Source organism: Homarus americanus, unplaced genomic scaffold (genome assembly GCF_018991925.1).
Source record: "Homarus americanus isolate GMGI-L3 unplaced genomic scaffold, GMGI_Hamer_2.0 scaffold55640, whole genome shotgun sequence".
Lineage (NCBI taxonomy): Eukaryota > Metazoa > Arthropoda > Malacostraca > Decapoda > Nephropidae > Homarus > Homarus americanus.
Genome location: NW_024713650.1, coordinates 1,757,982 through 1,885,481, shown reverse-complemented (window position 1 = coordinate 1,885,481; position 127,500 = coordinate 1,757,982). Strand labels below are relative to the sequence as shown.

The 127,500-nt window shown below is 39.4% G+C and overlaps 9 protein-coding genes across 23 annotated transcripts in view; 5 read left to right on the top strand and 4 right to left on the bottom strand.

The window, feature by feature from the left end:
- The window catches only part of LOC121873041 (ATP-dependent RNA helicase DDX3X-like), a 24,877-nt gene extending 10,817 nt beyond the window's left edge, over nucleotides 1-14,060 (bottom strand). For 2 of the 6 annotated variants that reach the window (XM_042376354.1, XM_042376362.1), the window contains exons 1-10: nucleotides 13,906-14,060; nucleotides 10,943-11,081; nucleotides 9,401-9,511; nucleotides 4,261-4,444; nucleotides 3,830-4,067; nucleotides 3,321-3,482; nucleotides 3,002-3,127; nucleotides 2,073-2,188; nucleotides 1,450-1,599; nucleotides 343-499 (exon numbers count right to left, since the gene is read on the bottom strand). In XM_042376354.1, the coding sequence (XP_042232288.1) occupies nucleotides 343-499; nucleotides 1,450-1,599; nucleotides 2,073-2,188; nucleotides 3,002-3,127; nucleotides 3,321-3,482; nucleotides 3,830-4,067; nucleotides 4,261-4,444; nucleotides 9,401-9,511; nucleotides 10,943-11,081; nucleotides 13,906-13,950 (1,428 nt within the window). In that variant the 5' untranslated portion in view covers nucleotides 13,951-14,060. The remainder of the gene's footprint in view (nucleotides 1-342; nucleotides 500-1,449; nucleotides 1,600-2,072; nucleotides 2,189-3,001; nucleotides 3,128-3,320; nucleotides 3,483-3,829; nucleotides 4,068-4,260; nucleotides 4,445-9,400; nucleotides 9,512-10,942; nucleotides 11,082-13,905) is intronic. The other 4 variants (XM_042376383.1, XM_042376389.1, XM_042376369.1 and 1 more) reach the window with 3 other exon arrangements.
- Nucleotides 14,061-14,918: 858 nt separating this feature from the next.
- Nucleotides 14,919-20,995, top strand: LOC121873034 (60S ribosomal protein L8-like). Its single transcript, XM_042376341.1, has 5 exons — nucleotides 14,919-14,942; nucleotides 16,707-16,845; nucleotides 19,075-19,216; nucleotides 19,952-20,170; nucleotides 20,685-20,995. Exons 2-5 carry the CDS (start codon nucleotides 16,708-16,710, stop codon nucleotides 20,957-20,959), a joined length of 774 nt encoding a protein of 257 aa, XP_042232275.1. The 5' UTR covers nucleotides 14,919-14,942; nucleotide 16,707; the 3' UTR covers nucleotides 20,960-20,995.
- Nucleotides 20,996-22,152: 1,157 nt separating this feature from the next.
- LOC121873025 (flocculation protein FLO11-like) lies at nucleotides 22,153-25,644 on the top strand. The gene is made up of 2 exons (XM_042376329.1): nucleotides 22,153-22,822; nucleotides 23,190-25,644. Exon 2 carries the CDS (start codon nucleotides 23,205-23,207, stop codon nucleotides 24,867-24,869), a length of 1,665 nt encoding a protein of 554 aa, XP_042232263.1. The 5' UTR covers nucleotides 22,153-22,822; nucleotides 23,190-23,204; the 3' UTR covers nucleotides 24,870-25,644.
- A 12,572-nt stretch (nucleotides 25,645-38,216) lies between these two features.
- Nucleotides 38,217-42,781, top strand: LOC121874219 (membrane-bound alkaline phosphatase-like). The gene is made up of 10 exons (XM_042378267.1): nucleotides 38,217-38,452; nucleotides 38,749-38,922; nucleotides 39,337-39,422; nucleotides 39,755-39,860; nucleotides 40,222-40,423; nucleotides 40,633-40,764; nucleotides 41,061-41,252; nucleotides 41,411-41,530; nucleotides 41,718-41,862; nucleotides 42,201-42,781. The coding sequence occupies exons 1-10, from the start codon at nucleotides 38,258-38,260 to the stop codon at nucleotides 42,256-42,258; spliced, it is 1,410 nt and encodes a 469-aa protein (XP_042234201.1). The 5' UTR covers nucleotides 38,217-38,257; the 3' UTR covers nucleotides 42,259-42,781.
- Nucleotides 42,782-50,930: 8,149 nt separating this feature from the next.
- On the top strand, nucleotides 50,931-56,851 carry LOC121873024 (alkaline ceramidase-like). The gene is made up of 2 exons (XM_042376314.1): nucleotides 50,931-51,086; nucleotides 55,808-56,851. The coding sequence occupies exon 2, from the start codon at nucleotides 55,820-55,822 to the stop codon at nucleotides 56,633-56,635; it is 816 nt and encodes a 271-aa protein (XP_042232248.1). The 5' UTR covers nucleotides 50,931-51,086; nucleotides 55,808-55,819; the 3' UTR covers nucleotides 56,636-56,851.
- Nucleotides 56,852-62,496: 5,645 nt separating this feature from the next.
- Nucleotides 62,497-86,653, bottom strand: LOC121873011 (F-box/LRR-repeat protein 20-like). Of its 5 annotated transcripts, none has more exons than XM_042376269.1 (12): nucleotides 86,333-86,460; nucleotides 84,509-84,706; nucleotides 81,636-81,703; nucleotides 80,411-80,540; nucleotides 79,580-79,743; nucleotides 79,072-79,229; nucleotides 78,049-78,051; nucleotides 75,070-75,209; nucleotides 74,504-74,695; nucleotides 74,253-74,354; nucleotides 73,674-73,886; nucleotides 62,497-73,428 (listed from the first exon to the last, which is right to left on the bottom strand). In XM_042376269.1, exons 2-12 carry the CDS (start codon nucleotides 84,626-84,628, stop codon nucleotides 73,321-73,323), a joined length of 1,398 nt encoding a protein of 465 aa, XP_042232203.1. In that variant the 5' UTR covers nucleotides 84,629-84,706; nucleotides 86,333-86,460; the 3' UTR covers nucleotides 62,497-73,320. The 5 variants fall into 5 exon arrangements, with proteins under 5 accessions (XP_042232203.1, XP_042232213.1, XP_042232232.1 ...); XM_042376279.1 differs by having other exon boundaries at nucleotides 84,509-84,648; XM_042376298.1 differs by lacking the exons at nucleotides 84,509-84,706; nucleotides 86,333-86,460 and adding an exon at nucleotides 86,534-86,653.
- A 5,533-nt stretch (nucleotides 86,654-92,186) lies between these two features.
- Nucleotides 92,187-96,446, bottom strand: LOC121874338 (the record flags this gene model as incomplete). The annotated part of the gene is made up of 5 exons (XM_042378465.1): nucleotides 92,187-92,377; nucleotides 93,137-93,243; nucleotides 93,514-93,647; nucleotides 94,192-94,205; nucleotides 96,380-96,446. Coding segments are annotated over 5 exons (471 nt in total), but the record flags the coding sequence as incomplete, so codon positions are not given.
- Nucleotides 96,053-105,022, top strand: LOC121872996. 3 transcript variants are annotated; one of them, XM_042376237.1, is made up of 4 exons: nucleotides 96,053-96,652; nucleotides 97,150-97,331; nucleotides 101,619-102,281; nucleotides 104,180-105,022. In XM_042376237.1, the coding sequence occupies exons 1-3, from the start codon at nucleotides 96,530-96,532 to the stop codon at nucleotides 102,250-102,252; spliced, it is 939 nt and encodes a 312-aa protein (XP_042232171.1). In that variant the 5' UTR covers nucleotides 96,053-96,529; the 3' UTR covers nucleotides 102,253-102,281; nucleotides 104,180-105,022. The 3 variants fall into 3 exon arrangements, with proteins under 3 accessions (XP_042232171.1, XP_042232162.1, XP_042232179.1); XM_042376228.1 differs by having other exon boundaries at nucleotides 101,619-105,022; XM_042376245.1 differs by lacking the exons at nucleotides 101,619-102,281; nucleotides 104,180-105,022 and adding an exon at nucleotides 98,114-101,280.
- A 1,394-nt stretch (nucleotides 105,023-106,416) lies between these two features.
- Nucleotides 106,417-125,068, bottom strand: LOC121872986 (GMP synthase [glutamine-hydrolyzing]-like). Of its 4 annotated transcripts, none has more exons than XM_042376214.1 (15): nucleotides 124,940-125,068; nucleotides 119,121-119,356; nucleotides 118,632-118,726; nucleotides 118,118-118,235; nucleotides 117,494-117,647; nucleotides 116,761-116,904; nucleotides 116,013-116,178; nucleotides 115,556-115,707; nucleotides 114,182-114,397; nucleotides 113,879-114,058; nucleotides 113,414-113,551; nucleotides 112,873-112,988; nucleotides 112,025-112,139; nucleotides 111,672-111,860; nucleotides 106,417-109,741 (listed from the first exon to the last, which is right to left on the bottom strand). In XM_042376214.1, the coding sequence occupies exons 2-15, from the start codon at nucleotides 119,270-119,272 to the stop codon at nucleotides 109,640-109,642; spliced, it is 2,037 nt and encodes a 678-aa protein (XP_042232148.1). In that variant the 5' UTR covers nucleotides 119,273-119,356; nucleotides 124,940-125,068; the 3' UTR covers nucleotides 106,417-109,639. The 4 variants fall into 4 exon arrangements, with proteins under 4 accessions (XP_042232148.1, XP_042232138.1, XP_042232127.1 ...); XM_042376204.1 differs by lacking the exon at nucleotides 124,940-125,068 and adding an exon at nucleotides 124,719-124,843; XM_042376193.1 differs by lacking the exon at nucleotides 124,940-125,068 and adding an exon at nucleotides 120,516-121,135 and having other exon boundaries at nucleotides 113,414-113,539.
- Nucleotides 125,069-127,500: the final 2,432 nt, after the last annotated feature.

The window sequence follows — 127,500 nt, the reverse complement described above, 5'->3', positions numbered from 1 at the left end:
CATAAGTAAGTGTTTGGTAGTCCAGTGATCATTATAACAGATATGATTTTAGATACAAGTTAGATTTAGTTATAAATTATCGGAAAATTTGTCCAAACCTGTGTAGCCAGAGGGCATCACACAACTCTACTTATCCTTTATATAGTTACAATTATAATAGGAATTTGCATTCATCATGGCAGACAAGAGATTAATGTTATTTCTATAACCTGATAATTGTTAAAACCAATAAAGCTGACACTTTAAGCCCTTCTTACAACCACTCTCTTCTGTGTCAGTCTCCAATATTCACAGGAAAATGATACTAAATTATTTCTCGGTTATCACGGCGATGAGACACACCTGGGCAAGACGCTGTATTTCTTTAGGGAAGGTAGCGGAGAACATGAGTGTCTGGCGCTGGCCAGTGGGAGGCATGTTGTCCTCCTCTACAATTCGACGGATCTGAGGCTCAAAACCCATGTCCAGCATGCGGTCAGCCTCGTCAAGTACCAGGTATCTGAAATGTGAGTCAGTGTAGTTGTGGGTGTAACTTACTTCACCATCTAACACACCAAATTAACTATGAATATTTAACCCTTAAATGACGGCCATCATTGGTGGAAGTTATATGTAAGGACGGCGGCCACCATCAATTGACATTTCACGTTCCTTATGTTCTATTTTTGTGCACGTGGGATCATGCATAGAATCCTTAGCCACCGTTTAAAGGCTAAACATTCATTCGAAACAATGTTACACCACTACGAATACCTTATCAGATGGTGCTAGTCACTGAATAATAAACCCCTCATTATCCTGCAGCAGCCAGAGTCCACTTACTAGACATACAGCCAATATACAGTATGTTACAAGTGATGATTAACTAATGTATATAACTTATACCAGTAGAGACCACTATTATATTTGTTGACGTGTATGTACGAGTGATGACGTGACGGACTTAAAAAAGCTACAGACTATGAAAATAGCTTTATTACCAGATTCTCCAAGTAATATTTTGTAATTCTTAATATATGCAATGACAATCCATCAATAGTCATTCCTAAACTAAGGCATCACATGTACAGTATATTCATAAATAATTAAGAATTTTTTTTTCATATATAATTTTAAGAAAAAACTTAATATGTTACATATTTGTCCCAGTCAATATACTTTATAAAACAATTAATTTGTAATCCTCCCTGCAAGCCCCACCCTGCTAAAGGTCAGGATGGCCTGAGTCAAGAGAAATATTGATTCTCCCTCCTTCACTGTCATTCTCTCTCACTGCCTCACAAAGTGTTCATCCATGTTGTTCTTCCACCAAAATACATTACCTGTGTGGTGTACTCAGGGTATTTAATACAAAAAACTTGTAACTTGAAATTTATCAAAGGTAAACATGAAGGAAGATACTACTGAATTTCTTTTTTTCTCTTTTACTAGTTTCTAACTAATACTTACTTGCAGGAGTCCAGCCCAATCTTGCCACGGTCAATCATATCAGCAAGACGGCCGGGTGTAGCAACGAGTAGGTGGCAGCCACGAGACAAGTCCCTCATCTGAGAGACCACATCTGCACCACCATACACAACACATGGTCGTACTCGAGCCCTAAGAATAAACGTATACATCAGCCAAACATAAAATAAATTTATCCACAAATATAAATGTTTAAAAGAATATGCTTAAGCATTCATACTTTCCTCAAATTTTTTTAAGCAAAAGCTGAAATTCTTTCTGAAATTGGCAAGGATGTAAAGGAAGTAGCTAATGCTGACAATACACCAATCAAGCAAATGCAATAACATACACAACCTTGACTATTAAAGGAATGTTTAAGTCAGCACAGCAGCCAATACAAATATTGACATGAAAAATTGAAAACTCAGCCCCAGGGTGTCTGAGGCCAGTAAAAATTAAAAACTGGGGGAACAAATAATAATTATACTCCCCACTCAAACCTTTCTTACATTAAATACTCAAAAGTTCTCCATTTATAATCCATTAACAATTTCTAGCAAGACAACAAAACTTAGAGATGGTGTTGACAGATCTCGGCAACCAACGGTGGGAGGCAGACTTACCTGTATGAAAATTTGCGGGACTCGTCGTATATTTGGGTCGCCAACTCTCGGGTAGGGGCTAAGACGAGAGCTAGAGGGAACTGCTTACTACGGCCACGAGGGTTATTGTTCTTAACCTGGGGAACACAAAATCAAAGTTACCCGATTTGTTGGTTAGAGAAAATAATGCCATATAAATGTAAGCGAGACATAAGCATTAAAAGATCAATCTTCATACATTCTTTCTCCTGCAAGTCTTCTACCAGCATACAGCTTGTTGGCTACAGTAACACAGGGTGTCTAAAATTATCTGACCCATTTCTAAATTTAATAAACTCATTGCTATTCCTCGTCTTTCTAATGGGATAAAAATTTTCTTAAATCTTTGCTTTCATGAAATTAAGTCTTTCTTTCCTTCATATTAACTGTACAGTATTCTTCTTCAGTTCATGTTCAATTATGTCCGTGTGTCGTGATCAACTCCTTGATTTAGAGTGCGCCAGCCAGCTTTATACATTGTGTACTAATCCTCACTGTCCCACGGAGGAATCTTTGCTCAGCAGGCACTGACAGCATCACCATTGTTGTGTATTATCACCCTCTCACTTCCCTTTTGCATCTTAGTGTTTCCTCATGCACTTATCTCCACATACTGTTACATTTATTTTTCTATTAAGTTATTTCTTCACCTCACTCCATCTATCCAGCTACAGCTACACCCACAAGCAACAAAGATGGGTTGTTTTTGGATATGTGTAATGCTCTACTTTGATGTATTGGTCATAATAGAAACCCTCCCAGCTTGACCATTTCCATCTCCCTGCCATGATGCACAGTAGTTGCCCCTCTCCTACACACCTGATCTAGACTAAACCATCCTGGTGTTCATCCTAAATTAGGTCTGCATACATATGTTAAAAACTACAATAGCCAGGTACTGTATATCTTACCTGAACTGGACCCTGTTCATAGATTTGGTTAAGGATTGGGACCAAGAAAGCAGCAGTTTTTCCTGAACCAGTCTGGGCACAGGCCATCAGATCTCTTTTGGCAAGGATGAAAGGCAGGGCATATTTCTGTGAAGGTCAACACATTTTATTATAGCAACAATAATCATAAAATGTTTTCATATTAAAGCACTCTTAATCCCCATTGCTTTCATTTTTATTTCCCAATCTTAAGAAAATAAAATCCTTTATTAATTATTTCTTTCATGTTATTTACTTCAATACATTGTCATCGCTACCAACATCAAAGCAGTAAACGTACCTGGACTGGTGTGGGTCTGTCATATCGGGCTAAACTTATGTTCATCTTTATAATTTCTGTTAGTTTGATGTCTGCAAAACTGCTGATAGAGCCAGGGACATCATCTCCAGTAGCTTCTACAGGAATGTCATCATATTTGTCGAAGTTGATACCGCTATTGGACTGAAATAGAAAATTCATTTTAACTCTAGAATTTAACATTTTACTTTAACTACACACACATTTAATCAGTAAACTTTACCCAGCAATCATAGACTAACTAATGTCTGATATGGTGGTACAGTATCAAGGATGTGGCTCTTCTAAATATCAACTGCTTCCTAATACAGTATATATTTATCATATATCAAAATAAAATACTTGTATTCATAACTAGGTGTTTTATAAGCCATTTATCCTTCCACCTTATCGGTGAGTATTGTACAGTACAGTGTCCTGCTGTGAACCTCTGGGTGTCCATAATTCAGAAGATATAACAATCCTTGCAAGATACTGTAAACAATACTTACTACTGGACCGGCAGTGCTGGTGAAGAGCTCAGCTTCCAGGACCTCATTCCTGGGCAGTGGCTGAGCCCAGTCGTCGCGGTCATTGCCACGATCCTGCCACCGGCTATTGGAGCTTCCTCCGCCGCCACCGCCGCCTGAGGAGCGATCGCGCTCATCTTCGATCCATCGTGTATTACGGGGAGGGCCATTCACCCCCCCACCATCACGGTAGCGATCTTCGTATCCACCACCACCGCCACTGAAAGACAAATACAATACATATGTGAAAATAAATACAACTTTATATTCTTAAACTTTATGTGTAATCTTGTCTTACAGTAAAATATTATATGCAATATGACCCAAAAGGTTGAACTAAAATATCAGGTAATAATTAAACACCATAATGTAAGGACATAAAACAGCTATTCCATGTACAGTAGTGAACTCACCCGCGATTATCCCGGCTTCCTCTCCAGCGGTCATCGTGTTCCCTGAAACGCTGTCCATCATTCCCTCTGTATCCAGTGCCTCCGGTGGTGCCTCCTCCAGTGGTGCCGCCGCCGCCGCTGCCACCACCCCGGTTGTCTCTCCTCTGATAGTTATTTGACCCTAAATCTCCGTTCTTCCGTCCACCTGTTGTTTAACATATCAAATCCCTTAAGTTCTTTGCTGCCCAAGAGGGACACTGTCAATTATAAAAGCCGTACCACATGAATAAAAAGCCAGACAAGACAAAAGCAGCAGCATGTGGGGAGGGGGGAGTGGGGAAGCTACTTATTGGGATCAAATTGGAAGTAACCGTTAATGCACAGGTAAACAACACACCACACTTGGATAATAAGTGTGGAAACTGACAACACAACTTGACCCAACATTCTCAAGAACAGTACAGTAAAACACTATATACTATACAAGGCGTCTCAAAAAATATGTGCTCTCGCTGCCTTACAGATTTCTTGTAGCGATCGTGTCAATGTTTCCTAATTCGTTGATGTGTCAAAAACTCCCACAGGTGAGGAAAAAGTTGCTGTTGTAATAGAAACACCCTGTATATGGCTGCCATCTCTACAACTATCATCCACAGTAGATGACAGCCATCCCTACAGCTAACTTCCACAGTCGATGGCAGCCGTCCCTACAGCTAACTTCCACAGTCGATGAGAGCCGTCCCTACAGCTAACTTCCACAGTCGATGAGAGCCGTCCCTACAGCTAACTTCCACAGTCGATGAGAGCCGTCCCTACAGCTAACTTCCACAGTCGATGAGAGCCGTCCCTAGAGCTAACTTCCACAAATGATGGCTGCCGTTCCTAAGACTAACTTTCACAGATGATGGCTAGTGTTTAAACATTACAAGACTACAAGTACTTTCAGTGAGGCAGACAAAATAAACCATTGACAATAACCTCACATTAATCTGGTGGCACTGATAAAGGAGCACTGTTCAGCTGTACCTCCCACTAAAGATACAATATTGACATGTGAATATTCTGCTTATCTACAGCCACTTCTTATCCACAAACTCAATTTGTATACTGATGCAAAATATTTCTATATGGTGGCCAGACAGTTGCTGATCCACTACAGTACCTCTTAACATTTAGTAGCTTGTGCCTCACTCTCTCTATCACCCCTTTGGCAAGATGCTAGTCTTGTTCCTCTTCAAAAAATGTACCGGATAACATGTTTACTCTACTGGAGAGTATACACAGCCTAGTGTGCAAAGTGGGAACACATTCCTCCACCTCTACTGGGAAGTGTACCCGACACCGGGCACTTGCAAGGTGAGAGTGTCGCCACTGCTTTAGTAGCTACTGCACCTATAAAAGACAGTGCAAGTTCCTTTCATCTATAGAGGTAAATATTCCCCCAATGCTAATTTTCAGTGAGGCTACATTTAACTTGATTAAACTTTAAAAAATATGGTCATGTAATTCATATAAGATCCCTTGGCCAGTCTTTAAAAACAGTAATGCCGACGTTAATCCTGTGATAACGATGCTTCATATGACTCACTCTAATCACCCAAAGGTGTGTTAAAGACTGTCAGCTGAACACACCCAGACACATGGTGTGAGCTCCAGCATTAAGTCTTCACTAAAACTGGCCACGAGGTCAAAATCACAAAATAAAAGATGTATCTACACTTCTGCCTTACTTTAAGCTATAAACATGTGACGTAGGTGTTAGTGACAAAACAAAAATGGGACAGAGGCAGAGAGAGTATTTACAAAGAATCGAACAGGCATGACATACCACAGTGCACACAAAGTTAAATTATTGACCTTATACTTAATCACCACATATTCCATTCTTACCCTGTACAGCACACCTCAACACATTCTCTCACTGTTCCTTTATCACCTCACATTCCTCTCTCATTCTCACTAGCGTTTCAGTTATAACAGCCTCTCCCATCATTTACCGCCACTTACGCTCTAAATACCACAACACATTATCTATTACGTTCCCCTCCACAACACGTCCCAGTAATGTTCATTTGGTTTGCCTATCGCTTTATCCCCTAGTGTCACCCCACCTCATCACCTTCTACTATAGCCAACAGTGAACTAATCTTTTCATCACCATCAAACACAGAAATATACCATCTATATCATGATATCCATTATAAAAATACTATGTTCTGGTGGCCAATACTGTATACTATTACTTCACACTGACATGCAGCAGGGAGAACTGCCGCCGGGTAATCATGGCTAACCCGAACGAGCGTTGAAAATTGGCCATAAAATGTTGATGATGACAAAATGTTAACCTGCTCACCTAACCATAATCTACCAATGTGAACCAGTCAGGAAAAGTAGAGATAACACTTCTGCACATATCACTGCCATCTTGAAAGACAAACTACTCCACAGAAGAAAGGTTTATCCTTATTGGAGAAAATCTAATGCTTAGGATTTAGTCCAACAAGTAGCTATTCACTGCAAAAGATGGTGCTACCTAAGGATTTTAATATCACACATGGCTAGAGGTAAGTGTGACTTGCCTAGCTTACCACAAACCCATTTCCCTGTTTATCTGCCTAATCTAACCAAACCTACGTTATCACACACTAGGATATTGCCCTAATTACCACAACAGGTAACATATTTCAGTGATGTGGTCCACACTTACACTTGACTATTAAAACAACCCCTCAGGTAGCATAAGGGTGTTCTATTGTTAGGTAAAATAAGCTGGGTGCCTAATCTTCAGGTGGTCTATGAGAGCAAACCTAAGAATATGTTTATAATGATGCCCTACTGACACAACTGCGCCAGAGAAATGAGTGGCAATAAAAACTAAAAAATTTCTAGCCATTTACACTGATACTCTAAAAACCACCTTTAATGGAGGGTAAAGTCTGAAGGGCCCCGAGGAGTGAGATCCCTGTGACACGTTTACTATATACATCACAAGGACAAGAAATCATACAGTACTTCTATATAAGCAACTTTTCATAAACCTAGTTGTGGAGGGTTGAATCAGTTTGAGCAGGTTGGAAGACTACACTTTAGGTAGAAACACAACTATGGGATAACTGCTCTTCCTCCAAGTGATTTCTCTCTCTAAACTAACAATAATGTACAAACCATCTCAATAATCACAATTCTAAATTCAAAGACATTTATGGCCATTTTCCACACCTGTGTTGGTTAATGAATCAGTAATGGAAGTTACGGTCCTGCACAGGTAAACATTGTCACCTAATACTGTCAAGACATCAGTGCCTTATATAGGTATCACCTGATGTATGAATGGGTTATGCTCCTGCAAATTCATTCTTTAAGTACAAATATGTATACTGAATGGTTGAACGTGCATCCAATATTACTGGGGCTATGTTTCTTGAGGGAACAATGATTGGGCAGCTGTGTGTGTATCATGCAAATCTCACCATTTTATATCCTGTAAAATCAATAGTAAATAATAAATACACTGAAAACGGTGAACATTGTACAGGTACAGTAGTGTGTACTGTACATGCTCCTCTGCACATCCTGGGCGGCCATCTTGACTGTGTGACAGCCAAAGATTCGTGTTCTTTAAAGAAAAGAGGGAGTTAAAATGTGATGCTATTCATCAAAGTGAATGGCGTTTTCATAAAAAAGGTGGCAAAATGTGACTTGTTAAGTTTTTGTTTTACGCTTAACGGGCACACGCACATCGGTGGGACACCCGTCATAAGAGTTTTAACTTTTATGACCGAGGGAAAACCATAACGGAGGCATTAAAATCAATCCAACACAATATTCGGTGTTGATTACTCAAATGGCAGCCACACCAAATTATTAAGTATCTCAAGCATGACCACTGGGCTGGTATTTAACACTCACGCAAGTCAATATTGCTACCAAGTATTAATGAGATCTGGCAACACAATATTTCCTTCGGTATAAACAGGTGAGAGTAAGGGTCCTGGTCTAGGGTTCACCGTTACTACACACAAAATGGGCCATAAATCCCAAAGTGAGGAAGGAAAATGCTAACAAGGAATCTTCTTCCATATAGTGTCAGTTGTTCCATCCACGCGACAAGATTCGTCAAAATCTGCGAATATTAATTTTTTCAAGTTATCTCGTTCACCGGGTGTCTGGGTGGACAGATAGTGCCGGCATCACCGTGTCTTCCGCCACGATAGGGAAGTATACGAAGAATGAAAATGCAAGAACTGGTAATTCTTACAAGATAAAGGCCTCACATTTAACTACAACAGAAGGTCTGTCCATTCCCCAGACAATCAACCACCTTAAGAAGCTTTGTTGATTCCATCAGGCCAAGGCAACGCAGCTACGGTAATATTTACTGTGGTCAGCTTATAGTGACGAGTCAAGTAAATTACAACCTCCTTGCTCTTACTATCAACTCGTGTAAGTATTAGCCACACATCACACTAGCAGCAATATAGGACACACTCCTGACACAAGTATTCATATCCCACAGTCACTCAAAACTGTGATAATCCAATTATTGGTAATAAAACCAAAAGCATTAGTTCACCTGTGTAAGTCTCACACGTGGCATCACTCGAGTAATTCTGGATTATTTCTTGGAAATTTAAAATACAGTACAAATCACAATATATTTTCCTTTGCAAATCCACAACTTACTGAACTGTTTAAATGAAGCCTTGGTGCTTACAGTCAAGGCACTGAAAAGGCAAAAGATCAAAAGTTCTGACAAACAGTAGCTTGTATTACAATTGTTAACGGTAAACCAATAAAAAGTTTTCAGAAAACCAGCTTTCATAAGCCATTTGGAGTTCAAGCCAAAACCGGATTATATTTACCCGTTTTGTTAAATTTTTGTTCATTACATATATAAGCCATTTGGAGTTTAAGCCAAAACCGGATTATATTTACCCGTTTTGTTAAATTTTTTATATAATGAAGTGTGGTACCACAGCTTGAGACTACACGACAGTTTGCACACTGTTAACTACTCAACTCACACAGGCTTGCCGAGTAAACATGAGCGAGTGAGTGAATGATGTCAAGCCTAAATGCACAACCTGCACACACACTACACCACAATATACAGCAGTCAAGTCAACCCCCAAACCTTCACCATTAAGGTATAACTTACTGCTGTACTGATCTCTATCTCTCTCCTGGTCCCAGGTACGGCCAGTGTTCTGGAAACTGCGGGAACCATACCAACTTCCGAAACCGTCCCTAGAATTCCTATCTGAAGTATCTGCCAAAAGGATGCAATATATGGCAATCTGCAATCCTTATGAGGCAAAACTAAACTGTGTTCTCTGAGAGGTCTGCAATAGGCATTAATCAAAATTGTCTAGAAAATACACATAATCATTATAAAAAGCCCTATCTTATAAAATAAAAAGGAAATTTATTGCAAACATAACTGAATACAGTATTAAAAAGGCTAAAATGAGAAAAATAAATTATTCAAGAAATGGGAAAAGACATTAGAAATAAATATATAATAATAAAAAAATCAGAACACACATGCATGACAGAATCTGACCAAAGGCAGTGGGTGTTCATGGTGTCAACCCCTGAATAACAAATTACAGTACTTTTATTATTGTAAATATGAAGATTATCTTCATCCATCAAAACTACAGGGCTGGGAACCTATCAACACCAGCTACTGAACTGACATTACACCTCAAAAAATGATAAAAGTGTTCATATAAACTCTTTAGCCACAATGAGACCTGACCTTTTGCATCCCCCCCCCCCAGAAAATATATACATGTCCAGTATAATTTACAGATGCTCAAAGGTTTATTGAAAAAGTTCTGTGTGTGTAGTCTCATTAATCCACAGCAAGATGAGGCTCTCTCCCCTAATACCTGAGTAGCAGCTTAATGACATGGTAAAGAAGAACAACATTCTACATTATCAAGTACAGTTGTGTACCATCAGCCAAGTGCGAGTCATTAGAGACAAACCATGTGGGGGAAAAAAGGATAAGTGATAACCAGTCAAGTACGTCATCCCGTGTGCTGACTTAAATAATCTTTGTATGTATACCGGTGCTGTAGGCCAGTTCATACCCCTATGGTAAATCAGCATTGTTGACTCGAGGCAGTTCAATTTATGACGTAAGTTCCCCTATAATCTATAGGAACTTATGACTTAGGGCCTTGATTATAAGTTCCAAATGTGTTATGTTATTTCTGGTTAAGTTAGGTCACTTTATACCTGGGGTATAAAGTGGCCAGGGGGTATAATTTGGCCAGTAGCTACAAAATAAAATGACTTTGACCTTAGAAGGATGTTCATGTAAGTATACTGTACATACAGGTATACACAAAATTTTCTTTATGACTCGGCTGTCACCCACATGTTCCCTCTTGGGAAAAAGTGTATGGAATAAGGTAGTAATTTGTAAAGTCTTCATCAGACATTTTATACCAACACCATATTTTTACTCAAATTTTTCTGCAGCCCAGAATTTGACAGATAAATCAATGTTCAACATACCTCAGCAATAACCAAACTTTTTGTACCCCACACCTGAAAAATTAAATTTCTACCAAGTACAGTACAGTAGTGTACAAATAAAGGAAATTATCAACACAGACAATATACCATGAACACCCAATCAGGTGAAGAGAGATCAAGGAATTAACAGAAAGAATGTTGTTGGACTTACAATCGTTCTCACCTGGTGGTGGTGCGTCTTCCAATCGGTTCCGAAGATGAGGGGGAACGTAGCGGCCTCCTCCCCGGCCCCCACGGCCACCTCCACGTTGACCAATGTGGTCTCGTCCCTCCAAGCCTAGACCAGCAAACTGTAGGGGAAAACAAAAACATAACCAATGAGTCCTACAACTCATTATGTTAATTACAATAAACCCTCTATAGGTCTACTGCAGATACAGACAAATAGATACAATAGCCTAGCATAGGTCTACTAATAGATTAAATTAAATACAGATAGACAACAAAAACTAACATTAACACCAGGAAATGCTAACCTATCCTAAGTTCACCCAACCTAACTTCCCCAATAATGCATTACAATATTTAATCGTCCTGTGAAAATAAGTGAGAGTTCCTCCTATTCTTCATGACATACAATACAAGACTCAGGCATTATTTCTCAGTACTTTTTGGGATAATTTTCATTGTATCAGCAGACTGTATATATTTGGCTTTATACACAATGTAAACTCAGTGTTCGAACAAACAATAAAAAAAACTACCATATAAACTATATATATATAACAAAAAAAACACACCAACTAATTAATAACTATGTATAACTCTTGTTGTTTGGTTTAGTTAACAATAATTAAGTGAGGTTTTCACCTTACAGTTAAAGGAAAGTACCGATATATATACTGTACACGGTTCCCACACTAATTGTCTTCTATCTTTCCCACCGTCAAGATTTGTAAACAAATACTGTACCAAAAATAAACACCCAAGAAAATCCCCCCAAAGTATCAGGAAACGGAAAGACAGACGTTAACCTTGAATATAAAACCTTTACCTACCTCATTTACCTACTCAAAATATCATCACATGTCATAGGTAAAGGTTATAAACAGGTATTGCTACATTACATCTAAAAGGGTTACATTAGATCTGTTAATCAAGTCACATTTGCATTCAGGTGTTGTGAAAGAGTGATTTATTACCACTGCCTCTGTGGATAAATTTGTAAATAATAAAATTATCATACAGCTCACATTGGTTTTGCATGGGTGGATAGTGTAGGTATACCATTTTATCATACATAAGCAGTGCATGTATACATATCATACATGGCCAGGTAGACAACCTATCACACATAAATAGTACAGGTATACAATCTAACATACCGTACATGGACAGTACAGGTATACAATCTAACATACATGGACAGTGCAGGTATACAATAAGCACATAAGAATGTAGGGAACTGCTGCGGGCCTATTGGCCCACACTGGACAGTTCCGTTTACACCCAACTCCTATTACTCGTATATCCGTCCAACCTATGTTTGAAGCTATCCAGCATATTCGAGTTAATGATGACATTTGGTAACTTATTCCACTCGTCCACTACTCTATTTCCAAACCAGTGTTTACCTATTTTGCGCCTAAATCTAAATTTGTCTAATTTAAAACCATTGTTACGAGTTTGCTCCTGGTTGGATAGTTTGAGTACCTTTGTAATGTCCCCTTAGTTCAGCCCTGACTTCCATTTATACAGGTATACAATCTAACATACATGGACAGTAGAGGTATACAATCTAACATGGATAGTACAGGTATACAATTTATTCATACATGGACAGGACAGGTATAGAATCTTATCACACATGGACAGTACAGGTACAGAACCTAACATTCATGGACAGTACAGGTATAAAATATTATCCCACCCTCAATTTTATCCTACTCTTTACCATTGTCTGTACCTGCATTGTGTAGGCATATACATTGTTTGAATACCTGCATGGTCATGTATACTGTATACAGATACCTGCATTCACTACACACATGCTGAATCAATGTAAACATAGAGGACAATTTTACCAACTGGTTTTCTTTTCCTATCACCAAAGTGCCACAGTGTTTGTAATGCCAGGAAAATTCATATCCCCTCTTTAGGATTACATAAATAATTACAAATACTATAGCTAAAAGTCAAACAATACATCCTTAGTGATGTCTCAGTAGCATGAAGTTCCTTATATTACATTACCATCATTCTTTCTTCTCCCACCACACGTCTGTATCCTAGGGCTTAAACCATCAGTAAATGTCAAATAATATCAATAAATACAAAGATATAATTAAGTATTAATCATATATAATATCTGGGTCAGTAAGGCTGTAGCTATGCCGACTAAAAACTTATATTTCCATCATTTAAACTCACAAAAATAACTTTCTAAACCTCGACTGAATCATACTGTTGGCATACCAGCACAAGCATGTGTTCCCCACTCATATCTAAATAAAGACGAAATAATATACATATATAAATATGTATGTTTTAAGGATGTGAACCTTCCCACCACATCATGACACCAGAACCCCTGATAAGAATCACTTCCATCAATCTTAATACTAATAAATTGCCTAACATTTACGATAAGGTTGACAGCGCTCCCAGCGGCGTCTGCCATTACCACTACCTTCCACTTATCTTTGTGTTTCTTTCATTATTTTATCGCCATACAGAGCATTTTACACACTCAAATTACACCTGAGGGTCTTCTTTGAGGTGTAATATCTAAATAATTAACGAGATATTGTTTTTTGTGGTGAAATTTACGTTTAGCGGCTAGTGGCTTTTATATGGAGGGGACGAGTTCCATCCATAACGTGGTGCCGCTCACTGGCATCTCTACTTATTTTCACCATTCTTCCTTCTATTTCACCATAAATTGATAAATTCCGACCCAAAACACTTAGCTGGATGATAAGGTCAGGATATAGACAGCATAAAGAGTGAGAGAAAATATTATTACCAGCACCAGAGCTTTACACCACCACGGGGAGACGAATTGATTGGATTGTCAGCTGCTGGACTGGACGGGAAAAGGCCTGACAAGACCACCATTGGTATAAACTCACACCACTCACAATACCACCGTCAATCACTACTATATATGCTCACCTGCCGCTCTAGACCTACTCCATTGTGGGTGGGTGCATTACTCATAGTACAAATAAAAAGTAACTTGTAGTTTAAAAGTTTTAGGGGAGGACACTCGGCACAGTTCACCGTCTGATGACTCCGGAGGACAAAGCCAATTTTCTGTGGTAGTGACGTCACGGATACACCAACGGCATCTGTCGCCATACTCCTGAACTTTTCCCCCTAATATTACCCATTTTTGTCTTATTTAACCCACTTTAAAACTATCTATAGCATTAAATATGCATCTAATATATTAATAAACATACAAAGTATCTTCATATCACTGTAATATCCTCAAAATAATAAGATATAGAATAGATATGTTACCCCCAGTGTTACTATTTTTACTTATTTAACGCATTTTTACATTCTTTATCGCGATTGTTATTTATATAATTTATTGGAAACCATAGATCTATTTTAAATGAACCAAATATACTTAAAACCTAAGATATATGTTAACTATAGCTTATACGTAGATTTCTGTTTTTATCTTATTTAACCTATTTTTACACTCTCTATAACAATAATTTTGTCTAATATATTAATAATGATATAAACTAATATTATATATTATATAAACTAATATTATATAACCTATATGTGCGTAAAATATAAGTGATATATTATCCATAACAAATAAGTATATTACCTATTTTCTTTTATATAAGGCATTTTATCTATGTTTACATAATTAATTATATGTTTAATATATTACAAATAATATACAATACTACAGAATAACCTCGATATATCCAGAATACATAAAAAATATATCCCACAACTACTACGTACAATTATATATCCATTATTTAGCCCTCAGTCCTAAATTAAACCAAATATAACATATATAGCTTCCATATATGATTAAATAATATAATAATGGTTGGTATATTATATAATTTGGGTGATATATTGTTAATAAAACGCTTGTCGAGGCTCTATTGTTATTTTATGTTTTAATGTAGGTGGCAGCACCGCACGCCATCCTTTCCCTTAGTACACTCAAACAGGTCTGTGAACTTGGCCACCCAGCCTTATTTTATCTCTTTATATCTAACTTATCGTAACTCCAAAATGTTTCCCGTGTGTCTTGTTGTAATGTCTATTGTGTTATCAAAGTCGTTTATTGTATTATAGTGATTTGTGACGCCCAATAGTCTTCAAATAAGATAAAATGTTGAGGTGTCTGTGTGTGTTGTGGTGGATGCCGGAGGTAAACATTGGCTATTTTCTGAACTTTAATTTTATATTACCACGAGGTTGTAATTTAACTTATGTTGTAGTTGGTGATATTTTATATAATAACGTAATTAGGGGTTGTACAACGTTATTAAATTATTAGTTCCCCAAAATATGTTATTCTAATGTTGAATGTTACATTTGTGACTTGTTACTTATAACTAATACCGTCAATTACTTGTGAAGACTATGTTATTATGATGGTTTTTAATTGTAAAGTGAATGTGGTTTTATTCGTAGTTAAGTTAAGGTTATTGTTTATTAGTTGTCAATTGGTATAGTAAAGCCATTAGTCGTTAGTTGTGGTTCATATGTTGTATTACCTTTATGTGACAGCCAGAGAGAGCACATGATCACTCCTCTCGTGAAGTATTTTTTGGGGTATATTTAGAAGAAAAAAAATGGTGATATATTGTAGTTAGGCCAGCCTAGACCAGCCCCCCCTCCCTAAGATTACCTGGATGACCACACCTAAAATATTACCCCAACAATACTTACTAAAACCCAAGGTACCAAGATACTAGACATGACGTTTACAACCTGACGTAACATCCCAGTTAAGTAGCCACATCCATAAAAATATAGTTTAATCATTTACATTGCTTGCAGCAAAACAACAGTTTGGCGAATCTAGTTAAGAACATAAGAATGGAGGAAACTGCAGCGGGCCTATTGGCCCATACTGGACAGCTCCGTTTACACCCAACTCCTATTACTCGTATATCTGTCCAACCTGTGTTTGAAGCTATCCAGCGTATTTGACTTAATGATGATATTTGGTAACGTGTTCCACTCGTCCACTACTCTATTTCGCGCCTAAATCTAAATTTGTCTAATTTAAAGCCATTGTTACGAGTTCGCTCCTGGTTAGATAGTTTGAGTACCTTTGTAATGTCCCCTTTGTTCAGCCCTGACTTCCACTTATACACCTCTTATCATATCGCCTCTCATTCTACGTCTCGAGGTAGTGCAAATTTAGAGGCTTTAACCTGTCTCTGTACCCAAGGTTCCTAATGCCCGGGATTAGTCTTGTCATTCTCCTCTGAATTCTTTCCAAGTACGTATTCTATATCCATTCTGTAATACGGTGACCAGAATTGAGCTGCATAATCCAAGTGAGGTCTCACAAGCGCAAGATATAGTTTTAGGATGACCTCACTAGTCTTGTAACTAACACTCTTTTGTATGAACCCAAATACACAAATTTTTACTTGGTATAAGATTCCTACTTATCATTACTCCTAGATCCTTCTCGCAGTCCATTTAGGGTCGTTGTTTGATCTGAGTTTTCTGTATGGTATGGTCTGCCTTTGTGCATTAAGTAACTCGTAAGTTCATAGTAAGCATGGCTGCTTTGAGTGCTAATATTATTCCACGATCACAGGAGGACAGGGTGCATGCTGTCTCCATGCAGGACTTTTCAACTATAATTCGAGCAACATTATGACCCCGCAAAAGTTCAGTTACCAGTATTTTGTTATAGTTGTCCGGAATTATTCTTTACTTGTGTTTAATTAATTGTCTTGTTTCAGCAGGATGGGGCGCGTGATTCGTGCTCAGAGGAAGGGTAGGGGCTCGGTGTTCAAGTCCCACACTCACCACCGCAAGGGGAAACCTGCCCTGCGTTCAGTGGACTACGCTGAGCGCCATGGTTACATCCGTGGTATAATTAAGGTAAATGATTCCCTTGACCTTAAGAACTGGTCTTCTCTATTTCATGATTGTTATGTTGTTTCCTTTGAATGGTTTGTATGGAGTATATTGGCCACTTGGCTCTCATAAGACAATGTATATAACCTAATTGCTGTTGAATTAATGCTCAGATAATCTAAAGTTAATGCCTAGGAAAATTAATTGCATAAATAAATTTTCCTATTGGAAATTTTGTAAATTACCACCATACGATACAGTACCTACCTTCAGTACAGTAGTTACCTCCAGGAGGCCATCTTTACCCCAGTACCACAGCCTGTCACCAAGATCTAGGCTCTTGTTACTAGCAATCCCAAACTCCATATTTGCAATACCATACAGTACTGTAACCTGTGGGATTAAATATATAAATTATTAATAAATGTTCTCAGAAGCATACACATAATTCTCTATTCAACAAGAGCAATACTTCAGCTGGCAGCTGATACATTAAAGGATTTACTTGGCATTTCCTTTTCATAAAGTGAGGGTGAGTGATAGTATTTTGTGAGAATTTTTTTCAGACACATGTGAAGGATGGCTTGAATCATGAACTAATAATAGAACATCACAATACACTAGGGTTCATTCTAGCTGCTTTAAGTTACCAGATGTGTAATACTGTGGTTTTCCCATCCATAGCAGGGCCTTAAGAATGTCCATAATGGTTGAGGAGACTGCAGTGGGCGCGGGGATACAGTATGAAAGGTTACAGAGAAATCATGCTACGTAGGAATGACGACAAAGCGAGATTAGTCAGAGATAAAACCAAAATGTGAGAGAGGACTTGGTTCACTAATAACTTGTTGTAAATGTTTACTATGCCAACATTACAGTATTGTAATACCAGAAACCTGGAAGATAGTGACTGATAGTGTATCAATTTTGAAGAAGGGAGATACATAGATCACTATCCTCTAACTACCGTCCAATTGTGGGCAAATTGCTGGAAGCGATAATTTCAAATTATTCAAAATCGCCTCAAGAAACACCAAAGTTGATCACTGATTCTCAACATAGCTTCACGTTCACAAGTGTCTGTTCATGTCTGACAAATCTCTTATCTTTTTTGGGCTGTTTTCTAATCAGTGGATGACTGACACGATTATGATGTGGTTGAGGCTCGTGGAATTTGAGAAGACAATCTAAATTGGGTTGGGATGTGGTTACAGGGCAGGAAGCAGAGTAAACATTAACGACTCTAAATCTGACCAGGGTAACATCACTATTGGAGTACCCCAAGGCTCAGTACTTGGACCATTACTATTAGTTATGTACATAAGTGACATATGAGCATCGACAGCAACACAGCTAAATTTGCTGACGACACTAAAATATGGCTTGTAATTAAATCTGACGAGTACTCTGAAATACTACAGGAAGATCCGAGCGATTTTTCCGCAAGGTCTTAAAAATGGCATGTGAAATTTAACGTGGAAATTTTTAAACTACTTAAGTGTAGATGTAAATAGTGGAAACCAGATATCAGATGAACAACGTTATAATAGGGAATTCCGACTGTGGGAAAGATTAGGAGTATAATGATGAGTAGGAATCTTAAACCAAGACGACAATGTGTATTTGCTAGAAAAAGGTTAAGAAAGTACTTGGGTTCATACGAAGGAGTGTTACAAGACTAGCGAGGTTATCCTAAAGCTATGTCTTGTGCTTGTGAGACCTCACTTTATGCAGTTCAGTTTTGGTCACCATACTAAAGAATGGATATCAAATCTCCAGAAAGTATTCAGAGGAGAATGACCAGACTAATCCCGGGCATTAGGAACCTTACTTATAGAGAGAGTTTAAAGCCTTTGAATTTACTCTCCGTTGAGAGACGTAGAGTTAAGGGCAATATGATAGAGGTGTATAATGGAAGTCGGTTAAACAACGGTGATCCCACCAGGAGCAAACTCATGGCAATGGTTTTAAATTAGACAAATTTAGATTTAGGCGCAAGATATTTAAACATTGATTTTGAAATAGTTGTGGATTGGACAGATATATGAGCGATGGGGGGGGTGTAATCGTGACTGCCTAGTATGGGCCAATAGGCCTGATGCAGTTTCCTTCATTTTTGTGCTCATGTTCTTATCCTCTGGGTTCAACCATTACCCCATCAGTACATTTATCCTCAATTCACTACCGTGTTTCCCAATCATGCACACTGGCGACTTTAATATGATAACTATAATACATTTTCTTTCATTACAGAATATTATCCATGACCCTGGCCGTGGTGCCCCCATTGCTGAAGTGCACTTCCGTGATCCATACCGCTACAAGACACGTAAAGAACTTTTATTAGCAGCTGAGGGCATGTATTCAGGACAGTTCATCTACTGTGGAAAGAAGGGTAGGTATTGGTTACTTGTGCCAGCATATGAAACGAACAAATGCTTGCTATTGTAAATTAACATATATTAACAGTTATTCTATAAAGGCCGACTAAACCTGAATACTTGTGTATCCTCCCAAATTATACCATATACCCCTTTGTGGATGTTTGGTTAAAGGTGTGAGGTAGAATAATTCAAGCCACCCATTATCACACTGCATCTGGAGCAGAGTCGATAAGAAGGCATTGACACAAAGCTTACATGTGCCAGTAGTGTTGTTGAAATAACCCAATTAGAGGTTATCCAGTATATTTTGAGGTATCATTTGACCCATGAGGAATTGAGTCTGGAATGTATTAGGGTATTTCCTTCACCACTTGAAGCTAACTTGTGTTTTAATTTATTTTGTATAAAATACATTGCCATATTTATTATTATTAAAATATATACTGTATTGTCTTTAATGGGGATACTGTACAGTGGTCTAATCAGATTTAATATAGGCTTAACTAGAGCTAATATGTACGAGATGATACACGATGGGGGTGGGACTGGCCATTGCCATGATTGCAGTTTTTTTTTTTTTTCCATTTATACATTATACACTACTGTACGGTGTTCTCGGCTCCGGACATTAGAGGGTTTACTGTATAGAGAGCATAGGAACGATTTGATTTGTTTGAGTTAAATACAGGACTGTATATGAAAATGGAGCATTTTCTTGATTAATAATACTTTCTCCTTGTTTGCAGCAAACCTCGATGTTGGCAATGTAATGCCAATTGGTACACTGCCTGAAGGTACCGTGGTGTGCAACTTGGAGGAGAAGACTGGAGACCGTGGCCGTATTGCTCGTGGGTCTGGTAACTATGCCCAGGTCATTGCTCACAACCCAGAGACAAAGAAAACTCGCGTGAAGCTTCCGTCGGGCACCAAGAAGGTTCTCCCCTCTGCCAACCGTGCTATGATTGGTAAGTACAGTAGTAGTCTATATTACCATTAACTTTTTAACTCCTTCAGAGATGCAATTTGAAATTGGTGTTTGTTATAATTTGGGGATAATTTTTCCATTACCAAATGCTGGGTGTAGAAACTTATTATTTTAACAAAAATCCTGAATACTTTATATCTGTTTGGATAAGGTTACAGTCCTGTAAATTGAACACAGTAAAATAGTTCTTTTATGCTTTCTAACCTTATTTTGTTAAGAGCTTTGTTTTACTGCTCATTATTAATCTCACATGAAGGCATTACAGAAATTGACAATTCTAAACAAGATGAAATGAGTGTAATTAAATATTTTAATATGGGGGTTCTAAAGATGCAGTTCTGAAGATAAAAATTTGGTTGAGCATTTACCTGAGGACCCTTATATTGGTCTTGGTATGATAATGTTTTAAATAGTTAGTGTGGGAGAGATGTAAGTTTTTTATTATGAGCACTTTGATGTCCCTGCAAGTAAGTTTAACAGCAGTCTTGTTGCAGGCATCGTGGCAGGTGGTGGCCGTATTGACAAGCCTATCTTGAAGGCTGGCCGTGCCTATCACAAGTACAGGGTGAAGAGAAACAGCTGGCCTAAGGTTCGTGGTGTTGCAATGAACCCCGTCGAGCATCCCCACGGTGGTGGTAACCATCAGCATATTGGTAAGGCCTCCACAGTGTCCCGAGGCAAATGTGCTGGTCGCAAGGTTGGTCTCATTGCTGCCAGAAGGACTGGTCTTATCCGTGGTACCAAAAAGGACCCTAGGCATGCTGCATAAATTACAAAATAAATATTCCATGAAAAAAAATGCAAAGGCTGTTTTACTTAACCATTACCATTGTATAATATTGGGCAAGGTATACAGTACAGTACTTTCGTAAGGTCTTGATAATATTATTGTACTGGGTTTAATAAGCACCATGTACAGTAGTGGTATGAAATGTCAAGGATGCTTTTGTGGGACTTATAATGGATAAATGCTTTAGTAATGGCAGAAGAAGAATGTGTACATTATTTGTGAAGAACAGTGAATATGAACTTAATCTACATTGGAGGGGATTAAAGAGGGTAAAATGAGATGATGATAAAAAATTGAACCAGGAATATCGAACTTGGATACTAAAACATGATGGAGTGCCTATGTCCGTTGGGGCTAAACTTGCGTGAACAGTTTTTTCCACTTGTGTTATTGTCACCTCTCCCCCCCTTGGTTTCTGATAATACAGGTGTAGTTATATTTTGTTAGGAATGATGGGGAAACCTAAATGTATAGTCCTACACCATGTTATATAACTGATGTTTGCCAAGTTAGTTTCAGTTTGTGTGAAGACAATGGGGACTAGGTGCTGAAGTGAAGCACCACATCAATAATCAGCTGATAATGTGTTCATGGTTGCATTGGTGGTTTGAATAAATTTTTGGAATTTTAGCAAATATCTTTTAAGCAGATCAATGTAAAGGTCTGAAACAGGGAACACACTTCTGTACAGTAATGTCAATTGGAGCATTATTGGTGTCCTTGACTATTTTAGCAATTTTTTTTGGCGAGTATCAAAAGATAACTTGGCAATGGACTGTGGGAGTCATCTGTTATACCGAGATTGTAGTTTGTTATATTAAATATTTACAGAAACTACAGCAGTGTGGCATGGCTGTTAATGTAGGTAAGTAAATACAAGCTGCATATCCTCACCTTAGAAAAAATGCCCTGAATACCTTATGTGAATATATGAGCTGTAAAAGGAGGAGACAGTGTAAACCACCTTCCCTTTAGACAAAATCATTAAGGTGTGATACTGAGAGCTGGTTTATGCACAACTTGCCAAAGTCTTCACTCGTCTCTATGGACTGAATTTTACCATTTTTGCATACATTACAATTGTCTTATTGTATTAATACAACTTTAGTTCACAAGTAATAATAAATGAAAATGTTTAACGGAATACATAGTTAATACAGTAATTGATTGGTTCCTGTGTGATGCATTTTCCGTGACACCATTTATCACTTAGGCCTAAACATTTTAAATTTCATCACTGTCTACCGGAAAAAGAAAATTACTTTTTGGGGGGCCTAAGCTGATATAATCTAAAGAGAATATTAGGAGTTGACAAAACCTGTCCAGTGATAAACTGTGTGCCTAGTTATTGTCTGGCAGGATATCCTGTACTTTGACCGACAAACTGCAGAGAAGCTCTAGTTTGCCATTATATAAACTACACTTTACATACAGTACTTGCACTGTATATGAACATTGTATACCAGCATTCTCTATATACCTGTACATGCTGATTCAATGTAAATTTGTGTGAAGATATTACTGAATAAACATATCTATTTATGCATCCATAGCAAGAGAGGTGATAGGAAACGTAACGAGCGTATAATATATAAAGGAAGAACGTCGAGAGATAAACATACTTTTCCCGGATGCTGATATGCATCATCACCTCCACAACCAGTGTCAGGGAGACGAGAGTTGGTGGCACTACTAGAGTTGGTGGCACCACTGGGGTTCGTGGCACCACTGGGGTTCGTGGCACTACTGGAGTTGGTGGTGCTACTAGAGTTTGTGGCACTACTAGAGTTCGTGGCATTACAAGAGTTGGTGGCACTGTTAGAGCTTACATGTGACATTCAGGTAAGTACACTGCTCTCTTATGTGTGGTGCATCATGATGTAGTGCTGTGGTAGATCATAGATGTAGTACTGTGGTAGATGTAGTGCTGTGGTAGATCATAGATGTAGTACTGTGGTAGATCATAGCTGTAGTGCTGTGGTGGATATAGTGGTAGATATAGTAATGAGATAAATAACACATCTACCACATGCTGGGAGTGTTGTTATTGGTGAGTCGTATTACTAAATATGGAAGTTACCAACAGTGTGTTTTGGGCAGGAAGTTGTTATTATTGTGAACTGTGTAATAACAGGATGAGAGAGAGTGTTTGTGTATGTGTCTGTCTCCTCTATATAGCTGTATTATATGTGTTTTTTCCTTCCGCCAGAATCCTCCCTCCAAGATGGCCTCTTCCACAGTACCATCAACCATAGTTTTGCTGCTTACCACTATTGTCCTAGCCACCACCACCATTGGCACTGACCTTCCCACCACCAGTACCACCTCTACTACTACCACCACCATTATCGCTGAGCCTCCCACCAATACCACTGAGCCTCCCAACACCATCAGCACCACATCACCAGCACATGATCATATCGCCGTCATCACCTTAGCAGTGGTGGTGGGGCTATTGGTGGTGATTATCTTGTGTGGTGGGTACAGGTTCTGGCAGGAACGACGTACAGTACTCGCACACCAACACGTCCAGGACAAGTTGGTGGCAAATAAAAAAGTTGCCGTCAGCATGACTCACAGCAACAGTGAGGGGAACAGGATGCGCCAGGAGCCAAGTCAGATCAACAATTTGAACAGTATCACTTTCTCCTTTGATTCACGTTCTCAGACTTGGTCACCTGATAGTTTATCCGGCTTCAACCGTGCGTCAAAATCACCGCCGCCTCTCGCCCCTTCACCCTACCTGTTACACCCAGGCACTACCACTCACAACTGGTCGAGTCGCAATTTAGGCAGAACCTTGATCGACGAAGACCCGTACGACGAACTACCAAGCCGAGGAGCACCCATACCTTTTGTGCCGTCATACACGGTGAGAGATGAGCATCCCCCCGTCACTTCTAATATAACAGATCAAACTGTCCAGGACACAAATGATCTGTGTGAGGAACTTTCCCTGGAACACTCACCACTATCCTTGCCTCAGCTGGTTACCGTAACTCTACAGGAATGTGTCGAGGATGACCATGGTGTCTGTCACAAGGAAAGGGACAGTCGACTCAACCCTTCCGCCTGTAAGTATGGAGCCAAGAATCCTGGTAACTTGCCAACCCACAAGAGACTCACTGTGACCAACGTCCTGGCGGCGGCCATGTTGGAGATGAAGAGTAAGAATCTCTTCACCCAAAAGAGAGATCTGTTGATGGGGGAGACAGGCTTCATTGCCAGGAAGATGTCTGTTAAGACCAAACTCCCAGCCTCAAGGACGACATCCTTGGACAAGGAAGCACCAGTATCAAGGACGACATCCTTGGACAAGGAAGCACCAGTACCAAGGACGACATCCTTGGACAAGGAAGCACCAGTATCAAGGACGACATCCTTGGACAAGGAAGCACCAGTATCAAGGACGACATCCTTGGACAAGGAAGCACCAGTATCAAGGACGACATCCTTGGACAAGGAAGCACCAGTACCAAGGACGACATCCTTGGACAAGGAAGCACCAGTACCAAGGACGACATCCTTGGACAAGGAAGCACCAGTATCAAGGACGACATCCTTGGACAAGGAAGCACCAGTATCAAGGACGACATCCTTGGACAAGGAAGCACCAGTACCAAGGACGACATCCTTGGACAAGGAAGCACCAGTATCAAGGACGACATCCTTGGACAAGGAAGCACCAGTATCAAGGACGACATCCTTGGACAAGGAAGCACCAGTACCAAGGACGACATCCTTGGACAAGGAAGCACCACTATTAGCAGAAACCTCTGAGGACAGTACTTCAGAATCGTCAGATTATGAGAGCGAGGATTCAGAATCGTACTCAGTGAGGTCAGGGAGCAGCTCAGATCACCTCTCTGACGACACTCATTCAGAATAAGGAACTAGAGTCGGTACTCTCACTACCCTTCATTACACTACACTTCCATTCTCGTATCGTGAATCAAACATTAAAGAAACAGAACGTCAAATACTGGGATAACACAGTAAAGAACGCAGTTCAAGATGAGATTTAGAAAGATAAATTACCCATTGAAATATCCCCCCAATAAAAAAGATATGTGCAGTGTTGTTGATTCTTAGACGACAATAATGATTCCCTGTGTTGATGTACTTACTGTATTCTTCATCACTCTCTAGTTTGGTGACTATAGTGTGAGAAATTCACCATTTTCTGTTGACATTAAAAGATAAAATTTATTCATACAGGCGAAATAGAGTCAAGAGGAAGATATATTTTTTTTAAATAAGTAATGATTTTTGCTATTAATATGAGGCGGCTTGGGTGACGAGTAGCCAAACAACACCGACAAAGTAAAAATAGCCAGAAAACGCAATTAAACATTAAAAGAAAGTTGAATTAAATATTATAATATGTCAAACGATTATATCTAAGTGCTAGTTTAGTTCTCGTCTGGCCCAAAGTGTCTCATAAAACCCGCCAAAACACTGTTGTTGATATTCGTCTCAATGGGTCTTGGCGTTTTATTTGTGTACATGTGGCTATTTTTCGCCTATTATGTATTAAACTCAACATGAAGCCCACTAGTCAGGAATAATACTTAAATATACAGGAAATACTGATCCTTAATTTCAGTGTAGTTTTTGAGAAGTTAGTAATGTTGGATTGTTTCAACTACCGCAGTACAAAATGTAAATATTTTATGTTATTCCAGATTCATGTATCTTACGCTTTAGAGTGTTCAGTTTTGGTTAATAATAAATGAAGTATTAATATGTTTTGGCTTGACTGATTATACTTGAGATAAACTGTATACACAATGACTTATTATCTTAGCTTTACACCAACTTTATACCTGTCAACTTACTAGCCAGCGTAGGGGTGTAGGTATACAAACAAAAGTAAAAAGTAAGTAGATTAGGAAAAATAAACAGGAAGTAGATTTGGCCAGAGCCACCATATGTACATTTAATTAGACTGTTAATACAAAATTGTACGTTATATTGTCAAATCAGTATTACACGTTTCAACATAGGCAAGAAATAATTAAGAACAGCATCAGTAACTCGGTATAGTATAGTATACACTCTTTACATTTACGTTTTCTGTAAAAGTAGTGAGATAGAGAATGCTACTGGTATAACTGCTGTAATTTTAATCTTGCATACCTTGTCACAAGTTCATACTGGTTTATTGTGTACATCGACAGTCCAGATATACAGATATTACAAACAACGTGCGTAGACGGTGTACTGTATGTATATAAACAATGTACAGCCTCGTTCAATATTCTTCGAACACTGCTGGAGCCAGCTGGCAACTCAAGGCCGTTTGTTTACTATAGTACGAAGTAAAAATTATGAATGAATGTAAAAGGTTATCGGTGATTGGTTACTTAGTTCCCCGTTGCTTAATTAATGGTTGGTCTTTGTTGATTCGTATTATATTATAGTACGCACTATAGTAAGCAAACGGCCTTAAGTTGCCAGCTGTCTCCAGCAGCGCTTAGCAATATCTGGCATCTACTTGTGAGTTATACACATATGATTGGGATACACTAATAGCACTACTTGTCATCACATATTATGCCTGAACCACAAAATGGGATAAAACTCTCCTTTATACCTAAGATCTTCGGGTACTTACATGCCAAATACTGTCAAGTGTTCAAGACTTTTGACCTAACCTAGCTTAACTGTCTGTAAATGAACAAAATTACACACACACACACACACACAGAGGTTGGCAGGACTTCGGTCACACTCTTGGATGAAAAAAGTTATCACTGCCTCGACTCTGTTGCCTAAATAGTCCTTAAGGTCATGTTGATAATTTTATTCTATTTGCTAGTTAATATTTTTTTATTACTCTGCTTGTGATTGGCTGAGACCGAGTGTGTCTTAAGGGAGATTCTTGAGAGATGACGAATATGTTAGGCCTCTCTCTCTCTCTCTCTCTCTCTCTCTATTCACCACAACCACCACCACTACTACAGTGCACCACACCACTACCACAACCACCACCACCACCATTATGCATCTCTTGCCCAAAAAGTGGACACAGTCATGCGTTCTCACAGTGGCCCGTCTTGCTTGTTATACAGATAGATAGATAAATAGACAGAGATAGAGAGACATTTAATCAGTAATATTAGTCACACAAGTTAAGTTGGTTTAGCATGTATATAGACAGTGCAGGTATACAGTTCACCATGTATACAGACAATGCAAGTATACAGTTCAGCATGTATATAAGAACATAAGAACATAAAAACATAAGAAAATAAGGAGTCTGCAATAGGCCGGTTGGCCTGTGCATGGCAGCTCCTGTCGAGAGTTACTACCACTCTCTATCATCCATGAATCTATCTAGCCTCCTTTTGAAACTTTCCAGAGTTCCCGCACTTACTACAAAGTTGCTAAGCTTGTTCCACTCGTCCACCATCCTATTTGTGAACCAGTTTCTTCCTATCTCCTCCTAAACCTAAACTTATCCAACTTGAATCCGTTGCTCGAGTCTTATCCTGCTCGGATATTATAAGAACTTTATCTATATCCCTTTATTGATTCCTTTCACCCACTTAAATACTTCTATCATATCTCCCCGCACTCTTCGTCTTTCTAGGGAATGAAAGCTAAGTTTCATTAACCTATCCTGATATGGAAGGTTTCTAAGTCCCGGAATCATTTTTGTCATTCTTCGCTGCACCGACTCTAGTGAATTTATATCCATTCTATAATAGGGGCACCAGAACTGAACCGCATAATCGAGGTGCGGCCCGACTAGCGCAAGATATAGTTGCAATAAGGCCTCTGCACTCTTGTTACTTACACTTCTAGATATAAAACCCAATACTCTGTTTGCCTTATTTCGAATATTAACGCACTGTTTTCTAGGCCGTAGGTCCGGGCTTACAAGTACCCCTAGGTCTCTTTCACAAGTCGACTTCTCTAGGTTGATGTTGTTAAGGCTGTATACATTATAAGTATTTGTTCTTCCAATATTAAGTACGCTGCACTTGCTGGTGTTGAATTTCATTTGCCATTTTTCAGACCACCCCTGCAGTTTATTTAGATCCTCCTGTAATGCATTTGCATCCTGCCCTGAATTAATTTGCCGCCCTATTTTGGTGTCATCCGCAAACTTGCTTATGTCACTGCTGATCCCAGTATCTAAATCGTTTATGTAGATTATGAACAAGAGTGGGCCTAGTACTGACCCCTGGGGAACCCCACTGGTTACACGGCCCCACTCAGATTTAACACCATCTACGCTGACCCTCTGCGTTCTATCGGTGAGCCATGATTTTATCCAATTTAAAACTTTCCCCTCGATACCATGAGCAGGTATACAGCTCAGCATGTATATAGACAATGCAGGTATATAGTTTAGCATGTATATAGACAATGCAGGTATACAATGTACCTCGAAAGTGCAGGTATACAAACAATGGTAAACAGTAAGGCAATTCGTTCACGGATAGTCAATAAAACCATCGGAGGCTTATTACAACACACAGACAGACACACACAAGGAGACAGCGTGGCCGGCGGGAAGGAGGAGGACCAACTTACATAAGAAGGGCCGTGTTGTGAGAATGTAATGTGGGTGAGATAAACGACACACGTGGTTATCACGCCGCCAACCACGCTCTCCCGTCACACCATGGTCCATTAGAAACAGGAGTAAGAATGGCGAAAATAGTTATAAATCGCGTTTATTAGAAGAATTTTAGGGAATTTTAGAGAAAGCATCTGGCTCACACGAAGTAGGAAACTAGTGCAGGCTGGTCTCTGTTTCACGAGGCCTTCAGATGTAAGTGTCGTGAAGGAGGCGTGGCAGGAACGTGTGGTTGGCGTTAGAAGGCTTGTGATTGGCCAGAGGAACCATGGTGCAAAAATGATCAAGGGCGGGAAGGCTGGTGATTGGTTAGAGGCTGGGGGGCTGGTAGAGTCGTGGGCACTTATAGACATCACTCGTAATGTCTGGATGGCTGTGCTCTTTCTCTCCTCAACAACAAATTATATATTTATGTTACTTACGCCATCAACACTGCGTATAATGTGAAGGATACCAGTGTGTGTGTGTGTGTGTGAAGGTAGGTCTCTGTGTGTATATGTGTATGTATGTACTCTTGAATATCTGTATGCGTGTGTGTCTATAAAAAATTACCATCACAACACGATCCTCTCCCCATTTTGACACTCTCCAGGTATAAATCACATTAAAACAAACACCTGTCACCCTCCATATATCGTTCAGTGGGTTATCTCGATAACACAAAGTCTCACCTTACATTATCTATTACATAAGACCCTTCAAGGACTCTGTATAGGTAAGAAGCATTAGTATTATGCCATGGGACGACCTATTAACACACACACACATTCTGTCAACACCGAATTAACCCATAATACACTGTCCTTCCCACTTGTCCCTACCCTTCCCACTTGTCCCTACCCTTCCCACTTGTCCCTACCCTTCCTACCCTTCCCACCTGTCCCTACCCTTCCCACCTGTCCCTACCCTTCCCACCTGTTTCAAATCAACCTTAAACAGATATCATTACCATGTTTCACTTCACCCAAGCCTGAAGCCTTAATAGGACGCTACTTATATCAAGGTGAAGTAATAGAGGACTGAGCTAAAACCAATACTTCATCTTCCCTGTTTTAAAACATATCAGGAGCGAGTCATAGTGAAGGAGCCATTGACCTTGTTGTTCATGATGAAAAAACACAATAAATAAAATAATAAGAAACAAATTGTAACAATGTAAATAAAAACAGAAATGGGACAAATAAAACAGATCAAGTATGAGAAAAATATTTGTTGTGTAATTAAAGTAAGAGGGATTGAGAGTCTGTAATTGTGTGTAATGAGGTAGAAAGTTAGTGAGGTATACTGTATATTGGCGTTGTTGTGGCGTTGTGACAGTAGGGACACTACTGGGAATAAATATATAATGATTCTGTTAGCTATTAGACTACCACCACCAACAGTAGTGCCATCAACAGTAGTGTCACCAACAACAAGTGTGCCAACAGCAAGAGTGCCACCAACAAGAGTGCCAACAGCAAGAGTGTCACCAACAATAAGAATGTCACCAACAATAAGAATGTCACCAACAGTAGTGCCATCAACAAGAGTGCCACCACCATCATTAACTCACAAGACCTCGTCCACCCCTGGGTCACGTGACTGTCCCCAACCACCCTCGTGACTGAATGACTGACCGACTGACTGACCCTTACAGTCTTAACCTAGCCTCATAGTGAAAGTGTACAGTACATGTTCAGTACCTGTCAACAGTGTATAACAGGGAACAGACAGAATCTCTGATCGCCTATTTAGTCGACCTGTGACGATGAGGATAAGTAAGCATGTAAATATCACGTCTAATGGCCAAGGCCAGGATGGTGAGGACCAGGGTAGCTGTCAGAGAAGGTGGGAGCCAGGGCAGCCAGACAGTGACCCCGGCCATCGCCACCAACAAGTTAATTATTTACATGATGACCTCCGCCTGTTTTAACCCTCTGCCTTGACGACCACAGCCTAGCCCAGCCCAGAAAAGCCTAGCCCAACCTAACCCAGCCTTGATGACCACAGCCTAGCCCAGCCCAGCAAAGCCTAGCCCAACCTAACCCAGCCTTGACGACCACAGCCTAGCCCAGCCCAGCAAAGCCTAGCCCAACCTAACCCAGCCTTGACGACCACAGCCTAGCCCAGCCCAGCAAAGCCTAGCCCAGCCTAACCCAGCCTTGATGACCACAGCCTAGCCCAGCCCAGCAAAGCCTAGCCCAACCTAACCCAGCCTTGATGACCACAGCCTAGCCCAGCCAAGCAAAGCCTAGCCCAACCTAACCCAGCCTTGACGACCACAGCCTAGCCCAGCCCAGCAAAGCCTAGCCCAACCTAACCTAGCCTTGACGACCACAGCCTAGCCTAGATTAGCTTAGAACAGGTTAGGCTAAGCTAGGTTGGGTTACACCCCACTAATACAACACCCGGAGAAGGGGTAAGAGGTGACTGTGGCCATGACAACCCTCACAGGTACAAAAAAAAAACACCAACACCTTTTACCTGACTGTTCCTCAACTGTGTGTCTTTCCAGGTGTGCCGGCGATAAGGTAGAAATTACCTCGAATTATGAAAAGTTTTGGGGGGGGTCATTTTTGTGTTTTATTTTTATTAAGAGTTTATGTATCGAATGTCTGAGGTGGTGGCTGTGTGTGTGTGTGTGTGTGTGTGTGTGTGTGTGTCTTTAATGGTTGTTCAACCTATAGAGTAGGAACCTCCATATTATCCGTTAAATAGAGGTTTCACTACACACACACACACACACACACACACACCCCTCTCCCAGACAATTTAGAGACAGATTCCTGGCCCATAGCAACACCTTCCAGAAAGAACTCAACAAAGCCTTGAATTACCAGACTTTAGTCCCTACATTACACACACACACATACACACACACACACACACACGCGCCGCGGGGAGAATTACCTTGTGAATCACAACAGTCGTCGCCATGTTTTAAAATTTCATGATTTTTTAGCAACATTAAGAAAATTCCATATCAGAGTCCTTGGGGGTCTAGACTTTGGTTGTGTTATAATAAATGTGTAGTATACGCCCATACATATACAACATACAGTACACATACACACACATATAGCACACATACACACACATATAGTACACATACACACACATATAGCACACATACACACACATATAGTACACATACACACACATATAGCACACATACACACACATATAGTACACATACACACATAGTACACATACACACACATTTAGTAAACATACACACACATATAGCACACATACACACATATAGTACACATACACACACATATACATACACACACATATAGCACACATACACACACATATAGTATACATACACACATATAGTACACATACACACACATATAGTACACACACACACATTTAGTAAACATACACACACATATAGCACACATACACATATAGCACACATACACACACATATAGTACACATACACACACACACAAGTACACACACACTAAAGTACACATACACATATAGCACATATACATATGTACACATACACACACATATAGCACACATACACACACATATAGCACACATACACACACCCCCACGAACACAGAAACACCTATACCACACATATACACAGAGTACAAACACATAAACAGACACATGCAGTACTGTACACACAAACGCACTTATGAACACATACGGTACACACAAATACACACGCACATTTACTAACACATACAATACACACAAATACATACGCGCACTTACGAACACATGCGGTACACACACACACACACACACACACGAGCACATACACACACACACACACACACTTACGAACACATACGGTACACACACACACACACTTACGAACACATACGGTACACACACACACACACACTTACGAACACATGCGGTACACACACACACACACACACACTTACGAACACATACGGTACACACATACCGAAAGTTTTTGTTAATCAGATGACTCACTCCTTAATTGTGTAACTTTTGTCAACTCTGTTTATTGTATAATTTTATTCATTTGGCTGTCATGTTCCTTCAATAAACTGTTAATTTATTATCATAATTATTATCAGTGGTTGTTGTTGTTGTAGTAGTAGTAATAGCAGAAGTAGTAGTAGTAGTAATAGTAGTAGTAGTACAAGTTGAATTATTATTATTATTATTAATTGTAGTAGTAGTAATAGTATTGTTGTTGTTATTATTATTATTATTATAATTAGTATTGTTATTATTATAACGATGCAGTTGTTAGCCACATCTTACCTTTATAAGTTAAAGTGAATCAGCTAAACATACACATCCCAACTTCAGGTGAAATAAACTAGGACGTCTAATCTTCATGTGAAATAAACTCGAATCTCTAATCTTCAGGTAATCACTTAAAAAACGGGAAAACCAAAACATTATCCCCACGACCCACACAACCTCAAAAAACTACCTGTTCTTCTGTTCTTATCAGAATGAACACTGTGACTCCTGTTGTCTCGGTAGGGTTGTCAAAATCCTTCATCCTCTGCGTCACATTTTCTCAACACCATTTGGTATAGATAGTTTTGAATACAATACCTATCACCAGTGCACCAGAGTTAATATGTAATAAATGAAGTTCCCATCCTTCCCCTCTCGTAACCTGATAAAGAGTGTGTCCGTGGAGGTGAGGTGACCTTGTTCACACGAGGTGATTGATGGACCTGTGCAGACTAATAATTTTTACACCTGTGCTTTCTCTCATATCTCATTACCAGTTCTCTCTCTCTCTCTCTCTCTCTTTCTCTTTGTAACCTAGTTTAGCCTATTATTTCTTTCTTTTTAGGGTCTAAGTTAGGTTAGGGTAGGTTAGGTTATGTCAATTAATTCTAAAGAACTAACAAGTGAAGTATACTGTCTATAGCAAGGGTCGGGGAACAGGAGTAAATTACCCCAAATGGGGTAAATCTAAAATTTTTGGGGGTAATAAGAACATAAGAACATAAGAAAATAAGGAGTCTGCAATAGGCCGGTTGGCCTGTGCATGGCAGCTCCTGTCGAGAGTTACTACCACTCTCTATCATCCATGAATCTATCTAGCCTCCTTTTGAAACTTTCCAGAGTTCCCGCACTTACTACAAAGTTGCTAAGCTTGTTCCACTCGTCCACCAACCTATTTGTGAACCAGTTTCTTCCTATCTCCCTCCTAAACCTAAACTTATCCAACTTGAATCCGTTGCTCCGAGTCCTATCCTGCTCGGATATTATAAGAACTTTATCTATATCCCCTTTATTGATTCCTTTCACCCACTTAAATACTTCTATCATATCTCCCCGCACTCTTCGTCTTTCTAGGGAATGCAAGTAAAGTTTCTTTAACCTATCCTGATATGGAAGGTTTCTAAGTCCCGGAATCATTTTTGTCATTCTTCGCTGCACCGACTCTAGTGAATTTATATCCATTCTATAATAGGGGCACCAGAACTGGACCGCATAATCGAGGTGCGGCCTGACTAGCGCAAGATATAGTTGCAATAAGACCTCTGCACTCTTGTTACTTACACTTCTAGATATAAAACCCAATACTCTGTTTGCCTTATTTCGAACATTAACGCACTGTTTTCTAAGCCGTAGGTCCGGGCTTACAAGTACCCCTAGGTCTCTTTCACAAGTCGACTTCTCTAGGTTGATGTTGTTAAGGCTGTATACATTATAAGTATTTGTTCTTCCAATATTAAGTACGCTGCACTTGCTGGTGTTGAATTTCATTTGCCATTTTTCAGACCACCCCTGCAGTTTATTTAGATCCTCCTGTAATGCATTTGCATCCTGCCCTGAATTAATTTGCCGCCCTATTTTGGTGTCATCCGCAAACTTGCTTATGTCACTGCTGATCCCAGTATCTAAATCGTTTATGTAGATTATGAACAAGAGTGGGCCTAGTACTGACCCCTGGAGAACCCCACTGGTTACACGGCCCCACTCAGATTTAACACCATCTACGCTGACCCTCTGCGTTCTATCGGTGAGCCATGATTTTATCCAATTTAAAACTTTCCCCTCGATACCATAGGTTGTTTTTGTTTACTGTACTAGTGTACTTTGAAGTCTGATGGTAATTTCATTTGACTCAAATTTTTTTTTGGGGTAATACCCAAAAAAGTTCCCCGACCCTTGGTCTATAGGTTTGTCCGGGGAGGGGGGGGGGGCGGCACACAACCCAAGGCCCGGCTGAAGAGCGTGGGAGAAGCAACAGGAGGAAGCACTTGCGTACACCGTGACGTCACCAAGATGCCCAGGGTCACAATTTTTTAACAATCCGTACCCTCAATTTTTACCCTCGTCACTCTATACAATAAAACTTAAATATCCTAAATAATAACCCAACAGGAATATGATACTCAAAATGACACCAATATTACACTGTGACTCTACCATGACCTGGTTATTGGTGTTATGTTAAACACTTAAAAGGGAGATTAACGTGCAAATATCTGAGACTTGCAACTCCTTTTATTGTAGTGATATATGGCAACTATCCCGCCACTATTACCGCCATCACGAGTCTTATATAAACACACACGCAGACAAGTCCTACCATTATTACCTCACCACAAGTATCTAAGAAAACAACCAATATACTACCACTACTACTACCAGGATGAGGATCACCATGCACCATCCACCACTACTACTACTACTAGTCTCTGGGTGTCTGGCAGCTCATGGTTAGTTCCTTATATTGAGATTATTTTGTATTAGTTATTTAGGTGAATAATAATGCTATGTTACCCTACAGCCATTATTGATCACACTATTTATATATATAACTTTTCAATAGCTTTTTTTCTCTCAAAGTTAATATCCCTTTTCATCAGTCTTATATTATTAAATACTTTTCTGTTTGATATACTCTTATTTCGATTAACTTTATAGTTAGATCAAAGTTTTGCGAAGTTTTGAAAAGTTCCTCTGTTGAATTTTCACTCGTAGATGGACTTTAAGGTTATAATCTGGTTTATTTTACACTACAGTAATGAAACAATATGGCGACTTTATTACACCGAGACTCAAACATTCCCTTTGACGCTGAGTAAAAGGGGGAAGTACTGTCGGCTGTCTTGGGTCATAGTGGCTCACTGTTTACCATTGTTTATTTACCTGCATTGTCTATAGGCTCTATATACCTACATTGTCTATAGGCTCTATATACCTGCATTGTCTATAGACTCTATATACCTGCATTGTCTATAGACTCTATATACCTGCATTGTCTATAGACTCTATATACCTGCATTGTCTATAGACTCTATATACCTGCATTGTCTATAGACTCTATATACCTGCATTGTCTATAGACTCTATATACCTGCATTGTCTATAGACTCTATATACCTGCATTGTCTATAGACTCTATATACCTGCATTGTCTATAGACTCTATATACCTGCATTGTCTATAGACTCTATATACCTGCATTGTCTATAGACTCTATATACCTGCATTGTCTATAGACTCTATATACCTGCATTGTCTATAGACTCTATATACCTGCATTGTCTATAGACTCTATATACCTGCATTGTCTATAGACTCTATATACCTGCATTGTCTATAGGCTCTATATATCTGCATTGTCTATAGACTCTATATACCTGCATTGTCTATAGACTCTATATACCTGCATTGTCTATAGACTCTATATACCTGCATTGTCTATAGACTCTATATACCTGCATTGTCTATAGACTCTATATACCTGCATTGTCTATAGACTCTATATACCTACATTGTCTATAGGCTCTATATACCTGCATTGTCTATAGACTCTATATACCTGCATTGTCTATAGACTCTATATACCTGCATTGTCTATAGACTCTATATACCTGCATTGTCTATAGACTCTATATACCTGCATTGTCTATAGGCTCTATATACCTGCATTGTCTATAGGCTCTATATACCTGCATTGTCTATAGACTCTATATACCTGCATTGTCTATAGACTCTATATACCTGCATTGTCTATAGACTCTATATACCTGCATTGTCTATAGACTCTATATACCTACATTGTCTATAGGCTCTATATACCTACATTGTCTATAGAATCTATACACCTGCATTGTCTATAGACTCTATATACCTGCATTGTCTATAGACCTATACACCCGCATTGTCTATAGACTTCATATACCTGCTACTGTCTATAGACCTATATACCCGCATTGTCTATAGATTCCATATATTCGCATTGTTCATAGGCTCTATATACCCACATTGTTCATAGACTCTATAAGGGTTCATTGTCTATATACATGCTGAACTGTCTACCCGGCATTATCCATACACTATACATGTTGAACTGTCTACCCGCATTATCCATAATTACATGTTGAACTGTCTACCTGCATTATCCATACACTATACATGTTGAACTGTCTACCTGCATTATCCATACACTATACATGTTGAACTGTCTACCTGCATTATCCATACACTATACATGTTGAACTGTCTACCTGCATTATCCATACACTATACATGTTGAACTGTCTACCTGCATTATCCATACACTATACATGTTGAACTGTCTACCTGCATTATCCATACACTATACATGTTGAACTGTCTACCTGCATTATCCATACACTATACATGTTGAACTGTCTACCTGCATTATCCATACACTATACATGTTGAACTGTCTACCTGCATTATCCATACACTATACATGTTGAACTATCTACCTGCATTATCCATACACTATACATGTTGAACTGTCTACCTGCATTATCCATACACTATACATGTTGAACTGTCTACCTGCATTATCCATACACTATACATGTTGAACTGTCTACCTGCATTATCCATACACTATACATGTTGAACTGTCTACCTGCATTATCCATACACTATACATGTTGAACTGTCTACCTGCATTATCCATACACTATACATGTTGAACTGTCTACCTGCATTATCCATACACTATACATGTTGAACTGTCTACCTGCATTATCCATACACTATACATGTTGAACTGTCTACCTGCATTATCCATACACTATACATCCCAAACGTGTATTTTTTGTCCATTTTCTATGACTAATACAACTTCTGCGTTTTCTTTCACAGTCACCAAAGGGAAATCACCCAGGGAGATGCACAAGGTCCCACCCTGTGAGTATAACTTGAGCTAACTTACTGCTGTTTTATCGCTTGTGTTATGGGGGTGTAAAGTTTAGGTCACCCAACTTATTTTAATTATTTAAGACTCCCCCTTGCCCCCCCCTGATGACTTTTCTGCCCCCTGATGATCTCCCCTGCCCCCTGACAATTTTATCTGCCCCCTGATGACTTTTCTGCCCCCTGATGATCTCACCTGCCCCCATTGACCTTTTCTGACCTAATAACCTTTTCCTACCCCTGATGACCTCCCATTTCCCCCTGATGACCTTTCCTGTCCCACAGATAAAGGAAATGACCACGTCAACGTGATAAGGCTTAACAGAGCAGATCTACAAACGAGGTCGAGAAGGTCAATAGTGATAATTGTGTGTGTGTGTGTGTGTGTGTGTGTGTGTGTGTGTGTGTGTGTGTGTGTGTGTGTGTGTGTGTGTGTGCCTAGTGACTTGGGTATAAAGCAGTATGGCTTGAACAGAATTTGTAATAAACAGTCAACCTAACCTAACGACACACTCACACAGACGCGGCTTACTGGAACAAACACATGCAAGAAGAACTTCAAAGTCAGCTCGATAAGACCCCTATCGTGAAGCAGGCCAAGAACATTATCTTCTTCCTCGGGGACGGTACCTCCATCTCCACCCTCACCGCCGCCCGCCTCGCCAAGGGTCACCTCACAGGCAACCACGAGCATGAGGTTATGGCCTATGAGAAGTTCCCTTACTCCACCCTCATCAAGGTAAACAAACAATCAAGGAAAAAGGTTTCAAGGGTTATGTTTATTTTTCATCACCTGTTATACCTGTTGTCTCATTAAGGTAGGTGGTGTTATTTTTATTGTTTTTTTATTCAGTTTGACACCTTCCCGACACCTGACACTCCCTATACCCATTCTGACCCCCTCCATACTCATTCTGACACTCCCTACCTCACCTGACACCCTCCCAGACCCCCACATGACACTCCCTACCACTCCTAACACCTTAATACACCATAACAGACAGCCAATACAGCCTCCCCGTGTCGTTGTTACAGACTTACAGCTCAGACAAGGTGGTGACCGACTCAGCCGCCAGTGCTACAGCTTACCTCAACGGTGTGAAGGCTAACCAGGCGACTATTGGTGTAGACGCCAACGTGCTTCTCTACGACTGCGATGCCATGAATGTTCCCAAGTACCATACTAAGTCCATCCTTACTGATTTCCAGGTGAGTGTGTGTGTGTGTAAGGGTGTTTGAGAGTGTGTGTATGGGGGTGTTTGAGTGTGTGTGTGTGTGTATCTAATTATGCGGTGGATGAGTGGATACAACACTCACCTCACGTCCTAATGGTCACTGGTTCGATTCCAGAGACAAACCTTCGGTCTATCCAACTGTAAATGAGTTTTTGTATCTATATTAATGTAGCTAAATAAATCAGTTAATATTGTCTTCCTTCTTTATCCCCCAATCATAACGCTCCTCCTGTCATCATCCTCCAATCAAAACTCACCTCCAGCCAATGATCGGTGACCTTATGTGACCTAGGGGTGTTAATAATGACCTTATGTGACCTGGGGGTATTAATAATGATCTTATGTGACCTGGAAGTGTTAATAATGACCTCATGTGACCCGTACACAGGAGGCTGGGAAGTCAACAGGCATCGTGACGGTCACCAGGGTCACCCACGCCTCCCCCGCCGGAACCTTCGCCCACACCGCCGAAAGGTCAGTCAAGTTCTCAGCAGAATGTAATAATAATAATAATAATAATAATAATAATAATAACAACAACAACAATAATAATAATAATAATAATAATAATAATAATAATAATAATAATAATAATTCGTGGTCGTAATTCATGGGGTCGTGTTAGCTATGAGGTCGTATGTGAAGTTATGTGACTGTATGTGAGGTTATGTGACCGTATGTGAAGTTATGTGGCCGTGTATGAGGTTATGTGGTCGTGTATGAGGCTATGTGGTTATAATTTTTGTGGTTGTGGATTTATGTGGTCGTAACCCCTCCCCATATAACCTGCTGGTGGTCGTCTTCAGGCACTGGGAGAACGACGATGATGTTAACGACGATGATTACGACTCTGAGAAGTGTGACGACATCGCTGAGCAGTTGGTGTTGGGTGACACTGGGTCCAAGATCAAGGTAGGCCTCTGACGTCATCATTGTTATTTTTTTGTTTACCGTTTGTCATTATTTTAGTTTTATTATGTTGTCTTCATCATCATTTTTTTGAAGTTATTTTATCACCATCGTCATTATAGTGTTTAGTCTTCATTGTCATTATTTTATCATCATTATACAACTTACTAACATTAGACCTTTACTAAACTTATTCCAGAATTTTATGTGGTATAAAGTTGTTCAGAAGCGATGGAACACATTTGAACAATCATGGTTTTAAATATTATTGACAAAGTTCAGTTCTAAGATACCCCCCCCAAAAGAACAACAGTTCACTTGTCATTACTGTACGATAACATCTACCGACGATGCCTGTACATAGGTAATCCTGGGTGGCGGACGACAGAAGTTTACACCTAAGGGAGTAGTTGATCCTGAAGGTGGTGACGGCGGTAAACGTGACGATGGTAAGAATCTTATCGAGACTTGGCTCAACCATAAACAGGAGCTGGGTAATGCCACCTACACCTGGAACCGCGACCAGTTCCTCACTGTCGACACTGCCAACACCGACTACCTCCTGGGTAAGGTTATCCTACTGGTGGGGGCTATAACTCAAGGGTAAACTAAACTATAATGGGGGGAAGATGAGTATTCTATGGTTATATATATCAGCTAAATATTGGTGAGTGAGTGAATGGGTGGATGAGTGGGAGGGTAAGTGAGTGAGTGACGGTAACTAGTGATAGTGAGTAACAGTACAGTAACTAATGGTATATACAACACTTAACAGGGCTGTTTGACTGGGGCCACATGGGCTGGGCTATAGACAAGGAGCCCAGCAACCCGACCCTGCAGGAGATGGCTAAGGCCGCCATTGAGATACTCCAGCGAGATGACAACGGCTACTTCCTCTTTGTTGAAGGTCAGCCTCCAGTTATGGCCCTTCTCCTCCAGTCATAACCCTCCTCCTTCTCCTCCTCCAGTCATCCTCCACTTTTAGTCAGACAGTTAATACTACATACTTATAATTCTGAGTACCCGGAGATCATGTTAAGTAAATGTAAGGAGATATATTTTTTACATTATCTAATCTATCTAGTACCTACGTCTCTATCGACCTATCAAACTGTCTATCTACCTATCTATCTTCCTACCTATCCACCTATCTACCTATTTATCTCCCTGTTAACCTCTCCCTCCCTCATTCATCTCCCTCAGGAGGCAACATCGACCTCGCCCACCACAAGAACGAGTACAGGTCAGCCATAGAGGAGGCCCTGGAATTTGAGAAGGCCATCTCCTACGCCGCCTCCGTCACCGACCCGGAGGAGACCCTTATTATTGTTACCGCCGACCACTCCCAGCCCCTGGTGATCAATGGCTACCAGGAGAGAGGGGCTGATGTGTTGGGTGAGTGAGAGAGAGAGAGAGAGGGGGGGTTGATGTGTTGGATGAGTGAGAGAGAGAGAGAGAGAGAGAGAGAGAGGGGGGGGGGTTGATGTGTTGGATGAGTTTTCGGTGTGTGACAGAGAGACACAACAAAACTAACCTAACCATCACACACACAGACCTGGGCGACTACTCCAACGTGGACGGGATGCCCTTCACCGCCCTCCTGTATACACAAGGGCCTGGTTACCGCGGGGAAGTGAACGGCGAGCGACCTGACCCATCCCTCGAAGATTATAGTGAGTATCCTGTGTGTGAGTCTTAACCCTTGAGTGAGTTTAGTGAGTTATTGTGAGTCTTTTGTGAGTCATTGTGAGTCTTTTGTGAGTCTTACCTTGTGTTTGTTAGGTTAGGCTAGGTTAGCTAATCATCTCTACCCCCACAGCTAATACTTCTAACCACACCTAACCCTGCCTACCTCCACAGCTAACCCACACTACGCCGGGGCAGCTGCCGTACCGCTGACCTCCTCAAACCACGCAGGCGAGGACGTCATCCTGTACGCCAGGGGCCCACACTCCCACCTGTTTACTGGCATCCACGAGAACGCCTTCATCCCCCACGCCCTCAGGTAACTAAGACCTCCTGCCACGCCCTCAGGTAGTTAATGACCACCTGCCACGCCCTGAGGTAGTTAAAGACATTTTATCACGCCCTCAGGTAGTTAAGAACCTTGCCACGCCCTCAGGTAGGCAAAGATCTTCTGCCACGCCCTCAGGTAGTTAATGACCTCTTGTCACACCTTCAGGCAGTTAAGACCCCTTGCATTAACAACATACTTGGCATTTCAATACGCATCATTACAGTAATTATCCACCATATATATTATACATCCAAAATATATATATATAATTACCTATCATCTTATATAATGATCATCACCTATATATAACTATCTATCTATTTCAGGTATGCATCGTGTACTGGTCATGGATTACAGTTCTGTACACAACAGGAGCAACCATAGAGTGGCAACCCACACCAGTGCCAAAATAATGTCAACACGAGCTATGATCAGTCCCTGGCGTTCTCCTACCTAGACGAACTTCTGCCCGGTTATTGCCTACACTGGCATTTGTCCTGTGGTTAAGACGCAATAAGAGTTTAGACAGACGCATATACATACAACACATTGAGTTTTGTCATTATACGTCCAATACCCACCATTATACGTCCAATACCCACCATTATACGTCCAATACCCACCATTATACGACTAATACCCACCATTATACGTCCAATACCCACCATTATACGACTAATACCCACCATTATACGTCCAATACCCACCATTATACGTCCAATACCCACCATTATACGTCCAATACCCACCATTATACGTCCAATACCCACCATTATACGTCCAATACCCACCATTATACGTCCAATACCCACCATTATACGTCCAATACCCACCATTATACGTCCAATACCCACCATTATACGTCCAATACCCACCATTATACGACTAATACCCACCATTATACGTCCAATAATTCACCCATTATGTCCAGCACACCACCTATTATATTATCCAATACCCACCATTATACGTCCAATACCCACCATTATACGACTAATACCCACAATTATACGTCCAATACTCCAATTAATATACGTCCAATACCCACCATTATACGTCCAATACCCACCATTATATCCAATACCCACCCTATTATATCCAATACCCACCATTATACGACTAATACCCAAGCACCATTATACGTCCAATACCCACCATTATACGTCCAATACCCACCAATATACTAGAGACTAATACCCACCATTATATATCCAATACTCACCATTATACGTCCAATACTCCACCATTATACGTCCAATACCCACCATTATACGTCCAATAATTCACCATTATACGTCCAATACTCCACCATTATACGTCCAATACCCACCATTATACGTCCAATACCCACCATTATATGACTAATACCCACCATTATACGTCCAATACCCACCATTATACGACTAATACCCACCATTATACGTCCAATACCCACCATTATAAGGTCCAATAATTCACCATTATATACGTCCAATACCCACCATTATACGTCCAATAATACCCACCATTATACGTCCAATACCCACCATTATACGACCAATACCCACCATTATACGTCCAATACCCACCATTATACGTCCAATACCCACCATTATACGACTAATACCCACCATTATACGTCCAATACCCACCATTATACGTCCAATACCCACCATTATACGTCCAATACCCACCATTATACGTCCAATACCCACCATTATACGTCCAATACCCACCATTATACGTCCAATACCCACCATTATACGTCCAATACCCACCATTATACGTCCAATACCCACCATTATACGTCCAATACCCACCATTATACGTCCAATACAATTACACGTCAGAACTCTATAATAATTTTCGCTTCAAAATACTTAAATTAAAGTTATTATTAAGTGGCTAAATTATTAGTACTATTTTAAGTTTTATAAGAGTGTGTTTGATATGAGTATAGACACTGTGCATACATACATACATAAATACATACATACATACATACACACGTACATACATACATACATACATACATAAATACATACATACATACTGCATACATACATACATACATACATATACACAGTTGTACGAAACACACACACACACACACACACACACACACACACACACACACACACACAATACAATACATATTTGTTAAAAATATATATTTCAATTATCTAAATAAAATATTGGAGTGAAAATTTCTGATGTTTTAATCACTACTAAACAACCTACCATTTGATAGATAGATAGATAGATAGATAGATAGATAGATAGATAGATAGAAGTATAGATAGATAGATAGAAGTATAGATAGATAGATAGATAGATAGATAGAAGTATAGCTAGATAGATAGAAGTATAGCTAGATCACGCGGTCTACCGATATGACCTTAAGACTCTAACCAAACCTATCCTCCTAACCTCACCAAATCGCTTTAAACCAGTTTACTGCCCTCATGTGTGTTGAATTTATATGTAAATATGTATATATGTATATATATATATATATATATATATATATATATATATTAATTATGTAAGTATGTATGAATGTAATGTACAGTATGTATGTATGTATGTATATGCGTGTGAGTGTATGTATGTCACGTGCAATATTCAATGAGTCAACATCACAGGAGTAGTTGGCGTGTTTGCTCAGAATAATATAAATTGCACACCTCACACCACCCACCTCACACCACCCACCTCACACCACCCACCTTACACCACCCACCTCACACCACCTTACACCCTCACCCACCCCACCTCACCCACCTCACACCACCCCCCACACCCTCACCTCACCCCTACACCACCCACCTCACACACCCACCTCACACCCCACACCTCCCCACCCACCTCCCACACCTCACACCACCCACCTTACACCACCCACCCTCCCCCACACACACCTCACCACCTCCACCACCCACCTCACCACACCACCACCCACCACCACCCACCTCCCCACCTTACACCACCACCCCCACCACCCACCTCACCACCCACATACCCACCCACCTCACACCTACACCCACCCACCTCACCACCACCACCCACCTCACCACCCACCCTACACCACCCACCTCACACCACCCACCTACACCACCCACCTCCCACACCACCCCCACCCCCTCCACCACCACACCCCACACCACCCACCCACACCCACCTCCACACACCCACCTTACACCACCCACCCACCCCTACACCACCCACCTCCCACCCACCTCCCACACCACCACCTTACCCTCACACCCACACTCCCACACCACACCACCACCACACACCACCCACCTTACACCACCCACCTCCACACCACCACCTTACCACCCACCTCACACCACCCACCTACCACCACCTCCACCACCCACCTCACACCACCCACCTCCACCCACCTCCACCACCCACCTCACACCACCCACCTTACACCCACCTCCCACACCCACCTTACCACCCACCTCCACACCACCACACCCCACCACCCCCACCTCACACCACCCACACCACCCACCTTACACCCCACCCACCACACCCACCCACCTCCACACCACCCACCTTACACCCACCTCACACCACCCACCTCACCACCCACCTCACACCACCACCTCACACCACCACCTCCCACACCACCCACCTTACCACCCACCTTACACCACCCACCTCCCACCCACCACACCACCTCACACCACCCACCACCCACCTCCACCCACCCACCTTACCACCCCTCACACCACCACCTCCACCACCCACCTCCACCACCCACCTTACACCACCCACCTCACACCACCCACCTTACACCACCCACCTCACACCACCCACCTCACACCACCCACCTACACCACCCACCTCACCACCCACCTTACACCACCCACCTCACACCACCCACCTCCACACCACCCACCCTTCACCACCCTCCCACCACCTCCCACCACCCACCTCACCCCACCTCCCACCACCCACCCCCACACCACCTCCACACCACCCACCTCACACCACCCACCACCCACTAACTTTACTGGGCTCTGTGTCTGTAACTCAGTTTAGTTCACCTGGTGATTAGGTACCCTAGCTTATTTCACCTGATACAGTAATTAGGCACCCCAGCTTATTTTACCTGGTGATTAGGTCTCCCAGCTTATTTCACCTGATGATTAAGCAACCTAATGCCAACCTAACCTAACCTAACCTAATCTTCATGCGATCCCAAGTGAATAAAGAAGAACCGTACACCGTAACACCTGTAGTTATTGTGTTCCGGGTAATTTACAACAGGTACGGGAACAACGGTCACCATGGCAACGCCTTCCCAAACATAAACAAATAACAGCTGACACACCAAGCATTGTTATGATGATGATGATGATGATGATGATGATGATGATGATGATGATTTTACTTCTCTAATTGACACTGTTTTTTACCTGACCTGGCCTATGCATTCCGACTTGACCTGACCTCTCTGACCTCACTGACCTTCCCCTGGCAATATTTCACTGTTAATGACGCTTCTTGGTCTCCGGGGGAGAGGGAGTCTGGACGGAAGGAAATTCGATGCAGAAAATGACATTGTGTGAAATATTCAGTTGTTATGTACGGCGAGAGACATACAGGAGACCAGAAAGAAAAAAGACACACACACACACACACACACACACACACACACACACACACACACATCACGGGAGAACAAAGGGCTCATACTTGACCCCACGTATTAGGGTACCGGTATAAATCAAGTGTAATATGTACCTCTGAGTGTGTTTACCGATACTGGTAGACGTGTTGGAATATTTTTACCGATTTTTACCGATATGCCAATGAGGTCCCATTTAAATTACGGTATGTAGTAGTAGGAGTTAGTGTAGTGTGTAGGTATAACTTTTTGTATACCGATATAGAGGTACCGATGGGGTCCCACGTAAAGTACGGTGTATATGGTAAAATCTCGATATAACGGACACCTCTCTTCATATAATCAGTTAGATGGGGACTACAGAACCCTCGATAAAACGGACATTCCTCTGCATATAGTCCGTTAAATTGAGGTTGTAGAGTGGGGGTATAGTAGTGGTGGTCGGAACTCTACTATCAGTGAGAGGCAGCTGATGAAGATAAGGGGAGAGTTATCTTGTTTGTCTTGATAACAACTGGCGACAATACTGGGCTGATAGCTTTGATAAGATGGTGAATATTTTGTCTGTCCTCTCTATCTGCCTGTCTCTCTCTGGACCAGTGGACCAAGACACGAGTGTTCCGTCATTATAAAGCCCTCAAGCGATGATCAGTCATACTACACAGTGACAAGTCATTTTCTGTCTCACTAACTATCGACCCGTTTCCCGTTTTATTTCGTCCATTCCTACACCAGCCCCATACTGTTCCCAGGTGACCTCACCTAGGTACCTTCTTAACCCCTGATAATCCGCCAACCGAAAGTTTGGGACTCTGACCATATTGTCATTGTTTTTCGTTTCCCAATTTAGGGTGAACCTGATTTCTCTGTGATCACTGTTACCTAGTTCTTCCCCTACTGTGATATCTCTGATAATATTTTCTTTATTTGTTAATACTAGGTCTAATATATTGTCACCTCTAGTAGGTTCTGTAATTAGTTATTTCAAAAAATTGTCCTGTACTGCGTCTAGGAAGTCTTCAGATTCATAGTCGCCTACAATGTTGTCCCAGTCAATATTTCTGAAGTTGAAATCCCCCATAATGCACAGGTTGTTATATTTTGCTGCCCTACTCATTTCCTGCCATATGGGCTGAGCTGCTTCTTTGCTAAGACTTGGGGGCCTGTAAATCACTCCCATAATTAGTTTTTCTCTTCCTTCCGTGATTTCTACCCACACAGACTCGGTTCCTATTTCACCCTTTATTGAATTATTAGTGCAACATTTTAATGTATCCTTGACGAAGAGTGCGACCCCTCCCCCCTTCCTACCTTCCCTGTCCTTGTGAAAAAGGTTGTACCCTTCTATGTGGTACTCTGATAAAAAAATTTTGCTCTCCAGGTTCATCCAAGTTTCGGTGATTGCTATGACGTTTACATTCTCGGTACATACAACCGCTCTCAGCAAGTCTATTTTATTTCTAACGCTCCTACTGTTTGTATAGTATACATTTAAACCTACTCTTCCCTGGTCCTGTTTTACCCCTTGTCCTGAGTAACTAATTTTACTTCCCAGGGCCTGCTTGTTTTTTATTCCCACTTTCCCCGACCTCTCTCTACTGGTGAAACCCCCCCTTCGGAGTGACAATTTCACGCTCCAGGAATGCAGACAACGTCTTTACCCCCTCACGAGACAAGTGTACTCCGTCGCGACAGTACAGGTAGTCGTTGCCATAAAATCGTTACATAAGAACATAAGAACATAAGAATGGAGGAAACTGCAGCGGGCCTATTGGCCCATACTGGGCAGTCCCGTTTACACCCAACCCCTATTGTTCATATAAGCATCCAACCTATGTTTGAAGCTATTCAGCGTATTCGAGTTAATGATGATATTTGGTAACTTGTTCCATTCATCCACTACTCTGTTTCCAAACCAGTGTTTACCTATTTCACGCCTAAATCTAAATTTATCTAATTTAAAACCATTGTTACGAGTTCGCTCCTGGTTGGATAGTTTGGAGTACCTTTGTAATGTCCCCTTTGTTTAGCCCCATCAATTTATACACCTCTATCAGGTCGCCCTCGCTCTAATACGCCCTCGAGGGAGTGCAAATTAAGATGTTTAACCTGTCTCTATACTCAAGGTTCCTAACGCCCGGATTAGTCTTGTCATTCTCCTCTGAATTCTTTCCAAGGATTCTATATCCATTCTGTAATACGGTGACCAGAACTGAACTGCATAATCCAGGTGTGGTCTCACAAGAGCAAGATACAGTTTTAGGATGACCTCGCTAGTCTTGTAACTAACACTCCTTTGTATGAACCCAAGTACTTTATTAGCCTTGTTACGAGCAAAAACACATTGTTTACTTGGCTTAAGGTTCCTACTTATCATTACTCCTAAATCTCTCTCGCAGTCGGATTTCTCTATGGCATCGTTGTTCATCTGGTATCTGGTTTCCCTGTTTACATCTCCTATACTGAGTACTTTACATTTGTCGATGTTGAATTTCATCTGCCATTTTTCAGACCATTCGAAAAATTTGTTACAGTACAGGTAGTCGTTGCCATAGAATCGTGTGTGTGTGTGTGTGTGTGAGGATGCAGTCTGCGTCACTCGCTTGGCTCCTCCCACACTAGACCTCACTTTGGGATTAGCGTAATCAATAGCGCTTCATCTGTGCTATGAGTGTGTTATGTGTATGTTATATGTGTGTTATGAGTGTGTTATATGTATGTTATGTGTATGTTATGTATGTTATGAGTGTGTTATGAGTGTGTTATGTGTATGTTATGTGTATGTTATATGTATGTTATGTATGTTATGAGTGTGTTATGAGTGTGTTATGTGTATGTTATGTGTATGTTATATGTATGTTATGAGTGTGTTATGTATGTTATGAGTGTGTTATGTGTATGTTATGTGTATGTTATGTATGTTATGAGTGTGTTATGTATGTTATGAGTGTGTTATGAGTGTGTTATATGTATGTTATGTGTATGTTATGTATGTTATGAGTGTGTTATGAGTGTGTTATGTGTATGTTATGTGTATGTTATGTATGTTATGAGTGTGTTATGAGTGTGTTATGAGTGTGTTATGAGTGTGTTATGTGTATGTTATGTATGTTGGCGAGGTGTTAAGGAGTGTGTTGGGCGTGAGGTGTTATGTGTGTATGTTATGTATGTTATGAGTGTGTGTTATGTGTATGTTGGTGTGTATGTTATGTGTGTGTTATATGTGTGTTATGTGTATGTTATGTGTATATATATGTATACAGAGTGTGTTATGAGTGTGTTTATGAGTGTGTTATGTGTGTGTTATGTGGTGTTAGAGTAAAATATATGTGTTATGTGTATGTTATGTGTGTGTTATGTATGTTATGAGTGTGTTATGAGTGTGTTATGTGTATGTTATGTGTGTGTTATGTATGTTATGAGTGTGTTATGAGTGTGTTATGAGTGTGTTACGTGTGTATGTTATGTGTGTGTTATGTATGTTATGAGTGTGTTATGAGTGTGTTATGAGTGTGTTACGTGTGTATGTTATATGTGTGTTATGTGTATGTTATGTGTATGTTATGTGTATGTTATGTATGTTATATGTGTGTTATGTGTATGTTATGTGTATGTTATGTGTATGTTATGTATGTTATATGTGTGTTATGAGTGTGTTATGTGTATGTTATGTGTATGTTATGTATGTTATATGTGTGTTATGAGTGTGTTATGAGTGTGTTATGTGTATGTTATGTGTATGTTATGTGTATGTTATGTGTATGTTATGTATGTTATATGTGTGTTATGAGTGTGTTATGTGTATGTTATGTGTATGTTATGTGTATGTTATGTATGTTATATGTGTGTTATGAGTGTGTTACGTGTGTATGTTATATGTGTGTTATGAGTGTGTTATGAGTGTGTTATGTGTATGTTATGTGTATGTTATGTGTGTGTTATGAGTGTGTTATGTGTATGTTATGTGTGTGTTATGAGTGTGTTACGTGTGTTATAACCGTGTGTGTGTGTTAACAAAACGCACACAGCATTCAAGCATCCGTGTGTTTCATTGTCAGGTTTCAAGACACAAAGAGAGAGAGAGAGGGAGAGAGAGAGACGGAGAGAGAGAGAGCGAACCACAGTTGCCAAGTACTGTACCATATTCCCCCACCACCTTGTGTAGTGTTTATCGCAGTGGGTGACAAATCTCAACCTATACACAACACAACACTTGTCAACACTCACCGGCAACACGGTATTACGGCTGTGTAGAAGACCTTCCCTCCTTGGGTGTTCTGTAAATAAAGAAAAACAAAACAATGATTAAAATACCATAACCAGAAGTATCCTTAAAACCAAATGGGTGACTGACAAAATACACCAACTGGCATCATTAGGTTACCCCTCTCCATCGACCCCTCCGCATGAGTCTGTCTCTCTCAGTCTCAGTAGTGGCCGGATGGTGATAGGGGGAGTGTGTCGTCTGCCGTGGCTGCCTCAGAGGAACAGAAAACCTTACTTAGTAGGCGTGGAGGCGACTTTACCGGGTGTTACAGTGTATCTCTCTTACGTGGTCGTTAAGTGTCACTTCAGCATCTGATATAAGGTGAGTTGACCCCTATCACGTATTTTTTAAGCTGAGAAAACAGTATTCAAGTAGTATGGGTCCACTGGAATGAGAATCTAAAGCCTTTGTCGGTTAACCTTCTTCACTTCTACCTCTTGTGTTAACCATCAAATGTCTCGGTATATTGGGACACTATATACTGTACTTACCATGGTCAATGTTACGCCTGTATGCGGTCTACACCCCACGTTGAAGTGTATACCTGTGTTGTTTATATACATGCCAAGCCAAGTGTAAACTTGTGTCACGATTTTACTGAAATATTATCGTTTTTATGGAGGGTTTTACTGCGTGTGGTTAGGTAGATATAACCCTCAGAACACACATACACACAAACACTAACCACATATACACACACACACTAGCCACACACAAATACTAACTACACACACACATGAACACTAACTATACACACACACACACACACACACCTGAAGAATCACCCCCAGCTTATTTCACATAAGGATTAACCACCCTAACACTAACCTAACCTAAGCTAACCAAGAGTGAAGCAATTTCCGGTTCAGTAACATAATTTTCCTGTAATGTCGGAAAAGGAATATGGCTTTTAACTCCTTCTGTCACGGAAACTCGGTAACCATGATGCAGCTTTTTCGTTTTGTCCCACCAATGGCAACCTCGTTATAGTGAACCCCAGAAGTTATTCGTTAAAACTCTATGCGTTACGTTAACAGACTGAAAACTACCATGACTTGACCTAATTTAACTTAAACTAAACCTAACTTAATCGAATCTAAACTAACCTAACTTAAACTAACCTAACCTTCAGTGTTAGGTTAGGTCAAACTCCCAGCCATTACTCAACACTGATTTAGCTATACAATTTTAAAATTCTATCGTGAGGGTTGTGCAATGTTGAGAGAATCTGCAACTTAACCCGGAAAGACACACAGAAACACACACACACACAGATTTAGTTCTTATTAAGTACGGGTTAGGTTATAGTGATGTGATGGTGCCAATCTAGTTGCTACTCAACATTTGGCACCATTGTACACCCTAGCACCAATGTACTCAGAAAATGATACCAATATAATCAGAATTTGGCGCCAATACACATCCTGGCACCAATTCCCAGCCCTAAGTCACCATTCAAAAAAGCTGGAACTGGTGAGGCCAAGTGGGACCCTCGGCCGACTGCTTGGGGGTAAAGGTCATATATGGTCGGTGTTTGGTGGTGAGGGGTTATCTCTCTCTCTCTCTCCATTGTGACTGGGTTAGGTTAGATTAGGTTAGGTTAGGTTAATCAGAAAATGAACAACTAAAAACCATAAACATCATTCACAAAATTTCAGTTCCCACAAATAACAACCCCCCCCCAAAAAAAACACCCCTCTTACTAACACACACACACACACGCACACACACACACACACACACACACACACACACACACACACACACACACACACACACACACACACACACACACAGATGTAAATAAACACATTCAGCTGTACTTGAGGGTCGGAAGTTACATTAAACTCTACCTCGCTATTAGATGATTATAGGGTGTGTGTATGTGTGTGATGCCTCCCGGTGCCAGTGTTATGATAATACAGCTGTGTGGTGACCTTGTGAGATGGGTAATGGTGGTGATGGTGGTGAGGGTGGTGACGATGGTGGTGAGGGTGGTGATGATGGTGGTGAGGGTGGTGATGATGGTGGTGAGGGTGGTGATGATGGTGGTGAGGGTGGTGATGATGGTGGTGAGGGTGGTGATGATGGTGGTGAGGGTGGTGACAGAGAGAGAGAGAGAGAGAGAGAGAGATTAACTTCAGTGAGAGGAACTAAAAGTCACAACTAAGAGAGAGAGAGAATAGTAAAGAAACAATCAATCAATCGAAAGAGAGAAGAAAGAAAATGGGATACAATGTAGAGCTAATGTCAGGGCGTCACTCAGTGTGTAAATGTCATCCACCTGGTCTTCCTTCCTCCTGCCATTGGCCTCACCATAGAGAGAGAGAGAGAGAGAGAGAGAGAGAGAGAGTGTGTGTGTGTGTGTGTGTGTGTGTGTGTGTGTTCGTGTGTGTTCGTGTGTGTGCGTGTCTTGCAGGGGCCCCCATCATTATCCAACACGCTACCTTCTGTAACAGTAACTCACGCCTCTTGAGAAACTGCACCCACACGCCCACACACACACACCCAACCCATTATCTGATACACACACACACACACACACGCAACCTCACCACGCCACAGCAGCATAAATCACGTTAACTGGGAGATAAATGTAATGACACGTAAGGTTGTCTGCTTGATGACCACAAATCCTTAAATTACCTCCCAGGACCACTTACTGTATACTCAGACCCTAAGCAACAATTACCACACAAAAAATGCTCCACTTTTAATCAACACACAAAAAATGCTCCACTTTTAATCAACACACAAAAAATGCTCCACTTTTAATCAACACACAAAAAATGCTCCACTTTTAATCAACACACAAAAAATGCTCCACTTTTAATCAACACACAAAAAATGTTCCACTTTTAACCAATATACAAAAAAATGCTCCACTTTTTAGCAACATACCAAAAATGCTCCACTTAACCAGAGACATTAAAATTATCCACATTTCGAACACCAGTTACTGCTTTCCCTAGAACACGATGGCTTGGATAAATAACAATGGACCTTCTTACTGTCTTTTAAAATATGATCTATACTAACATGTCCAGGAATAAACAATGACCTTGATTACACGTTAATTACACCTTGGCTGATGCAGGTACACGAAGAGACGATACTGGTGTACACTCTGTCATTTCTTGTATTATAGTTAAGGGGATAGGGGATGGAGAGTGTGTTTGACGATGGACGATGGTAATACATGTAAATCGTGACAAGGACGAAAGAATAATTACTCGTCATAGCCGCTTAGATACAGAAACTATTAAAATACCCAAAGGACGAATGGCGAACCAATTACACACTTTTCATTCATTCTTCTATAGTAAATTTCCTCCTTTTTTATTTATTTTTCATTTTCTATTTTTTTTTCATGGTAAATTTTATTATATATTTACGTGTTAGTGAATGGTATGGGTACTATAGCCCATATAGCCAACACTGGCAACTGTGAATGACGTCAGAAGGTGTGGCACTCTCCCTTCGACTATGACGTCATCTCCACCCGGCGCCAATACACCAGCTGAGGTTGAAATGTGTTGTGCCAAAATTCGCTCTTATCGCCTAAAATTATACGATGGTGGCCTATAATTGTGGTACATTATATATATATTTTTTTAATTACATGAAGATTAACCACCCTAACGCTATCCTAACTTAACCCTAACGTAACTTAACCTTACCCTAACGTAACTTAACCTACAGCTAAATAACCCACTATAACCTAACCTAACTTGAGAATAATTTAGGATAATTACTTTTTTAAATCACCCAGGTAAAAAATACAGGTAACCGGAACTAACTAACTAATTTACGCATTGTACCATCATTCATTTACATTCTCACTGCGATTAAAAACAGAATGTGTACTTTGCATCACAAAATGTTAACAAAGGTTGGTTAAGTATGAGTCAATATTGTCACGTGGCTACAACGAAAGTCATCTGTAGTCTGCATACATGATACTGTGACACTACGTTGTATGATTGATTCTTTCCTTCTCTCTCTGTTTGTATCTCTCCCTCTCTCTTTCTGTCTCTCCCTCTCTCTTTCTGTCTCTCCCTCTCTCTATTTCCCTCTCTTTCCTCACTGCCTTGCTTGACTGACCCCCCCTCTCTCTCTGCCCATCGACTTGCATGACTCTTTTCCTTCGCCGCTGTACATAACCGACTCTCTCTCTCTCTCTCTCTCTCTCCCTCTCTCTTTTCTCCGCATTGCACTACTTTCTCTTTTTTATGGGTGTAAGGAATTTTACCCCATACACGGTAGTAGACTGGTGTGGGTGATATTAATACCCTCCACTATAATAGACCTGTATTTCTTGACAGACAGACAGGTGACAAGCTGTGGCAACGCACACTCCATTTATCATTTTGGCTAAGTTATATCACGTGAATTAGCTGAGTTAAGTTAGGTTAGATTAGGTTAAGTTGGGTTAGATTAGGTTCGGCTAAGTTAAGTTACACACCAATACAAAATTTCCATAACAATTTCCATCGCTTGAGATCTTATTAATCATTAAAATTTCTCAACTTAATATTTGTCATCATTATTTTCAGTCACTTGAGTCAGGTCACATCAGTCCAGGAGTCTTGGTTAAGAATTAATTAAGTCATCCTCATTATCCCTCAGCTCGTTTACGAGACGCGTGGAGTAAATGTGCCCCATGTTGCGTGTACCCAGTAATAATATTAATAATATTAATAAATAACGGTTTATTGAAAGCATGGCAGCCGGAAGGCTGAGAATATACAGTTACATAATTGGGGAATGGGTCTCTTGATTTACAAATAATATACAAGTAACATAAGTGATACAAATATGATATATAATAACTAGATGGGGAGAAGGTCAAACTAAAGTGTGTGTGTGTCATCTGATTCACTTACACCCTCACTCACTCAGTACCTGTGCTAATCCCTGCTTGTTCCTCCGTATTAGTATGTCACACGTGTAATGCTTCAAGCTCTTCCTCGCCAGCCACTTTGTAGTGTACTAGGGTGTTATGTTGGGTGAGAGACAGACTTAACCATGTGTTGTTTCAGGAGTGAGCGAGGATGACGACGGCCGGGGGTCTGGTGGTGAGCTGGGTGGGGCCGGGCACGTCACCGGTAGACTGGTGTGAGGGTAACTACACCGTGACGCCACACATCGCTGAGTTCGTCAACACCATCACCAACATCGTGTTCCTGGTGGGTCCTGCCGCCTGCACTAAGCTGTGGGCCAGCTACGCCCGCCACGTTTCTCGAGGCATACATGTGGTGTGGGTCTTCTTTGTGGTGATTGGCCTCTCATCTGCTTACTTCCATGCCACACTCTCTCTCCTCGGCCAACTCCTCGACGAGCTCTCCATCTTGTGGGTCCTCATGGTCTCCTACACACTCTTCACACCTTTGCGTTATCGCCCCAAGTTCTTGCGATCTAACCAGCAACTGTACGCCGCCTTCATGACCTTCCTGGCGGTGTTCATCACAGCGTCGGCCTTTGTACAGCCGGCCATCAACGCCTACGCACTGTTCGTGGTGGGTCTGCCAGCGGTGACCATGTTGGTGCTGGAGATACGGAAGAGCAGGGACCCCAACGTGGTGCGCCTGGGTACCATCACCCTAGCGTCCCTCGTGCTGGCCGCCACCGCCTGGGTGTGTGACCGCTTCTTGTGTGCCATGTGGCTGGCCCTGGACATGACGGTGCTGCATGGCCTGTGGCACATCCTCATCTTCATTACGGCCTACTCCATGCAGGTCCTCTTCTGTTACTTCCACGCCACACAGGACGTGCCGGAGTCTCGACCTGTACTGAGGTACTGGCCCAGACGGTCTTGGGGTCTGCCTTACGTCTACTGCCTCTTGGCCCAACACGACAAGACGCCCTGACCTGCGTCCACCACCCCCTACCACACACACTCACCCCAGGCACGTCTCACACTAGTCACAACCGCCATGTAACACCTGGTGTGTCTTACACTAGTCAACAGCACCACACAACACCTAGTGCATGCATCTCACAGCATTAGTGAACTGGCTTACATGTTGACGCATTCCTTACAACTCTGTGTTGTAGTCCATGGCCTTGGTACTGTAGTGATGTGATCCTGGTACACTAGTTGATGGTGATCATGGAACCTTAATTGATGGTGATCCTGGTACCCTAATTGATGGTGATCCTGGTACCCTAATTGATGGTGATTCTGGTACCCTAATTGATAGTGATCCTGGAACCTTAATTGATGGTGATCCTGGTACCGTAATTGATGGTGATTCTGGTACCCTAATTGATAGTGATCCTGGTACCTTAATTGATGGTGATCCTGGAACCTTAATTGATGGTGATCCTGGTACCGTAATTGATGGTGATTCTGGTTCCCAAATTGATAGTGATCCTGGTACCTTAATTGATGGTGATCCTGGTACCCTAATTGATGGTGATCCTGGTACCCTAATTGATGGTGATCCTGGTATCCTAATTGATGGTGATCCTGGTACCTTAATTGATGGTGATCCTGTTACCGTAATTGATAGTGATCCTGGTACCCTAATTGATGGTGATTCTGGTACCCTAATTGATAGTGATTCTGGTACCCTAATTGATAGTGATTCTGGTACCCTAATTGATGGTGATCCTGGTACCCTAATTGATGGTGATCCTGGTGCTTGTAACAGTACAACTATAGACAGCTATAAGTGTTGTGAGTTAGTGATAAGTTATTGCAGGCGAGGCGGGGGTATGTACATGTCCCGCTGCCATCAATGTTGCTTTCTCTGCCCTGACACACACACACACACAGACGGGTCTTTACCGACGCTCTCCAAGACTACCCTTACTGTTCTCTCTCTCGTTCTCCCCTCTGTCTGTCTCTCCTCTCTCTGTCTGTCTCTCTCTTTCTCCCCTGTCTGTCTGTCTCTTTCTCCCCTCTCTCTCTGTCTTTCTCTCCTCTCTCTCTGTCTGTCTCTCTCTTTCTCCCCTCTGTCTCTCTCTCTCTGTCTGTCTCTTTCGTTCTCCCCTCTCTGTCTGTCACTCTCTTTCTCCCTTCTGTCTGTCTCTTTCGTTCTCCCCTCTCTGTCTGTCACTCTCTTTCTCCCCTCTGTCTGTCACTCTCTTTCTCCCCTGTCTGTCTCTCTCTCCTCTCTCTGTCTGTCACTCTCTTTCCTCTCTGTCTCTGTCTGTCTCTCTTCTCCCTCTGTCTGTCACTCCTCTCCCCTCTGTCTGTCTCTTTCTCTCTGTCTGTCTCTCTCTCCTCTCTGTCTGTCACTCTTTCTCCTCTCTCTGTCTCTCTCTCTCTGTCTGTCTCTTTCGTTCTCCCTCTGTCTGTCACTCTCTTTCTCCCCTCTGTCTGTCACTCTCTTTCTCCCCCTGTCTGTCTCTCTCTCTCTCTCTGTCTGTCACTCTCTTCTCTCTCTCCTCTCGTCTGTCTGTCTCTTTCTCTGTCTCTGTCTGTCACTCTCTCTCCCCTCTGTCTGTCTCTCTCTCTGTCTGTCACTCTCTTTCGTCTCTCCTCTCTCTCTGTCTGTCACTCTCTTTCTCTCTCTTCTGTCTGTCTCTCTCTCTTTCTCCTGTCTCTGTCTGTCTCTCTCTCTCAACTCTGTCTGTCACTCTCTTTCTGTCTGTCAACTCTCTTTCTCCCTTCTGTCTGTCACTCTCTTTCTCCCCTCTCTGTCTCTCTCTCCTCTCTGTCTGTCTCTTTCGTTCTCCTCTCTCTGTCTGTTACTCTCTTTCTCCCTTCTGTCTGTCACTCTCTTTCTCCCCTCTCTGTCTCTCTCTCTCTCCCTCTCTCTCAAGTCAAAAATTCAATAAACCACTCCATTTTACGCCTCAGTATAATAGTACACAAAACACTGTAGCCTTGCTGTTATATTATACTCGTTCAGGCTTCTGTACTCTGGAGATAGATGCTGTTACAGGCTGCTGATATATCCCCTATACATTATTCCATTACTGTTCGTTAGGTTTGGTTAGAGTTGGTTAGGTTTGGTTAGAGTTGGTTTGATTATGTTGTTTAATCATCAGGTGATATAAATAGGGTTTCCTAACCTTCAAGAGTACCAAAATAAGTTATATATTACTTTAGTGTTGAGTGAAGGATATTTTGAGAGCTGTTGTATCATCTACTGTACTACATTTTGTGAGTGAATAACAGTGTGTCTCAGAAAATATATATATATACAGAGCCTTTTAGATTGTTCTCACCTGTTGATGTGTGGGATATTTTACCTGTCCTCACACGACCTCATAAAATAAATGTTGAAAAAAATATCACGTCGGTTGTCAATGTTGAAAAAGAACACGTCAGTTGTAATGTTGAAAAAAAAAAACGTCAATTGTCAATGTTGAAAAAAATAACATAATTTTGCATTGGCTACAACACTTGTTAATACGTTACTCAAATGCCCACAAGCCCAGTACTGTAACTTCATGCATATTTACTGTAAGAGAATAGAGTTATGTATCACGACAAACACATACTGTATTCATGAAGGGGTTGATATACTGGTGCCCTCTCAAACAACGCACATATGAATAACGAATATAGTGTGTGTGTGTGTGTGTGTGTGTAATATAATAATGGCTGGTCAAAATATCTCTTACAAAAAAAATCATTAAATTATATTCCAACATTAATTCTCTACAAATACACGTATATAAAAATAGCTCTCCAACCTAACCTAACGAACATACAAACACACACATAACCCAAAAGACTTTAAAGAAGACAACGTATTCAGGTAACCAAACTAAAATATTATAAGGAAATATAGTTGATTGTAGGTTTAACTTATGCGGTTAATAATAATAATATGTCTTGTATTAATATATAAGTGTTATATGAGTTGTATATTATGATTACCAATAAAAGAACATAATTATTTATTTAAGGTTCAGGTGATGTATTTAATTGTAATGTAATCTAAGACACGATAAAATGACCATGTTGTAGTTTTAAGTTTCCCGAGTACAGTGATTTAACAACACCTTGGGTACAGTGTCATTGTACTCAAAACCTCTCTGATTACATTGTCAGTGTACTTACTTATGGGAGTTATGTCGTCATACTGAGAGGGGTTAAATCATTGTACTGAGAGGGGTTAAGTCATCATACTCAAAGGGGTTGTCATGATAGAGAGTGGTAGTAACTCTTGACAGGAGCTGCCATGCACAGGCCAACCGGCCTATTGCAGACTCCTTATTTTCTTATGTACTCAGAGGAGTTAAGTTATCATACTCAAAGAGGTTAGGTCATCATACTCAAAGGAGTTAAGTCATCACACTCAAAGAGGTTAAGTCATCATACTCAAAGAGGTTAAGTCATCATACTCAAATGGGTATTACACCTTGTACCGTTTTATCTTTACCTATTAACCACATTCAATAAGACGCGTACTGCTAGTTGCTCTTAATTAAACCATAATACTAGTCAACCACTATCGCTATAGTTTAGTAACCGCCGCTGTCACTATCATAAATGTTAGTTAAGACGTCACATATAAACCAACCGGTAAATATCCATGACATCGATAATTTGTCTCTCTTTCTCTCCCTAGTGAAAGTTGAAGAATAGCTCTGACTGGTCGACTGGAACTGAAATATAAAAATAACAAATAAGTAGTGGTAATATGAAGATTATTCTATGGCAGCCAGTTTGGAGTATTCTTGGGTCTTCACTTACGACGGATATTTACCGTATGGACCTCTGAGTATGGAAACTGATTGTTGTTGTTGTTATTATTGTTATTATTATTATTATTATTATTATTGTTATTATTGTCGTTACTACTATTATTGTAATTATTATTATTATTATTATTATTATTATTCTCCTCTAACATATCGACGATCATCTAATAATTTATAACAATTATATTATCAGGGTAAAACTGTTTAATCAATCATTGTGTGTAAGAGTATATATGTGTCTACTATATCAATATATATATATATATATATATATATATATATATATATATATATATATATATATATATATATATATATATATATATATCAATCAAAGAGCTTCATCACATGAGAACAAAATCATTTCCGTCACATATTGTTATGCACTTGAGCTGTCTAGTTATCACCCCTCCCCCTCTTCTGGTTACCATAGCGACTATCAGCAGATGAATTACACAATGTAATAATTGAGGGAACCAAAAGAAAAAAAAGGGGGGCGGAGTTTATCTGATGGTTGAGTTATTATATTTATTGTTGCAATATTTTATCTCTCAATGAGTTACAGAATAATATATATATTTTTTTATGATTGTCGAGTATCAGTAACTGGACCGTATATATGTTGGCTATAATAAAATATAATGAAGATGTATAGTTTCCCTCTTCGGCTGAGTGATGTTATATAATGCCCAAGGTTAACACTGTACTAGGCTAAATATTTGGTGTTAAAGCCTAGTATGTTAAAATTGAAGACACTAGTTAGACGAGCTTCAGTTAGAATCTGTCTACTTTACAAGCCATAATTTATACATGTATCTTTTTGCCTAAGGAAACTATTTCAGTTCCCCTTGCAAATGGGTGATAAAAGTGCACACGTCACCCAGCAGGGATAGATCTTAATTAAGCAGTACACCCCGGACAGATATCAAAGTATCTTTAATCTTGTTCGTGAGCAAAAAACTGATAGGTTTGTCTACAATGATACAGTATCAGCTTCCTGTAGCCAAACAAAAGCTGCAAAAAATACAACATGGGGCACCACTGTTGCACCATCACATCTCCACTATTTCATCATAATTAATACCATAAGTTCATTACCCAAACAGTTCCCCGTATATTAAATCTTATCAAAATGAATAAATATATAATACTATATACACTATTTCCCGTACATTGTGTAATAAAAATGTCTTATTAGTACATACAGTAAGTCTATTGGACTATCTGCGTGCTCTCCCGCCACTACCTGAAGTAGTTAAATACCAATTTCATCTCGTTTTATCACTTCTGCCGTGTAGGTTAAATATTTCTCCGGCATTTAAATTAACATTATCATAGTTTTTAGGCCATATGATTAGAATTTGTGGTTTAAATAAAGGTAAACTTACCTCAATAATTTTGAATGACTTCACTTTTGGTGGCTAGATGGGATGATGGTTAATGTTAAAAGAATACCAAGAACATAGTCGCTATTATTATTTGTTTGTGAAGAAAGCAGTATACATAAGCCTAATTTATCATAAAGCAAAAGTCCAATCTTATGGTAATTTTAATTAGGTCAGATTTTGCTTGGTTCATCTGTATTTGAATAATTAAAGTACAGTAAAAAAATATCCACATTATGTTCGTGTCACTTCCTGAACATTAATTATAATCCTTTAGGTTATTGAATGGGCGGGAAAATTTAACTTTCCTTATATAAATGTTCAGCACATAATATATTTATTAGGTTTAATCTACCAACCTGAACAAAAAGCCTAACCAAACTTAAACTAACTTTACCAAACCTAACTTAACTTTATCTAATCATATCAAAACAAACCAAACCAAACCTACCCAAATCAAATCCAACCTAAGCTAACCAACCTAACATAACCAAGCCTAACCTAACCTAGTCAAACCAAACCTGACCTGACCTAACATAACCATCTACATAGGATATCAACAGCCCCATAAAACACACAAACGCCCAAATGGAAAAGCGTCCAGGAATCACGACAGCAAAAATTTCTCCAAGAAGATACAAACTCACACCAATTCATTAAAGGATAATAAAAATCTCGTCAACATGAATGGTTTCATTTGAGATAGCTGTCCCCAATGAAAATAGAAAATAAATATATATATACAACAGATAAAACATTCGGGTAGCACTAAAATGCTTACTAGTTGAAAGGTTTACCCACAGCAGATATAAGTATTAATTACATACCACATCGTAGCCATAGCCCCTAACTGCACGGCCCCGATCTCCTTGTTTATCGCAGGCTGGCAACACATTGGATTACCCGCGACAGTTTTACCAGAACTTCCATTATCGAACTTTGATTCCTTACTCGTGTACACTGTCCATGCTTCCCTCTAGATGTATATACAGTACATATATATAATCCATAATATAAACAGTACATATATATTATCCATAAAATAAAAACATAAATAACAAATACATTTTCTTTTATACTCTGGATAATGAAGGTTCTGGTCAACAAGGCGGTGGGTCTAGACACACACACACACACACACACACACACACACACACACACACACACACACACATTATTTTTTCAACATTTCATTATGAGGCAGGAGTCTGTATTTCAAGTACTGTACAGTATTATTATTAAAGTGTTTACTGATCAACCAATCTGATAAACTCTGACACTCACACAACAGTCAAACTCCTCAACTACACTCAAGACGGGGCTCACTTAGGGGCGATGACCACAACATATTCGTACCATACAGACTCCACGGCGTGAAGTCTGGGAAATAATGCAGAAGTTCCACCGGTCAATGTGTTCAGTCTTGTGTCAGCCAGGTAATACTCTACCTGGGTGATTGGTTCATTAACTTCTTCAAGATGAATTCTGAGTGACTGCAAGACACTTAGCTTTCTGATCTACTGATTGATTCAAAGGTTACATGAGGTGGTGTTAACCTTGGTATATTTGTCCATCAGAATCCACCCTAAAACAACTGAGTACATTGGCCAGTGACACCCCGCTGGGCTGGAGGCTACAGGCATATGTGGCTCAAGATCACAAATGCACTATTGTAAATTTCTCAGCATTAAAGGAAATAATGTCAAATGGACCAACAGGATTCATGATTTATCAATGTTTTAGTAAACTGATTTGCTTCACTCTATTTTAAATTTCATTTCATAAAATGTATCATAGAAGCGCCAATACTATCAGCTGAATACAAGGATCCACTATGCACACAAATATTATTTAAAAGCAATATTTTGTCTACCTTTCTATCTGATTTATCAAAACCATGAGTCCAGCAGAGTCCCATTTCATTATTCTCCCTACGTACAGTGCCGAGACAATGAACACTAAAATATGAACAGCAATCGTTCTCGGACAAAAATTTGGGGAATGATGTTTTTTTTTTACCCCCTACAACTAAGGGGATGAGTTCTTGGACAAGCAACAATCAAATTGCCATGAACATGCTGTGTGGGGAGATGCTGGTGAGGACATGACAGTGACTGTGGATGAGACATGACAATGACGTGATAAGAACAGTAGTACGGTGACATTGTTGCTATTAATAATGATAATGATGGTAATGACACAAAATGGACATGTGAATTATGATAAGAAGTCTGATACAGACTATGAACGTGAGGTGTCGACGATGAAGATGGTGATGGTGGCGATGATGACAATGATCTGTGATTACTAACATGGTCTTAAGAAATGAGAGGACAGTGAAAGAAGTTTACAAACATAAGCTATCATTAGGTATTGCATCTTCAACAGATTTTTCAGGAAAGGGGTAAAATTTTGTACTGTGTAAAGTCGTTGAAATGTGGTGTTTTCATCGGCCTATTTTAAATAAAAACAAATAATGATAATAATAATAATAATGACGTCCAGTTTCATCAATAATAAGGTTTTCCTCAACGGTCACTACAATACACGTATCTTACAATTGTACAAAAGATGAAATAAAGATAATTTTGGAACATACTGTATTATCATTTCAAACAATGCAGTCTGACTCTAAATGAATGTTTCACATACAAGACCAAATATATAATACTAGCACAGTACAGCATGATCATTGTGAAGACTGGAACATAACCGTACAGTAACGTCAAATGAACAAAAACACACACTACATTTCTTTTGAATAACTGACTTACAATTGTGAAAAAATGAAATAACTAAAGAGAAAGAAAAGGCTGCGTTTTACCGGGCCGTGGAACTCTTCATCCCATATTGGATCTTGTCTCCGAATTTAAGTGGATGGAAATTTTAATCTGTACAAGTGAAGATCAACAAGACGGACATCCTTCCCTCCACTCATGGTTTATGGTCCTCAACAGCTGTCCTTAACTAGAACCATAGCGTGACAGACACAGTACCAACAGGTAAATAGGTACAATAATAACTATTTACCTATTTCTTCCCACGTTTATAGCAGCCCGAGCCCAAACACTCAAAGGTTCGTAAGTTAAATTAATACCCCACCGACTGTGTAAACAAGAAAACATCTATCTGGCTCACTCTAGCTACAGCACAAAGAGATGACATCAACATTGCGCCGAATCTCTACAATAAACAGACGTGTTCTCTCATCACCAGTTACAGTACACACGGAAATAAAATTCACATACAGTAAGAATCCTCGAACCACACAGAATCTTCTCCAAATATTTCACCTCCACTGAGTATGTCATTCTGTATATTTTATTCGCGACGACTTCACATACTAGCCACATCTTAACCACTACTGGCGGCGATACACAACACCGATCCCTCGACTCACGTAGGGTTTTCTCGGGAACGGATGGAACCCTCGCATAAATCAAGCGGTGACTGTACTTTGCCATTCACGGTCGAGTCTCTCATAGGATTACATTTCTTCTGAATAGGAATACAAGAAGGGGCCACTACTTGCTTTGAGATCATGTTGCATTTGCATAGAAAAAAAATAATACGTCTAAAATATTGGAAAAATATCAAATCCCAATTAACAAAGGGATATATCCAAAACAAATACAGTATAGTAGAGATAAAAAGCATTCTTAACTAATTAACTAAAAAAGTAGAAAGCATAGCGAAGGAATAAATCAATATGGTAATTTATACAGTAAAGCGTCAGCGTGAAATATATGAAACCAAAACACACTTGACAGGAGAATGATTCTACCCACGTGAGCCATGTAACTCAGCTGTACAGGTAAATTAATGGAGTAATGCACACCTGGGGAATTTACACGATGAAGTGATAATAATTTGACAAAATTCGGAATTCGTGCAGTGTTTCTCGGATTTAGCCAAGGCATCTGTTGGACTGGTGGTGGATCAGACACGATACACGAGGCGTTTACAATAGCAAGGGCGTATCACCGAATTGCTCAATTTCCCATTTTATACGTCAGTCCATACACCTCCAGCGTGGTATAATCCCCATAAGAAAACAAGGACAAAAAACATGTAGAACAGCCTAAAAATTTAGCTGAGTTGAGATAATCAGACATACGCCCTGGCTAGTCTATATACTCCTCATACAAGCATGACTAACGTAATATTATGTACACCTGTATTCTGCAAACTGGCACGCCTGACACTATCTTCGAGAGAAACTAATATTCACACAATTACAATTCTGACAATATCCAATTAAACAGCTTCCCGTACGAGGGGTACACAGGCGTCAACTTACCCTCGTACACAAGTTATTAACATCTCCACACAGTCTAAGGAAGAATTCTTCAATATGGTTAATTATCACATAAAAGAAGTATTAAATGGCTGGATTCCTCAAACTCTGACATCATACCACATTAACCACCATCATTAACCACAAAGTTCACCACTCCTCTCATCACTGTGGATCATATACAAACATTAACATGAATTTGGACACATATAACAGCCTGACAGCAATGATATAAAAGAAATTTCAGCAAGAAGTAGAAGAGTGTATGTGGCACAGAAGCGACTGGCCAACACAAGGCACTTCAACTTATTAATTCACAAGGTACAAGGCAGCAGCACCAGCTGTCTCAATATAGTAGTACTGTACTCACAGACGTGAATGATCTATGACCAACCTTTGTTGAGAGTGATGCTGATGCCATGGTTAATGTAATACTTGATACCACTCTAAAAGGGTAAACTGAGTGAACCGAATGTTTCAGTCATATAAAAAAATAAATTTATATACAGTACAATATACTGTACATAAGAGTTTTCATATTATTACAACACCACAAGAAACACAGTGCATTGGTTAATGAAGCCTGGCCTTAATGCATCATGTGATATATATTCAGTGTTTTTTATATACCTTAAATTCATCTTTTTCCAATTAAATGCAACATAACGGTAACAAATTAATAAGCTTTAGGTGGCCAGAGAAGCATTTCCATAGACATAGAGGAATTGGTTTATTCCACACTACAGTACAAGTATTGTATTTTTCCCTTCTGATACTGTACAGGTAACTGACAACACCATGTCCTCTACTTCCTACTGTCATAAATAAACCCAAATGAAAAATTCTTCATCATTTACTTCAACCACCGATGTTCAGACTTATAACACTTCATGGTGTGGAGATATTAGGGAACACAGTGAGAGAAGAAGGACTCAGCACGTACCAACACAGTGATCGTGGGGAAAAGCATAAGTCATGTACATAACTAGATATAAATTAAAATGAAAAATTAAATGTTTTCCTCAATTTTGACATAACTCTAAATACAGTATACCTTTAACTGCGACAATACAATACAATACAATCAATACACAAATTCCCTTCAGATCAAAACTTCAATATAAATTCACTATAATATACAAATACTCTTCTCCTGTGACAACAACAAAAAGTCAAACTCAAAGTGTCCCTCTTCTTACATTATATCTTCAAACAACTCAAAAACAAGTGAGTTTCTTCATTACAGTATAAGAGTTGTGCAACAAATTTCACCATAGTTACACTAGATCCTTCCAACCAGCCACACAAACACTGCCTGGAGTATACACACACCACTGGTTGACACATCCCAGTACCGTATAATACAAGGGTTTATGCCAACACAGGTTCACCATAAACTTAATTTGATCCACGTACGAATAAGTGTAGTTAATCCTAGTCGAGTTTACCGTCAACTTAACATGATCCACGTACAGCAGCGAATTAACCGAGGAATAAATATAATTCCTCCAAGTTCAGTATAAACAGGTAACCCAAGGCAGCTGCATATTCCAGACGATGAAAGAAATTATAACTTGTGGATGACATCAATAATGCCCCTCCGTGGATGGCTAACATATTATTACTATCAATGCCCAAGTTTGAAGTCCAAAGTTTACTCTATTTTCTATGCAAAAATAGACAGATCTTTTGGGATAACCATCAACTGTGGTAGCTTGACAAATGACTGGGATACTTATAAAAGTGACAAATGCTACCAAGAATACTACATCATTACTTAATAACAAAAGTCTTGGATTTAGGTACAATAAAAAAAGATAAATAAGAACACCCCACCTTTACAGCCATAACACAATCGTGTGATAATACGAGTCGACACGTTCTCAATGACGCTTGTTCATTATAATTTCTGAGCAAAGATGTTCAGGGAAATTCTGAACAGATGCCAGCAATTAATTCTGAACAGGAAAATATCTAGATTTAATATGCAACTGGCTCTTAGAAAAATAATAATAAAAATATAAAAAATAATAAAAAATAAACATATAAATATATACATATATTTAGATATGTATATATATATTATCATGGATGATAAAGGCATGGTACAATGTTGATGAAAGATGGGCTTGAATGGTCAATGTGGCGTGACATGAAGACACAATGAAATGGCAGGATGCTTAGCTGATCACCATCACAAAATAAAGAACAACTTTACTAAAACATGGCAGATCACCATTACAAAATAAAGCACAAATTCATTAAGACATGGCAGATTAGATACTCAGATAATCAATCACCTAATCCAAATCAGAGTTGACCAAATCAGTGTTGAAAACTTAATAAAGAAACGTTATAAAAAATCTGGTCTCGTAGAATATGACGACAAGTAATTCTGAATGACAAATTTCTAAGAAAAATTATCCCTGGCAGAAGACGTCGCCGTTTTAACAATGAACGACACTTCAGTGACATTGCAACCAAAGTCAGTACAAAGCTGAAACAGCTCTGAGAGGCCATAGGGATGATTCTCAAGTTAGAGCGGTCCTGTACCAAAACGTTTCAAACACAACTGACTTATTATAGCAGTATTGGATACTTCTCCTCAGTAAGTGGCCGGACAGGTTTACACACTGCTACTACAAGACCTCGTTATCATGTCTAGTTGTGGTAGTTTATCAATACATCAAAATAAAAGGTAATACCACTCTACTCAGGAAGTAATTTATACACACACAGGGTGATTCACTCATTGATGGCCCCACAGTATCACTAATATATAATATTGGGTTTATTTTCAGTCAAGCTTTTGATGTTATAGTCTCAAGTGAGACTCTGGGGCTGCCAGCAAGTGAGTCACACAGTATCGTACATGCAGTTAGTTAAAGTAAAGGACCATTTTAAGAATATATGAATTTATCTTTCTCTTTTAGGATTGATGAAGCATACATCACAAAACCTAAGCAGCATGGTGATTGGTCAGCAGAGTCTCATTTTAAATGAAATCAAATCAAACGTAATCATCAAGAACGTAGCCCAATTCCACTGGGCACCGGTCCTAATCGCTAGATCAGGTTCGATTCAATTAGAAAATATCCCAAACTTTATTTTTGTGGAGGAAACTGCAACACTAAAAATCCTACCTTTAACTATACTGCTTGGCACCAAAAATATAAATTATATTTGAAAATGACTAATTGATTCTGAAACTAGTTATCTTTAATATATCTTTAGTTTTCTATATGTTTAAGAAATTGTCAACTATGGAAGAGAAAAAAGATGAAAATTTAGGAAAAACTATGAAACTTAAAAGAGCACATTGACGACTTTTACATGAAGGAAACAATGGCATCACCTGCAGCATTAATCACTAAATTACATGTTACTGACATACAGGCATACATGGACATACTGTGCACATACCCACACAAGCACACACACATGCACATCATCCTCTACATCATTAAACCAGTCACAGCTAACTTGATCTTGCTGTTCAGTCACTGCGATACAGTATAACTCATATCTAAACAGCACTCAAGAGGAACACAGTTTGGTAAAGATTATAAATCACCTGGACTTTGTATATTGAAGACAAGATTTACATGTGGACTTAAGTCAGTCAGGTTGATACCAATGAATACGAACTGGTGTTAATTTTGACGCCAAAAAGGAACAGGAAACGGAAGTCTTCTTATTGTCATCATTATCCACAAGAGAACCTCTATAGTAGACCAAGCTATTTGACACATCTCTCCCCCTAGAGGTTTTTTCTGAGGGGATCATCCATGTCACTCATCCCTCCACATAACCTTTGCTCTCTCTACTCCCTTCATCATGCTCTCCTTCCCTCCCATCACAAAGGTAATCCCCCTCTCCCCAATAGTAAACACACATATCTCTCACCACCACCGTGTCCTGGGTCTGGTCCCCCGGCCTGGGTCAGATGTGAGAACAGTGTTATCTAATGACCCTACCAAATATCACAGGCTTTCTCCGGGTACTACAGTTTCCTCCTGTACTAACACTGTACAATAACCAACTAAGAACATCATAACACCATACATGAGAAGTACAGTAGTGTTAAATATCCAGATCTCCTCCTCACATGGAATTCTGAACCTCGGTGAAACTGCCAGATTTCCGAATATAGTATACCATCAGATACAAGCCTTACCGATAACGAAACAGAGATAAAAAAAAAAATACCGTTCACAAAATACGAAAATTAATCACGTAAATAGTATAAAAATAACGACACTAATGGTAGGGTCTTGGTTATCACCACATCTTAAGTGTCTGGTAATGGAGGAAAATATAGAAATAAAAAAAAATTATCACCAATATACAACTTAATACAATACGTAAATGTTAAATACACATTAATTAAAAAAAAATTTCTCTATATACTTTTCAATCAATTTTTTTCTTCTTTCATCAGATAACCAATATCAATACAGTTTGGTTACATATATCTACAGTTATCATACCTTGGAGAGATAATAATAAGTACTACAAAAATCACAATATCATCCTTAAATACACAGCTCTAAAGTAAAGAGAATGATGATGATGATGATCCCACTTTACCAACTACAGGTTTATTTATTTTATTTTATTTTTTATAATGTAATATGACGTGTATCAAAACTAGTCTCTATACATGATGTGATAAGGTTGAGTTTTACATCTTGAGACAGAGAGAAAAGGGACTTGGAAGAGGAGGTGATGATGGAGGAGAGGAGGGACATAGAAGGGAAGACAGAGATAGAGAGAAAAGAAGAAAGAAAAAGATTTATAGAAAGAAATTTCCATGATGACAGAAGCCAGCTGAGGCGAGATCCCAAAACACAAAGGCACGCGTGATGATAAACTGAATGTGTCTTAAACCCCAGGATACCACAGCTGTAGGTCTGTTTTTTTTCCTTGACTAACTTTGGAATGAATTGACTAATACCCCTGTACAGGTATATTAACAATAAAATAAATACATAAATAAAAAGATAACTCAACAAAATTAATACCACTAATAATCATACTAAGTAAATCATTGATACTATGAACTGATTCATAAATTTGTAACAATTATCTCTTGGGTAATACTGTACATAATGTGTTCTCTCAATAGAATATAATCCATAGAAGTGTATAGCACAGTATAATAAGGCATTATAGTACTTCACTGGAGGGGACAAGGGGCAGGGAATAAGAGGACAAAGGGCAGGAGGCAAGGAGCAAGGGGTGCCAGGGGGTAGGAGACAAGGGGCAGGACGGGTCTTTGTTTATGTCAATGTAACTGTGTGTGTCCTTAACAAAACAAAAACAAATGAAGTAATAAACTAGGCCATAAAGACAAACGTCAACAAGGCTCAAAATACCTAAAACCAACATCGGGTAATTTGGATTTTCTCATGATTAACGTTAATGATTCCTCTGACCCCCCAAAGTAACCCAATAAAACTCTCGCAGTTATATTATTTTACACACTATTTTGTTTGATTCGTAATGTGTAATTCTGGTATATTTATTAACATTTTCATTTTCATTTAGCAGAAATGTTTCAGGTGAGCAGCAAAGAGACTGGAGTGCTCAACAAACTGGTAACTCACTTCTTTGTTTTGGTTTTTGTCTTTGATTGTTTTATTATTTGGTCTGATGGGCTGAAGGACTGTGAATACTGTATTAATTTTTTTTATAAACATATGTAAATATTTTTGACATGTGGGGTATGGGGTGTGTGTGTGTAATGTGATGGATAGTATGGTGTGGTATAGTGGTGTGATGTGTGTGGCAGGGTGTGGTTTATGTATGTGTAGTGTAGTCTGGTGTGGTAGTGTACTATGTACAGTGTAATGAGTATAATATGGTGCAGCATGTGTAGTGTACTGTACTGTAGTATGGTGTGGTGTGTAAGTAGTGTGGTGTACTGGGAGAGGTAGGAGAGGGTACAGTATGCATTGTAAAAACCCGGTAACCGACAAATTCTGATCATATGTGAGGAAAACGAGTATTAAACAGGACCGCCGAGGCTTGGTTGGCAAGAGTCAACATCTTGAAGGTAAAGCAGAAGGAAATATTTGGATCACAGAATATAAGGTTAAAGTGGAGAGACTGTTCTATCATGGTGTACACACATTGAGGCTTTGTGACAAGTTACTCTTAAGTCCTAGATACTCTCTCCATAAGGCTTGTTTTCCCTTAAGAAATTTATATATCCTTATTAATCACTATAGTTTGACAATATCATCTTTTCACCCAAATATTATCTTGTTATTTTCCTAAAAGACTTTCTCCACTAGCTTAAATTATCAACAATACTCAACTGCAGCAAAAATAAATATTTCCTGTCCATATCTTCAATTAACAATAAATATCCATCACCTTTATAATGTATTAACAATCTAATATATAAATAAATGTTAAACAGGATGATATGTGACCTCTTTAACTTTCTTAAAACATATATTTTATATTTTTTCTTCAACTCTGACTTACATTTAGGTGGGAAAACAGGTCTTATGGACACTTAACTAGGCCTTCAAATTGCACATTCTCATCACAAGTCATAAAAAATACACAGCCTGGCCAAACAGTGTCACTAAAGAAGCGCATTTACTTATTGTTTTATGATGACTGGCAGGAGAACACAGTGAACGTTGGGTGACACCATACAAAAACTGGTGGTGACAGGCTACCTCCTGCTCACACCACGGGAGTAACTGCTAGTCTCAGACACCGCCCTTCCCAGGGGACCCAATGTCTCGTAAGAAATAAAGGCTTTGGCAAATCATAAATGGCAAATGGTTCTTATCTACCAATCAGCTATCCTGCTTATACAAAGACTAACATAAGTGTGTTTTGACTTAGTGATTTCAGGATCACAACAGCAGCTCAACGGTTGCTTCTCGGTACGGTACTGCGTGTCACCCAGGCCACACGATGAGTTACCATATTACATTTTAAGGTCACTGAAACCAATAAATGAATGCCTATGTAATACAGTACAGACTCCCTTCCACTGTAAGGCTAATAAGACAACAGATAGGCAAGGAGACAACACTAGGGGCCGGAAGAAAATAATGGTCACCCTGACCTAACGTTTCCTCTCGTAATGACAATAGTCGCAACTCAACCTTTGATGAATTGGGGTAACCGTCGTCTTCCCCCACCCGAGAGAAGATATCGGGAGGATTTTGGCCTGGTAACCTCAGAGAATGACACAGCATCGGCAATACCGTTGCCTCGACCTGCCTTCTGCAGGCTGTGGTGTCTGGGGGGCAAAGTACGCATGCACTTTGATATTTGGCAAGTGGCTCTGTAAGAGGAAAACCTGGTTAGAAAAGGCAAAGATTTACTGTATGTGAGAAAGATTAACTAAGGATGTTAAATACATGACACAAGTGCAATGGATAAGTCACAAAAAATTCATGATTCATTATTGATGAGCCACAAACCCCATAACCTTAATCACCTAACCTGTTTTATAATCCTTTATATGTCTTGCATGTCAAGATTCCACAAACCCCCAAGTAAACAATAAGTGAGAGAAACACATCCCACCTTGAGTCTCTTTATCCCTGCCCGGGTTATAAGTTGGCAGTCGTAGAGTTCAATGCGTTGGAGGTTATGGCAGGAGAGGAGGTGGTCGAGGGAGGCGTCTGTGATGAGGGGGCAGTTGTCCAGCTCCAGCACAGACAGGTGCTCCGTGGAACAGGCTGAAACTCCTAGATGTCGGATGCCTTCGTCTGTGATCTGTTCGCAATGTGACAAACTCTGGAGGAAAATATTAGAAAAATAGTAAAACCATCATCATCCTAATTATCATCATCATCATCACCCTAAGTCTAGAAAATACATAATGAACCAACACCACCATCACTATCTTCACCCTCATCATCTTAAGCTACAAGACACAATCTCCTCCAACAGCTGCACATATAATTCAGTAAAGAAAATTAATCTCTAAAATAAAATACAAAAGAACAAAAAATCTAACATAAATATTGTAAAAATAAAATAAAAAAGAATAAAAAAGAATGTAAACTGTTCCTAAGTTCCATAAATGCTGACAGCCCACAGGAAGCCATCAGAGAGTTAGGTCTTACAGTTACAGTACGTCGACAATGCACGTTCTCTTACCAGTTTCTCTAACCGGGGGCAGCCTGAGGCGAAGTGGTTTAACGTGGCATTGGTGATTAATACACAGTCCTCCAAGTCTATCTTCTCCAGCATGTGACAAGTCTGTGTGATGGGGTCAACATGAGTGTTTGGACTCAACACACACACACAGTCTCCATTATCACTCACAGACACACACACACACACTCCACTCTCACTCTCTCACATACATACACTCTGTATCTCTCTCACACACACACACACATACGTACTCTGGCCAAAGCTTGGAATCCATTGTCGGTAAACTGTGAGCAGGCAGCCACCTCCAGGGTCTCAAGGTGTGTGCAGTGTTGGGAGAGGACCACTAGACTGGTATCCGTTAAGTGCATACAATTACTCAAGCACAGGTACCGGATCATGACGCAGTTTTCTGCCAGCGCCACCACACCTCTGTCACTGATTGCCTGCGGAGAGATAACATCGATATAACTCTTGCAAAATGTTTTCACCTACTTCTCTTTGCTAAACTGCTGGACAATAGATGATGTGAAATCCAATAACTAAAGATATCATGAAGTATAAGAACCACAGTTTATTTCACCTGATGGCTAAACACCTAATAACTTACTTGTTCTATGTAAGGGCAATGGAATTAAGTCCAAACCTAACCTAACCTCATCCCCCCAAATAGTGTTAGGGTGGTTAATCTTAAGGTGAAATAAGCTGGGGTGGTGATTCTTCAGGTGATCCTATTTAAGAGTTCTGAATCATTAACAGATAAAAATATACACATACAAGGATTACAAAGAAGACAAATACCGGGGGAAGAATAACTCACCGAGCATCCGTGTAAATTGATGTGCTCGAGGTCTTTACAGTATTGGGCGAGAGATATGAGGGCAGGATCTGTGAGGGCCTTCAACCCCTTACCGACGAAACCTTTTAACCTGGGGCAGCCGTGAGCCAAGGCATCCACACCTGAAATGAAAATGGGAGAAATTAAAAAACATCGGTCCTATTTACCTGGATAAGGGACATCACAGAGGAAGCGAACTTTATAAAGAAGCGTCTAAGCGCACGAACTCAACTACCAGAGAGAATTTGGTAGCTGTATTAACACTGTAAATACTGTATAATTATGCTTTCAGATATCATTATACCTTCACATTAATAGATATACAGTATAGTAATATTATCAAATTTCAAACCTAACAATAAAGGTATCTTGCAGCAGATGGCAAGGTGGACAAGACGTAATTAGTACACAGGAACATCCCACCATCAGAGAAAATTATATAAAAGCATCACATAACCATCAATTCCTTCAGTATTTCATTAAACACATCTGACTCATCTCGCCCCACTGATAAACTAACCCACTTGAATAACACAGTCAAATATTCTCACTTATGGGGGAAAAAAAGACAAATTTCTCGAATGACAGTGAATTTGATGTCGTCGTCTACAGCAATGATGAAGATGATGTAAACTGCAACACCCAGGTCGTCCCATTAAGAGAAGCCCAGATCTGGATGTATATCACTTGGGAATAACCATCTGTCTGAATTGAGGTGGAGATCAAGCTAGGGAGAAAGAGGAGAGGAAGAGGGAAAAAAGGAGGAGAGGAAAAGGGAAGGAAGGAGGAGAGGAAATGGGGAGGAGGAGAGACTGGAGATTACAGTAACAATACTGTACTTCCCGAGGTGAAAGACAAAAGAATGGAATATCAACCGAGGCATTTAGTGTTTCCATTACAGCAAATAATGCAAAGAAATTTCTCTGACAATTATTCCGATCCATTCTAAAACGCAATACTCTCAAAAATATCATCGACAGAACACGCCGGCTTTATTAGACTTGACGAACAACCCATAAGTTTATTTTCCCTCAGCATTGAAGTATGACACATTCCTTCAGCACTCAAGTATGATACAACCTCAATGTTCTATCTAGAATACTTCCAAGGCGACTAACTTTTACAATGGGTCAGATATTCCATGAACACACTACTGTATATATATATATTTACTGAAAGGAAAATTATCTAGATTAACTTTATTATAAACCTAGAATATGAAATAAGTGTCACATGCTCAACGTGCTTTATTAATTTTGTCAACTAAGAGGCCAAGACTTGATTAAGCCCTTCTATAAGAGCACTACTGTAGAGAAAATAAAGTTGAACTCAAAATATCATTCACTGTGTATTGAAATTAATGCTAGAATTTTTACTACAGTATATATATATCATTAGTTTAAATGGAGGTCATAGTTCCCAATATATGGCCCCCAACACCATTAGTTCTGAAGGCATGACCAAAATACACAATACCCAAGACTCCTCAGTAAAACCTTGTATAATACTGTACTGTATTTCCTGTGTCAAATATTCCCTTCACAAGTTGGAAAAGTAAAGACACTTAAGGGAAGCTGTGAAACTATTATTAAAAATGTTTGTTCTTTATGGAAATCTCAAGTCACCATCATCGTTGTTTTATGGCCATTTTCCATGTTTGTGTGGGTGTTGTGATTATCTGTTGGTGAGACTCCACGATGCATAGTCTCTTGTAGCCTCCCTTCTCAGGTCCTTAACTCTGAGGTCACATCTTACGACCTCTCATTGGTAAATGGAGGTAATGACTGATAGAGATTAATGACTCCATGAATTAAAAGGAGTGGGAAAATATGGAGGCACGAGAATCAATGGGGGTGACGACTGATGATAAGTTTGTTAACCCTTTGAGTCCTGGAGGGTTAAATCATCGTCCTCAAGGGGTTAAAACAATCATCCTCAAAGGGTTGAACCAATCATCCTCAATGGGTTTAACTCTTGTCAGTAAAAGATTAATCCATCTTCATCAAGGGGTTAAACCATCATCCTCAAAGGGTTAAGGTTATATTGATTCCTAATCATTTTCCTCCTTTACTGTACAAAGATCATCTGTACCAATGCTTCATTCATCACAAACAGGACCATTTGTTACCCAATACAAATATCATTGTACACATTACCATTAATCAAAGACAAAACTAACATGACGACAGCCTGAGGAGTGTAATGAACCCTTGGTGAATATATTATACTGTATTAACACAAATCATTACAACCTATATACTGAACCAGGTGTTTGAAGGAACTCTGTAATATCATCAACATAAAATGAAACAATACAATTTGCAAAATAACTAAAAAAAAATAGCATTCTTTCCTTACTGGTCACAAGACACGATACGGTAATCTAACAAAATAAAGTCTGAGGAAACCGAGTTTAATTAATGCATTCCACTAACACAAGAACCATAACTTATCTAGATATTTTTAATGTTCTTTTGGAATTTTTCTGTGAGGACTTTTTTATACCCAGAGTCAAACTAGGATGCTTTGTACCTTGATAAGAAAGCAGCAATAACAGCCAAGAAGCTCATATGATCATTATAGTTCAATACTGTACTGTGCTATAAATAATAATTACATCACACATCATTCTGTTAAAGAAGTTAAATGGTTGACAGTTCTAATAGGTCCTAACCTTAACCTCACCATTGGGATAGAGTGTTGGCCAAGGGGTGGTGGGGGGAGGCTCTGAGGACTAGAACCCATTAAGACTGGGCCCTTCTTCCTGATGGTTAGAGGTCAGGGCCTATAAGAAGACAATTTAACCATTTAACTAGTCACATACCATTCTCATACAAGGCAAAATCTTATACTGCACATCCCTGCCATCCTATAAACAAGAGAGATGTGTTCAACGTGCACTGCAGAGATATATATAATGCCATTAACAAGAGTAACGGCGGCATACTGTACTGTACTTACCGACTATGTGTTGAGGGAAGGTGCACAAGAACAAGTCAGGCAGCGTAAGGGAGATTAATACATCTCTATTGGTGAAAATTGTTGAGAAAAATTTTGTGTTTTTTGTTTTTGACCTTCAGCCAATATTGTGATTGAGATTTATTAAGCAGAAGATCAAAATATTAATTTATTTACAACTGCCTCTCATTACTGTGACCAGGGTTTGATTCCCTTTTGGGTCGGATGTGACAAGTGCGTTTGTCCAGGTATGACCCCAAAAAACAACACAGGTTTTCTCCCGTTCTACAGCCCTCACAGACAAGGCCAGAGGTAGTTGAGCACCACCTATCATACTCCCAGGTGACAAACAGAGGTATAATGCCACCCAACAGTCATCTATCTGGCAGTTATCCAGGTGGTGTTTCAGTACAGTACTTTTGGCTTACATGTGAGGACTGGCTCAAAGACATTTCGTCACCAGTTCAGTCAGTATAAACCTACCCTAAATTAACCAAACCATGGCTTCATCGCCTCCAAGACATTATTATCTAACTTTAATAAATACAACACATTATTCAATAAAACAGCTACGAAATGTCCGCCCACCGAGAGGAATACAACACTGCACACATGAGGACAACCCGGTCAGAGAAACAAATGAGGTTATGGACATAGTCATAGATGCCTTCATAGTGTACCTAAATAATGTAATTAATAAGTAAAACTCTGAGCTATTAAAGGCCATTTTCATATTTTTTTAATTTGTTTATTAAATTTACTTGTCATTTATAACATTATAATATAGACCTCATAAGCTAACAGAATACTTTTATTAGCTCAAGTTGTACTTAGCTCCTCCTTAAATAAACAGAGTTATGAAATGTTGCCAAATAAACATGACAAAGGATCCACAGTGATGTAAAGTGAGTTTGTAAAGGTCTTTCAATATTAACCCTTAGCTTCCACAGATGATAGCTGCTGTTCCTACTGGAACTTCCACCAACGATGGCTGCCGTTAACAAAACAACCAGTTACTGTACTCACCATTCTGTGTAATATTGTCACACCAAGATACATTGATCCACTCCAGGTGTGGACAACCATCACTAAGAGCTTTGAGGGAGATGTCACCAATCTGAGCACAAGAGTCTAAGTCTAACCGCACTAGCCGTGGACAGTGTCTGCTGAGAGCTGTGCAGGTTCTGTAAAAAATGTGTAATGTGATCAAAACATTCTGAGCGACGTAACATTTCACGCTGATGACAATTATGTTCATTAAATATTCAGTTATTTGGTTCTTGGGAAATTATAAAAAAGTGAGATTTTCTAATTCTTAAGTCTATATGTAATAACTATCCTAAAGTGTTGCGAAATTTCTGGCTGAAGCAGAGTGGGAATCATGCCAAATAAACTATTAAAACATTATTTCATCTTGATATTCTGTCATAACTAAAGGCACTCTGTTACACACGCATACATACATTCACACAGTTACACACAAACACAGATTATATTATTGTATTTGTTGGAAATTATTAATGGAAAGCCATACTTGTCTGTAATGTTCTTGCAATAATTAAGATTAAGTTCTTCTATATTGTTGCACATTTCTGCAAAAGTGACAAGGGCCGCATCGTTGACACTCTGGCAGCCTCTTAGGGACAACTGTTTGAGGAAGCCGCCACATCTCCGGCCAATGTTCTCCACCACTCGTCCCTGTATGGGGGGGAACAACCACACAAGGATTACTCTTACTGTCACCAATGTACTGTGATGGTAAAGAGAGAAATACACTTATGGATATTTACAGAACAAGAAAAAAGAGATACTTTAGCTATATAAAGAACGACGTGATAAGGGTAGAGATATTAATAGATAAAGTTTAAAGTAGAAGGGCCAGGGACAGACAGAGGAATGACACTAACCCCTTCACTACGGGGACGCCACTTTTAATATTTTATTTGGCTAATGCCAGATGATTTTATTCAGCTGAGAGAAGGTTCACATACACAAGGGGTTAAAAGCTGAGGTCCTGAAAAGACACAATATCTGGGAGGACTGATAAAGATGGTTCAAAGTGTTCTATAATACACAGCCATGGTAGCCAAAACTCGGACCTAAGTATGGCATCTTGACTGATGGTCTGGTATACAATAACAGCTGAAAAAAGGATCTACAATATTTAATCACATTACGAATAATACTTAAAAGGTTATAGGGCAAATTCTGAGCCGCCACCCCTCCACAGATGATGACACCCGTCTTAGGTTAAATACATGAACCTTAACTCCTCAGTACCATAACATAAACCTCTCTCTTTGAGTACAAGACCATTAACCCTTGAGTCTGGGGATAAAAACAACATACTATCAGAGTTCCTTACCTCAATGTCAGTCTGGAAGTTGAAGAGATCAATGCGCTGCCAGTTTGAGCCGTCTAGGGCCAATACGTGCCAGTAGTGAGATACTTGCGCACACCGGCACAGTGAGACAACATCCAGATATGAAAAAACTCTATAAAGAAAGAATAAACATAAATACAACAGAGGAAATAAATGAAAGAGATGTAGTAATATCCATGACAGTATTAGTGTGTGTGTGTGTGTGTGTGTGTGTGTGTGTGTGTGTGTGTGTGTGTGTGTGTGTGTGTGTGTGTGTGTGTGTGGGTGTGTGGGTGTGGTGTGGTGTGGTGTGGTGTGTGTGTGTACCAAAACTTACAACTATGAATCATTCTACCGTACACACTTTACTGTACTGTGTATTATTGGGAAGCTAAAGATCACCTGAATATTGAACACCTTAACTTATTCACCTGATTATTAACCACCTAACTCTTCCAAGGTGTTTTGATAAGCTGGGTTAGGTTAGGTTAGGATAAGTTAGATTAAGAGGTTAAGTGAGGAAATATTAGCATTTAGGTAATCAATCTTATGGTGAAATAAACTAGGGGATAATCTTCATGTGGTCTGAAACTAATCATAATTGGGTTGTAAGGTTATTTGTTAGACGAGTTAAATGTTCACATGACACACTAGAGTTATCGTGTAAATACAGTACATGTAACGGTGACTGCCCTTACAGCTTGTGCGGACTAATCTACAACACACACAGCAAATTAGATAAACTACTGATTTCGCTATCATTGGTTGTCAGGGACACAGGAAACTCGCACTTTTATATCTGGCTTTGTAATTATTTATGGAGTGGTGGCCAAGTGGATACAGTACTGTACTCATATCTGGTCATAAGAGTCACATATCTGAATGGCTGCCTAACTTAACAATTTGAAAAGTGAAGATTGTTGAGTACAGTGCCACCGAGGCTTAGTATTATACCATCTCTCCACTGTAACTATGAGGCCATCAGTCTTATCACACGTTTTCAAAAATAAATATGGGTTAAATGAATTACCGAGTTCATAATACAAAATCCCAGACTGCTGTGTTTCCGGCAACTTATATGAACTTGCGCAAAACTTTCACCATGACCATGTGTGTGTAGTACTGTACTGTACTGTATATGTATGTATGTGTATGTATGTATGTACTATATGTATGTATGTATGCATGTATGTGTGTGTGTGTGTGTAAGGACCAACACAACACTTACTGCAACAACAGCTCTCGTGGCACCTTCTTGTTTATCAACGCCTCATCATCCGAAAACACTTTAGTCAACTGAAAGTAAAAACAAATATATTCAGTAACAGTCAACACATCTAACTCATACAGTACTTTCAGGATGTATTCAAATAATTTCCTCCAATGGTAAAATGGTCGGCTGCATCGTACATCTGAGGACAGGGGTGTGCATGTGCTTGATAAGGTACAGTATAGTACAGTATAGGGACCACATGAAGATCAGCCCTACCGCAGCTTAATCCACTTCGAGATTAAACACCCAATTACTAACCCAACCTAACCTTAACCCAGGAGGCATCTATCCATCCATCTAGATACCATACAGTGTTTAATCTAGCCTTCTATAACACCTTTTGGCCACGACCTTGGATATATAACATGATGTATAGTTCATTTGACAACACTTTAGGAACCTGAGGCCAAACAGATTATGCTAGTCCAAAAAAGTATTGTATGGTAGGTATTTATTTTTAGCCAACATTCTGAAAACCAAAATAAATGTGGTCTGACTGTGAAGAGAATTTGACAAACTAAATCATTCTCATCGTGAATATTGTGAAGATTAAAGCTCCCCCAGTCACTTCACCTGATGACTCAACACCCTAATGCTGACATAACATAATCTAACCTCTCCGTTTAATCATCGGGTGAAGTAAACGGGGGTCAAAGTACAAAACTCACTTCTTACAAAAGGATAATCAAAATATCTGATATAAGAGAATAACAGAGATACACTAAAGGAAATGACTGGCAACAATTGGTAGGATGCAGTGTTTTCCATTCATTACCATCTACACCACACCACACCACACCATACTGCACCGTAATGTACTATACTACACTACACCACACTATACACTATACTATACTGCACTATACACTACACTACACTTACTATATGACATTACACTACATCACACAAAACTGCATGACACAACACTACACCATACCACATTATACTACACTACACAAAAATGCATGACACTACACTACACCACACAACACTACACCATACTTCACTACATGACACTATACTACACTAGATAGACAGATATTAATTCAATAAAATTAGTTCAGTTTGGTATTGAGGTAATGCACTGTATATCTCATAACTGTGTCCAGGGTTCAATCCCCGGCCCAGGACAGATGTGAGAAGGGTATTATCCAGAGTGACCCTCACTACAGGTTTTCTCCAGGTACTACAGTTACCTCCTGGACTAACACTGGACAATAAAGGCCATGACAAAGTAACAAATGAGCAGACCGACTGCTAGAACAGCTATTAAGATGATGTGGTGGCATAAGTGATGGAATGATACAAAAGGTAACAAACCTGGCTGGAATTTTAATGCAATAATTTTTTTTTTCTAAACAAAACCAAATCATGCAACACCTTCCTTATGCATTGGCTGCCAGCAGTGTTTTTTTTTTTTTTTTTTACGGGGATTCGTCCACCCGGGCACAGGTCACTGACCCACATCAGGGCCCGAGGGGCAAAAATGTAATAATAACAATAATTCATAGTAAATAAAATTTATTATAAAAAGTAAAATAAAATATGAATGTTATTAATAATAATAAATACAAAGAAATGCAAGAATGAAAAAAAATCAAGAGTGAGAAACGCTATATGTATGTTGTTTTGTCGTGTAAGAGAAACAATTGAGACCCTACAATTGTGTGTAAATGGGGCAGAAAGTCAGATCAGCAACCTGGGACTTGGTCACAATTTTCGTGGTGCCATATGGCAGCAGGGTCTATCATAGACAACACATTATGCTTCCAATACCTTCCCAGGCGGTAGTACCTCCCTGTTTGGTAGCTGCCTACTACCACCAATAAGACTCGCCACTTGGTTCTCCTTGTTTAAAAATAAAATATTGTCTAGTACTGTATACAGTACAGTATATATGTGCTTCAAAGCTTAACCAAATGAATCTAGTGAGTTTTCATCAGTCTGAGTGTGAGGAAGTGGAGTGTGTTTACAGTACAGAAGCATATTTCTAAAGCAGATTACACGAGCCAACCAAATCTAATCTAACTAAAACTAACCTAACCTACCCGTTGTCTGACCTCACAAAGTTACCCTATAGGTGCGGCCAGACCAAGGTAACATTGTTGGGGACACGGCTAGAAACAACGTGGACAACAGCTGGTGTAGACTGTTGGTGTGTGTAACAATGATGGCAGGCATAATTATTCCACAATGTTACTGACAACATTACCAACACTGTTACGCTGATGTGGATGCAATGCATACATTGTCGGTAACAGGTGTTGGCTACACTGTTAACAACAATATTATGAAGATTTCACGAACATGTTGGCTACATTATAAATGGGAACAGTGTTGGTAAAATACAACTGTCTTCCGATGATGACATTTATGTTGGCAACACACTGGTAGTTAGCACTGGTTAGCACTAAGCAGTTTGCCTAGATGACGAGGAAGGTGTGGCAGATAGTCTACCTGAATCAACATTGAGTGGAGTAAAGAGAACGTGATCATGCTAATCGCACTTGGTCACTCCCATCCATTGTTGTGGGGTCCCACAAATGTAGATTACAAAAATTAGGTTAGAAAGATGGATGCATGGAAGATTTCCCAAGAGTTAAATATACACAGAGTAGAGGGAGAAAAGAAAATGTAATAATTCATTGGCCAGCGCTGTGCCGGCAAGAGGCAAAGAAAGCAGCAGAGAAGTAATCATGTGATGGAGCAGATGCATCAGATACATCAAAGAGGTTTGCTTTCAACAGCATGACATCCCTACAGGACAGAAACAAACCTGTCCCGACATATGACATAAGAATGGAGACAAGTACAGTAATGATACATACATGGTGCATATGTTTATCTCGTAGTGTTGGACGCACCCAAAATCGCCGTCGACGGCGGTGACTTCCTCCACACAGTATCACTGTTGCAGCTGCTGCTACAACGACCTCACTCGCCGACATGGTGTTGTCAACTAAACCGGCTGTGTGGACTATATGAATACTACACCTCTGTTTCTGACAATGTTGCCTATAATGTTACTAAAATATGTGCCATTGATGTGGATTCAGTTACAACATTGTTACGACCAATGTTACCAGCTTTGGTCCACACAGTTATCAACAATGTTCTCAACACTGTTGTGTTGGTGTAGACATGACTGTATTCTACACTGTTGGTAACAGTTGTCCAGCATGTTTACAACAGTGTTCCTGACAATGTAACGTTTGTGTGGAATGGACTCTGAACATTGTTGATAACACAATTGTCAACACACGTTACAAATGATTTCTTGCATTTGGTGTGACCGCACCTTAAGTCTAACCTAACTAAACTTAACCTAGCCAAAGTCACCTTATAACTGTTAAGTTAGGCTGCTTGGTGTTGTCTCCTATTATCTAAGGTGGTGTAGTAAGAATCCCTGATGTTTAAACAAAGTATTCTAAGAAATATCATTTAAGAATCACAGCCAATCACAGCCTTGTTCCTTGCCACTCCTCAACACTCACAACTCATGTGCCCTAAAAATTATCCTCAATTCATTTTCAATTGTCAATGACCAATCAGACTCAAGCTCAGAAGCGTGTATGCCACCCCGAGATTAAAAATTCAACGACCATGCCCAAGTATACACAGCATGGAGACCTACTTGTAACCACACACATAAGGTGCTTCTATTAGCATGAAGATCACAACTGTGAACTTCTCATTTTGTGAACCATATACTAAGACCTAAGACCAACTATTACACTCCTTTCTCAACTCATAAAGTAATAACAGCTATATTTCTTAATAATAAAACCTGATTTTTCTCATATATACCATATTTACAGAAGGATCTCGCGAAGAACAGGAACCCCGGCTTGTTTCACCTGATGATAAAACACCCTAATGCTAACATAACCTAACCGTACAAACACTGGACAATGAAGGCCAGAACACATAACCTAACATAATCCCTCTATTTACCATTTAGGTTCCTATACCTCATGAAATCTGGATAGCAAATTTTCCAATGCTATGATGAGTAATAAAATACAAAGCCACATCAAACACCACAAATATGCACTAATATTTTGGCTCAGGGAGAAAATCATTTATATTAACTTAATTCCCATAATTCCTAGTTAATGACTGATGGTTCTGTTAATACCAGTGTAACAAAACATCCAAGCAATTATTATTTTTTCGTCATAACTTCCAAGAGCTAAATCATGAGTCACTACGAGATGAACAAAACACTAGAATACTGTATTAACCACGAGGATACTAATTTATCAACACTACATAACCATTCTGGGAAGATGTGTTTAATTCACTTTAACTTCACCCTCACATTGTTCATGGAAACTCTTGGACAACGACTTACTACCATGTGATTCATCTTCTGTTCTATGATACTGTGATTGTTTTAGGCATCAGACACTTCAAGCATACACTAGGGGTTTTAAGAGGTCATATCTCACACGGTGGGAGGTATTAGTTGTATTTCACGAGGTAATGAGAGGGGCCAGGACAACAGTACACAAAGGCATATCCTAGGAGCCTTATCAGTCAGGATTGTTCCACACTACCTCACCATATATCATACTACACACCATATATTCCTTAATAATACCTAAAACACACAGCTAAAACCCCAAACAGAGTGAATGTGTGAGCCATACGTTCATTACTACAAGCCTGTGGTAGTAAAACGGCGTGAAATAGGTGTGTGAGAGGGAGTTCTTTGTGTTAGTAGCCGATCAGCTGTTCTCATCGTCAACAGCCATGGATGGCAGACGATTCCTGCCAACCAAATATCTTTCCTCTCTCCTTTAAACCATAATATAACTTCCTTCAAAAAAAACCAATCATCTCTAACTTACCTCTAATCTATTCATGCTGTTGTGGTTCATCATTTTCATTTTGTAGGAGAGCTTTTCCCAAAATTGGGAAAATATTGGTGATATGTTCGCCAGGTTGGAAGGTATCGGAGTTGCGACTTTAACAACACTCCAAGGCGGGATGTAAAGCGAGCTGTGATTGGCTACCACTATACATGCACTCTTTTGTTTACTATCTCCAATTAATAACATCCACAAACGCAATTTTACCAATATTCCCTCAAGCACCTCCTCTAATATTTTCAAACAGATGGGCTGATAATCATAAACGACAAAGGTTTTTAATCAGGATTTCACCGTTTCCAAAGAGAATATACGAACCAATAGGGACGCGGGATACAGAGACCCGCTAGGCCACGAACAAAAACAAACCGAAGGCTCTCATAGGTCGATGGTACACAGCTGATTGTAAACAGTGCCACGCGGGGGGTGCCACTGCCTGCCCACTGCTAATACCCACCTATTACATCCCTTACCTCACCTTACATAGAAAACATTAGATATATACCAAACTAATGAAAAATATAAATTGTATAAACGTTTAAGTTGCTGCTTCTACTCTCCACTATCCCATTTTCCATAATACACGTACTGTAGGTCACCCACTACCCGCCAATTATACACACATTTTACCTACAAAACATGGACACACATCAATCTAATGAAAAATAAAAGATCAACTGAAGAATCTCCATCCTAACTTACTTCATCTGAAGATCATACTATAGGGGGATGGGTTTGGGTTCTCTTGCATGTAAGTTGAGAGAAATAGGGCATATCAAGTTATGAAACTACCTCGTTTTCCTATTACCCATTCTTCTTTCATTACTTCTAGGAATCGTTGTAAGGCTATTCTTCGTAGGGCCAAGCGGAATTTTATTAAAAGAAAGACCGCTGTCCTGACTAACTCTTCTTAGAAAATCCTTCTGGTCCTTAACCGAAAACATCTGTAATAACTTCTGCACTCCTTCTTTTCCTCCTCTCTTCCGACCTGATAACTCTATAGCCAACTCTCCCCCTGACAAAGCCAACCTCTTTGGCACCTTATTCTCCTCTAACTCCACCTTAGACGATTCCCACTCTATCCCTCCTGCTCCTCCTACTGAACCTATGCACTTTCATATGTACTCTCCACTCGTAGGGTTGCTGGTGTGTTATCCAGGTTGGATGTGAGAAAGGCGCATGGACCGGACGGAATACCTCCTCGTGTTCTGAGGGAGTGTGCTGAAGTTCTGGCCCCTGTGCTTTCTCCCTTTGCCTCAAAACCCAAACTTTTCCTTCTTCTTGGAAGCATGCCTCGGTTCAGCTCATCCCGAAGAAGGGTGACCATTCCAATCCCTCTAACTATCGCCCCATTGCCCTAACTTCATCCCTCTCCAAGATTTTTGAAATTCTCATAAACTCCCATTTTCTCCGTCACCTTGAACGCCTTTCTCTTTTGTCGGATCATCAGTATGACTTTCGCCAGGCGAGATCTACTAGTGATCAGCTCTCCTACTGCACCCATCTTCGGTCATCCTCTCTTAGGGATTATGGGGAAACTTTCATCGTGGCCCTCGACATCTCCAAAGCATTTTCAGGGTATGGCACAAGTTTTTGCATTCAAAATTTCCCTCTTATGGTTTCTCTCCTCCACTTTGTTCTCTAATCTCTAACTTCCTTGAGAACTGATCCATGGCAGTTGTCCTCGAGGGATCGATCTCTCCGTCTTTCTCTACCAATAGTGGTGTCCCACGGGGCTCTGTTCTTTCACCTACTCTCTTCCTTCTTTTTATCAATGATTTACTTCACACTACAACTAATTCTATCATTCTTACGCTGATGATTCTACTCTTCACTCTTCACATTTTCCCCTTCCCCCTAATTCTCAAACTAGATCTGTTTCTAAAGCTGATATCATTTCATCTATAAATGAGGATCTGTGCAGCATCTCCGAATGGGGAGATAGAAATTTGGGCAAATTCAATAGTAATAAAACTCACTATTTACCAATTACACTTTCCAAATTAGATGATCTCCCACCAATCACTTTTCAGAAGATAATCATTCTGCCAAATTCTAAAATAGAGAGGCTAGGCCTCACCATTTCCTCTAATATGTCATGGAAGAGACATCCACAACATTGCTAAAGCTGCCTCCCGGAAGCTGGGAATGTTGTACAGATGCCGTAGTTACTTCATTCACTCTTGAGTAGTTGCTTCAAGTATATAAGGGATTCATTCGTCCTAATTTGGAGTACTGCATGCTCTCATATCTGGGGTGGCTCTTCTTCTGCCCGCGGTGCCCACTTTTTCCCTGTGGATGTCGGTCACGCTAGAATAACCTGTTATAGTACACCCTCTTTCCTCCTGTGGAATGCTTTGCCTTCTTCTGTGTTTCCATACTCATACAATCTGTCTCACTTAAAAAAGCTGGTTTTCGGCATCTTCGTGGTGTAGATTATTATAATCTTTTTCTTTTCTATTTTTAATTTCTTTTTACTTTTATTTTTTCTCCTCCCAGGCCCCGTTGTGGGTTGACCTGTGCTCGGGTGGGCTATTCCCGGTAAAAATAAAATAGGTTGGTGTTAGGAGAGGTTAAGGTGGTTAATTTTTAGGAGAAATAAAATGGGGTGGAGATTCTTTAGGTCATCTAATATACTGCACTGCACCTGAAGCGAGATAATGCTCAGGAACACTTGAAATAGCCACAGGTATTTAATTTCCCCTCATATTTGTGGTAGTCACATTATAATCAAAGGCTTTATAATATCGACTACGTTAGTTTGTACATAATGTCCGTCACGTGTTTTAATTTTAGGGAATTTATAACATGACAAAATTTAAATGCACAATTCACCACACAAGACGAAACCTGAAAATTTGTCCAAAAAAAATTTCACTATATTCTTGAATTATATCAGATTTTTTTTAAGAGAATTTGTTTATAGAGATAAGTGTGGAAGAGATGCCAAATGTAACCACTTGGTCAATTGCACAAATATCCCTGAGAGAATACAGTTATAATATCCCCGATTTAGGTATTTTATTCCCCCATAAAATATTATATTAATCTGTATATGATTCATCATTTTATATAATCTACATCATATATCAACTCTTCTTTTTATGTTTCCATTTATATATTTGACCCTTTCATTGATAAGGAAATACTGATAATATATTTTCGTTTAAATCAGTCAAAATTTCTGAATTTTGTAAACAAATTAAATAAAAAAACAAATTAAAGTCATATACTGTATATAGAAATGGACTTGTTAAATTTTTATATATATTGTAATTCGGATATAATTGGAAATTTGGAACATGACAATGGCAAGATGGAGTCATGGCGGGAATATCAGTACCTCACTTTACCTCGGTTTTCAAGAATCTGGGCTATTCAATATGTATGTGGATAACGCAAGTATACATTTTAGCAGGTATGTAGACAACGCAGGTATACAGTGTACATTAAACCGTGCAGGTGTACAAACAAAAGTAAACCGTTGGGTAATTTGAGCATGGAGACAGACAAAGCCACCAGCTGCTTCCTGTCCATTTTGTCCAAGGCTGAGTTATAGGGAACGGATATGACATCTAACCTAACCTAACTTAACCTAAACTTAACTAACCTAACCTAACTTAACCTAAACTTAACTAACCTAACCTAACCTAACTTAACCTAAACTTAACTAACCTAACCTAACTTAACCTAAACCTAACTAACCTAACCCTACCCATTGGCTATTCACCCGTTACTGTGTATGTTAAATACTTTTTAACGATGTATTTTCACAATAACTTAGGTTATTCATGTATAGTGTATAATGTATTGTGTATTATTATGTATAGGATTTAAAGACAATATACTTTTGTTGTTAGTGTTTTTTGACGTATTAATAACATCACCATATAGCCAGAAATTACACTACAAGTATTTATTATCGTTATTTACAGTTATACACCTGTTGGTTGGTATATACAGTATGTCAGGTTGAATATACACGCAGATTTAGATATACACATCCGGCGGGTTATTCATCTTGTACAATCACGTTCAGTTTATGTTTTCGGAAAGGTTATTGGCTGCTTGGTCGAGGTTTATCCCTTAGTGATAGTAGTTGTATCCTGCCGAGCTTTTTATCTAAGGAAGTGAGGGAGTGATGTTTGTGTGGGGGTGTGGGGGGAGGTTTTTGTGGGTGTGGGGAGGTGTGGGTGTGAGGGTTTGTGTGGGGTGGGTGAGGTGTTTGTGTGTGGGTGGGGGTGTGTGGTGGGGGGATGGAGGTGTTTGTGTGGGTGTGAGAGGGGAGGTGTGTGTGTGGGCGTGAGAGGGGAGGTGTTTGTGTGGGTGTGAGAGGGGAGGTGTTTGTGTCCCGAACCGTTTCTTCAAAGATATAATATTTTCCAGAGTTTTACACAATCATATGATAGAACCAACAGCTACAGTCAGAAAACAGTTAAGCAGGTATTATTATTAGTTTTTTTTGAACAAGATGATACAAATTACAAGCAGAAATTATGTAATATTACAGTCGATACAGTGACCCATGTATTACAGTATTGTATAATTATTCCCCGTTTTTTCCATTTTGTATAGAGCCACTAAGGGGAAGGAGAGGTGGCATACATAACTAGCGTATAGATTGTTACAGTAAAGGGCTAAGACAACCAATAGGGAGGGAGAGAAGTGGCGGGAAATTATGTAAACAAGTGGAAATACCCGGCCATACTTGTTCCCACTGTCGCCTCACGTACAGTACACAGTAGACAAAGTGCATGTTAAACGCCCTAGCCCTCAATGTCCGTCCTACTCACCCTCTGTGTGTGCGTCATCAGGCCCACTCAGGACAAGCACGTAGGCTACAATAATGAAGCCTGATAAACGTATATGGTATATTTGTGTACTTACTTTTATGCATAATAATTAAACTCGCGTGTTTTTTTTCTTCAAAGGAGAATGAAAAGCCAAGTTAAATTTGTTGTGGGATTTTAAAACTGATAAAATTGTACAGCGTTTAGTTACATTTTGACTGATATTTCCTCTCTTTCTGCCTCATAATCTTAATCCATTTTCCTATCCAAACAAATTCTTTTTGTTTTATTATTATTAATTATCAAGATGTATTTCTCACCATTATAAATTATCTCCCACAACACATTCGTTCATTACCTGTTGTTATTATAAATCATATTATTTCACCCCTGAGTACAAACGACAGCCAGCCATTACTGTATCTTGCACTCGTTCTAGTACTTGCCTATTCTCCTAACACAATGCCTAGCGCCTAAAATGGAGTCGGAATTACACTGAGACTCTACCTTAATTAGAGGTTCAGTTAACACGAGTCAGGAGGCTTGAGTAATGTGGACAACCTGTACTAATTTGTATCAGTCTGCCCTTGGCCTTTATACAACTGAGATAATCACCCAGTGCTTCGTTATTTACTTATTCTAAATTGTCCTCTCTCACTTCTTTATCTCCTTCATCTCACTTCTCTTCATTATCTCTCTTTTCTTATTTATCATATCTCTTCTTTATCTATTTTCTTTATTTCTTCTCTTCTTTTCTGTATGTCTCTTCTCTATCTCTTTATCTCTTTTTTTATTTATCTCTCTTCTTTATATTTCTTCCTTATCTCATCTCTCTTTACCCCATCTCTTCTTTATCTCCTCTCTTTTTTATCTCTTCTTTATCATCACTTCTTGCCCTTTTTCCCTTTCTTTTGCTTCTTGCCCCCAGGTGCCCACTGATACCCTCTCCAGAATAGCAGCTCTTGGACGCTGTGGCATATGTAAAGGGCATTCTTCATGGCGGTCTCCCCCAGTATGTCAACATGGACTCGACCTGTTAGTTGGCGGAAAAAAAATCAACATTTATTTCCAAAGTCGACGATAAAAATAACACCTTTTGTGTTAACTTAAAAACAACAATTATTTCCAAAGTTGACGGTAAAAACAACAATTATTTCCAAAGTTGACGGTAAAAACAACAATTATTTCCAAAGTTGACGATAAAACAATTATTTCCAAAGTTGACGGTAAAAACAACAATTATTTCCAAAGTTGACGGTAAAAACAACAATTATTTCCAAAGTTGACGATAAAAAACAATTATTTCCAAAGTTGACGGTAAAAACAACAATTATTTCCAAAGTTGACGGTAAAAACAACAATTATTTCCAAAGTTGACGATAAAAAAATTTATTCCCAAACTTGTCAAGAAAAACAATTAATTATTTCCAATCATAATTAATTTAATTTGATAATTATTTAAAGGGACTATTAATCATGATCCACTTCTCAGCTGATTAGTTAAATTTATGATTAGTTTAATTATTCAAAGGGTTGATTATATAATTAGATACTTCATTAGATAGTATTATTATCACTATTGTACTAAGACTTACGAGGGCGATCAGTAGCCAAGAGGAACAAAGTAGTGAGGTAGAGAAAGGTGGAGAAAGGTGGAGAAAATGAGAAAAGAGTAGAGAAAGCTAAAGGTAGAGAAAGATAAAGGTAGAGAAAGATAAAGATAGAGAAAAAGGTAGAAATTATAAGATAAACATAAAGATAAGACAGACCAAAACAAACACCATAAACTCGCCTCCTGCAGAGTCCTTAGAGGATTTTTTCTTGGATTTCTTCTTAGGTTTGTCGCCCTTCTTGTCCGACCCCTTAACCACTGCCTTACCCCCGTCTCCCCGCGGCATACTAAAACAGACAGACAGACATACTGTTTATCCCTGGTTTAGGTTAGGTCAGGTCAGGTTAGGTCAGGTCAGGTCACGTTAGGTTAGGTTAGGTTAGTACTGCATAGGATGAATATAAAGTGATTTTGTCATTGAATTTAATGCTGATTTATTATTTGGTAACGTGTAAAGCTGAAACGTAGTGTATAAATAATTGAGTGTGTGTGTGTGTGTGTGTGTGTGTGTGTGTGTGTGTGTCAAGTAGCCATACCAGACATAACTATTACCTCACCTTTTACAAGAGACTGATAGTGGTAGTGGTGGTAGTTGTGGTAGTAGTTGTAACGGTAATATGAGGCGGGCAAACCATTGATTCAGCCCGTATACTGGAGACTGTATACTTAATGGCGTCACCTTCCCCGCACCCTAACCCCCCCCCCTCCTCTGTTTGTCCGCCATATTGCCCGTTGTCATGGTGATCCAGTCAACACAAAACACAGCCCTGGACGCGGTAACTTTCTCCTGATGTTAAAATGTCCGCTACTGTTAATTTGTTAAATCACTAAATTACTAATGTTTTATTGGTTTGCCTTAGGATTAGACACCTCTTACCTATTTTACCTGAAAATTAAACTAACCTAACCTAACCTAACCACCCTAACGTTAACCTAACCTAATTTAATCTTGTTTATTTCACCGTAAGATTAACCACCCCAACGTTAACCTAACCAATCCAAATGTAACTTAATCTTACACAATGTAACCCAATCTTACAGAATCTAATCTAACCTAACTTAACCTAATCTTAGGAGTTATTGAGAAGCACCGTACATTAAACCATCTTTATTTATGTGTAAACAACAACAACAACAACAACAACAACAACAACAACAACAACAACAATAACAATAATAATAATAATAATAATAATAATAATAATAATAATAATAATAATAATAATAATCAGTACCAAGCGTTGTACCACTGTATTGGGAGAACAAGAGCAATAACAAATAGATTTATCCCATCGTCCATGATTGTGATTACACTGATAAGCGAGGAGGAGTGGGAGTGTTTATGTTGATAAGTGCCCCCCCCACTCCACACCTCTCACCTACTCACACCCCAACCCACACCTCTCACCTACTCACACCCCACTCCACACCTCTCGCCTACTCACACCCCACTCCACACCTCTCACCTACTCACACCCCACTCCACACCTCTCACCTACTCACACCCCACTCCACACCTCTCACCTACTCCACACCCACCCACACCTCTCACCCTACTCACTCCACTCCAACACCTCACCCTACACCCACTCAACACCTCCTACCTACTCACACCCCACTCAACACCTCTCACCTCTCCCACCCCTCCCACCTCTCACCTACTCACACCCCTCCCACCTCTCCCACCTACTCACCTCCTCAACACCTCTCACCTACTCACACCCCCTCAACACCTCTCACCTCTCCTCCCACTCAACACCTCTCTCTCCCCACCCCCTCAACACCTCTCACCTCCTCCACACACCACACCTCCTCACCCTACTCACACTCCCTCCCACTCTCACCCCTACTCCCCCCCTCCAGCCTCTCCACTACTCACACCCCACCCACCTCTCACCTACTCTGCCACCCCACTCAACACTCTCACCTACTCACCCCACCCCACACCTCTCACCTACTCACACCCCACTCAACACCTCTCACCTACTCACCCCACCCCACACCTCTCACCTACTCACACCCCACTCAACACCTCTCACCTACTCACACTCCACACCTCTCACCTACTCACACTCCACACCTCTCACCTACTCACACTCCACACCTCTCACCTACCCCTACTCGTTGTCAATTTAAGTCACGCTAAGTCAATTTTCTGCCTTAACATTGATTTCATTATAGAGTAAAGTTGATTTCTTTTGTTTTTTGTGTATTTGTGGGTAAAGTGTAGTACAGTAAATGGGAGAGGTGGGGGGGGGGGCTGTAGTGTGGGGTGTGTCGATAATGGCATATATTACAGACAGACAGACACGCGGGAGTGGGTGTTGCGCATGTCTCTTGTCTACACTTGTCTCGCCTCGGTCACTCATACCACACCGCCTAAAACACTCACTCGTCCACACCCAACTGACCCAACTTAATAACGTGATATTGAGTGAGTTGGGATGTGAAAAATATGTATTGGTTGGATAAATGGCGATTTTTTTTTCCCGTAAATTATTTCTCAAGTTGAATATTATCGTTTATCTGTAGACAAGTGACGGTGAACTAACGTGATGGAGATGTGTGTGGGTGTGTTGACTTTCATGTCTTAGTAGCCTCGGTGCAACAGTTGTGTCCGGCCGTTGCTTAACTCCTATCAACGGCTATATACACACATCTTTCCAAACAACCGAATCATCTTACTCTCACAAACTACATCATCAACTTCCTGTGTAAACTTGTACTGGACGGGAGACAAACAAACGACCCCCGGAACTACGTCAGAATTGGACCCCAGCGGCGTTCAACATGTTGTGATAACCCGAAGGAATGTTGATATGAGTCTCAAGAATATTGAACTAACAACAGTGGCCTCGAGTTATGTCTGAAGGAGGCGTCGTGTGTGTGTGTGTGTGATACTCTAGTGGATCAAGGGGCCGAGTGTTCTTCACCCTGAGGACTATAGCACTCGTTGGGGTAGAGGATGTGTCTCACCAGCTGATTGTTGTCGTGTTGGTCACTTACAGTAATATAGAGTTGTGTACAAGCACCATCGATTACCTTCCACCTGTACCTCTGCCTTCACCCCCCTCCTCCTCCCCCCCCACACACACCCTGTTCACACCTTTCCTTTCCCCCTCACCCTTATTACACCTCCCCTCCCTTATCTCCCCTCACCTTAAACGTTCCCCCTCCCTCCTCACACTCTGCTCAAACTTTTCCTCCCTCTGCCCACACTTCCTTCTCTCTGCCTACACTTCAACACCCTGCCCACACCCCCACCACACCTAACACCCCAACACCTCCTCAACATTGATCAAACGTCACGCCTCCGCTACACCAACACCAGCTAGCGTCGTCTACTTCACACACACGCACACACACACACACTGTACATTCTTGACGTGTGGAGCCTTATAGTTTGTTAAGGCCCCACTGTACCTCTCTCCCTTCTCCCTTCCTTCCTCATCCCCCTTTCTGCTTTACTCCCTCCCGCCTTTCTTTCCTCTCCCTCCTTTCTTATCTCACTCCCTCATGTATCAACTTCGTCCCTCCCTCAAACATTAACCCCCTCCCTCCCTCCTCCTAGCCATGGGCGGTGTGGGCGGTGGTATGGGGGTGGGTGAGGGAAGGTCGCCCACGTTGCTGCTGTTGTTTGTTATGGTGATCGTCCATGACTCTACCGCCTACCCGCAGCATCCTCGACAGTGTCTGGTATGTGTGTGTGTGTGTGTGTGTGTGTGTGTGGTAAACAGTAGTTCATTGTGTGCGTGTGTATGTACGTGTATCCAATCACAATATACAGCAGCTTATTACTCTGAGATAATAGCAAGACTCTGCATTATCATCAAGTCACTGCCTCACACTCCTCAAAACACATCATTCAGTTCGTTCATCTCGCCTTCAGCTCAAGAGGATGTTATTGTCTTGAAGGAAACTGACATATAACGTTACCACTGTCGGCTGAGTTAACGAGTGCAATAGCAACTCGATTCTGATTAATGTTTGTTGGTTTTTATTCCTCTCTTCACGAGCAAGTTTTGTTGAGGGTATAGTGTTTATGGTGTCTGTCTGTGTGTGTTTGTCTGTTATCCCCTGACCGTGTTTAGTTGTGAGGAGTATAATCTTGATGGTGTGTGTGTGTCTGTCTGTCTGTTATTCCCTTCCAGATGGCTTTTACAATCACCTAATACGTCTTTCCTTGCCCTCAGACACAGAAAAATTGCAACCATGGGGAGTATTGTGAAGACCAGGAGAAGGAGTGTCGCTGTAAGAAGAACTACGTCAGGGAGCCCGCCGGAGGGTGTCTGGCGGTGAGGAGGGAGAATGAGCCTTGCATCTTGGACAAGCAGTGTTCTTCTGTCGACCATCGCTTGTTGTGTCATGATGGCAGGTGTGTGTGTGTGTCTCACTCATTTCACTTACCATCACTCTTTACATATCTTCACGTTATACAAGGCCAGGATGTTGTTTACTAAATTACTTTAGATATTTGAACGTTTGCAGTTGCCAAGTTTTAGAAGAGAGAGGCAGGGGCGATTTATTATATATTTATAAGCAACTCAAAGGGTCGCCACACTTGAAGTCAAAGCCTTAAGTTTAAAGAAGCCACAAGTACAGAAATTGTCTAAACAAGCATCGTTGTTATAAGAGTTGTGAACTCTTTTAATAACCTTCTAGAGAGTGTTGTGATGGTGCCAGGCTTGACCAACACTGTTACAAGTTCAGGTATATGGAGCCTCTATATGACCAGTACAGTACCTGCCAGTAACAAAGAAGACTGTCCCACCTTCCACTGTAGTAACTTGACAAGTGGTGAAGAGGATGGTAAAATAATGTGATCAAGTGACAAGTTCGGTAGCAGTAAAACTTGATAAGAGGGAGATGTGGTCAGAAGAGGTGAGCGCTGCTTATTGGGTGTGGTAGTTGAGTCACTGGAGGCCTGGCCACTGCTGTGAGGACCTGATACACGTGAACATAGTAATGAAGGTCACAATAAAGTAACAGAGAACAGACCGACCGCTTTAATAGCTTGTAAGCTGATAAATGATGAAATGATAAATTAAGCAAAGTGTGTTGTCCCGGGAAGACTCGAAAGACGCAAATCTTAGGTTAGAAAATGAAAAAAATATGTGGGCGGTAATGAACGGTGGACTAATACTGACCATCTTCCAGGTGTCTCAACCACACCAGACCCTCGCCTCCACCCTTCTTCACTTCTTTCAACAAGACCACGCTGGAACCCACCAGGGTGCTCGCCCCCTCCACCAACGTGATCACTCCCGCCATCGTCTGCCTCTTCATCTTCGCCTCCTTCACCATCCTCATCTTCACCATGGGTTACCACTTCCGTAATAGGAGTCGAAGGCTGGCAGCGCCACCTAACACGGGCAGGGTGAACTTCCCGTCCCCAGCACCCAGCCCCCGCCGTAACTCTGTGAGCACCCAGGGCAGTTTGCCCATCTTGAGCCACGATGATGCCCCTCCTTCCTACAACTCATTACGACCGCCCTCCTATGAGCAGGCAACGCAGCAGGTGACACAGCAGGCAACACAGGAAGCCAGCACCTCCACCACCCCAGACGAACCTCTGAACTTCAGGCACACAGACAGCAATGCCGCCAGCATGGAAAGGATGCCCTTCACCCTCACTTCCCCTGATGGGTCATCAGGAGTCAGTTATGGGTCTGGCCTCACCAGGACCTCCCTGCTTTCCTCCTCCTCTGCTGACCTCACAGCCTCCACCACCTTGTACCAGGACTCCAGCGACTCCCCGCACCACCAGCGCTACTAGCACACCACCTTGGTCACAAACTATGAGGAGACGACGGGAAGGAAGAGGTTTATTGAAGGATGGGACAGGGGGAAGGGAAGAAGAGATGGGAGCATAAATCTCCACCTGTCTCCATCATGTCATAAAATACCTACAATAAACCACAAGCTTGAAGAAGTACAAGAGCCATTTATCACAATTGGTCTTGGTCAAGCTGTCCCAAGAGCCACACGTTATGAGTAAAGCTGACAGCATTTTTACCGTCATCTTTGTCAAATTCTTATATCAACTGATAAAATATAACTTATGAGGATCCCAAGATAAAGAGGATTACACACAACAGGTTATTACTGTACTATGGATCTTGGCCGTGTACAGTAAGTCATAACTTATCCCACCATGACATATCTAAAGGCCCTAATCTATATCATCATCTTAGTCCTGCAGCTGATGGGGTGTTTGTGTGCAAAAAAAGTAACCTAAATTTTGCTCTGGATTATGAAAATATACATGTTGAAGGTCGGAAAATTTCGGTGAACATGCAGTAGTCACACTGTGGAAAATGTGTGTGTACCTGCAGGGTGCGTACAGTTCACTCGCACAGCTCTAACTTCTTTGCATTTCATCCAAAAACCCATCAGCTGCAGGACTATCACCAATCCTGTCTCATCCCAATCGAAATTTTTCTACCCTGACTTATGCTGCCCAATACTAGCCTAATCTGAGCTAACCTAAACCACCCTGCCAGTCCATTATTTACCTCATAGTGTATCGTCAAGTCTGTCATAAACTTGTTGTGTTGAGCGACCTCAGTTAAAGTACAGTACAGTTACCACTCAAGGGTGGGCAAGTCTTACAGCAGCATTATTTGTGTGGGTAAACAAATCAATATTACATGAGTATTGTATAATGAAGAACAGTGTATAATGAAGCACACTATAATAGAAAAGTGTATTAGAGAGAGCAGCATAACAGTGAACAGTGTACTTTATAACAAAAACTATAACTCAGAACAGACTGATCACCTGAACCTCTAGTCAGGCTAGTAACTGGTGGGAACTAATAAGTTAAGTTACTCCAGTAAGCTACTAACACACACACTGGTGCAGGTTGTGGATGAGTGGGGGCCACAGTACAGTACTAACAGTTTAATGCTATGTTTTGTACATCAGTTGAGGAAGTACTCAGTAAACTCAAGGATGTAAAAAGTACATTTGTAGGGCACATATTACTGTACAGTCAAGTACAGTAGATCATTCAGTAATCACAAGGTTGTATAAAGTACATTTATAGGGCAGTGTACAACAAGGTCATACTATTATTCATTAACCTTAGTCTTTTTTCCCCAACAGCTTACTAAGGGACTGTTTTTAACATCTGATCTTGATACCCTGTTTGACCCTGACACATTTCCCTTTAGGGCCCCAAACTTTCTATTATCACAAGGTACATTTGTACGAATTTTCAGGTTTTTGTCCACAGTTGTGACAAGTCGTCAATTTTGACAGATTTTCCCCCGACTATTAGGTCAACCTTACAGTAACCAATGGTGTTCTTCCTTAACACACCTAGTGCTGTGTGTAATTAGGATGGCCTTAAAGCATCGTTAACAGTGTTGATTTTCCCCCAATTACATACACTCACTCAGGCTGCGATGTAGATAAGGCGGGTAAAATGCCCTATAAAGTCCACTGAGACTGCACAATAACTACAGTACAGGCCTTCTCTCAGTTTCAGCTATAAGGAAAACTAACCCAGGACCATTTGGGTATTTAGACCAGTGTGATAAAACTTAATGATAACTTGGGAGACAAGGTACAGTACAGGAAGCCCCCAGAGTAAAACAAGACCCTGTGTTGTGTCCCAGTGGATGTTTGTGTATATTTTGTACTGTGTTGTGGCTTCATATATATCAGCATCTTTATGAGTTCTTTCAGCATGTATAAACTTAAATCACCAACAGTGTCGACCATTTTTATACTGTATATCTAATCTCATAAGGCACTGCTTGATGTATGAATGTTGAGTGGCTAAAGTTTCACCCGAGCATCACATGTATTTATATCTATTTAATTTTTGGTGTTATGGTGTAATTATCATCGTCATTAGTGTCTATATAGATTTTTATTTGTTAACTTTTTTTTAAGGTTTTGTGTGTTGTGTGATTACTGAACTCCTCCTTGCTGGGAGAATTTGCCATACGATAGATTTAATGGCGGTCACAGGAATGGCGGATTATTATACAGGGCGTCTTTTTATGATCCGACCCATTTTGAAGTACTGTACTGTACCTGTAAAATAAAACTAGTCTTGTATCTATAATATTTTGAGGTTAAGTTTTAAAATGGGTCAGATGATTTATGGACAGTGTGTATAATTTTGTGGATCACCTGAAGATTAACCACCCTAGCGATACTTGGGTGGGTTAGGGTTGTTAAGTTTTAGTTGTCCATACGGTAGGATAATGATCAAGTGCCTGATAGTATATAGAAGGGAAGAAGTACAAAGATGGCAGTATTTATTATTACCTACAGTTGCACTGACATTTAAAAATAAAGTTAGAAAGTAATGCAGAGGTTTATTATTGACCCAGTCTTACGTTAATGATGTGTGTGTGTGGTGGCTGGTGCGGGTATATACATGGTGCCTTGATGAAGAAAACAACACAGTAGAACACATCTCTTATAGCAGTGAGTGTATGTGTTTCTGCGTGTTGGTTGTTTATATTATGCATGTGTGTGTGTGTGTGTGTACATCAGCCACATTTACTACATGGTCATCTATTATGCCCTTTCAAGTCTTTCCTTACCATAATACAGGGAGGTGACTATTATTAAGAACACACAGTCTCTCTGGCACTGTGCTCCATACATCACCAATGTCATGATGAATGTTGATTACTTACAGGTGTAACTGTCCCCATGGGATGAGGCGGTCAGACGGCACCTGTGTGGTATCTGTAACTGTTGCCCCGCCCACCATGCCCACACACCAGGGGTCAGGCAGGATCGGCCATGCCCCCACCAGCAGGAGGAAACCCAAGACAGCCCAAGGGATGGACGGAGGGATGAGTGGCAGTGTAATATTTCCCGTCATCATCTGCATCATAATCTTCCTCACCTTCTGCGTCCTCATGCTCATCATCGCCTACAGTTTCCGGGTCCACAACCGCCGTCTGGCAGCCAGGAGGAGTTACCACGTGGTGGCCTCCACTCCCCGCCGCTCCCCAGTGTGTGGCAGGAGAGATGTTCCTCCCTACTACACTTCCCTGCCACCCCCCTCCTATGACCAGGCCACCCTCAATGCCTCCGGTCCTCTTCATATCTCCAGTAGATACTCCAGCTGTACCGCCAGCATAGAGACCACACCGTACACCCTCTCCTCACCAGACATGTCCTCTAGTATTAGCTATGGTTCACTGCTCACCAGGTCCTTCCTCCTCACGCCCTCAGACCACGCACCATCCCTCACCGACTTGACTACAGGTGATGCACGCCGGGACAGAGGCGACACGACGCCTTCACCCCCCCACCGCTACTAACACAGCTCCTGAGGATTGGCTGGCTGGCTGTAAGTGTCTTAACATGTTGTGCTGAATGTATCAGTAACGTAAACAAAGATAAAAGACGATTTTAGGAAGGCTCACATTTATAAAATGCTAAGTGTTCAAGACCCATCTTTGATAACATTAAGAAATTAAAAAAAAAAAATACTCAATATAGTTAATCATTTAGCATAGAATCATTACAGTAGCGCTTCATATTACATACTGTACAGGGTCATCCAGAAAGAATGTCCTGATTTTAATGGATTTTTTTTTCTTCAAAGACCCTGAATACAGTGCTGTATACCTGATTATATTTAAGAGAGAAATTAACCACAACTGATCACTTGGTATTAGTAAAACTATATCACGGTTCTTAAAAGATTTGTTGGGTAAAAATTCCTCTTCACTGAAGATGTGAGATTGTGCGTAAGTCACCGAGTTAAAAAAATTACATAAAGATTCTACCCTAATTATTTGTTCACTAAACACCTGAGAATCTTTCCAAAGATTCTAATTCTTAAATTTATCTCCAAACAGATGTAAAGTGAATGTCTCGATGCATTATTGATGTTAGTTTTGAACATTATTTATGTGTTTTAACTTTATTCATCCAGTTAGGCACATTTTTACATCTTTAGTTCAGAGAAATATTCATCAAAGGAGCTCTAATGAATCTAGAAACTGCCTTACATAGGTATAATCCGTCCACACAAAACTTCCGTCCATTTGTGTCGTCAGTGAAGTACGTACAACAAAGAGATCACCTTAAGATTAGTCACCACTGTTTATTTCAATTCATGTGTATAAGAAAGATAGATTAGATGTTTAAGTGAATTTGTGAAGCTGTGTTTGTATAAGTTTATTGTGTTTGCCTGACCGTGTGTGTGTGTAGATGTTTATAGTACAGTACATCCAAGTAAAAACTTAATGTCATATTAACTTAACTGTGTTCATAAATATAGGCGTGCTGTAACATATATTAAAATTATTGTGTAGGTTGAAGTTGAGACGTTCATAGTTAACAAGAAAGAGTTTTAGGCCGGCAAACATACAGGTATAGGTGGGGGGGGGGGGCTTGGTCCCTCTAATATGACCTTTTCACACATATATATCATAGGTCACCTTTAACGTTCCTACAGTACTTGGTCATTACAATATACTGTACAGTATAAATGAGCAATGTTTTACAGCTTTGAGTTAGCTTCTATACTGATGTGATCTTAATGCAATAATATTTTCTCTTATCTCTTAACAAATAAAATAAGGATACACGACGAGTTAAAAACCGTGAATTTTCTAACCCTGTGGTGTGTGGCAACAGTCAAGAGCTACTGTACAACATATTGACTTTTCTATCACAAATGTACAAGTTATTATTGATGGATTATATTGTCAGGTTTCTTTTAATATTTTAGACAAAACAAATCAAAGCTGTGATGAAACTGATAAGGTGACGTTGTGTATTATTCTCGCTGAAAGAAGCAACAGACTCTTACCCGATTTTATTTACGTATTGTTGTATGTGTTGAACAAGTTAAGTAAAGGTGTTTGAGGGAAGAACAGTTATAAGCTTTAGTGAATGCTTTACTGTATGTCAAGTTTGATGCTGAAGGAGAATGGTTCAAACGTTGGGATAATGATTAATGTTAATGATGGTACAGCAGCTTAAAACTACTCTGGGGTACGTTCAGATGGTTCATCATAAGAGTATACAGTCTAGACCGATAATTTGATGGTTAGTCCTTATATATTTACTTTATACAGTATAGACAATAAGCATCTGATGGCTTTGTTGGCTACCCTATTTACCTTTGTTAGTATACCTGCATCTTCTATATACAATAAAAGTGGCATCCCCATAGTGAAGGTGTTAAGCAGGACCTTACTGGACTCGCTTTTATAATAATTTTCTTGTTTACAGAGGATGGACAAATCTATGGTTGGGTTTACTGGAAATTTGTCTGTAACGACCAGATATTAGCCCAGGTTAGTCTAGTAGATTGAAGACGAATTGAGTACAGTATCATATTAGGATCAGTGATGTAATTGAGTGACTCCAAGACCATTGACAATTGTAGCCCCAACAGACAGTTTCCAGGTGGTAAAACTTCAGGTGAACTCTTGAGGTTGGGCTAATCCTTCAGGTAAATCCATCAAAGCTAAAATCCCCAATGGTTTCAGGGTCAGACTCGAGTACAACACTAAGATTCATTCTATTTTCATATCGTAGTTTAGTACAATTAGTTACCAACCACATCAGTTTTAAGAGGGAGAGTCAAACATACAGTAATTAGTTTGTTATGAGTCACTTAACTTACCCATGCCACTGCTGTATTGATGCTAATATAGTGTAGTAACAATATATTTTCTACGTACAGTATAATTAAACTTTGAGTGATGTAAACAGTAAATACAATAGAAGACATGAAAAAAGATTATTAAAGTTCATCACACTAACATGCTTGGCAAGGTGGCATATTGTGTGTAAATTACTGCACTGATTCTTGGTTCACTGTGATAGTCCTTCTGGCTGTGTAACCTTCACCATCACTTCCGAGGGGTAATAGTCGCTGCTATGCTAATACAGTATAGGCGAAGATTAACTCCACTAGCACTGTATTATCAAAGCTTAACAGAGCATCATAATGAGTGTTGATAGAGGTAGTGAGATTAAATTAAAATAAGTATTGCAAGAGATGTTAAGTCTGCTTTATGCTCCAGAAACACTGCAACACACAGAAAGCTTAATAAAATGTTACCTTTATGCCGAGATACTTTAATTACCTACCAAAGAAAAAATACAAAGGACTTATATTAAAAATAAATCAATAAAAACTCTTAATCACTCAAACTCATAATCAAATACAAATTCACATCTTTAATCACTCCACACCCAATACTTAACGTCAGCTTCAAGAACTCTCCCTAACCATCGCCCCGTAATACCTAAGATAATTTTATTGATAACTCTGCTACGTGGCCATCAAAGTATTTAACATCACATGTAAATAATCCTAAAAATTATAAATATTAAAGGTGTAATTACCCCCAACATAAAGCTTTAATTATGCCAAGTCAAATTAATTCTAAATACACCATACATAATTGACTACTGTATGTATGGTTGACTTTCCTCATTGGTAGCAACAAAAGAGTAAGATTAGTTTGGTAGAATATTAGAATCACAGGACTAAATAATTGTCTTAGCTTTAGTTAGCAGTGTACAGTAGTTAGTCTAATTAGTGTTTGTGTTATATTTAGTTGCTTAACGTGATAAAAAGTTAATTATTCTGGTAGGTAAGTTTTAATTGGTATTTAATTTCTCTACTGTTATGGCAAAATAATTTTTTTTATGGTAAGTGAACTTGTTGGTTTACCTTTTCTTAATTTTATATCAATGGGTCGAGGGGTCACTTCCGAAAATATTACATTACGGTACCAAAAATATTCCTCCTAGTTCTCGACACATTACAGTACCTCCAGTAACTCGCTCCCTAACTGTATCCTGTAATATAATACAAAGACAGTTCTGAATAAAAGTAAGTTTAATATTTGTGATAAAGTGTCTTGCATAATACTGAACATTACACATGGAAGTAAGTCTATAGCTGTGAGCACCATTGAAACATCTACATAAGAATAACTGAGGACCTTTTAACTGGCAGTGCTACAATATCCCAAAGGACCTTAAATCACCATGAGCAATGCAAGCGAGACTATTAAACCCCACAAATTACACAGTACTGTATATACGAGACATGTCCAGACTAACTTCTGTACCAAAAATCACAACTTGGTTATGAGACAGATTCATTAGTGCACAAACATTCTACAAGAAATTGGTTTTAATGAGTATCTGTAAGCTGGCCTTATTTACTCTTGCCATGAGACAAGGCCTTTTATCACAATATAAGACATTAAAGTCACTGAGGGTATGGTCCTGTCACCAGCATAACATACACAAAAGCAAACAGCGTCTGTACACATACTGTACTGTACTGTATACTCCAAGTACACTAGTTTCTGTACTTCCCAGTTTTGTAATTTTCAAGGAATAAGTTTCTTTAGTCATAAGAACTTGACATAATACTAAAAGACTTAAAACAAGAATATAAATAGATTTTCTTGGGAGGCAGAATGTAAGAAAATACAAAATAATGGCATTTTGAAAATGTTTATGATATTATCAAATAAATACAAACTGAAACAGGTTCCAGATGGTGGGGCTGGGGGAGGTGGTCAAAGCAAATCATTGCATCTCAATACAGTTTACCAAAATAGTAAAGGAAATAATATCTTATTTTAAATTACCATAATATGCTCTACTTTACAAATAAAATCCTTATAATTTTTGTACCACAGAATTGAGTTATCATGCAAGATATTACATTTTGGGCCAAAATTACAGCCCAACATCTGAAGTATTAAGGTCACTTGTAAATCAACAGTGTCAGGCAATGTGCTCAAGATCAGATGGTCATTATCTCGAGCTGTTGCAGGCAGTGAACAAAATGGACTAAACACAAATAACATAGATTATAAAATTCTAAATTCATTCTATTTTTTGTCTTCAAAATAAAGTGCATCTGATAATCCAGTTTTGCAGTATCATATAAATTTTTGGGTCATAATCTGAGAATGAGTAAATCTGTTCTTGTTTAGAAGATCCAAAATTGTATATTGTGAATTATCTTTCCACTAAATTATCTCTGCAGCATTAATACTACCACATGTGCTATAATTTTTTATTATTCTAACAAAAAATATATAAATAAATTATAAAACTTTTAACAATTAAGTGACGCTAAGGTTTATTTCTTGTTTTCTTTCATCATTTTAGTTAATATAATTCCTATTTAAAAAAAAAAAAACTAAATTTGAAAAATGCCAGTGATGAAAATACCTGATGAAGCCATATTTTGTGCTGCACATGGGATAAATTATTTCAGATGGCAATAGACTCATTTACCCCAAATAATATAAACAATACAGAACCTAAACTGCTGCTAAAGGGGGGACGGCATACACTGGGCAGTCTCAGGCAGTGTCTAAGCAAGTTGAATACATCTCAGTAAAAAATCTTCACCTTTATGACCTTAATAAGAACTCAAAAGCATTAATCGTGAACATATATTACCTAATTATCACTTATGGTAACTGACGTAGATCTACCTAACTACTGTACCATCTAAAGTTATATGTAAATAATGAGAAGACGGTTACTCTAGGGAACACTGGCCGTACCGAGCAAGATGAAGTGGTGAATTTGTGGAGGGTAGGAGCTAGGTAGTCTGGGAACTTAAGCACAAGGTAACAATACCCTTTTGCCCAGCTAATGGTAGTGTAGGTAACACTTCTCAGTTGACCGCAAAAGTAAACCTCGACCAAGCAAGATTTACTTTCATGTAAAAAGTTAATTATTTACCTTGTGTAAAACATATAACATCATCCAACATATAAGATATTAGCAAATAATGCTAGATAGGCTAAATTTCCAAATAGCAAATACTTATATGAAACGGATCATTTTCCGGAAATTCAAATCGGTGATGTAGTTGCCGTCGGAATAAGACTAGACAGGTAGGCCGTGTTGGAAATTCTTGAGAAATCCTTCTCTTGCTCTCACCCAATATTGAATTAGTGGAAAAAATAGGAAAAACAGCTTCCATCATTCCTTAGCAGAATGCAGACCAATTAGCCAGTTATTGCCACATAACAAAACTGCTGACCAACTCCTGTAAATCCATCTTAACCACCAACGTCTTGGACACTACTTTATCGTTGTATCCAAAATATTGTGCCACATTTAAACACCTGGTAGACAAAACCTCTTAGCACACTCAGTGAGGTGCAAGTTCCACTGCCTTATTCCTTGCCAATAATGCACATCCACTAACAGTTAACCTTGTCTAAAACCAGGAGTGCAACTTGCTCTACGAGGCGAGGCTCTGTAGTACAGTCTGACGGCCAGGTGGACTGTGTAGAGAACTGCCGACCCTATTTGTGTGGCGTAGATAAAGACCTAAAACTAAAGCAATATAAATAAGTTAAATGTAGAAATGGGATTTGAGAAAAGTTATACCTGGTAATGTGTAGCAACAACTGAGGGTTAGTTGATGAACAACTTCTTGACAAAAGTGAGCACCTGGCCCAAGTAAGAAGCAGCCTTCATATATTAAGCTCAAATTGTGAATGTTTTGTTTTACATTTCCACTTCCTTGACTTTCATATAACTTGGTTCTTGATACTTTTACTAGATATAGTTTGTAAATGTTTTATTATCAGTGTATACCATCCCCTTCTAAACACAATGTACAATTATGAACTCATAACAAATTACTTAATAATATTGTCTCTGATCTAAATTATTTCTTCAGTTCAAACTTTATATATATTAAATTAACACAAGGGAACACGTAACATTCTTCCTTGTTTACACAAGAAACCTCTTTCTTGGAAACTGCTGGAGCCATCAGCAACACCCATGTTATGTTGTGCATTAAGCTCTACATGTCCTCTTAGACACTACAGGAGCTTGGTCATATATCTTGCAATGATACATTAACAGCCAAAATTAGATTGAAATACATCACAATGAAGATTAATATCACTGTAAATCATACTGACTGGACCATAAATTTGGTTATTATTTCACACAACTTGATAGGCAATTCACTGGTGCTCCCCCAGCACCTGGTTCTTTCATGATGGCGACCGGCCACGTCATCACAGCCATGTTGAGCTACCAGTATCTTCCAGCATCACTAGCCAGTCCACTCCTCAACCATCATCTCCATTCAACACTTCTGGCCCAACACACAATAAAACGATCATCAGTACTGACTCGTTAGCCAAAACATAAAGTGTGTGTGCTGCAAATAATTGGTAGCGGATAATACAAGTCGAGCAGAAACGAGGAATTTGCCCGGTAGCGTACAAGGAATCGTCCGAGGCTAAGCGGTAATGGGGTTCGGGTTCGTCACGTGACCACGGCGTACACTGTCTTGTTTATGGTGAAAATCTGTGCTGCGGGTCACTGAAAATTTATCAAATGATATATCACTTTTTCCTGCCTTTTATTTTAAACTTCAAAACACAAAATATGATTCTCTAGTATCTCTTCACTTGTGACAGTACGGTACGGTAACTACTGAGCGAATTCACACACCTGTTCTTGCACACTGTGGTTTACCAGCTTTGCTGGATTTGCTCTGATCCTGACCTGAGTTATGGTTGATTTCACCTTGGCCTCTTCTTTATCATGTCCTCCGTTCTTCCAAGGCAACCAATGGATTTTGTGACGGAAGAGACGACAATTACTCTCGCCATCCTTCCGTCTTCAACCATTCAATAACGGCTGATAACAATGGTCCTAGATTGGTCACTCCCATTCGGTCGTTCCTGGCGGCTTGGAGGTCAGGTCGTACAACACTCTGCTTATACCTGCAACTCCAAGTATCTCTGCTACCATCTTGTTCACCAGCTGCAAGAAGACACTTTGTAACACTTGTAAATATTTGACATCTGATTAATTCACATGTCCTTACAAATATTGACCTCGGCAGTTATTCATTTTTTTTAACATTCAAGCTAATACTTGAGGTCAAAACATCTAAATAGTTAACAGTTATACAGCATATTAACAATAGGTACTGGAGGATAATCTCTCTACCTCCCTATTTCATCCCTTGTAATCACGAATATACTTAAAATACTGAACAATTAAACAAATGAAGATGGTCCGCAAAGTACAACTTCAGTCTTCTAGGTGTACTATACTGTGTATTACAAGTATATATTTAATTTATTATTTTCAGAAACAACAGTACAGGTACAGTAGCTAAAACAACTATCTGTGCAGGTGGGGGGTCGATATGCTCCAAAATTTTACGTGACTGGTGACAGCCCTCATATACTGCAATTTATCGTCCGTGGTCTCATATTCTTTCCCACAAAGTATGCACAGATAGTTGTTTTAGCTACTGTACAAGTATATAACATAAACTACAGGGTTAGGTACTTTTTAAAATGATCTTTGGCCATTCAAGTACAATGATATACAACAGTTGTCAAATTCACAATCTTTGTTTGAATCCCCACTTAAAGCAGCTTATATTTATACAAGCTTCACAATGTTTCTTCCTTAGCAAATCCCAAAACATACGCAACTCTGCTCTGCACACGCACACACTATTTCCTGACCCACCCTTTCATGTTGGCCTGAGCATAACCTTAACTTTATTACCTTTCTCTACACCAAACCCCAGAACCTCAAACATGATTCCTAGACCTTTATTTTTTATTTATATTCACTTTCCCTCTAACACTTACCCATTCACATACAAAATATCATTAACATTTTTTAGATCTGAAGTGTCGAGAAGTTTGAAGAATTACTAAGCTAATGGTGGCTTAATAAATGTTAAAACTCCGCATTTTATGTACCAGACATACGGCACATGCAAGGAAAAACAAAACCAGGCATGTAATTTCTAGTCTGGATAACATACACTGAACTAGTGTATATATTAATCCACGGACGAATTCTTATTAACATCACTACTCCATTCAATGACACAGTAATACTATCTATATATCAATACATTTACCTTGACATGCATCTACTAAGACAGTTTTTGTCTGCCTGATCTTCATATCCCTTACATTCTGTATAAATAACTACAGTAACTTCACTTATTCATTTATATGGACCATCCTGTATAGACCTCTCAAGCATTTTGCCTTCCTCCATCACACAGCAGATCACTTATACATTCTTCATTACACACACACAAGACAACACAAACTCACAGACACACAAAACATCTCCATAATCCTCCAGATTCTTTTATCATCACAGACCTCTTGTCTGTGTTCCCCCTTTACTATGTCCAGTAACCGATATAACCACAACCTTAACCCCAGTACCTATAATATCATTGTTTTTGATTGTCTATAAATTATTTCATATCTGAGTACAGTATATACCAGTATTTGTACCTGCAGTGTTGTTTCTAAATTACATAAATGATTAATTACAATAAATATAATAAGTAGCTTTCCTCGTCAATATATTAGTTACTACTGTATTTCCAAGATGCTATTGAGCCATAGAATCATATATTGCCAGTCGTATTGTTTCTCCGTCTCACCTCACAACTCCAGTAATGCTGTATATGAAATTTAAGCAATAACAAGAGATCAACACTTGGCAGAATTCCTCCCCTATCACCTCTTAGCCCTTAACTATCAGCTGAAGTTTCTCTATACCTCCCCCTTTATAACCAAAGAGAAAATGCACATAATTTCCACTGATAATAGCAGCCATCCCTAAAGCTAACTTCCACAGATGATGGCTGCCGTTTTAAAGATATCATAGCGAAAGACCCACAAGATGAGTAAGTTTAACTGACCTCAACTGGGATGTGTTTGCCTGGTAGTGCAGGTATACCAGTCATGAAGTCGTGCGTGATGAAGGGTCTGAGCACCACCGACCGCTGGCAAGAGGGCAGACGTGTTACTGGGTCCCGGTCAAAATGTATTGGTATTAATACTAATGGCATCTGTGCTAACTTCTCTGTGAATCCCGACTCTGCCAGTACCTGTGAAAAATAAAACGTATATAATGAAACTGCACAAAAAATCTCCCATATTTCCACACCGGTTTCATTATTTTACCGGACATGAAATAACAACCCATATGCGGAAATTGAAGTTTGTATCTTAATATGGCATTAATATCATTAAACAAAAGACATCTACTCACTTGATTGGCTAAGAAGTCGACCTGTCGTAACGTGGCCAGGACTCCCGGGGTGAGATTAGTTTGAGTGATGTCCTGCACGAGATCTTTTACAGCACCACCAAATACAAAGCAAACTCTGAAACACGAACGATTTATATCATCAACATGGAACTGCTCTGCTGAATCTCACTTATCATGATATATTTCACTTCATAGTACCATTAGTCTTAGCCAGTGAAGCAAAGGTAAAAAAAAAACCAGCATTATATAAATTTCACTTGGACTATTTTTATGGCTTCTTTTTTAGTCTATCAGCTCCTTGTCCAGTCACCATTCACCAAGTCAGGTTTAGCATTAAAGTATCTTGTTTTGTGTGAGATAATATGACATATATAACGGCCGAAGGATTTTGACAACCCTACCGAGACAACAGGAGTCGATGTGTTCATCTTAAAATTCACCGGACCCTCGGTAAAGATATCTTTTCGGAGAGTGTGTACAACAGTGTCCTTCCTTGTTTTAGTGACCACAACAACAATGAAAGTAATTATAATGGTGAAGACAAAACAATTACAGGAGTCCTTAACAAAAGTTGATTTATAAGCTAAATCCACCAATAATAATGAACGGTTGCTATCGAAGTGATGGTGGGTGGACATTTTGGTACCAGTCTATTGAATACTGTGTTAGAGTTATCAAATTTAGATCATAATGTCTTCATTTTGGAGGTGATAAAGCCATGACCAGATAAGGTTAAATTAGGTTAAGACAAGTTACATTAGGGTTGGTTTGGTTTGGTTAGGTTAGTTTAGTACTATACTGCACCAGCGACAAAATACCCCAAAACCCTAAATGACACAACAACTCACCGATTGATATTGTGACAGATTTTGGGTATAAGACGGGCGAGAACCAGCAGGTCTTCCCACACCGGTTCTGAGTCACAGGAGAGGACAGAGACGTAGCTGTAACTCCGGCAGTCTCCCTATAATAATAAAAAGACTATACAGTAAATTAATGTACAGCGCAATATCTGTTATCAACAATTAAAAAGAAAACGTGAAATATGTCATCAATGAGAAGAATATAGAAAAGGTTAATGGCATAAGAGAGTACATGAGTCAAGACAACCTCACTGTAAAGTCTGGGAAAGAAACGAAAATGCAAATCCCTTAATTTTCTCTAAAGTAAGTGACATGTTTATGGCGTTCCCTCTCATGGCAAGATCCTAAAATGTCCACTTGTGTAGCAGACAGCACTTACCTGGCCTCTAACAGTAAGGACAGACAGGACAAGACTTACCTGGCCTCTAACAGTAAGGACAGACAGGACAACACTTACCTGGCCTCTAACAGTAAGGACAGACAGGACAAGACTTACCTGGCCTCTAACAGACAGGACAACACTTACCTGGACCCCAACAGACTTGACAGGTAAGAGTGTAGCGTACAGCGTCTGGCTCAGAGAGATTCGGTGCAGCTCCTGGCGCTCTTCTTCATTTGTGCAGTTCTCTATTCGGTTAAGCAGCGCATACTTCTGTTGGCAAGACTTTTCATAACTGAAGAATTCAGTATCTTGGTCTATGAATGAGAAAAACTTAATACTAACCCCAACCCCATTTATATCACAATATTACCATCCAACATAATAATACAGTACCCCCTTTTTTATATCACAATATTACCAACCAATATAGCTAATGAAAGCTATTTATAATACATGTCTTTTTTGTTTATAATATTACCACAAATATTACTTAGTTGTTATATTCACATCAAAAGACTTAACTCAGTATTGCATTATATTCCATCTTACATCTCTCGCTACAACTACTTCCTTCAATACAGTACAGTACAGCGTGTTATATATTCTTACCTTTTGAACACTGGCTGAATAATCTACAAGAACTTTCAGGACGACTTGAGTTTCTGAGAAATCTCTCTCCATATACGTTTCTTCAGCACATAATACTCGAATGGCTAGGCCGGGGCCCGGGAATGGGTGACGCTGAACAAACTCTTCTAAAAGTCCCAAATCTCGACCAATTTGCCGTACCTGAAAATAAATTAACGATGGGGAGTAATTAAGAGGAAATGTTCCGAATGCACATCAAAACTTTAACGTGTGTTTTGAGCATGTTATCAATATATATTAAAATTAGTCAAAACTCACTCCTACCTCATCTTTGTGGAAATCCTTTAGTGGTTCAACTACTCTGCCTTGTGCCCTGAGAAGTCGAACAAGGTCTGTGTCATTGTGGTGAGTTTTTATGTTCTGGGCGTTTCCCGAGACCAACGATGAAGCGGATTCAATGAGATCTGGTCTCAACGTGCCCTGACCCAGCATCACTTCCTCTGTTCTTAGATTCATCTCGGAAATAACCTCATTAGCAACCTGGAAGAAATGGTTAGAGATTATAACTTTGGTTGAGTTTATACATAATTATTTTTTGGTTGCCCAACATTCCCAAGGAATATACCAGAATACTGCCATGTGTGAACAACTGGTTACTCATCATGGTAGGTATACAAGGTGTCCATAAATTATCTGACCCATCTTAAAACTTAATAACCTCAAAAATATCTTCATAAACAGAACACAGTGCACATGTGAACATCTACTGAGACTTGATAGCTGTTTGTCAAGTAGAACACAACCAGCAGCTCTTATCTTTCTGTAATGTTTTTAAAGTTTGTTACAAAATACTTCTGATAATTTATGGACAGCCTTTATTGCGGTTTAATTTAATTTCTAAAAGTATTTGAAGACATAAAAAGCAAAACAAAATATTGGACTAGACATGTTAGTTGGTCAACAGCCTCCACGGTGACACACTTAATCATTATGGGAAGACTGTTGTTAACTGTAGGTAAGGTTACTGTAGGAAGGTTGTATCAAGACAGGCCATCACTAATGAGCCTGTCTCTTCTTTTCTTCCAATGGGGTCGCTTCTGAGCTGAATAATATCGTCTCACGTTAGCCAAAATAAAATATTAAAAGTGGCGTCCCCAGAGAGATGGGGTTAGTGGAGAAAAGTTTACTAACCCCTTGTGTACGGGGTTCTCTCTGAACAGAATAAAATCACCTCGTATTACCCAAATAAAATAGTAAAAATGGAGTCTGATGTAGCGAAGAGGTTAACTATGCCATTTACAGTTAGTGCGTACATGGAAACCTTTACAGAAACAAAGACGATAAAACAGCAACACACACACATGCATAAACCAAAATCAACTATACAAAAATTTGACTTAAAGGCTGGCTATTGAGAAACTTATTTTCAAATCAGAGAAAATAGGTCAATTATAAGAGCCAAAATACAGTACAGTATATACTTTACGAAATGGAAGGAACAATATCGTTGATACTTTATTTAGTTAATAAGACCGTAAAGTTGGGTAACACTTTGATATAGAGACCAGATTATTTGATACTAAAGAGGAAACACAAAGCTTTGGATCTAAGAATTGGTGAGCGAGAGAGACAAAGAAAAGAGATAAAAGAAGAGAGAGAGAGAGAGAGAGATATCAAAACAAACACTCACTCACAAACCTTAATAAAAGTATCTCCTATAATTTTTCGCTTCTCCTCGGGACTGATTGTCATACAGAGTAGATTGGTGACGTGTTTCCTCCCCATGGGGTCGGTGCTGTCCACGGGTATGCTCGTCACCCCATCATAGAACTGATGTCTTGCGTTAACCACTGGAAAAAATGCGTACAAGTTCAGGCAAACCCCCGTTATCTTGCCTTGATGTTTATTGCATTCTAAAGTTATTCGTGCAATTGCTCTGTATATATCAAACTCTTACCTAACCTCAACACATAACACTAAAAAATTTATGACACTTTACAAATCTTTTTCCTTGATGTATTGTCTCTTACTTCAACACAGAAACTAACAAATTCTCAACACTATAAACTTTTTCTGTTACACCCTTTCAACCCACCAGATGTTGCTGACCCAACCTAACCTTTACATCTAGACTCTAAAATGCCAAGTGACTGACCCCTGAGTTTAAGGCCAAGTTTCCTGAGTGACTGCTCCACCTGCAGTGACTCATTCTTCCTCATGAAGCCGTTGTCTATGTGAACTGCTATCACCTGCTCCTCTGACAGAGCTTTGTGAAGAAGGGCCGCACACACGGTAGAATCTACTCCTCCGCTCACCAACATCTGAAACAAATAATATTCACTCCATATATATTGAAATAATAAAAATAATTAAGTATAAATGAATTGCCATGAAGGAGAGTGAAATGACAGAATAATATGAAGTGCAAGATTTGACAGAAAGTATTATGTAAGCTAGGCAGAGTAAAATGAGAGAGAGAGAGAAGGGAAGATTTAAAATGTCCGGCCTCTGCGGGGAGCCATCTCTCATATTTCCCGACTTAAAAAAAATTGGTTTTCCCAAGTGCTGTCAACTGCTGTAGTACCCCACACTGATAAACTTAACAGTAGGAAGTATTCTACAGTTGTTTACTATAGGGAGGTTGTATCAAGACAGAACTTAGTTTTTTTAGTTCATCTTTTCTTTAGCTCCACAAACTGTGCTATATACTGTATGTACCTATCATATAAACATTGGCACAGTACTTCAACATTTCTGGGAGGATGAAGGTATTGCAGACAGGTTGTGTGAGCCAAGAGCAGTAAGTCAGACAGATATGCAAGGCTTAGATATACTGTATCAGATATATTTCCAAACAAGATCTTTTAGAGACAATCGTGTAGGAATATAAACGCCAGACTCACCAAGACTTTGTTTGACCCTACATGTTCCTTGATGTAGTTTATACACTGGAGTTCTCTGTTCTGGAGGGTGTAGGTCCCTGAGAGGCCACTGATCTCATACAAGAAGTTCCTCATCATGGTCATCCCTTGTTCAGTCAGATCAACCTAGGAAAAAATACATACAAGATTACTTTCCTTACAATACTGGAGTGAAAGATGAAGGTTGCCCCTCCATAGGTACTTCATGGAGTGTGTGTTTGTGCATATGTTCTGCAGGTGTACCGTGCACAGAGGCCATGAATGTATCCAACTTAACACTCCCACAGTTTTATCAGGTACAAACACAAGGATAGTCTGCAAGTTCATTATGGAGTGCTGCTATGAGGACAGTTACAGAACTTGACCAAACAACACAACAGCACTTAATACATAATGGTGTGCTACATGCTTCATTTCCCAACTAGTGGATTAGAAATGTCTGCAACACACACCCCTGCCTGGCCACGTGAATAATCCCTCACCACAAGGATTATATCTCCACACTGAAGAAATGCATTTATCATGATAACAAAGGAGGGAACTGTTACTAGTACCTGCATTTACACCCTTTTAAAAACAAGAGAAGTTCACGACATTCAAAAACAAAATAAGCTCAGGAATTAAAGCAAAATATTTAAATATATAATTTCTTTTTTAAAAGACAACATCAGTGAATTTAAAAAACAAGACCAGTCCAATAACACCACAGACTTACCTCAGGATGAAACTGAACCCCATAGATGCGAAGCTTGTCATTGGCAATGGCGGCGATGATATTTCCTGACGTGGCCACAACCTTAAATCCGTCAGCTACCTTGTCGACACAGTCCCCGTGAGTGAGCAGGACGTTCTGTTTGACTCCCATATACCTGCCGGAAGCGTCACTCTATTATTACCTTCCAATAACACTAACCTCATCGATAGTTTGGACAAGATGATGAGTTTAGATGTGAGATGCTAAAATATGACAACTCCAGCTCCCTTCCCCATAAGAGGCCACTTCCTTGTACGTATTTCCTCATTCTTCCAATGTAATAAATACTGTAAGAGCTAAATGGGTGGAGGGGGGTTTGGTTATGTTATGTTAGATTTGTTACATTGTTAGGTTAGATAGGTTAGCATTAGGGCGCTTAATAATCATGTGAAATAATTGGGAGATTCCTAATCTTTACGAGATCTGAGGAAAGAAAAGTACAGTACGTACACGGAAATATTGGATTTATTCAGTGATTCTCCGAGACAGATATAAATGCTATAACTCGTCGCCCCGAGTCTTAAATGCCTTGTACAATAAGTCAGTCATTGTGCACTAGATGATCAACCAACACAAAAGACTTACTTGAATATGTGACAAAAGTTATCAACTTCTACAGTATACTGGCCGTCTTCTCTGGATGCTTTTCTTAGCACTGTTCCCCCAAACTCTTTGTTTATAAGCTGCATGCCGTAACAGATGCCTGTGGGAGAAACAAGGAGACAGTTAGGTCTTGCGATAATCCAGTACTGAATATACTGTAAATACAGAATACATAACACATACCGGTAACTCTAAAGGATATCGTCTGTCAAGCTGAGCACAGCGACAATAGCGTGGAATTATATGGTGTTTTGAAATATAATACGTACAGTACATTTCCTCTAAAGTCTCCCTCACATGACAACATGTAATAATCAACATATTTTAAACTCATGTTTCTCATAACACTAAATGCATACCGATAAATGCTTCCCCCAACAAGCAGTGACTCAACTAAACAATTACTGACTCACAAAACAAATTCAGAACAATTTCTCTATACTCTTTCTCATAGCAACCAAAACCAGGCCATTCAATACAACAAGCAGCAACTCACCTAATACAGGTACGTTTATTTTGAAGATGTCCGAGTCGTAGCGTGGAGCGTCTTCAGCATATACAGAATTTGGCCCACCCGATATTATTATAGCTCTGAGGTGTAAAATATTGGGTTATTAGCTACCTCAAACACGAGTGTCCTGGCTACAATTCTTATAGCCCATAATGACATTACTTTTAATATACAAGTTACTTTAAAAACAAAACAAATTTATCTAAGTAAATTATAAAGTCGACTCACTTTATGAAGAGCGTTTTCGATTTGCATTTTTCAGCGTAAATACAGTATTTGAATCACAACATCTGGCAAGTTCTCAATTCTCTCTCCTCAGTCTTTAAAGTCAAACAAATAAACTTTATGGTAATCTACTCTATAAAAACAGTTCAATATATTAGAACATTTGAGTAAAAAGTTTAAGATTTTCCTTATGAAATACTTCCAAACTTTACACACAATATAATATCCTCATATATTCCCTTTCCTCACCTATATCCCTTTTCTTTGAGGGTGTATGCTGGAGTGTCGAGAGGTAGGATATCTGTCTCTACGTTCAGTTCCCGGACACGTCGGTCGATGACTTTGCCGTACTGGGCACCCGCGTCCAAGATGGCCACGCGTTCTCCGACGGACCCGTTCATGGCGGTGGTTTCCTCGTTGCTGTTGTGGCTGCCGTTGTTGCTGCTCCCACTGCCCTGCCTGCACCCACACCACGCCAGCCGGCACTGTCCACAAAACAAACACATGTCTATAAGTTAAAGCATACACATCTCGGTACAACACTCACTGTAATTTTCTACCCAATTTCTGAGTTTAAATACACAAATAAGTACCAAATCACCCTATTTCTGTACCCAATTCCTGAACTAAAACACACACCTTGTACCACCTCACTCAGTACCCAACACACATCACAGAAACAAAAAAATAAAACCCAACTTTCAATACATATTCAGACAACAGAGAATGAATACTGTACAAATGAATTAAGTTATCCATCAATCTCTCTGTATACAAGAGTAGTTAGCAGTTAAAAGCCTCACTGATGAAGGATAATTCCCTCCCTCAATATGTATAAATACCACTAAAGATGGCCGAACTACACACAAAGGGTAGAAACTTCATCTCACTATCTCGACTATCTCTCACACAGAGGATATCATTGTCTTGATGCCGAGCCACTTGTGGATAACCCCCTTTTATCATACCACTTCCCTTCTCTTCTACAGACAAGACACAGGATTCTCCCCCATCTAGTGTTTTCGCTCTCTCTCTCATCCTCCTATAAAACTGTACTGTATATACATCATTCTTCATGCATCAGCTCTTATTACAACTCTCTCTCTTCTCTATCCATAGCCAGTTTGAACTTAATTATTTTTTATCAGTACAGGATACAAAGACTCTCCTGTAAGTTTCTGTATCACATGTATTCCTCAATAAAACCTCAAGATACACATATTACATCTTGTGTGTGTCTGTTACTTCACATACTTCACATGCCCTACCATAAGCAGCACATCCATGTACTGTACTTCTAAAACACTCAAATGCTTCTCTTCCATTAAAATATAATAATCTCTGTCACACAAAACCAAATACCTTACTTTACTTTATCTGTTTAAGACAGGTAAAAAAAAAAAAAAAGAAGTAATAATGTACCTTAAATATAAAACACACGTTACATTATTTATCAACATCAACAACTCTCTAGGTCACCTTACAGAGCCAGCTGTGGGCAAGGGTAGTTTATGTGTGTGACCAGTTCACACACCCAGAACATTTTCATCATCGGTACTTTACATTATCATTCAAACGTTGGTGAAATAAGGAAGGGATGGGTCAGAAACACCTAGAATGGATTCTTAAGTCACTGTTACCTACACAGAGAGTTTTGAAGCACTTGTGAAGTCTTCTTTTTCCCATTCCCACATGAAACTTGACTTGGGTACATCAGATGGAGGCCAGTGACGGTGGCATGGAGGTATATCTTGTGTACGGGTGCTCGGTTACTTCAATGCACAGTATAAACAGTATTAGTCGTCACCGGTTTTTCAATCACAACATCGCAGGTAGACGAGCATAGTTCCTCGGGTGATCCCACTATTACTGCCTTCATAAACGTTAACAGTCTGTCGTCAGTTCGTTAACCTTCTTGAATGCTTTTTTGCGTGGTTCAATCCTTACACATTTGAGCTCTAGCCAGTAAAGTTAATGTAAGCTTTGTAAGGAAACTTTATTCTTGTCCACTCAACCTACACTGATGCCCCAAGTTTATAATGGGCAAAAAAACAAGCAGAATTATTTACCAACATTGGAGGGAATCTTCAAGGGTGTTAATAGTAGAAGGTGTAGCAGCGGTCAGTGAGGGAAATGACTGGGTAACCATTCTGCCTGCACTAGCTACCTGGCTTTCAATGTAGGATATGACAAATGTATTATAATACCGTCAAGACAAAAGCATTTCAGTACCATCCAGTTTGAAAATGCTGTTAGTTGTATTACACAAGTCATTAGTACAGTACATATTAATTACAAGTACAGTACAACCTATAAAACAAACTATCTATCATTTTCACTTCCACTCTTGTATTGTAAATGGGGGAGGAAGGAGGAAACAGACTAACATAAAGGAAGAAATATTTAACGTTGACTAATTAATCTTGTATTTTTTTTTAATTTTACAGATCTAGTGAAGACTTATGAACCCCAGTTATTTCACCTGATGATTAAACACCCCAGTGCTAAACTAACCAAACCATCTAGCCTCTCCATTTAGTGTCAGGTTGTTTAATTGTCCGGGTGAAATAAGCGAGGGTTTCTAATCATCATGATATCACAGTAATTATTGACTTTTACAGTACAGTAGAATAAAGGATACAGCAGTTCTATTACATTACAGTATATCAAACAACATGCCAGTTCTCTACAACAATATGGTAACTATACTGTACTGGTTATCTAAACAACTATTAACTATACCTCCATTGCTATTACATATACTGAACCTCTACAGTATAATAATTACATCATAAAAAGTATCAAAATACTACACTGTACTGTAGGTTCCTCCTCATTCATGGAACTGACACACTTTTTTATCACTGTGAGACACTCTTTAACACTATGAAACACTTAACACTATACAATACACTTAAACTCACAAAAGATTACAGGTAGATGAATAAGCCCAGTATTCTTAGTATATATACACTGCTCCACACTTATACTGTATACAAGTACACTAATACACTCCAAGTCCAGGGTATAAATTCACATACAGTATACAGCATTGTAGTGAGACAAAAACACTCCCTTTACCAACACATAAATGACAAATATCAAGGTAAAATCTCATCACTTCAGTAACAGTTGCAATAAAGAGCAGTGAGGGTTAATGAAATGGGATTAAGTTAAGAGAGAGAGAGATATCCTGGGTGGCTGGCAGAGGTGTGTGTGTGTTGTGGTGAAAACTATTGGCTGTGATCTTGTGGACCCCTCCCTCCCCAGGTTAATTATAGAACCCCCTCCCTCCATCCTCTTCCCCAGTCCCTCTCCTCTCTCTCAATCCCTCCTCTCCTCCCCTCCCTTCCCCTGTCCCTCCTCCCCTCTACCCTTCCCCTGTCCCTCCTCCCCTCTTCCCTTCCCATCCCTCCTCCCATTCCTTACCCTCTCTCAATCCCCCCTCCCCTCTCTTCCCTCCACCCAGTACAATAACAGCAACTCCACCTCATTTCCTACTCTCATATATCATTCACTACTGAGCTAAATCATTCCTATTTTTTTTTATGGGGAATAGCCCAGCCATCAAATATAATAAGAATTAAGTTGTTCTCATCAAAATATACCATAGGTTATTACCCTCAAGCCTCTTAATTAGCAGAGTTTAAGGCAATTGATTTTAGGTACATAATTAATTTATTAAAGCTTAAAAGGTTCTCACAAAGATTAGGAACTCACTGTACTTTACCTGATGATTAACCTCCCTAACCTAACCACACCGCTCTAACACTAATCTAACCAACGTAATGCTAACCTAACCCCCTATTTAGTGTTAGGAGGTTGACGTCTCAGGTGAAATAGGCTGGGGTTCCTACTCTTCACAAGGTCCAATAATAAATAAGTGACCTACTTTATTCAATATTATTTTCCATACAGTTAAACATCTATTTAACAGACTACATGGAGAGGAAATTCCATTATATCAAGGGTCTATTAAATGTTAAACCTCCATCTAGTGAACTATATAGAGGTGAAAGTCCGCTACATCGAGGGTCCATTAGATGTGAAAACTCCCAACTAATGGATTCTATGGAGAGAGAAGTTCGTTATATGGAGGTTTCACTATACCGTCTTTATTGAGGCTTTTGTTTTGTTACGTAGGGCAGTGGACCCGGGAGGAAATGAAAAGAATTAATTGCAAACATGAATGTAGAACTTAACCCCTTCACTACAAGACGTCACTTTTAGGAGTTTATTTGGCAAACACCGTACGATTTTACTCAGCATAGAGACCCCAGTACACAAGGGGTTATGACCAGGTGGGGAAATGTGACACAAAATTATTGTAAACGTTGAAAATAATTGACATCACTCGTCAATAATGTGATTGTTCTTTCAGCATTTGACAATTCACTTTACACGTTCAGGAGGTTGACCCGTTCTTCATTACCGTACTTTGTCATGGCCTTTATTGTCCAGTGTTAGTCCAGGAGGTAACTGTAGTACCTGGAGAAAACCTGTAGTGAGGGTAACACTGGATAACACCCTTCTCACATCTGTCCTGGGCCGGGGATTGAACCCTGGAGAGACAAACGTTCCTCCACTGGAGTTACCGTGAATATATTAAACACGTCTGGGTAATACTTAATTTGTCCACCGTAACTACAAGATGTGTACAGCGGTCCGACTAATTACCCAAATGTAGCCAAATGTAGCTGGAATGAAGTCAAATAATGGTCCTAGATGAATAAATCAGACTGCCAATCACTTCTCGACTAGTATTTGGTGTCACAAAGACACAAAAAATTGGTAAACTTAATTCAATCTGAGTTGTGTTGTGTTAGGTTAGGTTAGATTAGAATAGATTAGGTTAGGTTAGGTTAGGTTAGGTACATGCACTCGATCTATTAACTCAGATTAAATTAAGTTTACCAATTTTTTGTGACTTTGTGACACCAAATACTAGTCGAGAAGTGATTGGCAGTCTGATTTATTCATCTAGGACCATTATTTGACTTCATTCCGGCTATATTTGGCTACATTTAGGTACATTTGGGTAATTAGTCGGACTCTGTGTACAGTCCACTTTGAGATAAAATTTGGTTTCTAATCGTGTCTTATTTAGGTCACATCAGGCATAAAAAATGGGAATATATGGTAAAATATTCGTTTCTGTCATGCAACTATTTGGAAGTAGGTGAGAATCGTTCAAAACACACCAAAAAACCATAGGAAAAACTTAAATGTCAACCTAACCAAACCTAAACTTAGATTCCTAAAATTCACTGCAAGACCCAAGCGATAATAATACCCAAAATATACTTAGTGTCTGTGTTTAATCAACGTCAATATTCATATCTAGAGGAACAAAAATCTTACTTAGATATTAAACAAACATTTGTAATAGTGTTCATAATAATTCAGTTCCTTTGTGAAGAACAATATAGATCATCAAAATACTCTTACACAATTATATCTCTTAAAATCTACAAAATACATTTATAAATTTGATATAGAACTTTAAATGTCACAGTTACATAAGTACACTCATAAAATATGTAAAGTAATACTGTAATGATTTGCTGTTTTTGATGAAGTGTAGACGAGAAGTAGCAAGTTAGTGACCACAAACTGTACTGTTACTTTCCCGTAACCTAACACACTCGATCACAATTCCGATCAACCACATAAATCCCCCCACACCATAATTAATCCTTCAGACAAAATCCCACCATGATATATAGTCAAAATAAGATACCGAGAGAAAGAGACAAACACGCCCTCACCACCATCACCATGTTCCTCAGTACCCCGCTACCTATTACTACCTACACATAGGGTTTATATCACCATGGAGAAGCTCACCAGAAAGAGTGGGATTTTGTAGTATCAGAAATACCAGACAGTGGACATAAAGGTGGTCAGGTACAGGTGGTCACGAACCATTCCGAGCCGATGCCACAACAAATCCTACTGAGGCTACGTCTCTTTCACCTCATTTATCTCAACTTATTTACCTCAATTTCTATATTATGGTGGTATTTTATTAACTAATAATTTATTTCTACCATTATTCTTCAACTTACCTTAAAAAAATCAGATGGGAATACCACGATTTCCAGAATTATTATCCCAGCATGAGTGTAAAAACAGACGGACTCCACCAAGTCCAAACGTCGTCCTGCAGAACACAACAGCAGCGTTAGGCGCACCTCCCCTCTCTCCTCCTGTGTCATGTTCCTTAATATACCACGTACAAATAGTTATAATTATTATATTTCACCCAAAAATTAATTAAAAAACATGAAATCTTCATATAAAATATATTGTAATTATAAATTTATTAGTATTATCAATTTATATTAATAAATAACTAATTAAATATATAAATAAAAAGTTTGTAATTCCTGCTCAAGGAATATCTTAAACATTAACTATTCCACAGGAAAGTGACCGGGATCCAGATAACAATATATTTTTTTTCTCATAAACTACAAATTAAACAAACAAAATAAAATACACAATAAAAATACAATAAATTACATAATGGCGACAATGATAAAAAATCAATGTATAAGTTGATACTTTAATGGGAGCATAAAGAATATTTTATCTATTTCTCAACTTATCTACCTATCTATTTATCTATCTATCAATCTGTCTGTCTATCATGTTTAGACTGTCTATATTTTAGACTAGACGACTGTCAATATTTTGGACTGTGACGAATGACCGTCAATATTGTACTGTAAAGAATGAGTCAGTATTTTACACTGAAAATGACTGTCAATATTTCAGACTGGAGAATGACTGTCAATATTAGACAGTGAGAATGACCGTCTGGCTGTTCATCTCTTAGGTCATGTAAACGTGTAAGAGTAGAGAGTGCTGACCTGACCTGACCTGACCTTCCAGTTAGTGTGGCCAGACTGAGAGAGAGAAATAGTTTGAGTCGGTGAGAAAATTTCACAAGTTGATCGACATAATGTTTTAAATTATTCCCAAAGATAAACTAAATGTTAGGAATGAAAAGAAGATTCTTAATTGATATTCTGTGGAGATTAATTTACATTTTTACTGAATTGTTTACAGTATAATTAATTTATTGTTGAATTGTGTTAAAAATATTGGGAAACAATTTTAAGTAATTTTAATGCAGCTATAATATCATTAGAATATTTGTTATACATACAAATAAAAAATACAGATAACATTTCATTTGACTTTTTTTTTTACATCAGGTGAGGCTTAGGTTTCCCGGTGGTTGTATTAATTGAAATTACTTATATTATATTGACATAAGTTAGTTTAACAATAATTAGGTAAAAAATAATTAATGTATTTGTTTACGTAGAATTTAGTTAAGAATTAGGGTACGTTGGGTTGGGTTTAGTGTGGGTTAAATACAATATTGCTTAGATATTACTTCAGAAGACAACTTATGCAAGTTGTAGTACAATTTATCTTTGTTAGTTTAATTGGATTACCTGAAGATTAGACACCCCAGCTTATTTCATCTGATTATTATTTAACACTAACGCGACCTGGGTGGGTTAGGTATGTTAGTTGAGGTAAGGTTAGATTAAAGCTGACTTAGTTTAACTTAGGTTAGGTTAGGAACTCAACAACCGGTATTTACTAACATATGTTTCGTACCTTATAATGTTTAAACGGTGTGGCAAATTCAGTAAATAGTTTAAATTTGAACAAAAATCAACGACGTCAGACTGTGTAGTTTATCATAGTTATGGCTACCGTCCTCTCTTAAACCTAACTGAAGAAAACATATAAATGCAAGGATAACTTATTTGATTTGCTTGATGTTCAGCGACTCTTATCAAACTTACACACACGTGGATAGACAGGTAATTATTAATTTAAATTATCTTACAAGTTTACATTAATTAAGCATACATCATTATAGACGATGCAGATATAAAATACATAAACTACAGGTATACATAAACAGCTCAGTACCTATACATTATACATAGAGTTATAGTATACAAACAATGACTGACTGACTGACTGGTACTTCTGTTAGTTATGTGTGTTAAGGAGGAAAGCGTCAGGTGAATTTTTATCGATACTAAATTGAACAGGTATGAGGTTCACTTTACCTGTGCCGTCTATATACATGGTGGATGTGGATTTTATGGTGATTTTACCGTGTCTACCCACACATCCAGTGGCGGCAGAGCTGCAGTCCCCCCAGACACTCACTGCCAGGCGTATGATTCCTTTAGAGAGACAGCTGAATAATACACTACCAACAAATATATCATTTTATATGTTATTTAATTATTTTCAATACGTTGCTAAGTGAATTTTCATTAAAATCAGACCAAAATTTAAGTTACTTTCATAGTTGCTGTCAATGCTGTACGATTCATGTCTGTTATTAATTGGCGCCGCCGCCGCTGCACTCAGTCTCGTACAACGTGTGGACGGTGTGGTTAAATCGTGCTTTCTTTAATTACCCTTTGACGATGGAAAATCGAGTGAAGTATTTGCAAAACATCAACTTTTCCCAGCTGACATTAAATGAAAAGACTGAAATCAAAGCAAGAGGAAGACCTACACCAGTTTTATCCATTCAACAGAACAGTACAAGCAGGAACAAAGAATATACACGCCAGTTTAACAT

Excerpts from the sequence above, each read along its gene's own strand:
- LOC121873034 (XM_042376341.1), top strand. The coding sequence starts at position 16,708 with ATGGGGCGCGTGATTCGTGCTCAGAGGAAGGGTAGGGGCTCGGTGTTC. Across the intron at positions 19,217-19,951 it reads CATCTACTGTGGAAAGAAGG|CAAACCTCGATGTTGGCAAT; the intron begins GTAGGTATTGGT and ends CCTTGTTTGCAG. Across the intron at positions 20,171-20,684 it reads TGCCAACCGTGCTATGATTG|GCATCGTGGCAGGTGGTGGC; the intron begins GTAAGTACAGTA and ends GTCTTGTTGCAG.
- LOC121873025 (XM_042376329.1), top strand. The coding sequence starts at position 23,205 with ATGGCCTCTTCCACAGTACCATCAACCATAGTTTTGCTGCTTACCACT.
- LOC121874219 (XM_042378267.1), top strand. The coding sequence starts at position 38,258 with ATGCAAGAAGAACTTCAAAGTCAGCTCGATAAGACCCCTATCGTGAAG. Across the intron at positions 38,453-38,748 it reads CTTACTCCACCCTCATCAAG|ACTTACAGCTCAGACAAGGT; the intron begins GTAAACAAACAA and ends TCGTTGTTACAG. Across the intron at positions 40,424-40,632 it reads CAACACCGACTACCTCCTGG|GGCTGTTTGACTGGGGCCAC; the intron begins GTAAGGTTATCC and ends AACACTTAACAG.
- LOC121873024 (XM_042376314.1), top strand. The coding sequence starts at position 55,820 with ATGACGACGGCCGGGGGTCTGGTGGTGAGCTGGGTGGGGCCGGGCACG.
- LOC121873011 (XM_042376259.1), bottom strand. The coding sequence starts at position 84,628 with ATGTCGGCGAGTGAGGTCGTTGTAGCAGCAGCTGCAACAGTGATACTG. Across the intron at positions 80,541-81,635 it reads CCACGAGAGCTGTTGTTGCA|AGTTTTTTCATATCTGGATG; the intron begins GTAAGTGTTGTG and ends CTTTCTTTATAG. Across the intron at positions 73,887-74,252 it reads GCCCCCGGTTAGAGAAACTG|AGTTTGTCACATTGCGAACA; the intron begins GTAAGAGAACGT and ends ATTTTCCTCCAG.
- LOC121872996 (XM_042376237.1), top strand. The coding sequence starts at position 96,530 with ATGGGCGGTGTGGGCGGTGGTATGGGGGTGGGTGAGGGAAGGTCGCCC. Across the intron at positions 96,653-97,149 it reads AGCATCCTCGACAGTGTCTG|ACACAGAAAAATTGCAACCA; the intron begins GTATGTGTGTGT and ends CCTTGCCCTCAG. Across the intron at positions 97,332-101,618 it reads TTGTTGTGTCATGATGGCAG|GTGTAACTGTCCCCATGGGA; the intron begins GTGTGTGTGTGT and ends GATTACTTACAG.
- LOC121872986 (XM_042376185.1), bottom strand. The coding sequence starts at position 120,557 with ATGGGAAAAAGAAGACTTCACAAGTGCTTCAAAACTCTCTGT. Across the intron at positions 118,727-119,120 it reads CTCAAAGAAAAGGGATATAG|AGCTATAATAATATCGGGTG; the intron begins GTGAGGAAAGGG and ends TTTACACCTCAG. Across the intron at positions 118,236-118,631 it reads AATAAACGTACCTGTATTAG|GCATCTGTTACGGCATGCAG; the intron begins GTGAGTTGCTGC and ends TTTCTCCCACAG.